Genomic DNA, 144,179 nt, shown 5'->3' with positions numbered 1-144,179 from the left:
AACTCAGTTGCATGTCAGTGCATGTTCAGTTCAGGAGGGACATGTGTTAGAGGATCAGATTGCTATCAGTTGTGACTATAGTTGTGCATGATGATTTTCACAATCAAAGGGATTGAGTATGCCAATGAATTGGCCAATACCAAGTATTATATCCTCTGCTCACGTCTTTCCCAGTGTGAGTGATTCTTTGGAGGTTAAATACGAGTTTGGTAAACCATTCTCATTCATTCTCGAGCAGGGATTGAGCTGTGGAGGCAGGCAAGCAGCGGGGGAGATTTGGAGATCAGATCTGAGCTGTATTGTGTGTAGCATGTGGAGATAGCACTGAGTACTTGTGAGGAGTATTGTACTATGTATTGTTACATGATTCAATCACTATAATATACAGAGAGTTGGGTTTTTAGCGAGATGCTTTCCCCGGGAAAATACTGTGTTGATATGTGTGATTGATGCTTCTATGTACGCCTGTGAATGTTTCTGCTTCTGTAAATTGATGATCAACGTAGAGGAGGTTATGTATTATGCATGTTCCGCTTATAAGTGTATAATCAGGATAATCTCTGTGAATATGTGTCATATTATTCAAAATTTCTACATGGTATCGGAGCTAGCTGATTTGTAGAAGAAGTTCTACATGATATCAGTGTTGTATTGATCATCAGATCTATGATTCAGAAAGTGTTTACATTTTATTTCTTCAGGCAGAGTCTGTAATCGGGCCAGGTAGCCTCTGGATTCATCCTTCTTTTTGAAGGTGAGATATCTGGTGAATGCCCATACAGTCAATCTCTGTACGAGAAATACTTTGTTCTCACGAATTTTAGATCGGAAGTGGTTGAGTTTTAACATCATCAACAAGTGCCAAAGTGAGTAGACCTCATCAATGCTCATGCCAAAAACATGTGCTATTTTCCAACACCATCAATTAATTTCCCCACACCATGTGCACAAGAGAGTGGACACTAGAGAAGTGTGCCAACCTCTTCCATAATGAAAAAATAACCATGCAAGCCTTAGACATTGTGCCTAAGAGAGGAGTGCTACATCAAAACCCAAAATCTCCTTCAAATAAATCCCTCCACATGTGAACAATTTCCTAGTGAAGTAGTGTGCTCAAATTATTAACCTTAATCTAGATCAAATGGATTAAATTAACCATTGAATCATTAAATCAACTTCAACATTTGTGTACAAATGTTTATTCCCTAATAAAACCATAGTCCAACCTCTCAATATTCTCACACTGATTAAAATGTGTGTCAATAGTGGGGGAAAAATGCTTAGTCATTAAATATGTATGTATTAACCTTGTACTTTAATTCAAACTCAAGGAAAAATACACCCGCAAGGGTACTAACATCATTAACATATTTCCACCTAGCTAATGCTAGTGATTATAACAATATCAAGTCATATCACTTAGGGAAATCCTATCAAATAAAAGTGCACTATTACAACACATCATCTAACCGCATCAACATCATAAGAGAAGGGGATAGTGGAAACAATGACCCATCAAACCATTAAGTATGCCCCTAGCACACGTGCAATACAAGAGGACCATGTATAACAACTCCCTCCTAGTAATATAAATTGTACAACATCACCATGTCAAAGTCACTAGGAAACTCCAACAACATCATAAAACATATGCCTACTAACAACATCATCTAACTCCTTGTGGGGTTAGTGCCATCATCTAGAACAAGATGTAGCACATCTAAGATAAACAAGTACACCAAAGCCACGCCATTATGAGATAACATGCTCCATAACCATCAAATATTAACCAAGTGGTGATCAACAAGGCAAGCACATGTGATAAGACCTGTAAACTAGCGAGCATAATCATCCAACCAAGGAGAAGTGACACTCCCCCAACCAAAGAGCTCCATCAAATGGTTTAATGCCATGAAGTTGCACTCCCCCCCACTCTCAATTTAGTCCAATGCTCCAAGAAAACAACTATAAATTTCCATCCATGTGATGAAAATAACAATGTGAGGTGTAACAATATGCTTCAACTTGAGGACATGCACTTTTCTTGAGAGTGCATGAGAACCTCAAGAATATCTAGTCAAACCTATCAATAAGAAAGAAAAGGCATGACCATTGGCAGGATGGAAATTAACATCCATAAACACCACATATTTTTCTTTTAATACATAAATTGAAGTTCAAAATTTGACTTCAACAATGCTAAATAGATACATGAAATTAAACTAATGTTGACATATGTTGAGTTTATTCATTATGCATTATTCTAACTTAGGATGAAACAAGAGGTTAACTGAAATCAGATAGCCAAACCAACCATTCAAGCATCACCTTAAGGGGCCATGAACCCTACCCTTATGTTTGGTAATGACTCAAAACAATGTTACATCAAAAGTAAAATGAATGTGTATTGGAATCTACCATGGTAAGAATGGATATGAGCAAAACAAGACAAGCAAAGTGGCAGAAAAGACTCTAAGCCATATTCTATTACACATTGTATTGATCTGAAGATATAAATTTATAATACACAACTGGACCATTCTAGATCTAGATCTTACTGACAACTCATCAATGAGTCATGACAAAACTTCATCAAAATATATGGTTCACAACTCATGTCTATGTGCTCTAGAACTTTGTGATTGTCTAGGGACTCACAGTCTAACACACCCCCTCCCCCAATCACAAATCTAAATGATTTTATAGATGGCTTTTATCATCTTCAATATGAAATTGTTGAATTGAGCTCTAACGAAGATATGCCTAAAAATCCGCCAATATCTAAAAGTGAACGATTGTCGTGTTTGAACATTCCCAATGAATAACTAAAATTATTGTTGTTGAGGAGACCAATTGTGATGTTGCAATTCCCAAATGTTGGTTGATTTACTTCAGATCTTGAAGCATGATATCTAATATTTCCCCTTATTAGGTGCAAGATGATTTTTTTTTCAATAATTTAGTCTTGAAAGGATCCAAGTTGGAACTTTAGATTCTTTAAGTGGTAATTTTGTTGGTTGATCATTAACCATCTTCCATGGAAATTGGTGGTTCCTGGTTTACCAATAACCAATCTACGTTGAATGTGGTGCTTTTTTCAAGAGCACTATCCGATATGTATTGAATGATGTGGTGGTTTCTAGTTTACCGGTAACCATCTTCATTTAATCAATTTACTACGCCCCCCCCTTCCCGTCGCCGCCCCCGCTTAAAGGTGTAGGAGAGTTTATTTTATCATTGTGACCCCCTCCTTAAGGTGTGGAGAGTATCATATTTGACTTCAAAGAATATATATAATTAGATCTGGGCCATGCCCAAAATTATATGGAATATTTCCTTGATAGCTTTTCACTTTTTCTTTTTTTGATTTTTTTAGTGTTTTTAACTCTATCTTGACGAAGCAGTGACATTAATGCAACTTCTCTACTTGTAGACTCCATCTCCAAGAATTTATCCATCTATAATTAATTATTTTTTTAGCATGTTTATGCTTTTGACATTTTTCTAATAAGTGATTTGTCTTCCCACAATGGAGACAAGGATGAAGATCAAAACATTGACTCTCCATGTGACCAATTCTTTGAAAATGTTGGCATTTGTTACTAATATTCTAGACATCTTCTAGAAATCATGCATTGACAAACTAAATTGGTTTGAAATAATCAAGAATAATATGCAATTTGTTTCCTTTGTCATATCCCAAGCCATGTCAATTTTTGTTGAATGATAGTTCTTTCCAAGGTCTAACAAACATCTTGGACAGACAATTTGGTTGTTTGTTTGCTTCTTCATATTTGTTTTTTGTATTGGTATTATTGTCTTTATGTTCTTCTTCTCGTGATTCATCTTCACTATATGATTTCATATCCAACAATTCCTCTATATCAAAATGAACATCAACCAATTGTATTATAGCTTGCGTGTCACAAGTTGCATCAACTATTTACATGATTTCATATGTATCACATGATACATCAAACTTTTAGATAAGATCTTTTGTATTATTTGTTGCATCGATTTTTTTATTAGCTCTTCTATGTTACAAATTATATGAACATTTTGGATGATTTCATCTATATCACAAATTGTATCAATCTTTTGAATGGGAACCTTTGTATCACAAATGACATCAGCCTTTGTTGCATAAGCATGTCATCAATTTGATCTTTGTTTTTCTCTTAATTTCATTTGACTTGTCTCAATCAATTGATCCTTCATATCTATGTCACTTTGAAGGTCACTCTCTCATTGTAGTGTATCAACCATTTGATCAATTATGATTTGTTTGTTATGTAAGTTCTACTCAAGTGTTTTAATTTGATTTTGCAATTCATGATTGTATTCTTGCAAATCCTTACTTTGATGAGATACATTTTGTAAATCTTTCCTCATTTATCCATTTTAATCACACTCATTTGTCACACTTGCTTGATTATACACTTATGTGTCACACTCACTTGAATTATGTCACCTTAGAGTGTTTAGTGTTATTAATCATGTACCCTAAAGTGTGATTTATACAATGATTTAATGATAAGAATTACTTGACTTTTGACTTTCTTATTCAATTGAAAGCATGTCTTGATCATAAGTTTCACACTTAACTTTGAAAGGGTTTAGGTTTTCACCCTTTGTACATTTGAATGATTTATCCTTCAATTTTGAGAGTGCAACAACCAATTTCATTTGAATGCCTTGTTACTCCATTTGCATTGTGACAAATTGCAATTAAATACCAAAAATAGACACCGAAGAAAGTGTTGCACACTAAAAAAAACGTACACAACCACAAATGTCTTTAGATCCCTTTATTCAATTTCAACTTGCCGAAGATAACAACAAAAAAATGTAATTTTATTGTGATATCAACTCTGTAATAATATTTAAGCAAATACAAATAGAAACATTTCAATGTTCTTATTCTTTTCAATATGACAATTCTACCTTTAAGATTTCAATAAATCTATTTCAATTTTCCTCTCAAGTACTTAAAATGAGTACCTGAAAACCTCCCAAAATAAATCATTCACTCTTTTAACATTTACAAACCCTTACAAACTAATAAGCCTTCAACAATTCTGTAGAAATTTCCACTGTAGATTAACCTGATTATGCAATATACTAAAGAAAAATACTTAATCTACTTCTACCATCAAACTTGCAGAAGCTTAATCGATTTTGAGCAAGATTAAATAGAACACATATAACAGAGAAGAAGATTCAATCACACATGAAACACAGAAGAATACTCTGGGGAAAGCCTCAGCTAAAAACCCTGCTATCTGTATTATCATACAAGTGGAAATATCTCAGGATTACACAAAGCTTTAGCTCTCAAGCTATCCAGCTCTCAGTACAATCCCTCACTGCTACTCATAGACAAAATAGACAACACATATGCCTTCCTTCAGTCCTCCAAGCCTCCAATTTCCTTGCGCAGTTTCTCCTGGGTCCTCCAGCTGCAACTTGTGCGATTCTCACCTCACACACAACACTAACCTCTGAAATAACTGCGCAATCCTCAAGGAGATAATTCCTTTTGCATGGATGAGTTTCCTTTATAGGAAAATTCCTCCAATTGATAGTACACTATCCCTTCCTTTAATCTCAACTAAGTCTTTCTCTGAACTGAAATGCATGAGTTATTTATGAGAGAATATTCAGTTATCTGGAGAACACTAGTTGCATGCATGCATGCATTAACTGATTGAACTCACAATTAGTTCCTCCAACTCTTTGGAACTAATTTAACTGTTCTTAACTCAGTTAACTGAGCTAACTAATTACAACTCAAATACAACTCATCCTTATCTCCTTAATTAAGCGAACTTCCTCAATCAAAGGGATAATTGTTGCATGTTTTCACATAGACTTCATATTTGATTTTCTCCAACTAATTAACTCAAGATGAATTAATTAATTGTTTTTCAAACAGCCGCTGAGACCAAATTTGAATTTTAATTCTCAATTTTAATTCAAGGACAAATTAAAATTGGAACCTATCCTGAAATGCTATTTATAGTAATGATATTTTTAGCATTTCTATTTTTTGTTATTTCCAACAGAGTTGGAGTATATACTAAAATGTTATTTATAGCAATGCTATTTTTAGAATTTCTATTTTTAGCATTTCCTGTTGCCATTTTGAACACTCCCTCTCAACAAGAAAGGCATTCAACTCGAACCCGATCCTGAACCTTTGGAATGTTTTGCATGCAACACTTCTCTCAATTGTTGTTGCTCCAGCAACTCTAGGAACACAAAAAATATCCAATCTGAATCGGAATGATGCCTTTGTCATCAAAGTCTCTGACTGCTATTGCCTCTGTCAACTGAAAACTCTACATCTCTGTGCTCTTCAGTATCTGACTGCTCTAGTCTCTGTCACTTTGATCTCTGACTGCATCGATCCCACTGATTCCTCCCGCTGCATCCGTGTTGCTGCTGGTCCTATCTCCCAGCACTGCGTCCGCATTGCACCTCCTCTCATCATGTTGCATCGTGCTGCCCAATGTTGCACTGCAACTTAGTTATTGAGAAGTAAGTAACTGATCTCCCTGTTGGGCTAGAAACACCCTCTGATGCTGAAGCTCTCTCTGCCGCTCTATCCGCATTTGTCTCTACCCACTTAACCAGTCCTGCTACTCCTCGTCGGGGCTCCCGTAGCAAGGTCTAATCAAAGAGGTTGGGTACCTCAAAGATCCTGCCCCTATTTCAACCTTCTTGGGACTATCACTTCACATCGCCCCACCTCACACCTGGAGGTATGGCTGCATGTGATCCCTCTGCCCACTTGGCTCGAAATTCCCCCCCTACTGGAGGTCTCCGCATGAGTGGATGCCTCCACTCGGTCTCCTCTCGGCTTCTCTAGTTGTGGCTGCGCCACAACCTCCTTAAGTTGCTTCACCAATTGTGGCTCCTCCACAATTGTTTGAGACTTCTTCTGGTGCTGCATGTTGAGAGGTAATGTACTCTCCTTCTCAACCACCAAGTCTCTAACAGTTGCCTTGCTCCTCAAGGCCTTGCATGCATCTTGAACCTCAAGAGCATACAAGTTCTGTACTCGTGAACCGATCTGTTTCACCTGACCCGTGGTGATGTGTCTAAGGAAAACCTTTCCCTTACTGAAGACTACATCATAACCTTTGTCCTCCAACATTGCAATCGATACCAAGTTCTTCTTCAGTCCTAGCATATACTTCACATTTGTCAAGGTGATGCGAGCTCCATGCTCCCTCTAAAAAGAAAACGTACCTTCACCTGAAACACGGTACCTTTCATCGCCACCCATTTCTATGGGTATCTTGAGGTCTTTCTCCTCCAAGGTATTGAACAAACTCTTATTGTCGGTCATGTGGAATGAGGCTCCACTGTCAAGAAACCAACCACAACCCATCATCGATGAAACCATGCATGTGATGAGGGTAAAATCCAATTCGAACTGAGAGGCCAATGCCTCACCTTCAAATCCTTCCGAGGATCCCTTCTTGGATTTCTTCAATGGACAATTAGTTGCATAATGGCCCACCTCATGACAATTAAAGCATCGCAATTTAGATTTGTCAATTTTCTTCCCACCATGACAAGAAATTGATTTGGGATGAGAATCCTTCTCCTTCCCTTTCCTTGCCTTACTGGCTAAGGCTATATTTTTTTCATCATTCTTGGATGAAGAACCATCTCTGGTGCTCCTCTTGATCTCCCCCTGCATGAGATCCGACCACAGTCATTCCCAATCTGGGAGTTTCTTTCTTCCTTGTATATTGTTCATTTGGTAGCTATGCCAACTCTTAGGAAGAATGAGGAGAGCAAGACTCACCATTGCTCCGATAAGCTGTAGAACTTTTCTACAAAACCTCCTTCTGATACCATGTAGAAATTTCCACTGTAGATTAACCTGATTATACAATATACTAAAGCAAAATACTTAATCTACTTCTACCATCAAACTTGCGGAAGCTTAATCGATTTTGAGCAAGATCAAACAGAACACATATAACAGAGAAGAAGATTCAATCACACATGAAACACAGAAGAATACTCTAGGGAAAGCCTCAGCTAAAAACCCGCTATCTGTATTATCATACATGTGGAAATATCTCAGGATTACACAAAGCTTTAGCTCTCAAGCTATCCAGCTCTCATTACAATTCCTCACTGCTGCTCATAGATAGAATATACAACACATATGCCTTCCTTCAGTCCTCCAAGCCTCCTATTTCCTTGCGTAGTTTCTCCTGGGTCCTCCAGCTGCAACCTGTGTGATTCTCACCTCACACATAACACTGACCTCTGAAATAACTGCACAATCCTGAAGAAGATAATTCCTTCTGCATGGATGAGTTTCCTTTATAAGAAAATTCCTCCAATTGATAGTACATTGTCCCTTCCTTTAATCTCAACTGGGTCTTTCTCTGAACTGACATGCATGAGCTGAACTATTATCTAGGGAAGAGGAGACACGCAAGGGCTGCGAGAGATGAACCCTACAACCGCCGACGCCGCAGCACCCTCGGCCTCCGTTTGGCCTCGGATCTCTGCTGCTGAAGGGGCAGATCTACTCCAGATAAGAAGGCCGGAGCCGAAACAGGCATTGAGCAGAGTTACAGAGCCGAAACCCATCTGCGAAGAGGCAGCCGCTGTCGCCTCCCTGTCCTCGGTCGCTGCCTGGCCTATGCTTGGACTTGCTGCTGAAAGGAGGGCTCGATTCAGGATCTATTGGAGGCGTGAACCCGAGGTGAAGATCCAAGCGGAGGTTGAGCCGAAGGAAGAGGCGAACTTCCAGGCGTTGAGCTCAGGAGCGCATAGCCATGGCAGCTCTGGCCCCTCCATTGATCAGGGGCCTCTCCACAGATCGGTCGCTCTTCCCTTAGCTGCAGATCTGAGTTGGAGCCAAAGAAACCTCGGGCAGAAGATTTCTTCTCTCCTGCTGTTGCCTTTGCGTCAAGAGCTGGGAGACTCAAAAGATTCTGGCCCCGTGCTGCTCCAGAAATCTTTAGATAATTCCTATGCCCCCTTTCAGGTTCAAATAGCACAGGTCTTGGGCAAGACCATTCTGCAATGGGTAAACCCTACAGATCTGGTGCAGAACCTCAAAGCAAATCTGGAGCACAGACTTGGGATCCCCTCAGCCCTACAAAGACTTATTTTCCAAGGTAAACAGCTCGAAGATCCTCTTCCTCTCTCTTTTTATAGCATAAAAAACAACAGTTCTTTAGTGTTTTCCTTTCGCTTGAGAGGTGGAGCTGTAGGGAAATCCTCTTCTGCTCCTCCATACTCCTACAAAGCTGCAGTCCGCTCTGAGATACCCGCAACCCCGGAGCCTCCCAAACCCAAGCCTTTCTTGGTTGACAAATTGGAGGAGGTTCCCTCTGTTGAGATCTCCTACTCTGACCTTGCAGACGACACCCAAAAATTTGCTGAAAGGGCCATCATCTGCAGATTCAATGGGCTCTGGCCACGCTCAAAGGATCTTTATGACTGGATCAATGACAACTGGACTGACCGTTGCAAGGTTCATTTCTGTGCAAAGGGATATTTTATAGTGTTGTTCGATAACCCCGAGCACTACGAAAAGGCCTTAGAAGAAGGCCCTTGGTTCATGGGTTCAGCAGGCCTCTTCTTAACTCCATGGTTCCCAGACTTTGACCCAGCTTCTGCAGTCTTCACTAAAGCCCCTGTATGGATCAGACTTCCAAATCTCCCAATACACCTGTGGCGCACAGAAGTATACAGGCAAATAGGCAACACCCTGGGTTGCTTTTTAATGGGAGATTACAAGAGGGAACGACAAGGTCTCTATACATATGCTAGAGTATGTGTGGAGCTAGATTTAAGCAAGGGATTGCCAGAGCAAATTAATCTCAAGATCAATGACTCTGTTTGGACCCAGTTTGTAGATTACGAAAACACGGCCTTCCGATGCCGCCATTGTCACCTAATAGGGCACTTGCAGAACTCCTGCCCATCGCTGACAACAAGAACGAAAAAGGGCTTCTTCGCAAAATCCAAACCCAAGCGTTGGGCTCCCTGTCCACCGCCGCCAGCTGGGAGCTCTAGCTCCCCAAGTATGGAGGATGAGGAAAGCGATTCAGAACCGGACCAGGTGCCTCAGCCGATGGTTCCGCCCACGGATACTAAGGGGCACACCCATGTCACAGCAATCTCCCAGAAACGGGCCCATGAGACTTCCTCCTCTGAATCAGAAAAGGAGTTCCCGAAGATAGAGAATTCCAGTCTTCAAGTTGTTCTAGCTCATTCTCCCCATGATGGCTGGACAAAAGTCAACAAAAAGAAAGGGAAAAAACACTGTGTTGTAGTTTCTGACCCTGTGGGGTAAAAGTCAGTTAGTCAGTTTTTGCTCTCAAATTATCTGATGTAGCTCTGAGATTGTATCTTTCTACCGGGACCGAGGTTGATGGATCCATCATTTCCGGTCTGCCGGTCTCTTGCTTCTCCTGATTGTACTATATTTTTCTTAATAGATTTAGTCTTTATCGATAAAAAAAAAACTGACATGCATGAGATATTTATGAGAGAATATTCAGTTATCTAGAGAACACTAGTTACATGCTTGATTGCATTAACTGACTAAACTCACAATTAGTTCCTCCAACTGTTTGGAACTAATTTAACTGGACTTAACTCAGTTAACTGAGGTAACTAATTACAACTCAAATACAACTCATCCTTATCTCCTTAATTAAGGGATAACTGTTGCATGTCTTCACATAGACTTCATGTTTGATTTTCTCCAACTAATTAACTCAAGATGAATTAATTAATTATTTTTCAAACAGCTACTGAGACCAAATTCAAATTTTAATTCAAGGACAAATTAAAATTGGAATCTATCCTGAAATGCTATTTATAGCAATGTTATTTTTAGAATTTCTATTTTTTGCTATTTCCAACAGAGTTGGAGTATATCCTGAAATGCTATTTATAGCAATTCTATTTTTAGCATTTCTTGTTGCCATTTTCAACAAATTCTTCTTTGAAATATTTCCAATTTCCATTGAAAAAACAAAATGTTGCGGAAAATACATCACCAACTTCCTTGATGATCAAATATAAAAAGTAAATACAAAGGGCCTTATCTATTACTCCCAAACATTTATTTACTTTTAACCGAACTTTTCAAGGAAATTATCGCGTGACTTGTGTATAGCTATGGGATGAATTGCTGCAAAGTTTGATCCTGGGTCTATGATTTTGGCTACTTACAGGCATTATGGTTTGCTATTTTTCCTCTCATAATAGAAATTTTGATTTTAGTTATCTTATACTTGCAGAAGAAATCACCATTATAATGACCTTAAGGGAAAGGAGGGTGGTGAGAAGGGGGGAGTCCCTCCTTCCGAAATTCCCTTGCTAGTAAACTCATTCAGACAGAGGACAACTACAACCCTCAGGGAGATCTTTCTAGCTCCTCACAAGCACTAGTTCTAGGTGACAAATGAAAAACAAGTTTGCGAAGATAATGTATACCAAAGGCCACTACAAACCTTAGATTTATCATACCCAAAAAGTGCTTGGAAGACCATAGAAAGCATATGTGAGACCATGCTTTCATCCACAAATTCATTGGAAATTAGCCCCACTAAAAGGGAACTAGAACACTAGATTCAACAGAACTGGAAACCCAAAGGGGAGGTTGATTTGAGGTTGGGACCAAAAAGTTTTTTCATTGTTATTTTCTCAATTATTGAGGATAAAGAACACATCTTTGAAGGAGGACCCTATTTCTATAACAACGCAGGGTTACACATCCGACACTAAGAATCTTGTTTCAACCCAGATAAGGAGGAATTTGCTGCAGCCCCAGTCTGGGTAAGGTTATATTCCCTCCCTATTGATTTATGGATACTAGAGATTCCTGAGGGCATTGGACAAACGCTTGGGAGATTTGTTAAATTTTCTAAGGTGACTAAATGAGGAAGAAATATGTCATACACTTGTTTATGTGTATACATGAACACATCCCAACCTTTATCGGAATCCATAGAGCTAGAGTATCAGGGTGAAATTTGGAATCAAACAATTGACTATGAACATGTTCCATTCAAATGTCATCTTTGCCATGAGCATGGTCATATCATTCGGGATTGTACGATGCAAAGGAAGGAGTAATAAATTGGGAGCCTTATGGGGAATGAGGGTTTCACCAAGGTCTCCATAAGGCGACGTAATCAGAAAAATCAAACCCTCCAAATGTTACATTAGTGGAATACAAGAATTGTATTCTGCTCTTGAATCCATGGAAGAAGACTTCAATAAAATAGAGGACACTTGATGGTAGATAACCTCATAGAAGCCATCTCTCACAAACAAGCACAAAAGCACAAATTGGAGGATGAAGCCATCCAACAAAAGGACTTTGATTTCTTTGAATTACCTGGTTTTGAAGATTTTTCTCCACTACTCACTCAAGACTCTAAGGAACTCTCTAAGGAAGAGCAAATCTTGGTTGGTATGGTTAATCACTAGGAAAAATAAGATATGATGGAGTTAACGAAAGAGAACCAAGATAAATATGTTAATGCTTACCTTAATAGGAAAACAAAATGTCGACAATGTTTAGGAAGTGCTCAAGGAGCTAGATTTATTCAAGCTCTTAAGGAGAAAGGAAAGGAAATCCTCCTAAAAGACCTAACCAAGGAGCTGAAAAAGAAAGGAAGAAAGCACTGGAAGGAGACAACACAGTCTGCTAAACAAAATTTAGCAAATTTTGGTCAATTAATAACCCTTCCAGATGCAACCCTCAAATAATCTACCTTTTCCTCAGGAAGTTGTTCTCATGGAACATCTGAGGGCTTAACAATAAAGGGAAAAAATGATATCTTTGAGACCAAATTATGAAGGAAAAGCCAACAAGTTTTATTCTATAGGAAACAAAAATAATGGGTGATAGAATGACACAAATCACATCCTAGTGTTGGAAAGGGTGCCAATCTATGGCCCTGGAAGCCAAAGGCAGTGCTATGGGTTTAGCTATATGGCGGAACCCTATTGAGGTAGACTTTCAAGACTAGATGGCCAATTTTATAGTTCTAAAAGGAAGGTTTCACTATATAGGAACCAAGGAGTTCATTTTTCTAACAACAGTGTATGGTCCCTCCTCTGTGGGGGATACAATATTTTTTTGTAGCAACTTGTCGACACTAAAAAAATAGTGGGAGATTATTTATGGATTGTTTGTGGAGACTTTAATCTCATCAGATTGTTGCAGGAGAAAGGAGGAGGGGTAAGAAATATAGGATGGATATATGCAATGGTTGAAACTGGTGGGCATACTGACAATTAATCATTTATTCACATGGAATAACCATTGGGGAGGTACTCATCAAATAACTAGTTGGTTGGATAGATTCCTCCTTTCTGAAGGGATCCTACATAAGGATATTTTTTTTTAGGCTACCATTCTGCCTTGCATGGGCTTGAATCATTAGTCGATCATATTGGAACTTGTCTTGAAGGAAGCCCCTACCAACTGCCCCTTGTATTTTGAACACTTCTGGTTTCAAGATTATGGGTTTGTCAAACTTTTAAACCAATGTTGGGGGGAGATGGTTATTAGAGATAAGGCTAAAATGAAAACTTTGTAGCTCAAATTGAAAGCTCTAAAGCTTAAAATAAAACAATGGAACAAACAAGTTTTCAGTAACATTTTTTACGAAAAGACAGTCTTGGAAAATAAAATGGCAGGTATACAACAGCATATGATTCTTGAAGGAAGATCTCCAGAGTTGGCCGCAGAAGAGGGAATGACCCTCCTCAAATTGGAACAAAGACGTAAAAAGGAGGAAGAACTCTAGAAGCAGAAATCATGGGTACAATGGCTTAAAGAAGGGGAATGGAATTCAATTTTCTTCCACAACTCCATGATATAGTGTCATCATATTAACAAAATATTCTCTATTATATCAAAGGATGGTGAAAGGAAGATACAACATCAGGAGATTGAGCAGGAATTATTTTCTTATTATTAGGTACTTCTAACTGAGAGCTCCTCGTGCAAGCAACAAGCTATTAATGTTGTACTTCAACACATCCCAAGGTTACTTAGCAAGGATTAGGACATTTCTCTAATAAGGCCAATTTATTTCCAAGAGGTAGAGATGGTGGTCATGCACATGCCAAAAAGTAAGGCACCAGGACCTGATGGTTTCACTTCATATTTCTTTCAGGTTTGTTGGAATTTTTTGGGTAAGGAGATTCATGAACTAGTAGACGAATTGCGACAAACCAACTCTTTGTAGCCTACTCTCAAAGCTACTTTTCTCACTCTCATTCCCAAGGTTGTACACTTAGAGAGTCCTAATGGCCTTAGATCAATTGCGCTTTGCAATGTCATATACAAAATTATCTCATCAGTGATTGTTAATCAATTGAAACCAATTCTACCGTCCCCAATATCGCCCACTCAGACTGATTTTGTGGAGGGATGGAAGATTGTTGATGGGATCATTGCAGCAAAATAAATCATTCACTCCATTAGGTTGACGAAGCACCCAGGTGTTCTTATTAAACTTGATTTTTATAAATCTTATGACCACATAAGTTGGACTTGTTTCAGGTTCTCAAATCCTATGGCTTCTCTGGACAATGGATATCTTGGTTATCATCCCTCATATATACAATGTTCTTCTCTATTCTCATCAATGGTTGACCTTCGAACAACTTCACCTCCTCTAGAGGTTTGAGGCAAGGTGATCCATTATCCCCCTTATTATTTATTCTAGCGAAGGAAGGGCTTGGGAGGATTATACAAAAGTATTATTCTTTGGGCACCTGCACGGTTTACATTTATATGGTAAAGAACTTCCTATCTCGCATCAAAAATTTGTGGATGATGTAGCCCTTTCTGGGCTACCCACAATGAAAGAGGTGTGTGGTATAAGAAAACTACTTCGGACTTTCATGGATGCATATGGAACATTGGTAAACAGAGATAATACAAATATCTTCTTCTTCAATTTCCCAGAGGTTGTTCAGGTTTAATTGACTCGAGTACTTGGTTTCAACAAGGGTTATCTTCCACCCGGATGCGGGTGGCAGCTTGAGGATCGCTTGAGCTTGTTGCGTTGGGCAGCTGGCGTCATACGGTGGCTCGCCAGGACGACATCAGTCGGTGGCTCTGCGAAGCATTAAAACCTTTAAATGCTGAGGAGACGGCATTGCAGGTGGGAGATGGGCTCAAGCAAGGCGACTTTAAGCGCCCTGTACCCTGATTCGATGGGAATTGTTCTGTCTGGATCCAGATTGTTCCAAGCAGAGGTCTATTTAATGGAGCATTGGCTCCAGGTTTGGTATGCGTGGAATTTTGTTATGATGTTTGATGATAAGGGTGGAGAGGGGCCGATCTCTGGCTTTGTGAGGAGTTGCAGAGGTTTCACCTCCGTCCAGAGTGCGCTCTCTTTGCTCTCGGCTGTGAAGGGGATCGTGAGGTTCCATAATTCTGTCTCGGCTTCTCTTAAGGTTGTTCTGTGTGGAAGAGTCACGGCTTTGCGTACTGGCACTTTGCCTTTCAGTGTAAAGAGCTCGAGATCTCACCTGCTCATGGCACTGCGACAAAGAGGAGTCCCGAGAAGAGGGGGTGTGTGGGGGATAAGAAGAAGGCAGGAGGCTCAAGCCAGAGCAATTCCACCGCTCGCCATAGTCGCGCCTCCTTCTTCTCCCTCAGAGGATTCAGATCCTTCTGAAAGCCAAGTTCACACCTCCCGCTTCACCTTCAGGTGCAGGCGAAATCAATCACTTGTCTCATTCCTGATAACTGTAATTGCTAAGGAGGAAGAGGAGGACTCTGCCAGCCAGGAGGAGGACGATGGGGAGCATGTTCAAACTCGTAATGCCCGCGCGATTGCGGAGGTTGGTAATGTTGAAGATCCTCCTCCAAACGACATCAATCCTTTGGAGCCTGTTGTTGGTCTGGACACGCATCCGCAGCCGGTTCATCCACCGGAAATTCGCCTGGAAGTAATAGAAGACGCTGCCATGTCTGACTGGCTTCCTCTCCCGCCAGAAGTCGACAACAATGCACAAGGTGAGCCTCCGAAGGCTTAATTCCTATTTCTTCTGCTGTTTAATGGTCATGTTTTGGAGTCTTGGTGGGGTTTCATCTCTATCCGCGGCGCCCAGTTTTTTGTTATTGGGTAGGGGACCTTTCAGAGTTCGTGGTGTCTCCAGAACTCTGGAAACAATGGTCTCTTCACTCTCCTACGTTACAATGCTACCAACAGCAAGCCACAAGATGCAAGCAATGAATCAATGGTTCGTCAAATCTGCTTACTGCCGTTCTTTTGAAGGGATCTCTTTTGCAAGTCAGGGGGCCACCTGCAACTGTTTTGCCTATGCTCACTTCTATGGTCTCTATCTTTGTAATTCAGGTGGCCACACGCACCTGCTTTGTTCTTCTGACAGAGGGTGGCCTTATGCATCCTCAGAGGCTATGTCCTCTTTGTAAATACTTTTTCTTCTTTTTAATACAATAGCTTAGTCTTTACACAGAAAAAAAAAAAAAACAAGGGTTATCTTCCTTCCAAATACTTGGGGCTACCTTTGGTCATACACTCTAATTGAGTGGCATCTTTGGAAGAGCTCATAGAAAGGATCCGACAAAATATCAGTAATTGGACTTTCAGGGCTCTAAATTTTCCAAGCCACCTCATATTACTGAAAGTACTCTTACAAGCAATCATGAATTATCATCTAGCGGTCATGCTTATACCCATAGGAGTTAGTCAACATTTTTACTCACTATGGGGTGACTTCTTGTGGAGGCCGCTTCCAAAATGCACAAGTGGATTCTGGTAGGATGGGACCAATTGACAAAAGCTAAGGTCATGGGGGCTTGGGTATTCGGGATCCACAAATAATCATCGAGGCTTATGGTATGAAATTATGGTGGCTTTGGGTTCATAAAGGCCCTCAACTTTGGAAGCAGAATTGGAAAAGGAAATACCTGCCTTTGCTCAACCAAGAAGAGAGTTTATGTTTCAATGACATCATCAAAGGGTCCATGTTGGACACCTAATCCTCTATGGGTTGGTGTAGAATGTGAACGTCCATGAGAGTCCAAGAGACCTTGGGATGTGGAACCCAACGGTCACATGAATGTACTATAAATGTATATCATTGTCAATAATAAACGCAATCTCATGTTTATATTTCCTATTTTGTCTCTGCCATGTGTGTGTTTAACATGGTATCAGAGCTGCAGGCGTATTCCTACCCTGCTTCATTTTGAGCCACTTGTTTTGTGACCTCTCTGTGCATGTCAGTTCTGCATTTCATGAATGTTTTCTCAGCTAAATTCTAGCTATGATCTCTGCCATGTAACTGCCATTTTCTCTGCTCCTGCAAACCAATAGAAGTTGTGCGCTCTTTCTCTATTACTCATTCAAACGTTACCTCTATATTTTAGTTGTGCGTTAATTCCAAGTCCATCCAAAGAAATGCGTTGAAGCCTCACCGACTGTAACGCTGACTGTAACGTTCTTCCATTGAAATTGAAATGGTTGCTTGACCATAATCACACACACGCGGAAGCCTCACTGATTTCTTTGTTGCTCAAACCACTCGACATGTGTGCCTCTGTCTCACAACTGTTACTGCAGAGGCGCGACTATGTCTTGCAATGACTCCATAATTGCGGCTATGTTTTGCAGTACTCTGTCTCGCAACCGCTGCACAATGGCTATGTCGCTGGTCATGTGAGGCAACTGCTCCATAGGCGTAGGAATCATAGAGGTTGAGGCCACAATAATATTATCAAAGCCATGTAGTTGAAGCTCCGTGGTGAATTTAAGTTTCTATTCCCCTCGCCGTGATTGGAAGGAGCGGCCAGAGTGTAGTTGTCACTGCGAGTTGGTGCGCAGGTGGGCGTATGTATATTAGTATCAGTGTGTAGAGGCGTATCAATCCGTGGAGCATGTTTCTGTTTCATTGAATAAGATAAGGACCAGCGTACAACGCAGATACCGATCTATGTGTGGAGTCTCACCCTGGTTTTGAAGCCCAAGATCGTGATCGTGATTGAACATGACACCAATGTTGTATGGGCTTCTTGTACCAACTGGTGGATGGATCGATGAAGCCTTTTAAACAATTCCTTAAATATTATTTCGGTTTGTTCATTAGTTGGGGACGCTAAGGATTGATATTCCATTTCACTGTCCTGAATGACGACATTCTTCTTCTTCCTATAACTATTTAGGAGTGTCACAGTATTCCCCACACGCATGAACTGCCAAATATCACCATCTATAAACTGACTCAGAAGATGAGCAGTCAATCACTCTGTCGTTGTGGTTTCAGAAGGTGAAGTGATTGAATTCCAGTGTGGATTTCGTGAACGTGCACTCTTAGAATTGTTGACTCAAGGTCTGTAACAACGTCAAAGCCTCATTCGATCAACATGTAATAACTTATTTGGTTTGGTGCAATTACAATCAACGTCACTGCTCCTTTCTGCCTATTTCGACCTCAGTGGTGTGACTTCTATGTGCATTAATTAAGTCATGGGATCGAAGTGTTAAAATCCATTGATTGCAATGCATGGCTCATGTGCGTCCTGGTAGTATATGCGTTGGACAGAATCCCATTAAAAGGTATGGTAACATCATAGTGGAATGTTCTCTTGCTGGAAGTTGATGGAGCGTTGGTTATTTGGCAAGAAAATCGATTAGACTCAAGCCCGTCTATCTCTTCAAATAGTCCTGGAAGATGCACAACGGCTCCATTCCCAATAACGCATAGGGATTTTTCATTGAGTATTCTAGAAGGGACAAGAAAACCACAACTATTCATTATGGGAACCAAATCCCGAATCAAGATGTAATCATGGTTCAGCCGCAGAGACGACACAGAGAAATTTCTGATCATGAAATGGTAAAATGATATAATCATGGGCAAACTCCTCCATAATTGCCCCGAGAAGCTCATTATGATGAGCCTTGCAATACATGTAGAAGACAGTGTTGGTTGCTATATTGTACAGAAACAATACAGTCATGGTTGCCAATACTGTAATACTCTAGACAATCTTGGACAGTAACTCCAAGGAATCCGGAGCACTGGACTGTAAATAATTTGCCCACAAAGCCAATATGAATCTAGCAATGGCAAAGAAAATGTTAAGGGAAAAGGACACCCGTCTCATTCCCTTTACAAGGTAGCTGCTCCTAGCACTGTGCTAAAACGTCTAACACCATTGTGCAAATAAGTTGAGACATGCGATATGCTTCGGTGATCTAACATAGAAGGTAAAGCTTGATATACACCTTTGACTCAATTGAAAACCTGTTCTTAGCTTTGGTCAATGGTGGAAGGCACATTGAAGTTGGTGCTTGAGGATTTATTTGTGCCTTACAGAGGCATCCACATTAGTTGTTTACTCGATAGATAAGCTGAAAGAACGAGGACTTCATTTGTTTGAGGGAAGTTGGGACAGTGCGCTGTTGGCATATTAACGAAGTTGCTCCAATTCAATTTAAAGTTGCTGCTTGTTCAATTTACTTGTTCATGTTGTGGAGTTTGGGCATAAATTTATGTGCAACAAACAAGCTTGTTTTTCTCAACAGGTTTTGATGAGAAGGTTGCTTTAATTTTTGGGGTGATATCAGTGTTATATGCACCAAGATTGTCTGCTATTTATTTGCAGCAACAATTCAGATTTATGAGTGTTTTGCTTGTTGTTTTTGGCATCGCAATACAGTAAAGGACAAGCACAGGTATAAATTCCAGCATGTGCTAACTTGAAGTGCTTTCAATTTCCTTCAAATACTCGAAATATGAAGCCATTAAATTAAGGAGGAAGGGAATTATTTCAAAGGGGACAAGATTGTTTTATATGAAAGATAACCAAGGAAAATTTTCTCTCATGAAAGACATAGTCCAAAACTGCAATTAACTTTATTATTTTGATAAATAGTTGCAATTGACCCTGCTGCAACTGTCTACGTATTTCTTTCTAGAGAATTCAAGTGCTTAAAATTTTTGTCATTATTCTGCATTTTTCTTGGCACTCTTGAACTGGAGAGAATGGGGAAATCCTCTCTAGCTGACATTAGAAATTGTCTGCAAAATGCACAAGAGAAGATAGAATTTTTGGAGCTTGAATCTCAGCTTCAACAGAAGGAATTAAAACAGAGGAGTCATCATTCTGAACATGTTTCTGTTCAGAACATTGAAACATAATCCCATAAGCAGCAAGTTGATTCAGATCTAGTGCCCAATGAAGTAGTAGAATTGCATGTAGACACAGAAATTCAGCCACCACTTCCCAAGCCAATCATCAGACCTTGGGAAGAGCTTGTCCATAACAACCACATAACAGGTCTTGGATATGAGAAGGACGTGTCCTTTCATATTTCAGATTACTCAAATCCCATCCGTTTCAAAGTGCTGGATTACTTCATGACAGTTCACCTTCAGTGGTTCCAGGTTTTGCACCTCTTCCACAGCAACAACAACAGATTCTGAAATGCCAACACTGTGACCGAGTTGGCCATATGAAAGATCATTGTTTTGATTTTCATCAATGTAATCACTGTCATAAAACCAATCATTCTTCAAATAGATGCTTCAAAAACAAACATCCCACAAGAACAATGATTCATCTTGGATGGATCGCTTCTTGGCAATGGGCTTCAACAACCAAGAAGATATTTTGCTCATACAACAGGATTTGTTCTCGGATATTTAAAAGTATTGTAGTTGAGATCTCTTCATCTTCTCACCTTGTATCTGATAGGGAGGGAAATGATGGTCATCTACAAGCTTCAAAGCCACATCAAGCGAGCCTGAGCCACAACCTGCCATACCAGATTCAGATTTGTAGCCAGAGACAAAGATGCCCCTGAGCATGCCTTCAGTCAGTGATACCTCTTCAAAGAATTGTGGACACTTCCTCTAGTAGAAGACTTCAGATTCTTGCCAGTTTCGGAAGAGTTCCACGAATTGCATTAAGAATTCCAGAGTTGTTGGTCATCCTTAAACCATCACAGGTTGAGACCTCCCTTTTCAGGTTGAGGTTCTCCCTTTTATGCGGGGTGATACCTCCATTTATTGGTTGAAGGTTTCCCTCTTCAAAACATCAGGAGCACTTCCTCTAGCAGAAGACCTGAGCTTCATGCCAGACTTGGAAGAGTTCTGGGAACTGCACTAAGCATTCTAGTGTTGGTGGTGTTGTGCTCTACAACAACCCCCCATTTCATATCATTTTTACTTATAAACATTAATGTATGAAATGGGTCCCTTTAAAATTTGATTTGGTATCAATGCTATTATAATCTGAAAAAGTCCAAAAAAATGAATAAATGCACTTTATAAAACTTTCTGGGCAAACCCTTAAAAGAAATCATGAAATGATTTGTCATTGCGATAAAGCGATCGCAAGATCGCATATCGCAATGACACATGAATTATAATTAAGCACCCCAAAGTTTTCCGCCGATGCGCATTCGGTGCATTCGGCGATCGGCGATATTCCATGTACATGTTATAATGCCCCATGCCAATAGTCCCAACGCGATACACATTCGGCGAATTCGGCAATCGGCGACACGCTACAACAGTTGTGATGTTCCCAAAGACTTGTCCCGATGCGATGCGCAATCGGGAATCGGGTATCGCGGCAATCTCACCCAAGTCTTATTACGCTCAAAGCTTTTCGCCGATGCGATATCGCATTCGGTGATCGGTGATATCCAATACACACCATTAAAGCGCACTAATTACATCCCCGATTGCGATCCGATAAAGCGCGAGTTTCAACGAAGAGCCGTTAAGTGATGGGATGGCGCAATTCATTTGTAATAAAAGCTTGATCTCTCACGCAATCCTTCATCTATGCTCAACCGCCAAAACGTCCATTGCATGCTTAAGTGAATCGTTCACCCGAGTAACGATATAATGGGCATTTAAGGAATGACGGATTGAAAACGGCTAATTAATAAGATCATGTCCTAAAATCTTTTCACGGATTGTATACGCGCCCATTTCAAAAGCTAAATCCTTCAGTTACGCATCTATTCATATATGCTGTATCACTTAAGAGTTTTTTTATCGCTATCTCTGTGTATTACGCCCAATTGCCTCCTTGTGCAGAATTCATTCACAGAAGCTAGGTCTAAGAAGATGGGAAAGAAGTCCAAGAAGACTGCAGGTGCTTCCGCAACACCAACTGCAGGACAAGCGGCCGCAAATAAGAAGAAGGGACTAATATCCGATACCACATGCACGGGGCTCACCAGAGTGACTTGGCAGGGCACTTATAACCTAATTGAAGCTGAGCAACCAGAAAGGATAGTGACAGAAGCTAGTGTGGACTTACTCAAGAAGTCTGATGCAACTCTCAAAGATTTGGCTGACTCTTTCCTTCACAGGATAGCGGCCAGAGATCAAATTCTTCCTTATACAGACGTTGTGCGATGGGCGATTGAAGAAATCCCCATTTTGGACAGAACTTTTAATACCAGAGATGGGAGGATTTTCGGATCATTCAAGCCAGATGACCTAAGGCAAATGTATCATTTGCCCGAGCCAGAGAAAATATATAACAAGGCCTTCCTGGAGAAGTTTGCAAGCGAGAATGAGATCGAATCTGAACCTATCAAGGATTGGAGGCAAAATCCCAACAAACACAAGCACGAATCCTCCGGTAGGTACTCGGTCGATTCTTTAGCTTCTCCTTATTGTTATGCGGGGATTATGATGTGTAGGCTGTGGGGATTGCATGATTCTGCCAATTTTACCATTGAAATGGTTCCTTTAATGGAGGCAGCAGTAAATAGTTGGATTATGGATTGGGATACTATTCTTTCCGATAAATTAGTAGTAGCTGTTCATGATTTTAGGTCTCAGACTGTTGTTTCAGAAAGGAAAATGCCCCCGTTCTACTATAGTGCATATATCTTAGACACCCTTTGTTTCAATTCCGAATTTCCTGTTCTCGGGTGGAGGTGGACTGCACAGGACCCTTCACCCATTCATATATATCATCAAAAATTGTGGAAGTCTTCTTATAAAGACCACCTGTATCAAATCTGTAATGGTTTCATGGTGCCCATTTACTATTCCATTTTTGATAAACCCATTTCAAAAATTTCCTATCAAGCTTCCTTTGATTTACCAGCAGTAGCAAGTTGGTTTGGAGAAGAAAATTTCACCTATATCAGAGTTTTCGGCAGCAAAGCCGACCCACATGTTCTTCCTCTCTATGTTCCAGATAAGCTGCTAGCAAGGGAGATTGCATATCAGATCATGGCTGAGAGTACTACACAGACTCTCAAAATAGAAAAGAAGAAAGGATGGCCATCTTTTCCCTTCAGATGTGGCGTTTATACTCTGCATGATCTTAAACATGCAGAAAAGGAAGCCACGAAGCTCCAGTCTTTAACGCTGGCCACGATCCCAAACAGACCATACGACCCAAAAAAGACTGCTTACAATGCATTAGAACAGGCCAAATTAACGAGGTTTGAGCATCAGAAGGATATGTTTGATGACTTGTTCGTTGCCTCCGAGACGATAGGTCATGTTAAAGAACTCGCTAGGATGCGATATAATGATGAGGGATTAACTGAGTTCAATAAACTCAGAGAACAGAGGTTGCAAACTCTGCCTCTGGATTTACTGGCAACATCCCCAGCAACATCATCAAGCCGACCTGTTCAAGAAGAGGAAGAGCAGCAGAAGAAGCAACAGGAGGAGCAGCAGAAGAAGCAACAGGAGGAGCAGCAAAAGAAGCAACAGGAGGAGCAGCAGAGAAAAGAACAGGCGGAAAGGTTAAAGAAAGAACAAGCCGAGAAACAGCATAGAACACAAATGGAACAAGAAGAAAGAAGGAAGAAAGAACTAGCAGATAGGCAGAAAAGGGAGCAAGAAGAACAACAAAAGAAGGAACAGGAAGAAAAACAGAGGAGAGAAAAAGAGGAGCAGCAGAGGAAAGAGCAGGAGAAAGAGCAGCAGAAGCAAACCACCAATGTAGACACTACTATAGACCCCAATTTATTACAAGAATGGCAGCAATTTCACTCCATCATCAGTGGATTGGAATGTTCAAAAGATGGGGATAATTCTAAGACAAACGATACGCAGGATGTTACCTCTCCTCAGGTTCTAAGTGGAACCAGCGGCCCCCCAAGTTCTAAAGAAGTTGAAGTTATTCCAAAAGACCCCTCTGACCAGATTATCCTACAGGTAGAAGATATTCCGCCATTGGATGTTTTCTACAGCCCAAGACACAGGGCAGTTGTAAAGCGGTCAAGGAAGAGACGAAGGATTGATCAACCTTCTATCTTCCCCGAACAAACGGTCACGGGTAATGTAGTATGGAAGGAGGAATTGGATCCCTCCGATGACTTAACAAAGCTATCACAGTATGCAGGCGCTTATTCGGCGGCAACCATTGACAAAGCATCGGAGGTGAGCCTTCTATTGAAGAATAAGGACCAAGAAATCTTTGCGTTACAGGCAGAATTGGTTGAAACAAGGCAAAAGGCAGCACAAGTCGAAGAACAGTTGTTGGCGCAACAGCAAGAGAACAATCAGTTGACTCAGCAATTGCAAGCAGAAAGGCAAAGGATCGATCAAGGTGCAATCCAGAAACAAAAAGAATTGTCGGAGGCGTTGGAAAATTTAAGAGTGGCGAATGAGCAAATGATAAAGACCAAAGATGAGCAGATCGCTCAAATGTCATCGCAGCTGGAAAAGATGAAGGGTGCATCGCAGGTAAAGGAGTTTAAATCAGAGGCATTATTGATAAACAGTGCATTGATATCTCAGGTCAGACTCTTATGTCAACAGATCACTCAAGCTGAGTCCCTATGTGAGCTAACTACAGCAGTAAATCAGCAGGTAGAAAAGGCCAGAACTGAACTAGATCAAGCGGACGAAGCCATTACTGCATATCTTGACTGGCAAGATACTGATTTGGGAAAAGCAGCAAAATTGCCCAGGATTAATGAAACACAGAAAGATATTCTTTTCACAGAATGGCACACTCAAGTGATGAAAGCAGAAAGGGCGGCTTCAAGATGTAAAACAACCGCCAACAATCTAGTGGATCTAGTCAATAACACTCTTTACCTGGCCAATATGATTTCTCAATGTACACCGAGAAAGATAACAACTCCAAATGCATTAGAGCAAACATGCTACCCTGAATTAGAAGAAAAAGGAAGATTAATCGCTGGAGTTAAAAGCTTATCCTTAGATGCATATTGGCTCTTTTTAATCAAGCCACATACACAGAGATCTGCCCTAAAGTGCCTTACAGACGCAATCGGGTGTATAATTCCCGATATCCAAGATGCCACCTACGCTGCACAGCTCAGTTCGCGCCTCAAAAAACCTCTGGAAGTTGAGCCAATGCTTGCAATTAATCAACTCAGATTCAAAGGAAAGCAACCGACTTAATGAGTCACCCTCTCGCTTGCCAGATCGCCAGCCAAAACAGGATCAAGAGTTATTGATACCAGCTTAATAGGATTTCTGTTTAGTAGATATTTAAATTAGATTAGTATTTATAGACCCTTTCATTGTTTTGGAAAGGGTCGTAAAATTTTGTAACAGACTTAATAGGCTGAAGTTTGCACTACTGTGCTTTAGTCGCTATTCTTTTATGAAATTGGACCAGTTGTTCTGAATTCGACATTATTTTTTTTTTTTTGCAATTGCGCACTATTGCCTTTGTTGAGGACGATTTCTGTGTTGAAGGAAGAACTGCTAATAGCGATTGATATTTGGGAATGTGCTGCAGCTCATATGGTACTTTTATCTACGTCTGAAGTCATTCTTTTTATATGAATTGTTATGCTATATATTCTTGCTATTATTGAATGCATACATGCGCTATAACAGAAAATCTCTATCTCAGCCCACTATTGGATGTTTTGTGATTTGCATTTCTTTTAATCATGTATGTAACAATGATATAAATGATAAAGTGTAGTAATTTCGCTGTTATCGCTCTGTGTAACTATTTATGCACAGCAATCTTGAACAATTTAATATCTATGTTTGAAGACAGAGTCATCTATATGCCTGTCTAAAAGCTCAGATTATCAAACGCTACACTTTAGAGATCGATAAAACCCTGGGGTAGATTATAGTTATTATATTCCTGCCGATAGTTGTAGTTATTCGCTTATCACTAGCATAATCTATAAGTCACTCATCCACCCCATTTTATCTATTTTTGGGAAACTAGTCCCATTATCCCCAGTCGGAGCCACTATTCCAAACGGAAAAGGAGCTGTACTAAGGTCCGGACCGGGTGGTTTCCCCTATGTTGTTGTAGCGATTTTCGAGGCATCAACATAATTGGCGCTAGAAGGAGGGCCTCAAATGTGAATGGCACATAAGTCCAAACCTATAATCCATTCCAAGAGTAATTCTCCCTCCGAATCCCCTCGACCTTCCCATTTGCATACTGGTTCGCCGGTATCCAAACAAGGAGAAGGGGAATCAACTACCACTGCTCAAACCCATCATACCACAGAACAATTAGGTCTTGAATCACCTGAAGTCCAGTCTCTAATCCATAAACTTCAGAGCTTCTCGATTTCACCACAGAAATCTGAGGTATCAGAAAGCAGTGCGACTTCGCAGTTCAATCTCACTCACCCTCTCACCAGACTTCAGAGCGAAAAACTCGGTATTGAACCCACTGAGTTCCCTTTACCCAAAAGGAAAAAGGTGAAGAAAATTACTGAAGGATCTGATAGTGAAGAGCTCTCATCCACGTCCTCCATTGCATTTTACCCTCTGCGAGGTCAACCATCCACTCCCCCATTACAAATTGTCGTTCACCAGGGATTAGAAGCCTCAATATCCCAACCTATTCACTCCTCATCTTTGATCCCTTCCCATACATCTGGAATCCCAACAGTAGTGTCAACCACTGTCGCTATCACAATGGCAGACCCATGGACTAGGCCAGGTGCAGTCAACATGCCTGCACCATTGCATGATCTACCAGATGCTCCTGAAAAATGGCTGCCTAAATTTAACCCAGATGACGGGACCCAGGCTGAAGAACACATTAACAATTTTATGTTAGCAGTTAACTTAAAAGGAGTGACAGAGCAAGATGTTGTTGTAAGACTCTTCCCCTACACCTTACAAGGATCTGCAGGATCCTGGTATTTTTCCTTACCTTCTGGTTCAATTACCAGTTGGAACACATGCCAAGAGCAGTTTCTTACCAAATATGGAGATGATAGGTCCTTAGCTACTTTAATAAACGACCTCTCCAATCTGAGAATAGAGCACAGGGAACCAATAAAGGAGTTTAATGCCAGATTTAATAAACTCCTGAATAAAATCCCTACCGCTTCTAAACCAAGTGAACAAATTCGAAGCGAATGGTATATTACCGCCCTACCTGCCAACATAGCTATTTTTGTAGACAGGGCTGGGAAACCTACCTTAGCTAAAAACATGAGAGAAGCACTTGCTGTTGAAAAGCGCATCAACGCTCTAGAGAAGAAAGCTGCTTTGGAAGATAGAAAAGCTAAAAAAGTCTCATTTAAAGAAGATTCCAAGAAGAAAACCCCAAAGGACCCATACGACATGGAAGGTTTACAAAAGGTCCTTAAAATGTTGTCTAACGAAATGGTCGAAATAAAGAAGCAGGTGGCCGAAACCTCAAACAAAAGACCATTTAGAACTTATAAGAAAACTGAAACAAAGCCACCCAATGTTATATCTAACACAGATTCAGAGCAAGAAGAAGAGGAAGAGGAAACAACCTCACAAACCGATGATGAGGAAGAAGTAGCTGAATGCCACGGAATGTGGGATTTTATACTCCCAAACTCTGATACCGAGAATGAAGAAGAAGCCTTTCTGGTTACTACAAGAAGTAAAAGTACTTCTGAACCTGCCCAGGCAACTTCAAAGAAAAGGAGCGCAGGTGCAACCACGACAAAGGAAAAAGTTCCCCCAAAGAAGTCGCTTGTAGTTATTCCGCAAAACCATCCTTCAACTTCTAATTCTCCTTCAACATCCAAGACATTAGTGGTATCCGATTCAATGGAATATAACATTGTTGATGACATGAAGAAAACTAAGGCAAACATAACTATGTTTGAGCTCAGTAAATTAAAGCATCAGCAAAAATTACTTCTTAAAGAATTGAATGTTGTTCCCTCTACTCCCCTTCCCAGTGCAAGAGCTGCCAACGATTCAGGCCAACCTCCTTCAGGTATGGTTGAAGCTATCGATTTAGTTCTAATTGGAGATAGATCGAATTCTCATACTCCACCCTTCCTGCTCACTTATGAGATTTATAATAGAAACCTGCACAACTGTTTAATTGATTCAGGGGCATCATCTAATATAATGCCAGCTTCAGTTTGCTCTAAACTGAACATTGAACCCCTGAAGTCTGCCATTCATATTGTACAGTTGGACAGGACCAAAGTGCAGGTTTTGGGAGAAATTAATTCCGTAACCATCAGGTTGTCTGCCGATCCAAGGATTGTACAACGGATTGATATCTTAATTGCTGACATACCTGAATTCTACGGTTTAATTTTGAGCAGAGATTGGTCCGAAAAACTGCATGGGTACATTTCCACAGATTGGTCACATATGTGGCTTCCCTACAAGGGAAAGCCGAATCAAATAAGGATCGATTGAGAGAAGCATATGACCCACACAGTTACTGAATTTGAGCAAGAAAACCAACCTGTGGCGTTCAACAACAACATTTTGGGAAACTATTCGTCAGAGTCATTCTTTGGCAACTTTGTTGCCCAACCATCTCCTTTTTCAGTCAATCATTTTACATCTCAGATTGAAAATTTTTCACAAACTGATAAGTCCAGATGTTTTAATGATGCTGAGGAAAATGTAAATATTTTTGTTAATACTCCAACATTCCAGAGTCAAGCGATACAGATCAAACTCAAGAAATTAATCAGATAAGTGTTACTGATTCTGGATCTCAATATGCAGATTTAATCTTTTATCTAAAGAATGGTTATGCACCCCCGAATTTGTCTTACAAAAACAAAAGGGCCATTAGATTAAAAGCGAAGAATTTTACCATCATTGATGACGTGCTTTTTAGACAGAATTACGATTCTATCTTGTTAAGATGTCTTGAAAAACCTGAAGCCCAAAAGGTTTTGCAGGAGCTACATGACGGACCAGCAGGAGGACATTTCGGAGCTGACACAACAGCTCACAAAATTATTCATGCTGGTTACTATTGGCCTACTTTGTTTAAAGATGCTCACGAGTACGTAAGGAAATGTCTAAATTGTCAAACTGCTAGTGGAAGACAACGTAAATCAGCTTTCCCCCTGCAACCAATCAACATTGAACAGCCATTTGAGCAATGGGGATTGGATATCATTGGGGAGATTACTCTAGCATCTTCCAAACAGCATAAGTATATCCTTACTGCTACCGATTACTTTACAAAGTGGGTTGAGGCAATCCCTTTAAAGACAACAAATTCTGAATCAATCATTGAATTCATAGACCAATTCATCATTACCATGTTTGGTGTCCCAAATGCTCTTGTTTTTGATAATGCATCTTACTTTTCAGGCAACACTATGTTTGATTTCGCTATTAAAAGAGGATTTAAGTTAAAATATTCTGCTAATTATTATCCCCAAGGAAATGGTTTAGCAGAATCTACTAATAAGAATCTGATTAAAATCATTAAGCGAACTATCGAACAAAATTAGAGGAATTGGCACAAATCCTTAGTGTTCGCATTATGGGCTGATAGGATAACACATAAAGCTTCCATTGGAACTTCTCCATTTAATCTTGTCTATGGAAAAGAAGCAATCCTACCCACAAATCTTATTCTTCCTTCTTTAGCCCTAGTGCAGTTTATTGAAGAAACTCCTTCCTCTTCTATTCAATTTAGACATGACCAGATCCTAAAATTAGAAGAGGAAAGAGAAAAAGCCAAGGTTATCCATGCCAAACACCAGCAAGTCATCAAAGCAGCTTTTGATTCAGCCTCATCCGGTTCAAAACAGTTCCAAGTCGGTGATTTAGTTCTGAAATGGAACAAAGCCCATGAGGACAAGGGTAAACACTCTAAGTTCCAGAAGTTGTGGCTTGGACCATTTCAGATCTGTGAGAAGATAGGCCATTCAACCTTTATATTGCAAGATTTAGCAGGTTTGAGAGATTCTCTCCCTGTTAATGGCCTTGTCTTGAAGAAATTCTTTCACTGAGGAGGTAACCCCTTCTCCTTTCATTTCAGTAGGATTTTAATAGTTTGTAGGATTTTAGGAAATAAGGTTGTGAGATGTCTTCCATTGACCTTTTGCTGTATTTAAAAAGTTGTCCCACAGAATGAATATGAACATTTGCTTTTAAAATGATAGAATTTTTTAACCAAAAAAGGATAATTTCTAGGAAAGTAGATGTCTTTGTATTCTGAAATCACAATTCAAATTTTTGTCAACTCCTCTCAAATCATAGAAATATTGTAAACCATTTTCTGTTTTTCAAATTGGTCTCTAAAGGTTATCCATACTAAGATAGGAATCAATCCAATCTCAGCATCTTCAACTCTTACTCTGTCATCCATTACTCTTAAGAAGAAGATTGTTCACCCCTTTCACTAAAGTTTATGATTTTTCAGAGTGTAATTCTAAAATATAAGATATTTAAGATAAGAGGTCTTATTGCAAGCCTGCTTACCACGTTCATAGAGAAACAGTTTATCTGACATTACCAATACTGCAAACCAAAACAGGGTAATGGCTTGAAATTTCAAGACAAGGGGTCTCATCATGAGCCAGCTTGTTCAGTTAAACTACTATCAGTGAGTGGCATTGTCAAACAGCTAGCCACCAAACCAGGACAATGGCTTTTTATCTTATCAATGACAAAAAAGAAAAAGGAAATGAAATACAAAATATATATAAAAAAAAATATTTTGAATTCATTCTGTTAATCACACTCTTAATTGGATGGGACAATGGACAATCACATGGTTAAAAGGTATCCCTGTCGAAACTATAGATGTTTGCTGGCAGCAGAGGCTCTACCTATGACAGATGAGTTTACTATAAAAGGCTGATTTGGAAAGGTATTCTATTTTATCATTACAAACCAATAAAGACCTATTTCAAAGCTTAGAATGTTTTTATTTTCATAGAAAAGAGGAAGTCAACAAAATAGTTTCATTTTTCTCAGAATATATTGAAATCTAGTTATATTAGAAATTTCCCCATTGATTGAAACTCTATTTTTTGAAAAAGCTTAAGTGTTTCTATTTTTGAAAGAGATAACTGGTTCTTCCAGCGAATCGCCAATTGTTGTGCTCTACAACAACCCCCCATTTCATATCATTTTTACTTATAAACATTAACGTATGAAATGGGTCCCTTTAAAATTTGATTTGGTATCAATGCTATTATAATCCGAAAAAGTCCAAAAAAATGAATAAATGCACTTTATAAAACTTTCTGGGCAAACCCTTAAAAGAAATCATGAAATGATTTGTCATTGCGATAAAGCGATCGCAAGATCGCATATCGCAATGACACATGAATTATAATTAAGCACCCCAAAGTTTTCCGCCGATGCGCATTCGGCGCATTCGGCGATCGGCGATATTCCATGTACATGTTATAATGCCCCATGCCAATAGTCCCGACGTGATACACATTCGGCGAATTCGGCAATCGGCGACACGCTACAACAGTTGTGATGTTCCCAAAGACTTGTCCCGATGCGATGCGCAATCGGGAATCGGGTATCGCGGCAATCTCACCTAAGTCTTATTACGCTCAAAGCTTTTCGCCGATGCGATATCGCATTCGGTGATCGGTGATATCCAATACACACCATTAAAGCGCACTAATTACATCCCCGATTGCGATCCGATAAAGCGCGAGTTTCAACGAAGAGCCGTTAAGTGATGGGATGGCGCAATTCATTTGTAATAAAAGCTTGATCTCTCACGCAATCCTTCATCTATGCTCAACCGCCAAAACATCCATTGCATACTTAAGTGAATCGTTCACCCGAGTAACGATATAATGGGCATTTAAGGAATGACGGATTGAAAACGGCTAATTAATAAAATCATGTCCTAAAATCTTTTCACGGATTGTATACGCACCCATTTCAAAAGCTAAATCCTTCAGTTACGCATCTATTCATATATGTTGTATCACTTAAGAGTTTTTTTTTTATCGCTATCTCTGTGTATTACGCCCAATTGCCTCCTTGTGCAGAATTCATTCACAGAAGCTAGGTTTGAGAAGATGGGAAAGAAGTCCAAGAAGACTGCAGGTGCTTCCGCAACACCAACTGCAGGACAAGCGACCGCAAATAAGAAGAAGGGACTAATATCCGATACCACATGCACGGGGCTCACTAGAGTGACTTGGCAGGGCACTTATAACCTAATTGAAGCTGAGCAACCAGAAAGGATAGTGACAGAAGCTAGTGTGGACTTACTCAAGAAGTCTGATGCAACTCTCAAAGATTTGGCCGACTCTTTCCTTCACAGGATAGCGGCCAGAGATCAAATTCTTCCTTATACAGACGTTGTGCGATGGGCGATTGAAGAAATCCCCATTTTGGACAGAACTTTTAATACCAGAGATGGGAGGATTTTCGGATCATTCAAGCCAGATGACCTAGGTCACAAAATTCGGCAGCCGACCTACTAGCCAATGTAGCTTCTAAGCTTCTACCTTCTGAAGACTACAGCCTTGATAGATTTTCTGTAGAATTACTTTTTAGGCCTTCAATTCCCGACAATGTCACTAATTGGAGAGTATTTAACCATGACGAAGATATCTTGCAGTTTCTAACTTCTGAAAAGTCCTATGACAATCAAGTTATTGAGGAAAATGACCATGATCTACAGATGAAAGAAACACCTCAAGAAAATTCAATTCCCAAACCAGTGGTAAAGCTCGAAGATCTTTATGATATAAAAGACAGGTTTAAACCTGTAATTAATGCAAAGCTTCAAAGTTCTACCCTTAGGTTTGAATTGATAAATCTAGGCACTGACAATGCTCCTCAAAACATCAACTTAGGATTAGGACTTTCCCAGGAAGAAAAGGAAGCATTTATTAAACTGTTAAGAAAAAACAAACAGGTCTTTGCTTGGAAGTATGATGACTTGAAGACATATGATACATCTATTATCCAGCATACCATTCCCATGCTTCCTGATCAGAAACCGATTCAGCAAAAGTTAAGAAAAATACATCCAAATTTGGAGAGCCAGATAAAGTCGGAGCTTAACAAGCTCTTGAAAGCCAAGATTATTTTTCCAGTCCGACATTCAAACTGGATCTCTAATATGGTGCCAGTCAGAAAGAAAAATGGCGACATTCGAATCTGTATTGATTTCAGGAACCTGAATAAAGCAAGCTTGAAAGATAATTTCCCATTACCTACTATGGAGCAAATCCTCCAATCAGTAGCAGGCTCTGAATTGATGTCCTTTCTTGATGGATTCTCAGGATATAACCAAGTTCTGGTTCATCCTGATGACCAACTTAAAACCACATTCAGAACAAAATGGGGAACATATGCATATCAGAAAATGCCTTTTGGACTCATAAATGCAGGAGCGACATTCCAGAGAGCCATGGATATAGCCTTTAAAGGGTTGATTAATCGATCAGTAGTCGTCTATCTAGACGATATTACTGTATATTCTAAGAAGAGATATAATCATTTGCATGACTTAAACCAAATCTTTCAGCGATGCAAAAGATATGGTATTTCTCTGAACCCAAAGAAGTCTTTCTTTGCTCTTGATCAAGGAAAACTCTTAGGCTTTATAGTATCCAAAGATGGCATTTATATTGATCCTGATCGGATCAAGGAAATTTCTGAAATCCCTTTCCCACACAATAAAAAGTCGATGCAGTCATTTTTGGGCCAGATTAATTTTGTTAAACGATTTGTTCCAGATTTTTCTCAAATTGTATTACCACTTCAGACAATGATCAAGAAGAATTCAGTCTTCAAGTGGGGATCAGAAGAAAAGCGAGCTTTTGATGTTATCAAACAATCAATAATCAATGCCCCAGCCTTGAATACTCCAAATTTTTCTAATCATTTTACATTGTATACCATTGCGTCCGATGTATCTTATGCTGCAGTTCTTACGCAGCCAAATGCTCACAATTTAGAAGCACCCATATCATTCTTCAGTTCAAATCTTCAGGGTGCCGAATTAAATTATTCCGATGTAGAAAAACAAGCCTTTGCTGTATTTAAAGCGGTCAAACATTATAGACCCTTTCTTTTAAAAACCCATACAAAAATAATAGTTCCTTTCCCGGCAGTTAGGCAACTACTAATCCAAAAGGAGCTGGGTGAAAAAAGGGCAAATTGGGTCACAGCGCTTCAAGAGTATGACCTAGAAATTAAACCAACAAATATTGTTAGGGGCCAAGGTTTTTGCAGGATATTGGCAGGAGCATCCAACATTCCAGAGTCAAGCGATACAGATCAAACTCAAGAAATTAATCAGATAAGTGTTACTGATTCTGGATCTCAATATGCAGATTTAATCTTTTATCTAAAGAATGGTTATGCACCCCCGAATTTGTCTTACAAAAACAAAAGGGCCATTAGATTAAAAGCGAAGAATTTTACCATCATTGATGACGTGCTTTTTAGACAGAATTACGATTCTATCTTGTTAAGATGTCTTGAAAAACCTGAAGCCCAAAAGGTTTTGCAGGAGCTACATGACGGACCAGCAGGAGGACATTTCGGAGCTGACACAACAGCTCACAAAATTATTCATGCTGGTTACTATTGGCCTACTTTGTTTAAAGATGCTCACGAGTACGTAAGGAAATGTCTAAATTGTCAAACTGCTAGTGGAAGACAACGTAAATCAGCTTTCCCCCTGCAACCAATCAACATTGAACAGCCATTTGAGCAATGGGGATTGGATATCATTGGGGAGATTACTCCAGCATCTTCCAAACAGCATAAGTATATCCTTACTGCTACCGATTACTTTACAAAGTGGGTTGAGGCAATCCCTTTAAAGACAACAAATTCTGAAGCAATCATTGAATTCATAGACCAATTCATCATTACCATGTTTGGTGTCCCAAATGCTCTTGTTTTTGATAATGCATCTTACTTTTCAGGCAACACTATGTTTGATTTCGCTATTAAAAGAGGATTTAAGTTAAAATATTCTGCTAATTATTATCCCCAAGGAAATGGTTTAGCAGAATCTACTAATAAGAATCTGATTAAAATCATTAAGCGAACTATCGAACAAAATTAGAGGAATTGGCACAAATCCTTAGTGTTCGCATTATGGGCTGATAGGATAACACATAAAGCTTCCATTGGAACTTCTCCATTTAATCTTGTCTATGGAAAAGAAGCAATCCTACCCACAAATCTTATTCTTCCTTCTTTAGCCCTAGTGCAGTTTATTGAAGAAACTCCTTCCTCTTCTATTCAATTTAGACATGACCAGATCCTAAAATTAGAAGAGGAAAGAGAAAAAGCCAAGGTTATCCATGCCAAACACCAGCAAGTCATCAAAGCAGCTTTTGATTCAGCCTCATCCGGTTCAAAACAGTTCCAAGTCGGTGATTTAGTTCTGAAATGGAACAAAGCCCATGAGGACAAGGGTAAACACTCTAAGTTCCAGAATTTGTGGCTTGGACCATTTCAGATCTGTGAGAAGATAGGCCATTCAACCTTTATATTGCAAGATTTAGCAGGTTTGAGAGATTCTCTCCCTGTTAATGGCCTTGTCTTGAAGAAATTCTTTCACTGAGGAGGTAACCCCTTCTCCTTTCATTTCAGTAGGATTTTAATAGTTTGTAGGATTTTAGGAAATAAGGTTGTGAGATGTCTTCCATTGACCTTTTGCTGTATTTAAAAAGTTGTCCCACAGAATGAATATGAACATTTGCTTTTAAAATGATAGAATTTTTTAACCAAAAAAGGATAATTTCTAGGAAAGTAGATGTCTTTGTATTCTGAAATCACAATTCAAATTTTTGTCAACTCCTCTCAAATCATAGAAATATTGTAAACCATTTTCTGTTTTTCAAATTGGTCTCTAAAGGTTATCCATACTAAGATAGGAATCAATCCAATCTCAGCATCTTCAACTCTTACTCTGTCATCCATTACTCTTAAGAAGAAGATTGTTCACCCCTTTCACTAAAGTTTATGATTTTTCAGAGTGTAATTCTAAAATATAAGATATTTAAGATAAGAGGTCTTATTGCAAGCCTGCTTACCACGTTCATAGAGAAACAGTTTATCTGACATTACCAATACTGCAAACCAAAACAGGGTAATGGCTTGAAATTTCAAGACAAGGGGTCTCATCATGAGCCAGCTTGTTCAGTTAAACTACTATCAGTGAGTGGCATTGTCAAACAGCTGGCCACCAAACCAGGACAATGGCTTTTTATCTTATCAATGACAAAAAAGAAAAAGGAAATGAAATACAAAATATATAAAAAAAAAATATTTTGAATTCATTCTGTTAATCACACTCTTAATTGGATGGGACAATGGACAATCACATGGTTAAAAGGTATCCCTGTCGAAACTATAGATGTTTGCTGGCAGCAGAGGCTCTACCTATGACAGATGAGTTTACTATAAAAGGCTGATTTGGAAAGGTATTCTATTTTATCATTACAAACCAATAAAGACCTATTTCAAAGCTTAGAATGTTTTTATTTTCATAGAAAAGAGGAAGTCAACAAAATAGTTTCATTTTTCTCAGAATATATTGAAATCTAGTTATATTAGAAATTTCCCCATTGATTGAAACTCTATTTTTTGAAAAAGCTTAAGTGTTTCTATTTTTGAAAGAGATAACTGGTTCTTCCAGCGAATCGCCAATTGTTGTGCTCTACAACAACCCCCCATTTCATATCATTTTTACTTATAAACATTAACGTATGAAATGGGTCCCTTTAAAATTTGATTTGGTATCAATGCTATTATAATCCGAAAAAGTCCAAAAAAATGAATAAATGCACTTTATAAAACTTTCTGGGCAAACCCTTAAAAGAAATCATGAAATGATTTGTCATTGCGATAAAGCGATCGCAAGATCGCATATCGCAATGACACATGAATTATAATTAAGCACCCCAAAGTTTTCCGCCGATGCGCATTCGGCGCATTCGGCGATCGGCGATATTCCATGTACATGTTATAATGCCCCATGCCAATAGTCCCGACGTGATACACATTCGGCGAATTCGGCAATCGGCGACACGCTACAACAGTTGTGATGTTCCCAAAGACTTGTCCCGATGCGATGCGCAATCGGGAATCGGGTATCGCGGCAATCTCACCTAAGTCTTATTACGCTCAAAGCTTTTCGCCGATGCGATATCGCATTCGGTGATCGGTGATATCCAATACACACCATTAAAGCGCACTAATTACATCCCCGATTGCGATCCGATAAAGCGCGAGTTTCAACGAAGAGCCGTTAAGTGATGGGATGGCGCAATTCATTTGTAATAAAAGCTTGATCTCTCACGCAATCCTTCATCTATGCTCAACCGCCAAAACATCCATTGCATACTTAAGTGAATCGTTCACCCGAGTAACGATATAATGGGCATTTAAGGAATGACGGATTGAAAACGGCTAATTAATAAAATCATGTCCTAAAATCTTTTCACGGATTGTATACGCACCCATTTCAAAAGCTAAATCCTTCAGTTACGCATCTATTCATATATGTTGTATCACTTAAGAGTTTTTTTTTTATCGCTATCTCTGTGTATTACGCCCAATTGCCTCCTTGTGCAGAATTCATTCACAGAAGCTAGGTTTGAGAAGATGGGAAAGAAGTCCAAGAAGACTGCAGGTGCTTCCGCAACACCAACTGCAGGACAAGCGACCGCAAATAAGAAGAAGGGACTAATATCCGATACCACATGCACGGGGCTCACCAGAGTGACTTGGCAGGGCACTTATAACCTAATTGAAGCTGAGCAACCAGAAAGGATAGTGACAGAAGCTAGTGTGGACTTACTCAAGAAGTCTGATGCAACTCTCAAAGATTTGGCCGACTCTTTCCTTCACAGGATAGCGGCCAGAGATCAAATTCTTCCTTATACAGACGTTGTGCGATGGGCGATTGAAGAAATCCCCATTTTGGACAGAACTTTTAATACCAGAGATGGGAGGATTTTCGGATCATTCAAGCCAGATGACCTAAGGCAAATGTATCATTTGCCCGAGCCAGAGAAAATATATAACAAGGCCTTCCTGGAGAAGTTTGCAAGCGAGAATGAGATCGAATCTGAACCTATCAAGGATTGGAGGCAAAATCCCAACAAACACAAGCACGAATCCTCCGGTAGGTACTCGGTCGATTCTTTAGCTTCTCCTTATTGTTATGTGGGGATTATGATGTGTAGGCTGTGGGGATTGCATGATTCTGCCAATTTTACCATTGAAATGGTTCCTTTAATGGAGGCAGCAGTAAATAGTTGGATTATGGATTGGGCTACTATTCTTTCCGATAAATTAGCAGTAGCTGTTCGTGATTTTAGGTCTCAGACTGTTGTTTCAGAAAGGAAAATGCCCCCGTTCTACTATAGTGCATATATCTTAGACACCCTTTGTTTCAATTCCGAATTTCCTGTTCTCGGGTGGAGGTGGACTGCACAGGACCCTTCACCCATTCATATATATCATCAAAAATTGTGGAAGTCTTCTTATAAAGACCACCTGTATCAAATCTGTAATGGTTTCATGGTGCCCATTTACTATTCCATTTTTGATAAACCCATTTCAAAAATTTCCTATCAAGCTTCCTTTGATTTACCAGCAGTAGCAAGTTGGTTTGGAGAAGAAAATTTCACCTATATCAGAGTTTTCGGCAGCAAAGCCGACCCACATGTTCTTCCTCTTTATGTTCCAGATAAGCTGCTAGCAAGGGAGATTGCATATCAGATCATGGCTGAGAGTACTACACAGACTCTCAAAATAGAAAAGAAGAAAGGATGGCCATATTTTCCCTTCAGATGTGGCGTTTATACTCTGCATGATCTTAAACATGCAGAAAAGGAAGCCACGAAGCTCCAGTCTTTAACGTTGGCCACGATCCCAAACAGACCATACGACCCAAAAAAGACTGCTTACAATGCATTAGAACAGGCCAAATTAACGAGGTTTGAGCATCAGAAGGATATGTTTGATGACCTGTTCGTTGCCTCTGAGACGATAGGTCATGTTAAAGAACTCGCTAGGATGCGATATAATGATGAGGTATTAACTGAGTTCAATAAACTCAGAGAACAGAGGTTGCAAACTCTGCCTCTGCATTTACTGGCAACATCCCCAGCAACATCATCAAGCCGACCTGTTCAAGAACAGGAGGAGCAGCAGAAGAAGCAACAGGAGGAGCAGCAGAAGAAGCAACAGGAGGAGCAGCAGAGAAAAGAACAGGCGGAAAGGCTAAAGAAAGAACAAGCCGAGAAACAGCATAGAACACAAATGGAACAAGAAGAAAGAAGGAAGAAAGAACTAGCAGATAGGCAGAAAAGGGAGCAAGAAGAACAGAAAAAGAAGGAACAGGAAGAAAAACAGAGGAGAGAAAAAGAGGAGCAGCAGAGGAAAGAGCAGGAGAAAGAGCAGCAGAAGCAAACCACCAATGTAGACACTACTATAGACCCCAATTTATTACAAGAATGGCAGCAATTTCACTCCATCATCAGTGGATTGGAATGTTCAAAAGATGGGGATAATTCTAAGACAAACGATACGCAGGATGTTACCTCTCCACAGGTTCTAAGTGGAACCAGCGGCCCACCAAGTTCTAAAGAAGTTGAAGTTATTCCAAAAGACCCCTCTGACCAGATTATCCTACAGGTAGAAGATATTCCGCCATTGGATGTTTTCTACAGCCCAAGACACAGGGCAGTTGTAAAGCGGTCAAGGAAGAGACGAAGGATTGATCAACCTTCTATCTTCCCCGAACAAACGGTCACGGGTAATGTAGTATGGAAGGAGGAATTGGATCCCTCCGATGACTTAACAAAGATATCACAGTATGCAGGCGCTTATTTCGGCGGCAACCATTGACAAAGCATCAGAGGTGAGCCTTCTATTGAAGAATAAGGACCAAGAAATCTTTGCGTTACAGGCAGAATTGGTTGAAACAAGGCAAAAGGCAGCACAAGTCGAAGAACAGTTGTTGGCGCAACAGCAAGAGAACAACAGTTGACTCAGCAATTACAAGCAGAAAGGCAAAGGATCGATCAGGGTGCAATCCAGAAACAAAAAGAATTGTCGGAGGCGTTGGAAAATTTAAGAGTGGCGAATGAGCAAATGATAAAGACCAAAGATGAGCAGATCGCTCAAATGTCATCGCAGCTGGAAAAGATGAAGGGTGCATCACAGGTAAAGGAGTTTAAATCAGAGGCATTATTGATAAACAGTGCATTGATATCTCAGGTCAGACTCTTATGTCAACAGATCACTCAAGCTGAGTCCCTATGTGAGCTAACTACAGCAGTAAATCAGCAGGTAGAAAAGGCCAGAACTGAACTAGATCAAGCGGATGAAGCCATTACTGCATATCTTGACTGGCAAGATACTGATTTGGGAAAAGCAGCAAAATTGCCCAGGATTAATGAAACACAGAAAGATATTCTTTTCACAGAATGGCACACTCAAGTGATGAAAGCAGAAAGGGCGGCTTCAAGATGTAAAACAACCGCCAGCAATCTAGTGGATCTAGTCAATAACACTCTTTACCTGGCCAATATGATTTCTCAATGTACACCGGGAAAGATAACAACTCCAAATGCATTAGAGCAAACATGCTACCCTGAATTAGAAGAAAAAGGAAGATTAATCGCTGGAGTTAAAAGCTTATCCTTAGATGCATATTGGCTCTTTTTAATCAAGCCACATACACAGAGATCTGCCCTAAAGTGCCTTACAGACGCAATCGGGTGTATAATTCCCGATATCCAAGATGCCACCTACGCTGCACAGCTCAGTTCGCGCCTCAACAAACCTGCGGAAGTTGAGCCAATGCTTGCAATTAATCAACTCAGATTCAAAGGAAAGCAACCGACTTAATGAGTCACCCTCTCGCTTGCCAGATCGCCAGCCAAAACAGGATCAAGAGTTATTGATACCAGCTTAATAGGATTTTTGTTTAGTAGATATTTAAATTAGATTAGTATTTATAGACCCTTTCATTGTTTTGGAAAGGGTCGTAAAATTTTGTAACAGACTTAATAGGCTGAAGTTTGCACTACTGTGCTTCAGTCGCTATTCTTTTATGAAATTGGACCAGTTGTTCTGAATTCGACATTAATTTTTTTTTTTGCAATTGCGCACTATTGCCTTTGTTGAGGACGATTTCTGTGTTGAAGGAAGAACTGCTAATAGCGATTGATATTTGGGAATGTGCTGCAGCTCATATGGTACTTTTATCTACGTCTGAAGTCATTCTTTTTATATGAATTGTTATGCTATATATTCTTGCTATTATTGAATGCATACATGCGCTATAACAGCAAATCTCTATCTCAGCCCACTATTGGATGTTTTGTGATTTGCATTTCTTTTAATCATGTATGTAACAATGATATAAATGATAAAGTGTAGTAATTTCGCTGTTATCGCTCTGTGTAACTATTTATGCACAACAATCTTGAACAATTTAATATCTATGTTTGAAGACAGAGTCATCTATATGCCTGTCTAAAAGCTCAGATTATCAAACGCTACACTTTAGAGATCGATAAAACCCCGGGGTAGATTATAGTTATTATATTCCTGCCGATAGTTGTAGTTATTCGCTTATCACTAGCATAATCTATAAGTCACTCATCCACCCCATTTTATCTATTTTTGGGAAACTGGTCCCATTATCCCCAGTCGGAGCCACTATTCCAAACGGAAAAGGAGCTGTACTAAGGTCCGGACCAGGTGGTTTCCCCTATGTTGTTGCAGCGATTTTCGAGGCATCAACAGGTGGTCATCCTTAAACCACCGCCCTTTATACCAACATTTCAGAGAGCACATTCAGCCTAGTGCTGCCATGCATTTTTTCACATTTTGTATTACATCTCTCTTCTTGGACTCATACATAACCCTTCGGATTAAGGGGGGGATGTTGGACACATAATCCTCTATGGGTTGGTGTAGAATGTGAACGGCCATGAGAGTCCAAGAGACCTTGGGATGTAGAACCCAATGGTCACACGAATGTACTATAAATGTATATCATTGTCAATAATAAACACAATCTCATGTTTATCTTTCCTATTTTGTCTCTGCCATGTGTGTGTTTAATAGTCCAGTATTTGGAACTGGGCTATGGATGGTAAGAACCTTATTAAAAGCCATGCATTTTGGGATGCCAAAGATGGTACAACTGTGGCCTTTTGGGAAGAATCTTGGCAACAACTACCACATGTGGGAGAGTTTCAATAGTTTCAACACATACGGACACTTACAAAAATCCTTGGCACTCATAAGTTGATATACTTTTGGAAACCCTTAACGGAGAAGCAAGAATGGAGGATATGCAAGGATAAAGATGATTGGCCACTCAAGGATGACATATACCCCTGGGAGGAATTGTAAGAATTACTAGATAATAGGCAGATTAGAGTATCTCAACAACGGGATATTTTACGATGGGGACATCAATCATCAGGCACATTCTCATTAATATAAGCTTACTTTATACTTTCATTTCTACAGACAAGTGACAATGTAATTTTTTGGAAGAAGTTCTGGGACAACAAATGGTGGCCAAAACTAGCCACCTTTCTTTGGTTGATTGCATGGGGTCGTACCCTTACATGGGATCACTTATGGAGAAAAGGCTATGAGTGACCATCTGCATGTTCACTATGTTTCCAAGCACAACATGTCACATTTTTATTACTTGCACCTTTGCACGTTGTGTTTTGGACATTATCCCACAAATCTTCCAATGTTCCTTGCCAGACTCTAGAGTTGTTACAAATTTATTAACTCATTGTTTTAATAAGAGTTTCAAGAATCTTATTGTTTTACGAGCCTGGTGATTAGCCATTGGATTCACATTATGGAATTTGTGGAAAGAAAGGAATTTTAATGTTTGACACACAAAAAAGAGGATTGTTGCCATTTTACAAGAAACCATCCTCTGAAACATTCAAGAGACGATTTTAGCATCCCCTTTTACAAAGGATGATTTCTCAGTTGGCGAGCCTCAGGATTACATTTTAAAAAACCTGGAACTACACTCTTCCATGCTCATCCCCTCATCCACGTCGTAGTTGGGATTAAAATCTATTGGTAACAATATTTTCACAATTCCTCTGCCAGGTTTCAAGATATTAAGCTTTGACGGGGCATCTAAGGGGAACCTGGGTGCGACGGGCTATTGAGGAATTTTTCGAGATGAGAATTCTTTCCCTCTGCATGTATATGCATTCTCCTATGGCATCACAATAAATAATTTGGTATAATTTCTTGCCCTAGAGAAAGGCTTGCAAATTTCTACTAGAGAAGGGTATAGGATGTTATAGGTACATGGTGACTCCCACCTTGTCATACAATGTTTACAAAAATTGTTACATGGTCGTCCAGTCGACAAATTAAACCACAGTTAAAAACTTTACGAGGTGATTATGAGTATTAAAAACTTGCTTCTTTCTTTTTATTATATTATTCCACGCCACACGTGGTGGGAAGGCAATAGGGTGGTAGACATATTGGCCAATTGGAGCAGCCACAATCGACACCTAGCCTTTGATGAACTATGGAGGACTACGACTCTCACCAAAGACATTCAACAAATCCAACAATGGGTTCAAAAAGATAAGTCAATAGCAGAGGGAAACATCCCCAATGGGGGTGATATTAACGCTCTTGGACACGATAGGTAATATGATTGGCATGCTCGCAATGAGAATGGTGAAGGATAAGGCGAACATAGGAATGCGAGCTAAGCTCTCAACCTATATCGATCCCATCCAGGCATGGCATCCTCGCCACCCTCATCTTCACACTCACCTACCCTCGTCATATCACTTTAAATGCAATAATTTGGTTGTATAGGGGTCTCAGTACGACATTCCCTTTGTTTACTGCTTTCTTCCATCACTGTTTTTTATGGCTTCACTATCCTAGGGAGAATTGGTTATGGAGCGCAGTGAATCTGACATAAGCAAGGCACATCACACCCAATAGTACATGATTTTGATTTTTAATGACTCTGTTAACATGCATTCCATGACACACACTTGTCCTTCTCTAGTTTTTGCAAATTTAGGCTTTCTCTCCCACCCGTTCGATCCCCTCACGTTTTCGCCCCTTTATAAATATATGGGCCTTGTCTTAGGGTGGCAAATTTTAAGCGGTGTTCAAGGGAAAGCGAAAGGTGTCCAACTATCATCCTACTCCTCGATGCCAAGGTGGGAGCTTAAAGCTTTGAAGGAAGGTATGTCTATGCATTGCCTAACATCACAATTTGTTTCTTGTCTCTAATCTACTGGTTTATGTGTGCCATCTCCCTTTTGTAGTCTCTTTGGTCCTTGCAGGTGTAAATTTTCTTTGTTTTTTTTATTCACAACACATCGACAAGTCTCTCTTTTGAGTTGGTCGTTGTGTTACCCACATCATCACCCCAAATCACTGACTCTGCAGGTATTTCCTTCAGCTGTCTTGTATTGGTCTGTGGCATCTAGCACCCTAGTACATTTTCGATTTGGCTTTTATAAGCTCACGAGTCGGGTTCTAGTCAAATCTAACCTGGGTTTCCTAGCACAAATTCATTTTTTTCCCCTGAAAAATTATTTCCCCTGGGAGGTTGAATGTGCAAGCCATTTTGAGTTTCACTATTTTGGGACATACTCTCTTCAGAATTATAGGTTACTCTTCCTTTCTATGGTGGATGACGCCCTCACTTTCCTTAGTCTCGTCGTTTCTGTAACATTGATTTTCAACCGTCGTTGTCTATTGTTCTCCCCTCCTTTGTTTTTCCATAGTCCTACTCCCTACCAATACATGGTCCCTAGGCAATGTCTACCCAACTGTTGTGGTGGCGCTTCAGGCGCATCTTCCTCTCTTCATTGATGTCTCTTTGGTTGGGACTCAGTGGCTTATCACTTTGATTCAGTTCCCCCTGAAGTGAGAAATGAAATTATTCACTTAGAAGAAAGGGAGTTTGGGGACCGACTATATTTTTCTATCTCTTGTATCAGTGACAGCACCTTCAAGTGGACTCCTGACCCATTTCCATTTCCTTCACTCATTGCCTGTGCACCATCAGCTAGAAACCTTGCTTCACATAGTCGTCCATGATAAACAAGTAAAAAATTATCATTTATTTGCAGGTTAGGAGGAAATTAACTGAATTCTTTGGGACATTAGATACAATTTGGATGAAATCGTGGCCATATTAACACGGGTTGAGCATTTTGTGGTGTCTGACTCAGACTCTGGATCTAATACGCAGCATGAAGCACCAACATTCATCAATGCTCCAACAAGGATCTCTCCCCACAGGAAATTCCAATCCACTCTCTCCAGTTGTCATATTGTATTAACAATTTCTCATAGTTTTTTTCATCTCCTTTTGCAAATAGGTTAATCCTAGTTTTTTTGTGCTTGTATCGTCATCATGGTTTCTTAGTATGCCATTTTCAAACACTGGTATTTTTTTATGGTTTACTAAGAATACACTCATGCAAGGTAACTATATATGGGTAGTAGGCATAGCCATGCTTATAATATCTTTAAACAAGCCATGTCTCCCTAGCTTGATTCTTTGTAAGTTTTTTGAACAAGCCTCTAGGAAAATAATTTATGTATCTAAGGTTTTTACTAATAGGAATGGTGAATTTTGTCTTCAATGTTGGGAATATGGGATCCCATAGTGTTTTTGGTATAAATAATCTATCATCGTAATATCAGTTATCAGTAATAGAATTATATTTATGAAGTTACAAAAAAAAATGAACTTTCCAAACATTTTTTTCCTTTGAGCTTTACCTTCTTATTGCTACCTAGCATATTTGCTTGCAAATCAATGGATTTCATTTGTAAAGGGGAATATTATGGATGAACACACATTTGCAGATAAGGGAATAATTCATCTCATGGCATTCTTCCACTATCAAGTTGAGTGATTTTTTTTTTGTATTCACATTGAGGCTTGAGCTATGAGTTGGCATAGCAAATCCGCATTGAGTCTGTAGTCATTAATATGTTGATGGAAATGGCTCAATCTCCAACTATGTATGAGATTTAGATTTCTCTCTTTTGTTCTTCAGAAGAATTAACATAAAACTAAGTTGGATCTACATCCAATTTGACTTTTGAAGTTGTGGCTATGGTCTTTGGCATGTCTGAAGGTGGAGATCAACACTGTTGTGCCTTATGCGACCATTTAAATAAGAAAATGTTGCCAAAAACAAATGATTCACCATGATAATTTCACCAAAAAATGGTAGGTTGTGCTGGATGATCAATGTCACCAAATTCCTTTGTGAAGATTGATAGAAGTAATATTTATTTGGGCAAAGGGGGTAAGTGATGGCAGGGATCTATGGCATGGAAGACCAAGTCTTCTTTCAAGGGATCAATTTACCTAATCAAATAATTGCACAAATTAGGATACACGTTGATTAGAATGGCACTATGCTAAGAACGATTGAGATGATAATGGGGGTGGATTGGGAAATTTGGAATTTTGATTAGAACTTGAATTTTCCCTTTAATTATCTTGGAAATAAGAATTAAAAATTGGAGCAACAATAGTCCTAACAATGCCCAAAAAATAAAATGAGGTGGATCGCATTCTTGCAATGCAAGACAGATTCATATCGCAATAAGCCATGTATGTTTATAACAAGGTTGGCTAGATCCAATGACAATATATTTATCATTTTGAGCTCGAGAATATAATTAAATTAGAGAGGAAAGTGCATAAATAATCAGGAAACTGAATTCATACAAATAGACAAAGAATTTACATGGTAAAACTATGATAGTGTGTCAATGAAACCTCCACAGGGAAAGGGATTGGAATGCCTTATTACTCAAGGTCAACAATGACTCTCCAATACAATAAGCCTCTTGGGCAACAATGTTTTAATAGGAATACACCGTTACAAAACCATTTATCATTATACAACCCCTGATTAAGGTAAAAATACATTTACATAATTATTTTTAAGTGTTGTCATTCTTAGCAATCTCCACTTTGACAAAAAACTTCTTAATCCATTTTCCATTTACATTCATCATCTTTTCTGCAAGTCGAGAGAAGTCAATAACCACCACAACTTCTCTACTAAAATTGGTTTCGTGAACTTGTCTGCAAAAGTTTCCTGTGTTTGGACCTTTTTGAGAGCTACTTTGTTGTCATCAATCAACCCCCTTATTATATTGTTGTGCCCATGTAGTCCCCATATTGTTATTATTGTGCCCCATAGAAGCCCACTATTGTTGTTATTGTGCCCTTACATTATTATTGTTATGTCGGCTCTCATTACATTATGACCCCTTAGACTCCTATATATAGAAAGGAGGTCTTGTCATTTGTATCATCCAAGAATTGTTCATTTGTGTAATGTAAAAGAGGTTTCCCCCTCGAAGAGGCTGAATTATAAGGCGTTTCTTTATTTTCTATATTCTTGTGAGCTGGTTTCATAACATTTGGTATCAGAGCTTTGGATTCTAGGGTTTTGCTGCTCCAAACATGTCATCATGGCATTTTCGCTATAACTTTTTTCTGTGACGTTTCAGAAGTGAAAAAAAACTCATTTGAGAAGAAATTGAGCTGAACCTCAGGCCCGAAGCTCAGATGTTGTCTCACTATATTTTCGGAGATATGATCTGAGGAAGTTAGGGTTTTTGCAAGCTCCAGAATTTCATCTAAAACAGGTCATCGTGGAAGTTTCACTATAACGTGTTCGCTACGAAGTTTTAGATGCTAAAACAAAAACCCATTTGAGAAGAAAGTGGTCTGAAGCTCGGGTCCAAATTTTAGATCTTGTCTCACTATATTTTCGGATATATGATCTGAGGAAGTTAGGGGTTTCGCAGACTCCCGAATTTCATCGTAAACAGGTGACCTTGGGAAAATCGTCATAACTTTCTCTCTGAGCATCAAATTGAAATTTCGTAAGCAGTTACAGAAAGAGGACAGACTGTAGTTTTCGTTTCTATATTTTCCATATCCGAAGGTCAAAACAGTGACATGTGGCACTTCATAGAAGTTCGCTCTTTTGAAAAGGTATATAATCAGGTCATCTTGGGAGATTGTGCATAACTCTTTCTTGAAGAATCTAATTTCGATCAGACTGGTGGAATTGGAAATAGGACGCAAAGGGCTACTGCAGGGCACAATTTCAGAACTAGAAAATCTGAAATTACATAGTCACAGTCGTTTTAAGATCGAGCTCCTAAAATCAAGAAAAGGCAATATGAGGAAGTTTGATGGCAAGGATCCGGTAAATTGGATACTATAGATGGAGCAATATTTTGATCTACATGAGGTGCAAATGTTACAAAAGGTATGTATTGCATCTTCAGATTTAGAACCAGATCATTTTCTATGGTATAAAGGGTTGTGTTCTCGTAAAGCACTTGTCACTTGGTTAATTTTCACAGAAGAAATGATAGCACATTATGAGGATACAAAGAGTAACACCTTCTTTAGCCAATTGATAAATCTCAAAAAAAAGGGTTCAATGGCAGAGCACATTGAGGATTTCAAAAAATTGAATATAAGGGTAAATGATATTCTAGAGAAGAAAAGGATTGATGTCTTCATAGGGACTTTAAAGGATAACATTCAACATGAGGTTTGTCTTTGGGAACTTGATTCATTGGAGAAGGCATTCAGGTTGGCAAGAGAAATTGAAAGCGGAGTTATGGAAACAAGGAATCCTACCACTCACAACTATAAATACGGAAGCGTTTTTTCTTCTAGCCTTCCGCAACCTACAAGGTTTACACGACAACAATTGGAAGAAAAAGAGAAAAAGGGCTTTTTTACATTTGTGATAGCAAATACACTAAAGGTCATAAGTGTGCTGAGAAGAAATTATTTTACATAGATTATGAAGAGGAGGAAGAAAAGGATCAGGAAACATCAAAAGAAGAGGATATACACCAGGAACCCACCCCAGAGAAAGAAGAAATGAATCCGACCATATCTTGTAAAGCATTGGAAAGAATTACCACTCCTCAAACTCTCAAGATAGAAGGACATATCAATAAGAAAAAGGTTCAATAAGTGAAAGATCACATCAAGAAAGAATAAATGAATCCGACCAAATCTTGTAATGCATTATCCGGAATTACCACTCCTCAAACTATCAATATAGAAGGACATATCAAGAAGAAAAATGCTCAAGAATTGAAATATCACATCGAGCATCAAGAAATGAATCCGACCATATCTTGTAATGCATTGAAAGAAATTACCACTCCTCAAACTATCAAGATAGAAGGACATATCAAGAAAAAAAAAGTAATAGTGTTGATTGATTCGGGAAGTACCCATAATTTTATTCATTGTAAGATAGCCAAGGAATTGAATTGCTTCCTATATCCAGCACCAGAGTGTCGAGTGATGGTTGCAAGTGGAGGAACCATAAATTGCTCTGGAAAGTGCCATAATATCAAGCTATCCATGGGAAAATATGTATTGAATAGCCCAATGCTTTCCATTCCAATGGGTGGTGTTGATGTTTTACTAGGAGTCCATTGGCTACAATCTTTGGGTACGATAGCTTTTAATTTTCAAGAACTTTACTTGAAATTTTTTTGGGAAGGAAAGGAAGTTGAATTGAGGGGTATCGAAGGGAAACCTAGAAAGATAAACAACTCTAAAAGCATGACAAAGATTCTAAATAAAGAACAATGGGGCGTAATTGCACAATTATGTTCACTAGAGGATCCCACATCGAAATCATGTATTTCTCCAGATCTCCAAAACGTTTTGGACAATCATTCCAAGGTATTTGAGACTCCCAAAGGCCTTCCACCTATTTGTGATCATGATCATGCTATTCATTTGATTCCATGAAGTGTTCCTCCAAACATCAGGCCTTACAGATATCCATATGCCCAAAGGAGTGGGAACTCATTCAAAAGTTGTAGAAGATCCCAGTTCAAACAGTATTGCGAGAACTTGAAAAGGAAGGAAAAATCATATTGGAACCTGAAGCAGTCACAAAACCGAGAAATCGATAGCTATGAAATAGATAAATTTCAGAGTATCTCATCAAGTGGAAGAACTTACCCGCTGAAGATTCTACATGGGAGGACGAGAATTTATACAGAAGCATCAAGAACTACTCAAGCGTTGAGGACAACACTTTTTGAAGGAGAGGGGCATGTTACTTCCCTATACTACTAGTGTAACCCCTTATTGTTGTTAGTACAACCCCCTTATTATATTGTTGTGCCCATGTAGTCCCCATATTGTTATTATTGTGCCCCATAGAAGCCCACTATTGTTGTTATTGTGCCCTTACATTATTATTGTTATGTCGGCTCTCATTACATTATGACCCCTTACACTCCTATATATAGAAAGGAGGTCTTTTCATTTGTATCATCCAAGAATTGTTCATTTGTGTAATGTAAAGGAGGTTTCCCCCTCTAAGAGGTCAAATTCTAAGGCGTTAATCTTTCTTTTCTATATTCTTGTGAGCTGGTTTCTTAACACTAACAAAATGGTATTACATCAATATGTTTAGTCTTGTTGTGATATGTTGGATTAGTAGCCAAATGAATAGCACTCTGACTGTCACAGAATACATTCACTTTCTCCTACATCCTTCCAAGCTCACCTAGTAGACCCTTGAACCAAATTTTCTCTTTACAGGCATGTGAAGCAGCTATATATTTTGCTTCAGTAGTGAACAAAGCAATTGTTTCCTAAAGTTTTTACATCCAACTAATCGCTCCGCCTGCAATAGTAAAGACATATATTGTGGTATATCTCCTCTTTTCCAAGTCACCAACATAATATGAATCAACATATCCACAGACATAATCATTGCAACCATTAAATATGATCCAATGGTTAATTGTTCCTCTCAAATACTGAAGCACCCATTTTCACTGCTCACCAATTTTTTTTCCTCGATTTTCCATGAACCTACTGAAAACTCCAACTGCATGTGAAATATTAGGTCTTGTAGATACCATTGCATACATAAGTTTCCTACTACATTTTCATACGGTACACAAGACATATACTCCTTTTCATCATAAGTACTAGGACTTAAACCTTGAAGAAATCTTAAAAGGGAAGCTAAAGGAACATTAACAGGTTTCACATTGTTCATACCAAACTTTACAAGTATTTTCTCCACGTACTTCTATTGTGATAACCAAAACTTTCAATTTTTCCTGTCTCTGTGTATCTCCATGCCTAAGATCTATTTTTCAACTCCAATATCCTTCATATTGAATGCCCTAGAAAACTGAGCCTTTAACCTGTTGATCTCTTCCATGATTTTTCTTGCAAAAAGCATATTGTCAACATACAAAACCAAGATAATGAATATACCATTGAAACTTTTAAAATACACACAATGGTCATATTCACTTCTAGTGAAGTTCTGACTCACCATGAAGGAATCAAACTTCTTGTACCATTGCCTAGGTGATTGTCTCAGGCCATACAATGATTTCCTGAGCTTGCAAACTAATCTCTTGTTGCGATCTTGTACAAAACCTTCTGGCTGTTCCATATAGATCTCCTCATCCAAATCTCTATGAAGAAAAGTTGTTTTAACATCTAACTATTCTAACTCAAGGTCAAGTAATACAGTTAGTTCTAACACCATACAAATAGAAATAAGTTGTACAACTGGCAAAAAAATATCATGAAATTCAATACCTTCTATTTGAGAGTACCCTTTTGTTACCAACCTCACTTTATCTATTTCAATATTTCCATCAACATTTCTATTCAATTTGAAGACCCATTTAGATCCAACAACACTTCTCCCTTTTGGAAGTTCTACAAGATACTAGGTTTTGTTCTTGGCCAAGGAATCCATTTCCTCATCCATAGCCTTCTTCCATTTTTCACTATCCACATCATTCATTGCTTCCTGGTAACATGAACGTTCTCCCTTCTCAGTAATTAGGGCAAATGAAGAAGCAAAATCTTCATACCTCTTGGGAGCTTTTCTTTACCTTGTAGACCTCTTAAGAGTGACTAGTTTTTGAAATTCTACACTTTCCTTTATGTCTTCTTCACCTTTTTCTTTAGAATCTTCTTCTTGTTTCTGACTTTCAAAAAAAGGTTAGTCTCCAACTGAATTTTCTGATTCCACGATACCTGTTCATGTTCAACTTTTTCAACAACGGTTTTTAGAAGAGAAGATTCATCAAATGTTATGTCTCTATGATGATGATATTATGTGTAGAAGGATCCCACAACCTGTATCCTTTCACAACATTGTCATACCCAAAAAATACATAATATTTTTCTTTTGGGTCAACTTAGAACGTTGATTCTTTGGAATAAGAGCATATGCATCACAACAAAAAGTTATTAAGTGTGAATAATAAATTTCTTCAGGAATTGTGCAATTAATATAAATTGAAGGTGATCTATTTACCAAATAATGAGCAGTGGATAATGCTTCTGCCCACATCTCCTTCTTCAAATTAGCATTATTTATCATGCTCTTGGATCTTTCCATAAGAGTCTTGTTCATACATTCAATAATGTCATTTTGCTGAGGAGTATAAACTGCAGTAATGTACGACTATAAAAAAAGAAGAAGGAATAAAACACATTCATACAGAGAGAAAACAAAAGTAAAATCTGAGAAGTAAAAATGAAGTTTAAATGATAAACCCAAATGCTAGAAACCATTGAAGGGATATTTGACCAACAAGAAATAAAATATTACATTTTCTCATCTAGGTACATTTCTACAGGGTGGAATATGTGAGAAAATGGGAAGGAGATGCATAGTCGTTTTAAACTAGTCAACAATGAGAAATAAGATCGTACCCTACACAACAATCATTATGTCAATACCAAATTTAATGGAAAAATAGTGAAAGAAATGAAATGAAAGATATTAACCCTTTCCTGATTATAAACCAATGGAGCTAATTGTAGTCATGTTCCAAGGGACACTCAAAAGAGGAAGCCTGCAAACTGGAAATGACATCACACAAGCATAAGTCAGTTGCACGAAGAAGAAAACTAGGAATAAAAGAAAGAAACCTTATTATTGGTCATGCCCTCACTCACAAAATGCGCAGGATTTGGGTATGAAAAAAGAGGGAATCCCTTCAATGATATAATCGATTGTGTTTTATATATCTTGTGAAGGTGATGGGTGGCTCCTCCTTAACTGGTCATTGGATGAAATCTTGGTGGTTGCATTCGTTGAACTATCCGAGAAACTGATCCACCTTAATCAAGACTTTATTTAAGATTTCATTATCTAATATTTAAGTATTAGTGGGTCTTTGTTTAAATAAACTATAAACTTACATGTAGTGGAAATTCCTATGTTAGATGAGTCATAATATGTCCACTATTCGTCCTCTCATAAATAATATTTTCTATAGTCTTGATCACATGGTCTTCGCCCTTCAAAAGTTTCATGTAAGTACTGATAGGAAGCTTGATAGGAAATATGCACATTCCTGACATAAAATATGAAAATCTTTGCATGAGTTATCATTAGGCACCTTTATCATTAATAGAAGATCCGAAGAAGATTATGATTTGTTGGAACGAATAATTTTTTGTAGACCGCCTAACAAATCAGTGGGATTAGGTTCTTGGGATTGAAAGTCGTCAAAATATCCAAAATCAAGAATGAATTGTTTCTCAAAGAGATCCGGGATCAACATATTAAAAAATAGGGTGACTGAATATACAAGTTTCCTTGGGTTCCAAAATTTTAGTGGGCCCACATAGGAAAATGAATCTTAGACTATCGAATATGATCGATGGGATGGAGCAATGATACAATGTATATAACTGTACAAAATAGAATCTTGATGGTACAGTTGATTATTTGGATCCACTAATTAAATATTATCGTCGGGCCAGGAGGTAACCCCTCAAATGAGATTTTGTATATTCATTTAGGTTTTTCATAGTTATATACATGAGGGAGTGACTGTTGAGTTTCATCTCTCGATGACTCTCCATTTTCTCTTATTATTTATTTACATTATTTACAATTGTTCACCCAATCCCTATGATTAGGTATCAATATTCCCCCTTAATCTGAAGGGATGTTGGTGAGTCCAAGCATCATTCTGAATCTTTCAAGCTTTTCTCTTCCAAGTGCTTTGGTGAAGATGTCTGCAATCTGCTCATTAGTGGAACAATGGTGAAGATGGATTTTTTTGGCCTCAACATGATGTCGAATCAGATGATATTTTGTATTGATGTGCTTCGTTCGATCATGGAACTTTGGTTTCTTGGCCAAATTTATTACCGAGGTATTGTCAATCATGATTGGAGCCGAATGAACTTGTTTTACCTGCAAATCTTCTAGAATTTTCCTGAGCCACACAATTTCTTTTGTTGCCTCAGCTGCTGCCACATATTCTTCCTCTGTTGTGGAATCTACTGGAATTGATTGTTTGTGTGATCTCCAGGAGACAACTCCTGATCCAAGACTCATAGCATAACTAGAAGTAGATACCCCAGTTTCTTTGTCTCCATCAAAGTCTCAATCAACAGTTTCCAATCAAGCTGAAGTCGCCCAACTGTGTATACTTGAGTCTAAAGTCTTAAGTTCCCTTCAAGTACTTTAGAACTCTTTTTGCAGCAGACCAATGTCCCTCACAAGGCTTTTGCATAAACCTGGAGAGGATTCCAACAACAAACGAAATGTCTGGTTTGGTAGTAGTCAGGTAGTTGAGACTTCCTACAAGTTGTCATATACTTTGTTGCATCCTCAAATTATTTTCCTTCAATTGATGTGAGTTTTAAGTTTTGTTCCATTGGGGTATTCAGAGGATTGCATTCAACCATGCCAAACCTATTCAACAGATTCCAATGTACTTCTTTTGGGAAAGAAATATGGACTTCAGATGTTGAGTTACTTCAATAACAAGATTGTAATGAACTTAGCCCAAATCAGTCATTTCAAAACCTTTCCTCAATTCCGTCTTCATGGATGCAATGTAGCTCTCATTGTTCCCTGTCATCAAAAGATCATCTACATACCACAAGATATACAATATTTTTTCCAACTTTCTTGACAAACAAATTTGCATCATCAAGATCATAATGTTTGAAGTTCTGACTCACCATGAATGAATCAAACTTCTTGTACCATTGTCTAGGTGATTGTCTCAGGCCATACAATGATTTCCTGAACTTGCAAACTAATCTTTTGTTGCGATTTTGTACAAAACCTTCTGGCTGTTCCATATAGATCTCCTCATCCAAATCTACATGAAGAAAAGTTGTTTTAACATCTAACTATTCTAACTCAAGGTCAAGTAATGCAGTTAGTGCTAACACCATACAAATAGAAATAAGTTTTACAACTGGCAAAAAAATCTCATGAAATTCAATACCTTCTATCTGAGAGTACCCTTTTGCTACCAACCTCACTTTATATATTTCAATATTTCCATCAACATTTCTCTTCAATTTGAAGACCCATTTACATCCAACAACACTTCTCCCTTTAGGAAGTTCTACAAGATCCTAGGTTTTGTTCTTGGCCAAGGAATCCATTTCCTCATCCATAGCCTTCTTCCATTTTTCACTATCCACATCATTCATTGCTTCCTGATAACATGAAGGTTCCCCATCCTCAGTAATTAGGGCAAAAGAAGAAGCAAAATCTTCATACCTCTTGGGAGCTTTTCTTTCCCTTGTAGACCTCTTAAGAGTGACTAGTTGTTGAAATTCTACACTTTCCTTTATATCTTCTTCACCTTTTTCTTTAGAAGCTTCTTCTTGTTTCTGACTTTCAAAAAAAGGTTGAGTCTCCAACTGAATTTTTTGATTCCACGATACCTGTTCCTGTTCAACTTTTTCAACATCGGCTTTTAGAAGAGAAGATTCATCAAATGTTATGTCTCTATGATGATGATATTATGCGTAGAAGGATCCCACAACCTGTATCCTTTCACAACATTGTCATACCCAAAAAATACATAATATTTTTCTTTTGGGTCTAACTTAGAACGTTGATTCTTTGGAATAAGAGCATATGCATCACAACAAAAAGTTATTAAGTGTGAATAATCAATTTCTTCAGGAATTGTGCAATTAATATAAATTGAAGGTGATCTATTTACCAAATAATGAGCAGTGGATAATGCTTCTGCCCACATCTCCTTCTTCAAATTAGCATTATTTATCATGCTCTTGGATCTTTCCATAAGAGTCTTGTTCATACATTCAATAATGTCATTTTGCTGAGGAGTATAAACTGCAGTAATGTACGACTATAAAAAAAGAAGAAGGAATAAAACACATTCATACAGAGAGAAAACAAAAGTAAAATCTGAGAAGTAAAAATGAAGTTTAAATGATAAACCCAAATGCTAGAAACCATTGAAGGGATATTTGACCAACAAGAAATAAAATATTACATTTTCTCATCTAGGTACATTTCTACAGGGTGGAATATGTGAGAAAATGGGAAGGAGATGCATAGTCGTTTTAAACTAGTCAACAATGAGAAATAAGATCGTACCCTACACAACAATCATTATGTCAATACCAAATTTAATGGAAAAATAGTGAAAGAAATGAAATGAAAGATATTAACCCTTTCCTGATTATAAACCAATGGAGCTAATTGTAGTCATGTTCCAAGGGACACTCAAAAGAGGAAGCCTGCAAACTGGAAATGACATCACACAAGCATAAGTCAGTTGCACGAAGAAGAAAACTAGGAATAAAAGAAAGAAACCTTATTATTGGTCATGCCCTCACTCACAAAATGCGCAGGATTTGGGTATGAAAAAAGAGGGAATCCCTTCAATGATATAATCGATTGTGTTTTATATATCTTGTGAAGGTGATGGGTGGCTCCTCCTTAACTGGTCATTGGATGAAATCTTGGTGGTTGCATTCGTTGAACTATCCGAGAAACTGATCCACCTTAATCAAGACTTTATTTAAGATTTCATTATCTAATATGTAAGTATTAGTGGGTCTTTGTTTAAATAAACTATAAACTTACATGTAGTGGAAATTCCTATGTTAGATGAGTCATAATATGTCCACTATTCGTCCTCTCATAAATAATATTTTCTATAGTCTTGATCACATGGTCTTCGCCCTTCAAAAGTTTCATGTAAGTACTGATAGGAAGCTTGATAGGAAATATGCACATTCCTGACATAAAATATGAAAATCTTTGCATGAGTTATCATTAGGCACCTTTATCATTAATAGAAGATCCGAAGAAGATTATGATTTGTTGGAACGAATAATTTTTTGTAGACCGCCTAACAAATCAGTGGGATTAGGTTCTTGGGATTAAAAGTCGTCAAAATATCCAAAATCAAGAATGAATTGTTTCTCAAAGAGATCCGGGATCAACATATTAAAAAATAGGGTGACTGAATATACAAGTTTCCTTGGGTTCCAAAATTTTAGTGGGCCCACATAGGAAAATGAATCTTAGACTATCGAATATGATCGATGGGATAGAGCAATGATACAATGTATATAACTGTACAAAATAGAATCTTGATGGTACAGTTGATTATTTGGATCCACTAATTAAATATTATCGTCGGGCCAGGAGGTAACCCCTCAAATGAGATTTTGTATATTCATTTAGGTTTTTCATAGTTATATACATGAGGGAGTGACTGTTGAGTTTCATCTCTCGATGACTCTCCATTTTCTCTTATTATTTATTTACATTATTTAAAATTGTTCACCCAATCCCTATGATTAGGTATCAATATTCCCCCCTTAATCTGAAGGGATGTTGGTGAGTCCAAGCATCATTCTGAATCTTTCAAGCTTTTCTCTTCCAAGTGCTTTGGTGAAGATGTCTGCAATTTGCTCATTAGTGGAACAATGGTGAAGATGGATTTTTTTGGCCTCAACATGATGTCGAATCAGATGATATTTTGTATTGATGTGCTTCGATCGATCATGGAACTTTGGTTTCTTGGCCAAATTTATTACCGAGGTATTGTCAATCATGATTGGAGCCGAATGAACTTGTTTTACCTGCAAATCTTCTAGAATTTTCCTGAGCCACACAATTTCTTTTGTTGCCTCAGCTGCTGCCACATATTCTTCCTCTGTTGTGGAATCTACTGGAATTGATTGTTTGTGTGATCTCCAGGAGACAACTCCTGATCCAAGACTCATAGCATAACTAGAAGTAGATACCCCAGTTTCTTTGTCTCCATCAAAGTCTGAATCAGAGTATCCAATCAAGCTGAAGTCGCCCACCTGTGTATACTTGAGTCTAAAGTCTTGAGTTCCCTTCAAGTACTTTAGAACTCTTTTTGCAGCAGACCAATGTCCCTCACAAGGCTTTTGCATAAACCTGGAGAGGATTCCAACAACAAACGAAATGTCTGGTTTGGTAGTAGTCAGGTAGTTGAGACTTCCTACAAGTTGTCTATACTTTGTTGCATCCTCAAATTATTTTCCTTCAATGAATGTGAGCTTTAAGTTTTGTTCCATTGGGGTATTCAGAGGATTGCATTCAACCATGCCAAACCTATTCAACAGATCTCCAATGTACTTCTTTTGGGAAAGAAATATGGACTTCAGATGTTGAGTTACTTCAATAACAAGATTGTAATGAACTTAGCCCAAATCAGTCATTTCAAAACCTTTCCTCAATTCCGTCTTCATGGATGCAATGTAGCTCTCATTGTTCCCTGTCATCAAAAGATCATCTACATATACCACAAGATATACAACTGTTTTTCCAACTTTCTTGACAAACAAATTTGCATCATCAAGATCATAATGTTTGAAATTGAGTTCCAGAAGATGCTCAGTTAGTTTTTCATACTAGGCTCACGTGCTTGTTTGAGGCCATACAAGGATTTCACAAGTTTGCATACTTTAAGTTCATGTCCTTTCACAACAAATCCTTCAGGCTGCCACATAAAAACATTCTCTTTTAGATCTCCATTCAAGAAAGCGGTTTTTACATCCATTTGATGGGCTTTCTAACCGTTCTGAGCTGATATGGAAAAGAGTTTCTGGATGGTAGCCCATTTTTCTATGGGGGCAAAAGTCTCCTCATAATCGAACCCTTCCTTCTGTGCAAAACCTTTTTCCACAAGCTTGGATTTGTGCTTGTCAAGTGAGCCATCGGCTTTATACTTGTTCTTGTAGACCCACTTGCAACCAATTGGTTTGGTTCTGATGCAGGAACCTCAAAGCACCCTTAATCAAAATTTAAATTCAAAGCTGTGAAAGGGGAAACGTGGACAATCATTGTAAACCGGGGCAAATTTTGTTTAAACATATCTAAATTGATGGAATTGATAAGTCTCTAGAAGGCTTAATTAAATGTAATTATCTGCCATGCATGCAAATAGAGAGATTTAGGGGTTTGATTGAGCGATTATGGGAGAAACTCATGGATCTTAAACGATTCCTCCCTTTGTAATTTCCTATATAAATTTTGTGTTGTGTGAAAGATAGATATAGGGGTATGCAATGTAGCTGGAGGGAAATTTGTGATTCGCGCCATGAGGCCTTAGCCTGTAATCGAGTTTTGTTTATAATTGAAATATGCGTGTTATTATACATCTAGGCAAAATCTGAGTTTTGTGTGTCTGTGTCTGTACATATATGTTCTTTACTGTAATTTGATAATTGTGTGTGTGAGTGTAAGGGACGAAGTTCCTATGAACTTCGCCTTAGACAAATTATAGCAGAGATAAATTTGTGTTGTAATGCGAATTCCACCAATAAGCGAACGAGAGATCCGTTGGATTTGAGAATAGATCAACGGAGGAGAGTTTCAATCGAAATTGGAGTCGATTGAATAGCACAGCAAAAATCGTCGGATCAGCTAGATCGACGGGTAATAATAATGGAAGAGGAATGGCGAAGATTAACACCACGTGTTAGCAGAAGGATAGAGTGATCTTGGAAAGAGGGTAAGCGGTATCTCGTGCGCCCTAAAAGTTGTAACCAGTATTTCTAAATTCTATGTGATTAACCTTAGCGGTCGACACATAGCACAAGAAAACCACTTTTCTCGCGCACTCTCGACTTGTTATGCATCGTGCGAGAATTCACGCAAGATTACGCGATAAACGTTGGATCAAGCAGGATTGATTGATGGTGGAGATCGGCCAAGCTAGTTGGCGAGCGGGTGACACAATAGCCGTTGGATTGAGGAATGAGATCGATGGTGGAGATTTGGAATGCCAAAATTCAAGTGTTAAAATGAATACATCAGTTGTGCGACACGCAGTTGACGGTGATTGGTAAGGTTTGTTGTGAATTCCGCTGATTGAAATGCTTCTGATGTATACGTGGGCCCATAACCCACAGGTCCATGCATGAATTATGTAAAGTTCTAGTTTTGCTGCATCAAATTGGTATCAGAGCAGGGAAAGGTTTCCTGCGAGAAAGAGTTTGCGTGCAAAAGAAGGAGGTACAATTATGTTGAAGATTGGAGAGTTTGTGGTCTTTATATTGTGGCTCAGGTAGTGGTAGAAGAAGGTGAGAAGATTGTAGCAGCCTAGAGCCAGGAGTGCTCAAATGGCTCCGAAGAAGAGAGAACCAGAGAGATGTCGAAAGACTAAGCTCAGAGGAGGGAATCTTGGTGAGGTATCGTGTAGCAGGGAGGACTTGTTACTGCAGAGGTTTTGTTGCAGCTCACGGAAAGATCATAAAGGAAATTCCACAGAGGATGTGGGTAGAATTTCTAAGGGATGAAGAAGGCATATGACCAGGAGGTCATAAAATTTTTGTACCTCGGGAGTCTGATGCAGGAGCATCAGAGCACCCTTAATCAAAATTTAAATTCAAAGCTGTGAAAGGGGAAACGTGGACAATCATTGTAAACTGGGGCAAATTCTGTTTAAACAGAGTTAAATTGATGGAATTGATAAGTCTCTAGAAGGCTTAATTAAATGTAATTATCTTCCATGCATGCGAATAGAGAGATTTAGGGGTTTGATTGAGCGATTGTGGGAGAAACTCATGGATCTTAAACGATTTCTCCCTTTGTAATTTCCTATATAAAGTCTGTGTTGTGTGAAAGATAGATATAGGGGTATGCAATGTAGCTGCATGGCAATTTGTGATTCGCGTCATGAGGCCTTAGCCTATAATCGAGTTCTGTTTATAATCGAAATATGCGTGTTATTATACATCTAGGTGAAATCTGGGTTTTGTGTGTCGGTGTCTGTACATAAATGTTCTTTACTATAATTTGATAATTGCGTGTGTGAGTGTAAGGGACGAAGTTCCTATGAACTTTGCCTTAGAAAAAGTATGGCAGAGATAAATTTGTGTTGTAATGTGAATTCCACCGATAAGCGATCGAGAGATCCGTTGGATTTGAGAATAGATCAACGGAGGAGAGTTTCAATCGAAAATGGAGTCGATTGAATAGCACATCAAAAACTATCGGATCGGCCAAACCGACGAGTAATAATAACGGAAGAGGAATGGCGGAGATTAACACCACGTGTTAGCAGAAGGATGGAGTGGTCTTGGAAAGAGGGTAAGAGGTATCTCGCGCACCCTAAAAGTTGTAATTGGTATTTTTAAGTTCTACGTGACTAACCTTAGCGGTCAACACGTAGCATGAGAAAACCACTTTTCTCACGCGATTTCGACTTGTTATGCATCGTGCAAGAACTCACGCGAGATTACGCGATAGTCGTTGGATCAAGCAAGATTGATCGATGGTGGAGATTGGCCAAACTAGTTGGCGAGCGGGTGACACGATAGTCATTGGATTGAGGAATGAGATCGACGGTGGAGATTTGGAGCACCAAAAGTCAAGTGTTAAAATGAATACATCAGTTGTGCGACACGCGGTTGATGGTGATTGGTCAGGTTTGTTGTGAAGTCCGCTAATTGAAATGCTTCCGATGTATACGTGGGCCCATAACTCAGAGGTCCAGGCGTGAATTATGTAAAGTTGCAGTTTTCCTGCATCAAGTTCCCAATGGAGGATCAACCAGCTTCCAAGTGCCATTCTTTATCAAGGCATCATACTCCTTTTGCATCACTTCTTTCCATTCATCATGAGAAGCAGATTCTTTGAAGGAAGTTGGTTCAAAATCTGTAGACAAATTCAATTCACAATCATAAGAAACATCCATATCAACAGGTGAATCAGAGTCATCTACATCACCTCCATTTTGTCGGGTTGAATTTCTAGTTCCTGTCTTTCCAACCTCATCAGGATGAACACTTTCAAGTGTCATTGTCAGCCACTTTGGGGGACCTTTCTGAGATGGTCCAGGCTGCTTAGTTGATTGAATTTGGACTGAATCAAGATTGAGTCTCCCAATTCTGTCAATCACATCACTCAAAGTATCATCAGTTTTTGGAGTTTCATGCGGGGGAGAGAGTGCTTCAGCAGAAGATTCCATAGGTTGATCTAGTATAGTAATCCCCCCTTCAAGATGTGGAATCTAATTATCAAATTCTTGAAATGATTTTTCATTTGCGAATCTATCCAAGCGATCAATTTTCCGCTCAACAACATTGTTAGCTTTGGATGATTCAAGAAAGATTACATCTCTAAATACAACAAAAATTTTATTGACTTCATCATAGAGACGGTATGCTTTGGAGTTGTTTGAATACCCCAAGAAGATAAACTTACGACTCCTTGCACCAAGTTTGTTTCTATGTACCTTTGGTATCAAGGCATAACATGTGGAACCAAAGATCCTAAGATGCTTTACTGAAGGAATGTGCCCATACCACATTTCATAAGGATTCTTGTTTATAATAGCATTAGATGGACATCTATTCTTTACATATACAACACATAGAACTGCATCAGCCCAAAACATCAATTTTACATTCTTAAAAAACATCATGGAGCACACCATATTTAATATTGTCCTATTCATTCTTTCAGCTACTCTGTTCTATTGGGGATTATAAGGCACAGTTGTTTGATGTTTGATCCCATATTGGCGAAGATAGTTTTCAAATTCATTTGAAGTGTATTATTTTCCATTATCAGTGCGAATAGAGCCAATATGAGATTGTGCATAATTTTCAATCCATGTATGAAAGTTCTTGAATGTTTGAAAAGCATCACACTTGTTCTTCAATAAATAAACCCAACACATTCTTGGGTAGTCATCAATAAATGTCATCATATATTTATTTCCATTTGCAGAAGGAACATGCATTGGACCACATAAATCTGAATGAATGACTTCAAGTTTTCTATGTGCTCTGGAATGTGAATCATGAAAACACTGTTTTCTATGCTTTCCTAGAATGCAAGCATCACAATGCTTAAGTTTCCTAGGAATTGTAGGCAAACCAGTCACACCATTTTTCTTCAACAAGTGGAGGCTGTCATAGTTCAAGTGTCCAAATCTAGCATGCCATAATAAACTTGATGGAAATGTACCTTCTTCATAATGATAATTGTATGAAAAAATTTGTGCACGAGCAGAGGTACCTTGCAGCTTGAGAATCCTTTCTTCTTCTATCCCCATCATGACAAGTGAGTGATCTGATGATTTTCTCACCTCAACCTTGCCTTCAAACATATGAATGGAGTGTCCTTGCTGGCAGATGTGGACCAAGGACAACAAGTTTCTCCAAAGATGTGGGAGATATAAAACATGATGCAAAAGAAAGTCTGGAAGACCGGGAAATTTAAGCCTGATTGTGTCAAGCCCTGATGGCTTGAGTTTTGATTTGTCTGCAAAGTATACTGCTCCATCAACATTACCAGTGTTGGGTGTGGAGCCTGATTATCTTCTATAGTACCGGCATATTGGACCCCAGTTCAAAATGGGGCGGCAACACCGCCCGTAAAATAATCGGGGGGTTTCGGGGGCAGCGCCCCCGAAGCTAAAAACAGCTGTAAAGTTGCCTTGTAAAAGTATAGTAATTTCTAGTCAATCTGGGCCATTCATTAGGCGGATGATCTGACGGTAGAACTTATGTTTAGTTTAGGGTTTTTTGCCCTAGAAGGCAACCCCTCTCTTTATATGAGGGCATTGTATTTGAGGCTGTGATATAGATGTGTATTCGGTGAGCGAGAAACATAGAGGTGAGACTGTGAGAGAAAACAGAGGATATTACAGCAGTTTTGCTGTAGGTTGTACCTCTTCATTTTGCTGGATAATAGAAAGGAAGGACTGGCTGTTCGGGGTGGACGTAGCCCAAACTGGGTGAACCACGTATATCTGTGTCTCTCTTGTTTTGTGCGTTTTCTGTGTTTATATTTCTGCAATATTTTATGTGTTCCATTGCTCCGTAATATATAATTTTCTAACAACTGGTATCAGAGCCGAAGGTCTATTTGGCTGATAAACTCGCAGGAAAGAAGGGTTCCTGGTTCGAGTGGGAGCAATGGCGGAAGATGGTAAGTTTAGGGTCGAGAAATTTAACAGCCAAAACTTCTCGTTGTGGAAGATGCAGATGGAAGATTATCTGTATCAGAAAGATCTATACCTACCATTGGGCGGAAAAACAAAGATGCCGACGGGTATGAAAGACGAAGAATGGAACCTTCTCGATAGAAAGGCACTCGGAACAATACGGTTGTGCCTTGCTGCGTCAGTCGCCTTCAACATTTCGAAGGAAACCACGACAGAGGGTTTGATGCAGACGCTGTCGAAACTATATGAAAAACCCTCGGCCTCAAACAAGGTATTTCTTATGAAACGGTTATTTAACATGAATATGTCGGAAGGTGGATCTGTTGCAAACCATTTAAATGATTTTAATACAGTTACAAGTCAGTTAAGTTCTGTAGGGGTAAACTTTGATGATGAAGTTAGAGCTCTGTTATTCTTGTGCTCATTACCAGAAAGTTGGAATGGTTTGGTAATGGCCATTAGTAACTCCGTTTCTGGATCTAGTACTTTAAAGTTTGATGATGTTGTCGGTGCTATCCTTAGCGAGGAAATGCGACGGAAAAGCTCCGGTGAGACATCGGGAAATGCTTTGAGTGCAGAGTCTAGAGGAAGAAAAATGGAAAGAGGAAAGAGCTCAGGATATCGCAGCAAATCAAGGAAAGGCAGATCCAAGTCCAGATCGGGGATAGTGTGTTGGAAATGTGGAAAGAAAGGACACCTAAAGAAAGACTGTAGATCTCGGAAGGGAAAAGAAGGAGATGCACAACAAGAAAACAATCATGAAGCAAATGTGACAGGTGAGGTGTTACAAGATGCTTTGATTCTTTCTTTCAAAAATATTACTGATTCCTGGGTAGTAGATTCAGGGGCTTCATTCCATGCCACACCTGATAAGAAATACTTTCATGACTATGTTCAAGGAGATTTTGGACAAGTTCGTCTAGGTGATGATAAACCCTGTAAAATCGTTGGAATGGGTAAGGTTCTTGTAAAACAGCAGAATGGAAACCAATGGCTATTAAAGGAGGTAAGGCATGTTCCAGATCTAAAGAAAAATCTGATTTCAACAGGGCAGTTAGGCGGTGAAGGTTGTGTGACAACTTTCACAGATAAAGCTTGGAAGGTCACTAAAGGAGCCCTGGTAATAGCAAAAGGCGAAAAGGTTGGTACATTGTATTTATGCAATGGTATTTCTAACTCTGTTAATGCTTTAACTTCCAAAGGAGCAGATGCAGCATTATGGCATCATAGGCTCGGACACATGAGTGAAAAGGGGATGAAGATTCTTCACTCAAGGAATTTGTTGCCGGGTTTGAAGAATGTTGATTTGGACTTCTGTGAGAACTGCATTTATGGAAAACAGAAGAGAGTCAGATTTCTCAGAGTTGAGAAAGAAAAGAAGAACGAAAAATTAGAGCTTGTGCATACAGACATATGGGGACCTGCTCAGGTATCATCTCTCGGTGGCTCTCATTATTATGTTACCTTTATTGATGATGCAACTAGAAAAACTTGGATTTATTGTATTAAGAATAAATCTGATGTATTTGATACTTTCAAGAAATGGAAAGCTTTGGTTGAGATTGAGACAGGAAAGAATTTGAAGTGTCTTAGATCAGACAATGGAGGTGAATATTGCAGCAAAGAGTTTGATAGGTACTGTTCAGAGCATGGAATTCGTAGAGAGAAGACAGTTCCAAGAACACCACAAGAAAATGGTGTGTCAGAAAGGATGAACAGAACAATCATGGAGCGTGCAAGGTGCATGAGATTGCATGCAGGATTGCCTTTACAGTTTTGGGCAGATGTTGTAGATACTGCTGTTTATTTAATAAATAGAGGACCTTCAAGTTCCTTGGATGGTGGTGTTCCAGAGGAAGCATGGACAGGGAAAAAGGTAAACTACTCTATTTTAAAACCTTTTGGTTGTGAGGCCTTTGTCCATATTGATAAAGAAAATAGAACAAAGCTTGAGGCAAAGTCAAAGAAATGTACCTTTATTGGATATGGTGTTAATGATTTTGGTTATCGCTTATATGATTATGAAAATCACAAAATCATTAGGAGCAGAGATGTAATATTCAATGAAAAGGTCTTGTATAAGAATCAGTTGCAGGAAAAGAAAACAAGGAATACGCAGTTCTTGATGAAATTACTGAAAAAGTAAAGGTGCCTGAAAATAATAATAATCAACAACCACAACATCAGCAACCATCACAACAACAACAGGCACCCCAAACACCTGAAAGTGGTGTTAGAAGATCTACCAGGACAAGTAGACCTCCTGAACGATACTCTCCTTCATTATATTATTTATTGTTGACTGATTCTGGTGAACCTGAATGTTATGAAGAAGCAATGCAGGTTGAAAGCAAGAAGAAGTGGGAGGTAGCCATGGAAGAAGAGATGGACTCCTTAATGCATAACCAGACTTGGGATTTAGTCAGGTTGCCTGCAGGAAAAACTACATTGAAGAATAAATGGGTTTACAGGCTGAAGGAAGAAGATGGAGGAAAGCAAAGGTACAAAGCTAGACTTGTGGTGAAGGGGTTTGCACAGAAGAAAGGTATTGATTTTGATGAAATATTTTCTCCTGTTGTTAAAATGACTTCAATCAGAACTATTTTAAGTATTGTAGCAGCTGAAGATTTGCATCTTGAGCAGTTAGATGTAAAGACAGCCTTTCTCCATGGGGATTTGGAGGAAGAGATATATATGCAGCAGCCACAAGGATATGAGGTGAAAGGGAAGGAGAAACTTGTGTGCAGGTTGAAGAAGAGCTTGTATGGTTTAAAACAGGCTCCAAGGCAGTGGTATCTAAAATTTGACAAGTTTATGTCTGAACAAGGTTATACTAGATGTCACTCTGATCATTGTGTTTATCTGAAAAAGCAAAATGATGGCAGCTATATTATATTGTTATTGTATGTAGATGACATGCTTGTTGCAGGATCTAACATGCAGGAAATAAATGTGCTCAAAAGAAAATTGGCAAATTCATTTGAAATGAAGGATTTGGGTGCTGCAAAACAAATCCTTGGTATGAGAATAACTAGAGATAGGAAAAATAGAAAATTAACATTGTCTCAGAATGAGTACATACAAAAGGTGTTGAAAAGATTTAACATGCAAAATGCAAAACCAGTTAGTACACCTTTTGCTAGCCATTTCAAACTTAGCAAAGAAATGTGCCCAAAGACCCAAGAAGACATGGATTATATGTCTAAAGTTCCATATGCATCAGCAGTTGGAAGTTTAATGTATGCAATGGTCTGCACAAGGCCTGATATTGCACATGCAGTGGGAGTTGTAAGCAGGTACATGAACAATCCAGGAAAGGAACATTGGATGGCAGTGAAATGGATTCTCAGATATTTGAGAGGTACCACAAATCAGGCATTATGCTTTGGTGGTTCAAACATATCCCTACAAGGATATGTTGATGCAGATATGGCAGGTGACAGAGATAATAGGAGGAGCACTACAGGATATGTATTTACTGTCGGAGGAACAGCTGTCAGTTGGGTTTCAAAAATCCAAAGTGTTGTTGCACTTTCAACAACAGAAGCAGAGTATGTTGCTGCTACAGAGGCTAGTAAAGAAATGATTTGGTTACAAAGGTTTATGGGTGAATTGGGTAAGGAGCATGATATGGGCACGTTATACAGTGATAGTCAAAGTGCCATTCATCTTGCAAAGAACTCAGCATTTCATTCCAGGACAAAACACATACAGCTCAAGTACCATTTCATACGATCAATGTTGGAAGATGGAGAGTTGAAGCTGGAAAAGATACACACTAGCCAGAACCCTGCAGATATGCTAACAAAAGTTGTAACCAGGGAGAAACTGAGAATATGCTCAGTTTCAGTTGGTCTTCAAGGATGACGATGAAGATGAGAAACAGCCAGGTCCAAAGAGGAGTCATTGTCCAGCAAATGGAGCAGCGGTGGAGTTGCTACAATCAGTCTCCAAGTGGGAGATTATTGGGTGTGGAGCCTGATTATCTTCTATAGTACCGGCATATTGGACCCCAGTTCAAAATGGGGCGGCAACACCGCCCGTAAAATAATCGGGGGCAGCGCCCCCGAAGCTAAAAACAGCTGTAAAATTGCCTTGTAAAAGTATAGTAATTTCTAGTCAATCTGGGCCGTTCATTAGGCGGATGATCTGACGGTAGAACTTATGTTTAGTTTAGGGTTTTTTGCCCTAGAAGGCAACCCCTCTCTTTATATGAGGGCATTGTATTTGAGGCTGTGATATAGATGTGTATTCGGTGAGCGAGAAACATAGAGGTGAGACTGTGAGAGAAAAAAGAGGATATTACAGCGGTTTTGCTGTAGGTTGTACCTCTTCATTTTGCTGGATAATAGAAAGGAAGGACTGGCTGTTCAGGGTGGACGTAGCCCAAACTGGGTGAACCACGTATATCTGTGTCTCTCTTGTTTTGTGCGTTTTCTGTGTTTATATTTCTGCAATATTTTATGTGTTCCATTGCTCCGTAATATATAATTTTCTAACAACCAGTAAATTATTCAAAAACATCTCTTCTAAAGGTCATGTGGCAATGATGTCAGGCTAAGCTGACAATACCGATAGTATGCATATAAAATGCATAGTCTCATTCATCCCAGGAATTTCAAATCTCCCTGCCTAGTCAACCCTTCATAAATTACGGTTTAATGCCCCTTAATAAAATCTCATGCAGAAATGTTTCAAAGACTATTCAATAGTCTAAACCTTAATTAACCTATCCAGCAGAATCTTATTCAACCCTCATAAACTTTGGTTAATTCTTAAACCCGTGCATATTAACCATACCCTCTTATTCTGGTCTCGGATTTACTCAACACTAATCATACCATGGTTAATTGCCCTTAATCCGCTTTATCTCTATATAAGCTCGTATAATAGAAATATACATAAACCGCATTAACCTTACCTTTCCACTTTTTCCATGGCCTTGACACATTTTCTGAGGCCCACCTTTATCGGTTCAATCTCCACCATCGATTTCACTTCCTCAGATCAAGGGTTGCTGCGCGATTTCCATTCATCATCCGGAACTCAAACAAACTTAAACTCGCATCCATACACTTCTCGAGTCCACTCAGAAATTGAACAACAACTGAACATTAACTGAACAGCAATTGTCCCATGTTGACTTCCTACATTGACTTTCCCTTTTTTGCACAGGTGCTTCACTCTACGTCGTTGATCAAAGCGTGCTGGATCCAATGGTTCACAACAATATCGCGCAGATCACTTGCACGACATGTAACTACCCTTACAAAACCGATAAGGATTATAATCCTTGGTCTATAAAAGTTCGGGTCCAACTTTGAAGTTAAAGCCCGATCACTTTATGGCCCGATGTCCATTGGATAACGGAGGCCATCAAATCCTACGCTCTGCGGCCCTTCAACTAACATGCGGATTACCAAACAACTCAACCCCCATAGTTGACTTCGACATAAGAATTTGAAATTTAGATCGACAGTTGTGATTGAGTGCGAGTCTTGACCATGATCAAGACATCCATACACTCCTATTCCCCGCAGTCTATTCCTTTGCAATTTTTATCCTACCATTCATATTCGTCGATCTAAATGATCTGACTGTTCTCGTTCTTTTCTGCCTACTTCACGTTTAGGCCATTTCTTAGTGTTCCTGTGGTTTCAAGTTTCTTCTAGGGTTCTGGTCTTTAGTTGTTCTGCATCACAACTTCCTCCTGAGCTTAACTCCGCTCACGCCTTTATGCTTCCTTCACCTTCACTGTAACATTAAAGCCTTCCTCCTGTACTGTCGATGTGTACAAAGCCGTAACACCTCTTTGCTACTCTTCTCTATATTTCGCCTCTAATTCTGCACATGCAACTTCTGTTACCTAGAACTTACTCTAATTCACACACATATTATAACTAAATTACTCCATACACACACATAAAATTAGAATCGAGTTGTTTTTATTAATAAACAGGTATTTACACAGTTTCTTATCTCAAGACTGATTTCCAAAATCAGTGGCCTCTGTTTCACAATCTGCCCGTAGGCTTACAATCAAACCTCTAACTCACAACCTCTAACTACTAACTTGACTTAACTAACTCTTTTTATGCCTTTTTGGCTTACATTTATACAAAAGGATTCTACAACCAATTCCCGGTTTAGATCCATAACCTTCTCAAAAAAACCCTAAAATATCTTCCTTATCTCTAAGGATCCTCTCTAATCCACAAAATCATGAACTAGCTCCTGATCTAAGATTTACAATTAATTCTCAAATCTCTCAATCTCTCAACTATCATGATTCTCTCATGTTCTCCTACATTCAAGAACATTTACAATATGCTTCACAATACTTAATTAATTCCTATTTTCATTAAAATCACTCAAAACCTATGTAATTACATTAATTCAACACTTAGGAAACCAACTTCCTTAAAATACAAGACCCCCTATGTATACTAAAATACAATGATATTGTTGAGATGAATGCTCCTGCATCAAGCAAGTTGTTATTGAATCAAGCAACCAATCATTTTTCCAAGAAGCAAGTGAAGCATTAAATAAGTCTTCATTTACTCCAATATTACAGTGTGCCACAACATAGTGAGTGGACTCAGGTGCTTTACCTTTCTCTTTGTCATTAATTTTACCTTTGGGTTGGTTTCTTTCTTGCTCAATTCTGTCCCAAGGCAACTTGCATGTGGATGCATCATGTGATCCATCTCTTTTGCACCGTATGCAATGCTAATCTGACTTTTCTCCTTGAGAGTGTCTGCCCCCCCTTCCTCTGAAATTTCTTCTTCCTCTTCCTCTTCGACCACCTCTTCCTCTGGAAGAATCTTGAGCAAGATTCTTCTCTCTATGTGCAAGACACACAGTCTCTTCATAAGACCAAGGAGTTGTCTTCTTCCCAAAAGCTTTCTCTCTTTCAACAAATTTTTTCACAAGGGAGTCAAAGGTAATTTCTTTGAGGTTTCCATTTGCTTGCAATGACTCAAGATAATTTGAGTAAGTGGGATAAAGTGCCTTGACAAAAGCTATCAGAGGAATTTCTAGTTCAACATTAGTGACTTTGATATCATGCACAATATATTTTACTTCTGATGCAAGAGCAAGAGGATCATCATTTTGTAATTCAAGGCTAAACAATTTAATCATGAGTTGAACAACTTCAAGTGTAGAGTGTGAGTCATAGATTTCCTTCAGTTTTTGTAAGGCTTCGAAAGCATTTGAAAATGGAAAAATGTGGTGACTCACCTCTTCATTTATTGATGTTGCAATCAAGGCATAAGCCTTACTGTTATTATTTTCCCAAGTGGCGAATTCCTTGCTTGAGGTAGGCTATTCTAGTTCTTTGTCTCCGTCTCCAACACACTCCTTTCCGCAGCTCATTAAAAATGAGTGTGTTTTATTTTCCGCGACCATTCTGGATAGTTCTCCTTGCCGGTGAGAACCACTGCCACAATAGATATCAATGAATGCATTTTAAAAATTTGTGTACTGTACAAAAAAATATAATTCTGTTGCCAATGTAGAAAAAAAATCACCTCTAGTGTTTAAAAAATGCAGTTATGGTGTGAAATTGGAAAAAAAAAATCACTTTAATATATGGACAGATATATTTTGTGGGGGAGGTGATATATCTCGCACAGGGTGTATCTGGAGGAGAGTCTGTGCATTTGTATGGAGTAGTGAGTGGTGGGAACAGTGAGGGGAGCAGAATATAGCAGTGCATCATTTATAGGTAGTGTAGCGTATTGGAGCAACCTATGTATGTATGGGAGGGAGCAGCATACTGATACCACATACTTGAGCAACGTATTTCAAATCTGGGCTTTATTGGTTTGTTATTGTTTATTGAAAGAAACAATAACAAATGGATCTAATACATAAAACGTTTTGATGTGGAATCTGGGCGTTATTGGTTTGAAAACAGGGATAAACGCTGCAAACATGGCTGATATACAGTGAGAAATGTAAGCGGGATAAACGTTGGGTTCTGAGATGCAATACAACCAAGAGAGGCAACGGAGGCTGTGTTCTGGTATGGGAGCTACAAGGGGAGGTATGGAGCTGCAAGAGACTCTGCAAACAGTGAGAGCACCTGTTTGGTAAGCAAGAGACATTGGCTGGGAGCGTTACACCAGATTATCACCCAGAGGGCAGAGAACTGATATGAAGAATATGGCAGACTACAGGAAATGCAGGACAAATTTCTGAAAAATGGCAGAAGGGAGTTACAATGGCAGACTGCAATGCCAAAAATGGAGTTGGCTCTGATACCATGTCAGGCCAGGAGGTAACTCCTCAAATGAGATTTTGTATATTCATTTAGGTTGTTCATAGTTATATACATGAGGGAGTGACTGTTGAGTTTCATCTCCCGATGACCCTCCATTTTCTCTTATTATTTATTTACACTATTTACAATTGTTCACCCAATCCCTATGATTAGGTGTCAACAATTATTGACCCAACATATCTAGCGGAATAATTCCCAAGACGAATGGAATCTCTGCTAGCAGTTTGACGCTTTGATCTTGCTCATAGTAATTGGACAAGTTTTTTAAAAAGCACCAAACATAACTTCAATATCTAGCCTAACTTACCAACACAACTGGTGGTTGGGGATTGGTATGTTTTCGATCCACATGGAGATTTAGTCGCTTATCAAGACATGGATTTTGACATCGATAGGATTATTGAAGCTATGGTGGTGTCGGAGAATGAAATGGCTTACAGATTTCAGAATAAAAAAATAAAGGCATTACACCGAGGGGATTGGGAGGGTTCCTCAACGAATCAGGACGAGGCAGCTGCTAAGAGGCCATGGAATAGGAAATCAAAGATAACACTCTCATCGGGGTTGGAGGACCCTTTCCCGGAAAATGAGGAGGTCTAGTCGGAATGGAATTTACAGAGAAGAAAAAATAGGGACAAATGTAAGAAACCAATTAGGGCAGTGGAGGAGGTACAAAAATTGATACTAGGGGTTGATCTATATTGGTAAAATGTGGTCTGGCTGAGGAAAATAATATTGGTGGGTCGATGGGAGTTAATCAGAATGAATGGAGCATAGATAAAAGAGTGGATCCAAAAAAGTTGGTCTTCCCTTCTCGGATATAGGCCAAATTTCAACATGACGGTAAATTGATGGTTCAGGTTTCACTTCTTTAAAGAGGAGGCGCAATCAAAATAGCAGCATTTCCCTAGATTAAAAGGCGAGGATTTCTAGTACTTCAGAAATGGAAAGTAGGATTTGACCTTATGGTGAAGGTGCCAAAGTGAAAACTCATATGGGCAAAATTGCTCAACCGCCCTATTGAACTATGGATGAACTATGGATGGAAAACTATACTATGTGGATGAAGGATGTATTGGACTGCCTAATAAGAAGGCATCATGGTTTCTTGTGAAAGTGGATCTATTGGGTGGGCTTCCTGCTACAATTGAAATTCACTAGGCTTCCTGCTGCAATTGAAATTCACTGGGCTACCTTCTCCATCTGACAACAATTTGACTACTGGGGAATCACATTTAGGTGCCTTGAATGTCATTAAACTGGGCATTTGTTGGTTGATTGTCCCAATCACCACGAGGGGAGAAGCTGGAAAACCAAAAATCTTACTCTGGAAAGTCGACAGCCAATAAGGAAAAATACGAGGGACACTCAATATAGGCCCCCACAAGGACCGTCGGATTTGGCTATGGATAGTGACCCTTCTGATTAGAACCCCTCTCGTCTAAGTACATGGAAGGCCCCTAATACAATTCTGGATGCAACACTTAGTAACAAAACACAAAGAGTACTGGAAAAATCCACTGTCTACACAATGAGGACTCCCACAAAGAGGAAGGGCAATGACATTGATAAATCAACCAATAAATCGAGCAGACTCTCCTTACTGTCTCCAATTTGCAACAGGAAAGTCTATGAAGAGAACATATCTCCAATTTTAGTAGATGTCAAATTACTGGCTCTAGCAGAAAATTTTAGCTTAATCCTAGAAACCATGTCAATAAAGAAAAACTTCTTGCAAAAAGAGGATACTTCGGCTGGAAGGGGATCGAACAAAACAAGTTTCAAACTAAGGAAGAAAAAATAAATCAAGTTCAAAAAGCTTACACTGTGTGGAGAGGTTGAGTCAAATTTAAACACATAGTTCTTTGAAGCAATGGAGGAGACATTATGCTTGCCTTTCGATCCAGGGCTTTCCAATGAATCAAATGGATCAATGGACAACTCACAATATCGAGATCTTAGAGCATCATATCTCACTTCAAACATATCTCAATGGAGGTAATTTCCTTATATATAAGAGGCTTGGGATCTGTCCAAATCAAAATATCCCTAAAACACTGTATAAAAACAAAAAATCCCTACCATCATATTGTTTCGGGAAACTATGTTGGCTAAGGAGAAGGCCTTCGATTTATTGCCTAAGATATGTCCTTCATGGGTTGGTTGTGCATCTAGTTCACATGGACATTCAGGTGGGCTCGCTCGATGTGGGATCTGACATATTTAACTTTCCAAGCATGCAGGTCCTATGCAGGGATAATCTTGATTGGTTAATATAGGGGATCAATCCACAAATTTTGCATCCTGAATACCTAAAACAACTGTAAAACATTTTGGGAAATGACCTGTTCGTTGCCTCCGAGACGATAGGTCATGTTAAAGAACTCGCTAGGATGCGATATAATGATGAGGGATTAACTGAGTTCAATAAACTCAGAGAACAGAGGTTGCAAACTCTGCCTCTGGATTTACTGGCAACATCCCCAGCAACATCATCAAGCCGACCTGTTCAAGAACAGGAAGAGCAGCAGAAGAAGCAACAGGAGGAGCAGCAGAAGAAGCAACAGGAGGAGCAGCAGAGAAAAGAACAGGCGGAAAGGTTAAAGAAAGAACAAGCCGAGAAACAGCATAGAACACAAATGGAACAAGAAGAAAGAAGGAAGAAAGAACTAGCAGATAGGCAGAAAAGGGAGCAAGAAGAACAGCAAAAGAAGGAACAAGAAGAAAAACAGAGGAGAGAAAAAGAGGAGCAGCAGAGGAAAGAGCAGGAGAAAGAGCAGCAGAAGCAAACCACCAATGTAGACACTACTATAGACCCCAATTTATTACAAGAATGGCAGCAATTTCACTCCATCATCAGTGGATTGGAATGTTCAAAAGATGGGGATAATTCTAAGACAAACGATACGCAGGATGTTACCTCTCCTCAGGTTCTAAGTGGAACCAGCGGCCCACCAAGTTCTAAAGAAGTTGAAGTTATTCCAAAAGACCCCTCTGACCAGATTATCCTACAGGTAGAAGATATTCCGCCATTGGATGTTTTCTACAGCCCAAGACACAGGGCAGTTGTAAAGCGGTCAAGGAAGAGACGAAGGATTGATCAACCTTCTATCTTCCCGGAACAAACGGTCACGGGTAATGTAGTATGGAAGGAGGAATTGGATCCCTCCGATGACTTAACAAATATATCACAGTATGCAGGCGCTTATTCGGCGGCAACCATTGACAAAGCATCGGAGGTGAGCCTTCTATTGAAGAATAAGGACCAAGAAATCTTTGCGTTACAGGCAGAATTGGTTGAAACAAGGCAAAAGGCAGCACAAGTCGAAGAACAGTTGTTGGCGCAACAGCAAGAGAACAATCAGTTGACTCAGCAATTGCAAGCAGAAAGGCAAAGGATCGATCAGGGTGCAATCCAGAAACAAAAAGAATTGTCGGAGGCGTTGGAAAATTTAAGAGTGGCGAATGAGCAAATGATAAAGACCAAAGATGAGCAGATCGCTCAAATGTCATCGCAGCTGGAAAAGATGAAGGGTGCATCGCAGGTAAAGGAGTTTAAATCAGAGGCATTATTGATAAACAGTGCATTGATATCTCAGGTTAGACTCTTATGTCAACAGATCACTCAAGCTGAGTCCCTATGTGAGCTAACTACAGCAGTAAATCAGTAGGTAGAAAAGGCCAGAACTGAACTAGATCAAGCGGATGAAGCCATTACTGCATATCTTGACTGGCAAGATACTGATTTGGGAAAAGCAGCAAAATTGCCCAGGATTAATGAAACACAGAAAGATATTCTTTTCACAGAATGGCACACTCAAGTGATGAAAGCAGAAAGGGCGGCTTCAAGATGTAAAACAACCGCCAGCAATCTAGTGGATCTAGTCAATAACACTCTTTACCTGGCCAATATGATTTCTCAATGTACACCGGGAAAGATAACAACTCCAAATGCATTAGAGCAAACATACTACCCTGAATTAGAAGAAAAAGGAAGATTAATCGCTGGAGTTAAAAGCTTATCCTTAGATGCATATTGGCTCTTTTTAATCAAGCCACATACACAGAGATCTGCCCTAAAGTGCCTTACAGACGCAATCGGGTGTATAATTCCCGATATCCAAGATGCCACCTACGCTGCACAGCTCAGTTCGCGCCTCAACAAACCTCCGGAAGTTGAGCCAATGCTTGCAATTAATCAACTCAGATTCAAAGGAAAGCAGCCGACTTAATGAGTCACCCTCTCGCTTGCCAGATCGCCAGCCAAAACAGGATCAAGAGTTATTGATACCAGCTTAATAGGATTTCTGTTTAGTAGATATTTAAATTAGATTAGTATTTATAGACCCTTTCATTGTTTTGGAAAGGGTCGTAAAATTTTGTAACAGACTTAATAGGCTGAAGTTTGCACTACTGTGCTTCAGTCGCTATTCTTTTATGAAATTGGACCAGTTGTTCTGAATTCGACATTAATTTTTTTTTTTTGCAATTGCGCACTATTGCCTTTGTTGAGGACGATTTCTGTGTTGAAGGAAGAACTGCTAATAGCGATTGATATTTGGGAATGTGCTGCAGCTCATATGGTACTTTTATCTACGTCTGAAGTCATTCTTTTTATATGAATTGTTATGCTATATATTCTTGCTATTATTGAATGCATACATGCGCTATAACAGCAAATCTCTATCTCAGCCCACTATTGGATGTTTTGTGATTTGCATTTCTTTTAATCATGTATGTAACAATGATATAAATGATAAAGTGTAGTAATTTCGCTGTTATCGCTCTGTGTAACTATTTATGCACAGCAATCTTGAACAATTTAATATCTATGTTTGAAGACAGAGTCATCTATATGCCTGTCTAAAAGCTCAGATTATCAAACGCTACACTTTAGAGATCGCTAAAACCCCGGGGTAGATTATAGTTATTATATTCCTGCCGATAGTTTTAGTTATTCGCTTATCACTAGCATAATCTATAAGTCACTCATCCACCCCATTTTATCTATTTTTGGGAAACTGGTCCCATTATCCCCAGTCGGAGCCATTATTCCAAACGGAAAAGGAGCTGTACTAAGGTCCGGACCGGGTGGTTTCCCCTATGTTGTTGCAGCGATTTTCGAGGCATCAACAGGTGGTCATCCTTAAACCACCGCCCTTTATACCAACATTTCAGAGAGCACATTCAGCCTAGTGCTCCCATGCATTTTTTCACATTTTGTATTACATCTCTCTTCTTGGACTCATACATAACCCTTCGGATTAAGGGGGGGATGTTGGACACATAATCCTCTATGGGTTGGTGTAGAATGTGAACGGCCATGAGAGTCCAAGAGACCTTGGGATGTAGAACCCAATGGTCACACGAATGTACTATAAATGTATATCATTGTCAATAATAAACACAATCTCATGTTTATCTTTCCTATTTTGTCTCTGCCATGTGTGTGTTTAATAGTCCAGTATTTGGAACTGGGCTATGGAAGGTAAGAACCTTATTAAAAGCCATGCATTTTGGGATGCCAAAGATGGTAACAACTACCACATGTGGGAGAGTTTCAATAGTTTCAACACATACGAACACTTACAAAAATCCTTGGCACTCATAAGTTGATATACTTTTGGAAACCCTTAACGGAGAAGCAAGAATGGAGGATATGCAAGGATAAAGATGATTGGCCACTCAAGGATGACATATACCCCTGGGAGGAATTGTAAGAATTACTAGATAATAGGCAGATTAGAGTATCTCAGCAACGGGATATTTTACGATGGGGACATCAATCATCAGGCACATTCTCATTAATATAAGCTTACTTTATACTTTCATTTCTACAAACAAGTGACAATGTAATTTTTTGGAAGAAGTTCTGGGACAAAAAATGGTGGCCAAAACTAGCCACCTTTCTTTGGTTGATTGCATGGGGTCGTACCCTTACATGGGATCACTTATGGAGAAAAGGCTATGAGTGACCATCTGCATGTTCACTATGTTTTCAAGCACAACATGTCACATTTTTATTACTTGCACCTTTGCACGTTGTGTTTTGGACATTATCCCACAAATCTTCCAATGTTCCTTGCCAGACTCTAGAGTTGTTACAAATTTATTAACTCATTGTTTTAATAAGAGTTTCAAGAATCTTATTGTTTTACGAGCCTGGTGATTAGCCATTGGATTCACATTATGGAATTTGTGGAAAGAAAGGAATTTTAATGTTTGACACACAAAAAAGAGGATTGTTGCCATTTTACAAGAAACCATCCTCTGAAACATTCAAGAGACGATTTTAGCATCCCCTTTTACAAAGGATGATTTCTCAGTTGGCGAGCCTCAGGATTACATTTTAAAAAACCTGGAACTACACTCTTCCATGCTCATCCCCTCATCCACGTCGTAGTTTGGATTAAAATCTATTGGTAACAATATTTTCACAATTCCTCTGCCAGGTTTCAAGATATTAAGCTTTGACGGGGCATCTAAGGGGAACCTGGGTGCGACGGGCTATTGAGGAATTTTTCGAGATGAGAATTCTTTCCCTCTGCATGTATATGCATTCTCCTATGGCATCACAATAAATAATTTGGTATAATTTCTTGCCCTAGAGAAAGGCTTGCAAATTTCTACTAGAGAAGGGTATAGGATGTTATAGGTACATGGTGACTCCCACCTTGTCATACAATGTTTACAAAAATTGTTACATGGTCGTCCAGTCGACAAATTAAACCACAGTTAAAAACTTTACGAGGTGATTATGAGTATTAAAAACTTGCTTCTTTCTTTTTATTATATTATTCCACGCCACACGTGGTGGGAAGGCAATAGGGTGGTAGACATATTGGCCAATTGGAGCAGCCACAATCGACACCTAGCCTTTGATGAACTATGGAGGACTACGACTCTCACCAAAGACATTCAACAAATCCAACAATGGGTTCAAAAAGATAAGTCAATAGCAGAGGGAAACATCCCCAATGGGGGTGATATTAAGGCTCTTGGGCACGATAGGTAATATGATTGGCATGCTCGCAATGAGAATGGTGAAGGATAAGGCGAACATAGGAATGCGAGCTAAGCTCTCAACCTATATCGATCCCATCCAGGCATGGCATCCTCGCCACCCTCATCTTCACACTCACCTACCCTCGTCATATCACTTTAAATGCAATAATTTGGTTGTATAGGGGTCTCAGTACGACATTCCCTTTGTTTACTGCTTTCTTCCATCACTGTTTTTTATGGCTTCACTATCCTAGGGAGAATTGGTTATGGAGCGCAGTGAATCTGACATAAGCAAGGCACATCACACCCAATAGTACATGATTTTGATTTTTAATGACTTTGTTAACATGCATTCCATGACACACACTTGTCCTTCTCTAGTTTTTGCAAATTTAGGCTTTCTCTCCCACCCGTTCGATCCCCTCACGTTTTCGCCCCTTTATAAATATATGGGCCTTGTCTTAGGGTGGCAAATTTTAAGCGGTGTTCAAGGGAAAGCGAAAGGTGTCCAACTATCATCCTACTCCTCGATGCCAAGGTGGGAGCTTAAAGCTTTGAAGGAAGGTATGTCTATGCATTACCTAACATCACAATTTGTTTCTTGTCTCTAATCTACTGGTTTATGTGTGCCATCTCCCTTTTGTAGTCTCTTTGGTCCTTGCAGGTGTAAATTTTCTTTGTTTTTTTTATTCACAACACATCGACAAGTCTCTCTTTTGAGTTGGTCGTTGTGTTACCCACATCATCACCCCAAATCACTGACTCTGCAGGTATTTCCTTCAGCTGCCTTGTATTGGTCTGTGGCATCTAGCACCCTAGTACATTTTCGATTTGGCTTTTATAAGCTCACTAGTCGGGTTCTAGTCAAATCTAACCTGGGTTTCCTAGCACAAATTCATTTTTTTCCCCTGAAAAATTATTTCCCCTGGGAGGTTGAATGTGCAAGCCATTTTGAGTTTCACTATTTTGGGACATACTCTCTTCAGAATTATAGGTTACTCTTCCTTTCTATGGTGGATGACGCCCTCACTTTCCTTAGTCTCGTCGTTTCTGTAACATTGATTTTCAACCGTCGTTGTCTATTGTTCTCCCCTCCTTTTTTTTTCCATAGTCCTACTCCCTACCAATACATGGTCCCTAGGCAATGTCTACCCAACTGTTGTGGTGGCGCTTCAGGCGCATCTTCCTCTCTTCATTGATGTCTCTTTGGTTGGGACTCAGTGGCTTATCACTTTGATTCAGTTCCCCCTGAAGTGAGAAATGAAATTATTCACTTAGAAGAAAGGGAGTTTGGGGACCGACTATATTTTTCTATCTCTTGTATCAATGACAGCACCTTCAAGTGGACTCCTGACCCATTTCCATTTCCTTCACTCATTGCCTGTGCACCATCAGCTAGAAACCTTGCTTCACATAGTCGTCCATGATAAACAAGTAAAAAATTATCATTTATTTGCAGGTTAGGAGGAAATCAACTGAATTCTTTGGGACATTAGATACAATTTGGATGAAATCGTGGCCATATTAACACGGGTTGAGAATTTTGTGGTGTCTGACTCAGACTCTGGATCTAATACGCAGCATGAAGCACCAACATTCATCAATGCTCCAACAAGGATCTCGCCCCACAGGAAATTCCAATCCACTCTCTCCAGTTGTCATATTGTATTAACAATTTCTCATAGTTTTTTTCATCTCCTTTTGCAAATAGGTTAATCCTAGTTTTTTTGTGCTTGTATCGTCATCATGGTTTCTTAGTATGCCATTTTCAAACACTGGTATTTTTTTATGGTTTACTAAGAATACACTCATGCAAGGTAACTATATATGGGTAGTAGGCATAGCCATGCTTATAATATCTTTAAACAAGCCATGTCTCCCTAGCTTGATTCTTTGTAAGTTTTTTGAACAAGCCTCTAGGAAAATAATTTATGTATCTAAGGTTTTTACTAATAGGAATGGTGAATTTTGTCTTCAATGTTGGGAATATGGGATCCCATAGTGTTTTTGGTATAAATAATCTATCATCGTAATATCAGTTATCAGTAATAGAATTATATTTATGAAGCTTACAAAAAAAAATGAACTTTCCAAACATTTTTTTCCTTTGAGCTTTACCTTCTTATTGCTACCTAGCATATTTGCTTGCAAATCAATGGATTTCATTTGTAAAGGGGAATATTATGGATGAACACACATTTGCAGATAAGGGAATAATTCATCTCATGGCATTCTTCCACTATCAAGTTGAGTGATTTTTTTTTTTGTATTCACATTGAGGCTTGAGCTATGAGTTGGCATAGCAAATCCGCATTGAGTCTGTAGTCATTAATATGTTGATGGAAATGGCTCAATCTCCAACTATGTATGAGATTTAGATTTCTCTCTTTTGTTCTTCAGAAGAATTAACATAAAACTAAGTTGGATCTACATCCAATTTGACTTTTGAAGTTGTGGCTATGGTCTTTGGCATGTCTGAAGGTGGAGATCAACACTGTTGTGCCTTATGCGACCATTTAAATAAGAAAATGTTGCCAAAAACAAATGATTCACCATGATAATTTCACCAGAAAATGGTAGGTTGTGCTGGATGATCAATGTCACCAAATTCCTTTGTGAAGATTGATAGAAGTAATATTTATTTGGGCAAAGGGGGTAAGTGATGGCAGGGATCTATGGCATGGAAGACCAAGTCTTCTTTCAAGGGATCAATTTACCTAATCAAATAATTGCACAAATTAGGATACACGTTGATTAGAATGGCACTATGCTAAGAACGATTGAGATGATAATGGGGGTGGATTGGGAAATTTGGAATTTTGATTAGAACTTGAATTTTCCCTTTAATTATCTTGGAAATAAGAATTAAAAATTGGAGCAACAATAGTCCTAACAATGCCCAAAAAATAAAATGAGGTGGATCGCATTCTTGCAATGCAAGACAGATTCATATCGCAATAAGCCATGTATGTTTATAACAAGGTTGGCTAGATCCAATGACAATATATTTATCATTTTGAGCTCGAGAATATAATTAAATTAGAGAGGAAAGTGCATAAATAATCAGGAAACTGAATTCATACAAATAGACAAAGAATTTACATGGTAAAACTATGATAGTGTGTCAATGAAACCTCCACAGGGAAAGGGATTGGAATGCCTTATTACTCAAGGTCAACAATGACTCTCCAATACAATAAGCCTCTTGGGCAACAATGTTTTAATAGGAATACACCGTTACAAAACCATTTATCATTATACAACCCCGTGATTAAGGTAAAAATACATTTACATAATTATTTTTAAGTGTTGTCATTCTTAGCAATCTCCACTTTGACAAAAAACTTCTTAATCCCTTTTCCATTTACATTCATCATCTTTTCTGCAAGTCGAGAGAAGTCAATAACCACCACAACTTCTCTACTAAAATTGGTTTCGTGAACTTGTCTGCAAAAGTTTCCTGTGTTTGGACCTTTTTGAGAGCTACTTTGTTGTCATCAATCAACCCCCTTATTATATTGTTGTTCCCATGTAGTCCCCATATTGTTATTATTGTGCCCCATAGAAGCCCACTATTGTTGTTATTGTGCCCTTACATTATTATTGTTATGTCGGCTCTCATTACATTATGACCCCTTAGACTCCTATATATAGAAAGGCGGTCTTGTCATTTGTATCATCCAAGAATTGTTCATTTGTGTAATGTAAAAGAGGTTGCCCCCTCGAAGAGGCTGAATTATAAGGCGTTTCTTTATTTTCTATCTTCTTGTGAGCTGGTTTCATAACATTTGGTATCAGAGCTTTGGATTCTAGGGTTTTGCTGCTCCAAACATGTCATCATGGCATTTTCGCTATAACTTTTTTCTGTGACGTTTCAGAAGTGAAAAAAAACTCATTTGAGAAGAAATTGAGCTGAACCTCAGGCCCGAAGCTCAGATGTTGTCTCACTATATTTTCGGAGATATGATCTGAGGAAGTTAGGGTTTTTGCAAGCTCCAGAATTTCATCTAAAACAGGTCATCGTGGAAGTTTCACTATAACGTGTTCGCTACGAAGTTTTAGATGCTAAAACAAAAACCCATTTGAGAAGAAAGTGGTCTGAAGCTCGGGTCCAAATTTTAGATCTTGTCTCACTATATTTTCGGATATATGATCTGAGGAAGTTAGGGGTTTCGCAGACTCCCGAATTTCATCGTAAACAGGTGACCTTGGGAAAATCGTCATAACTTTCTCTCTGAGCATCAAATTGAAATTTTGTAAGCAGTTACAGAAAGAGGACAGACTGTAGTTTTCGTTTTATATTTTCCATATCCGAAGGTCAAAACAGTGACATGTGGCACTTCATAGAAGTTCGCTCTTTTGAAAAGGTATATAATCAGGTCATCTTGGGAGATTGTGCATAACTCTTCCTTGAAGAATCTAATTTCGATCAGACTGGTGGAATTGGAAATAGGACGCAAAGGGCTACTGCAGGGCACAATTTCAGAACTAGAAAATCTGAAATTACATAGTCACAGTCGTTTTAAGATCGAGCTCCTAAAATCAAGAAAAGGCAATATGAGGAAGTTTGATGGCAAGGATCCGGTAAATTGGATACTATAGATGGAGCAATATTTTGATCTACATGAGGTGCAAATGTTACAAAAGGTATGTATTGCATCTTCAGATTTAGAACCAGATCATTTTCTATGGTATAAAGGGTTGTGTTCTCGTAAAGCACTTGTCACTTGGTTAATTTTCACAGAAGAAATGATAGCACATTATGAGGATACAAAGAGTAACACCTTCTTTAGCCAATTGATAAATCTCAAAAAAAAGGGTTCAATGGCAGAGCACATTGAGGATTTCAAAAAATTGAATATAAGGGTAAATGATATTCTAGAGAAGAAAAGGATTGATGTCTTCATAGGGACTTTAAAGGATAACATTCAACATGAGGTTTGTCTTTGGGAACTTGATTCATTGGAGAAGGCATTCAGGTTGGCAAGAGAAATTGAAAGCGGAGTTATGGAAACAAGGAATCCTACCACTCACAACTATAAATACGGAAGTGTTTTTTTCTTCTAGCCTTCCGCAACCTACAAGGTTTACACGACAACAATTGGAAGAAAAAGAGAAAAAGGGCTTTTTTACATTTGTGATAGCAAATACACTAAAGGTCATAAGTGTGCTGAGAAGAAATTATTTTACATAGATTATGAAGAGGAGGAAGAAAAGGATCAGGAAACATCAAAAGAAGAGGATATACACCAGGAACCCACCCCAGAGAAAGAAGAAATGAATCCGACCATATCTTGTAAAGCATTGGAAAGAATTACCACTCCTCAAACTCTCAAGATAGAAGGACATATCAATAAGAAAAAGGTTCAATAAGTGAAAGATCACATCAAGAAAGAATAAATGAATCCGACCAAATCTTGTAATGCATTATCCGGAATTACCACTCCTCAAACTATCAATATAGAAGGACATATCAAGAAGAAAAATGTTCAAGAATTGAAATATCACATCGAGCATCAAGAAATGAATCCGACCATATCTTGTAATGCATTGAAAGAAATTACCACTCCTCAAACTATCAAGATAGAAGGACATATCAAGAAAAAAAAAGTAATAGTGTTGATTGATTCGGGAAGTACCCATAATTTTATTCATTGTAAGATAGCCAAGGAATTGAATTGCTTCCTATATCCAGCACCAGAGTGTCAAGTGATGGTTGCAAGTGGAGGAACCATAAATTGCTCTGGAAAGTGCCATAATATCAAGCTATCCATGGGAAAATATGTATTGAATAGCCCAATGCTTTCCATTCCAATGGGTGGTGTTGATGTTTTACTAGGAGTCCAATGGCTACAATCTTTGGGTACGATAGCTTTTAATTTTCAAGAACTTTTCTTGAAATTTTTTTGGGAAGGAAAGGAAGTTGAATTGAGGGGTATCGAAGGGAAACCTAGAAAGATAATCAACTCTAACAGCATGACAAAGATTCTAAATAAAGAACAATGGGGCGTAATTGCACAATTATGTTCACTAGAGGATCCCACATCGAAATCATGTATTTCTCCAGATCTCCAAAACGTTTTGGACAATCATTCCAAGGTATTTGAGACTCCCAAAGGCCTCCCACCTATTTGTGATCATGATCATGCTATTCATTTGATTCCATGAAGTGTTCCTCCAAACATCAGGCCTTACAGATATCCATATGCCCAAAGGAGTGGGAACTCATTCAAAAGTTGTAGAAGATCCCAGTTCAAACAGTATTGCGAGAACTTGAAAAGGAAGGAAAAATCATATTGGAACCTGAAGCAGTCACAAAACCGAGAAATCGATAGCTACGAAATAGATAAATTTCAGAGTATCTCATCAAGTGGAAGAACTTACCCGCTGAAGATTCTACATGGGAGGACGAGAATTTATACAGAAGCATCAAGAACTACTCAAGCGTTGAGGACAACACTTTTTGAAGGAGAGGGGCATGTTACTTCCCTATACTACTAGTGTAACCCCTTATTGTTGTTAGTACAACCCCCTTATTATATTGTTGTGCCCATGTAGTCCCCATATTGTTATTATTGTGCCCCATAGAAGCCCACTATTGTTGTTATTGTGCCCTTACATTATTATTGTTATGTCGGCTCTCATTACATTATGACCCCTTACACTCCTATATATAGAAAGGAGGTCTTGTCATTTGTATCATCCAAGAATTGTTCATTTGTGTAATGTAAAGGAGGTTTCCCCCTCTAAGAGGTCAAATTCTAAGGCGTTAATCTTTCTTTTCTATATTCTTGTGAGCTGGTTTCTTAACACTAACAAAATGGTATTACATCAATATGTTTAGTCTTGTTGTGATATGTTGGATTAGTATCCAAATGAATAGCACTCTGACTGTCACATAATACATTCACTTTCTCCTACATCCTTCCAAGCTCACCTAGTAGACCCTTGAACCAAATTGTCTCTTTACAGGCATGTGAAGCAGCTATATATTTTGCTTCAGTAGTGAACAAAGCAATTGTTTCCTAAAGTTTTTACATCCAACTAATCGCTCCGCCTGCAATAGTAAAGACATATATTGTAGTATATCTCCTCTTTTCCAAGTCACCAACATAATATGAATCAACATATCCACAGACATAATCATTGCAACCATTAAATATGATCCAATGGTTAATTGTTCCTCTCAAATACTGAAGCACCCATTTTCACTGCTCACCAATTTTTTTTCCTCGATTTTCCATGAACCTACTGAAAACTCCAACTGCATGTGAAATATTAGGTCTTGTAGATACCATTGCATACATAAGTTTCCTACTACATTTTCATACGGTACACAAGACATATACTCCTTTTCATCATAAGTACTAGGACTTAAACCTTGAAGAAATATTAAAACGGGAAGCTAAAGGAACATTAACAGGTTTCACATTGTTCATACCAAACTTTACAAGTATTTTCTCCACGGACTTCTATTGTGATAACCAAAACTTTCAATTTTTCCTGTCTCTGTGTATTTCCATGCCTAAGATCTATTTTTCAACTCCAATATCCTTCATATTGAATGCCCTAGAAAACTGAGCCTTTAGCCTGTTGATCTCTTCCATAATTTTTCTTGCAAAATTCATATTGTCAACATACAAAACCAAGACAATGAATATACCATTGAAACTTTTAAAATACACACAATGGTCATATTGACTTCTAGTGAAGTTCTGACTCACCATGAATGAATCAAACTTCTTGTACCATTGTCTAGGTGATTGTCTAAGGCCATACAATGATTTCCTGAACTTGCAAACTAATATTTTGTTGCGATTTTGTACAAAACCTTCTGGCTGTTCCATATAAATCTCCTCATCCAAATGTATATGAAGAAAAGTTGTTTTAACATCTAACTATTCTAACTCAAGGTCAAGTAATACAGTTAGTTCTAACACCATACAAATAGAAATAAGTTGTACAACTGGCAAAAAAATATCATGAAATTCAATACCTTCTATCTGAGAGTACCCTTTTGTTACCAACCTCACTTTATCTATTTCAATATTTCCATCAACATTTCTATTCAATTTGAAGACCCATTTAGATCCAACAACACTTCTCCCTTTTGGAAGTTCTACAAGATACTAGGTTTTGTTCTTGGCCAAGGAATCCATTTCCTCATCCATAGCCTTCTTCCATTTTTCACTATCCACATCATTCATTGCTTCCTGGTAACATGAACGTTCTCCCTTCTCAGTAATTAGGGCAAATGAAGAAGCAAAATCTTGATACCTCTTGGGAGCTTTTCTTTACCTTGTAGACCTCTTAAGAGTGACTAGTTTTTGAAATTCTACACTTTCCTTTATGTCTTCTTCACCTTTTTCTTTAGAATCTTCTTCTTGTTTCTGACTTTCAAAAAAAGGTTAGTCTCCAACTGAATTTTCTGATTCCACGATACCTGTTCATGTTCAACTTTTTCAACAACGGTTTTTAGAAGAGAAGATTCATCAAATGTTATGTCTCTATGATGATGATATTATGTGTAGAAGGATCCCACAACCTGTATCCTTTCACAACATTGTCATACCCAAAAAATACATAACATTTTTCTTTTGGGTCAACTTAGAACGTTGATTCTTTGGAATAAGAGCATATGCATCACAACAAAAAGTTATTAAGTGTGAATAATCAATTTCTTCAGGAATTGTGCAATTAATATAAATTGAAGGTGATCTATTTACCAAATAATGAGCAGTGGATAATGCTTCTGCCCACATCTCCTTCTTCAAATTAGCATTATTTATCATGCTCTTGGATCTTTCCATAAGAGTCTTGTTCATACATTCAATAATGTCATTTTGCTGAGGAGTATAAACTGCAGTAATGTACGACTATAAAAAAAGAAGAAGGAATAAAACACATTCATACAGAGAGAAAACAAAAGTAAAATCTGAGAAGTAAAAATGAAGTTTAAATGATAAACCCAAATGCTAGAAACCATTGAAGGGATATTTGACCAACAAGAAATAAAATATTACATTTTCTCATCTAGGTACATTTCTACAGGGTGGAATATGTGAGAAAATGGGAAGGAGATGCATAGTCGTTTTAAACTAGTCAACAATGAGAAATAAGATCGTACCCTACACAACAATCATTATGTCAATACCAAATTTAATGGAAAAATAGTGAAAGAAATGAAATGAAAGATATTAACCCTTTCCTGATTATAAACCAATGGAGCTAATTGTAGTCATGTTCCAAGGGACACTCAAAAGAGGAAGCCTGCAAACTGGAAATGACATCACACAAGCATAAGTCAGTTGCACGAAGAAGAAAACTAGGAATAAAAGAAAGAAACCTTATTATTGGTCATGCCCTCACTCACAAAATGCGCAGGATTTGGGTATGAAAAAAGAGGGAATCCCTTCAATGATATAATCGATTGTGTTTTATATATCTTGTGAAGGTGATGGGTGGCTCCTCCTTAACTGGTCATTGGATGAAATCTTGGTGGTTGCATTCGTTGAACTATCCGAGAAACTGATCCACCTTAATCAAGACTTTATTTAAGATTTCATTATCTAATATGTAAGTATTAGTGGGTCTTTGTTTAAATAAACTATAAACTTACATGTAGTGGAAATTCCTATGTTAGATGAGTCATAATATGTCCACTATTCGTCCTCTCATAAATAATATTTTCTATAGTCTTGATCACATGGTCTTCGCCCTTCAAAAGTTTCATGTAAGTACTGATAGGAAGCTTGATAGGAAATATGCACATTCCTGACATAAAATATGAAAATCTTTGCATGAGTTATCATTAGGCACCTTTATCATTAATAGAAGATCCGAAGAAGATTATGATTTGTTGGAACGAATAATTTTTTGTAGACCGCCTAACAAATCAGTGGGATTAGGTTCTTGGGATTGAAAGTCGTCAAAATATCCAAAATCAAGAATGAATTGTTTCTCAAAGAGATCCGGGATCAACATATTAAAAAATAGGGTGACTGAATATACAAGTTTCCTTGGGTTCCAAAATTTTAGTGGGCCCACATAGGAAAATGAATCTTAGACTATCGAATATGATCGATGGGATGGAGCAATGATACAATGTATATAACTGTACAAAATAGAATCTTGATGGTACAGTTGATTATTTGGATCCACTAATTAAATATTATCGTCGGGCCAGGAGGTAACCCCTCAAATGAGATTTTGTATATTCATTTAGGTTTTTCATAGTTATATACATGAGGGAGTGACTGTTGAGTTTCATCTCTCGATGACTCTCCATTTTCTCTTATTATTTATTTACATTATTTAAAATTGTTCACCCAATCCCTATGATTAGGTATCAATATTCCCCCCTTAATCTGAAGGGATGTTGGTGAGTCCAAGCATCATTCTGAATCTTTCAAGCTTTTCTCTTCCAAGTGCTTTGGTGAAGATGTCTGCAATTTGCTCATTAGTGGAACAATGGTGAAGATGGATTTTTTTGGCCTCAACATGATGTCGAATCAGATGATATTTTGTATTGATGTGCTTCGATCGATCATGGAACTTTGGTTTCTTGGCCAAATTTATTACCGAGGTATTGTCAATCATGATTGGAGCCGAATGAACTTGTTTTACCTGCAAATCTTCTAGAATTTTCCTGAGCCACACAATTTCTTTTGTTGCCTCAGCAGCTGCCACATATTCTTCCTCTGTTGTGGAATCTACTGGAATTGATTGTTTGTGTGATCTCCAGGAGACAACTCCTGATCCAAGACTCATAGCATAACTAGAAGTAGATACCCCAGTTTCTTTGTCTCCATCAAAGTCTCAATCAGAGTATCCAATCAAGCTGAAGTCGCCCACCTGTGTATACTTGAGTCTAAAGTCTTAAGTTCCCTTCAAGTACTTTAGAACTCTTTTTGCAGCAGACCAATGTCCCTCACAAGGCTTTTGCATAAACCTGGAGAGGATTCCAACAACAAACGAAATGTCTGGTTTGGTAGTAGTCAGGTAGTTGAGACTTCCTACAAGTTGTCTATACTTTGTTGCATCCTCAAATTATTTTCCTTCAATTAATGTGAGTTTTAAGTTTTGTTCCATTGGGGTATTCAGAGGATTGCATTCAACCATGCCAAACCTATTCAACAGATCTCCAATGTACTTCTTTTGGGAAAGAAATATGGACTTCAGATGTTGAGTTACTTCAATAACAAGATTGTAATGAACTTAGCCCAAATCAGTCATTTCAAAACCTTTCCTCAATTCCGTCTTCATGGATGCAATGTAGCTCTCATTGTTCCCTGTCATCAAAAGATCATCTACATATACCACAAGATATACAACTGTTTTTCCAACTTTCTTGACAAACAAATTTGCATCATCAAGATCATAATGTTTGAAATTGAGTTCCAGAAGATGCTCAGTTAGTTTTTCATACTAGGCTCACGTGCTTGTTTGAGGCCATACAAGGATTTCACAAGTTTGCATACTTTAAGTTCATGTCCTTTCACAACAAATCCTTCAGGCTGCCACATAAAAACATTCTCTTTTAGATCTCCATTCAAGAAAGCGGTTTTTACATCCATTTGATGGGCTTTCTAACCGTTCTGAGCTGATATGGAAAAGAGTTTCTGGATGGTAGCCCATTTTTCTATGGGGGCAAAAGTCTCCTCATAATCGAACCCTTCCTTCTGTGCAAAACCTTTTTCCACAAGCTTGGATTTGTGCTTGTCAAGTGAGCCATCGGCTTTATACTTGTTCTTGTAGACCCACTTGCAACCAATTGGTTTGGTTCTGATGCAGGAACCTCAAAGCACCCTTAATCAAAATTTAAATTCAAAGCTGTGAAAGGGGAAACGTGGACAATCATTGTAAACCGGGGCAAATTTTGTTTAAACATATCTAAATTGATGGAATTGATAAGTCTCTAGAAGGCTTAATTAAATGTAATTATCTGCCATGCATGCAAATAGAGAGATTTAGGGGTTTGATTGAGCGATTATGGGAGAAACTCATGGATCTTAAACGATTCCTCCCTTTGTAATTTCCTATATAAATTTTGTGTTGTGTGAAAGATAGATATAGGGGTATGCAATGTAGCTGGAGGGAAATTTGTGATTCGCGCCATGAGGCCTTAGCCTGTAATCGAGTTCTGTTTATAATTGAAATATGCGTGTTATTATACATCTAGGCAAAATCTGAGTTTTGTGTGTCTGTGTCTGTACATATATGTTCTTTACTGTAATTTGATAATTGTGTGTGTGAGTGTAAGGGACGAAGTTCCTATGAACTTCGCCTTAGACAAATTATAGCAGAGATAAATTTGTGTTGTAATGCGAATTCCACCAATAAGCGAACGAGAGATCCGTTGGATTTGAGAATAGATCAACGGAGGAGAGTTTCAATCGAAATTGGAGTCGATTGAATAGCACAGCAAAATCGTCGGATCAGCTAGATCGACGGGTAATAATAATGGAAGAGGAATGGCGAAGATTAACACCACGTGTTAGCAGAAGGATAGAGTGATCTTGGAAAGAGGGTAAGCGGTATCTCGTGCGCCCTAAAAGTTGTAACCGGTATTTCTAAATTCTATGTGATTAACCTTAGCGGTCGACACATAGCACAAGAAAACCACTTTTCTCGCGCACTCTCGACTTGTTATGCATCGTGCGAGAATTCACGCAAGATTACGCGATAAACGTTGGATCAAGCAGGATTGATTGATGGTGGAGATCGGCCAAGCTAGTTGGCGAGCGGGTGACACAATAGCCGTTGGATTGAGGAATGAGATCGATGGTGGAGATTTGGAATGCCAAAATTCAAGTGTTAAAATGAATACATCAGTTGTGCGACACGCAGTTGACGGTGATTGGTAAGGTTTGTTGTGAATTCCGCTGATTGAAATGCTTCTGATGTATACGTGGGCCCATAACCCACAGGTCCATGCATGAATTATGTAAAGTTCTAGTTTTGCTGCATCAAATTGGTATCAGAGCAGGGAAAGGTTTCCTGCGAGAAAGAGTTTGCGTGCAAAAGAAGGAGGTACAATTATGTTGAAGATTGGAGAATTTGTGGTCTTTATATTGTGGCTCAGGTAGTGGTAGAAGAAGGTGAGAAGATTGTAGCAGCCTAGAGCCAGGAGTGCTCAAATGGCTCCGAAGAAGAGAGAACCAGAGAGATGTCGAAAGACTAAGCTCAGAGGAGGGAATCTTGGTGAGGTATCGTGTAGCAGGGAGGACTTGTTACTGCAGACGTTTTGTTGCGGCTCACGGAAAGCTCATAAAGGAAATTCCACAGAGGATGTGGGTAGAATTTCTAAGGGATGAAGAAGTCATATGACTAGGAGGTCATAAAATTTTTGTACCTCAGGAGTCTGATGCAGGAGCATCAGAGCACCCTTAATCAAAATTTAAATTCAAAGCTGTGAAAGGGGAAACGTGGACAATCATTGTAAACTGGGGCAAATTCTGTTTAAACAGAGTTAAATTGATGGAATTGATAAGTCTCTAGAAGGCTTAATTAAATGTAATTATCTTCCATGCATGCGAATAGAGAGATTTAGGGGTTTGATTGAGCGATTGTGGGAGAAACTCATGGATCTTAAACTATTTCTCCCTTTGTAATTTCCTATATAAAGTCTGTGTTGTGTGAAAGATAGATATAGGGGTATGCAATGTAGCTGCATGGCAATTTGTGATTCGCGTCATGAGGCCTTAGCCTATAATCGAGTTCTGTTTATAATCGAAATATGCGTGTTATTATACATCTAGGTGAAATCTGGGTTTTGTGTGTCGGTGTCTGTACATAAATGTTCTTTACTATAATTTGATAATTGCGTGTGTGAGTGTAAGGGACGAAGTTCCTATGAACTTTGCCTTAGAAAAAGTATGGCAGAGATAAATTTGTGTTGTAATGTGAATTCCACCGATAAGCGATCGAGAGATCCGTTGGATTTGAGAATAGATCAACGGAGGAGTGTTTCAATCGAAAATGGAGTCGATTGAATAGCACATCAAAAACTATCGGATCGGCCAAACCGACGAGTAATAATAACGGAAGAGGAATGGCGGAGATTAACACCACATGTTAGCAGAAGGATGGAGTGGTCTTGGAAAGAGGGTAAGAGGTATCTCGCGCACCCTAAAAGTTGTAATTGGTATTTTTAAGTTCTACGTGACTAACCTTAGCGGTCAACACGTAGCATGAGAAAACCACTTTTCTCACGCGATTTCGACTTGTTATGCATCGTGCAAGAACTCACGCGAGATTACGCGATAGTCGTTGGATCAAGCAAGATTGATCGATGGTGGAGATTGGCCAAACTAGTTGGCGAGCGGGTGACACGATAGTCATTGGATTGAGGAATGAGATCGACGGTGGAGATTTGGAGCACCAAAAGTCAAGTGTTAAAATGAATACATCAGTTGTGCGACACGCGGTTGATGGTGATTGGTCAGGTTTGTTGTGAAGTCCGCTGATTGAAATGCTTCCGATGTATACGTGGGCCCATAACTCAGAGGTCCAGGCGTGAATTATGTAAAGTTGCAGTTTTCCTGCATCAAGTTCCCAATGGAGGATCAACCAGCTTCCAAGTGCCATTCTTTATCAAGGCATCATACTCCTTTTGCATCACTTCTTTCCATTCATCATGAGAAGCAGATTCTTTGAAGGAAGTTGGTTCAAAATCTGTAGACAAATTCAATTCACAATCATAAGAAACATCCATATCAACAGGTGAATCAGAGTCATCTACATCACCTCCATTTTGTCGGGTTGAATTTCTAGTTCCTGTCTTTCCAACCTCATCAGGATGAACACTTTCAAGTGTCTTTGTCAGCCACTTTGGGGGACCTTTCTGAGATGGTCCAGGCTGCTTAGTTGATTGAATTTGGACTGAATCAAGATTGAGTCTCCCAATTCTGTCAATCACATCACTCAAAGTATCATCAGTTTTTGGAGTTTCATGCGGGGGAGAGAGTGCTTCAGAAGAAGATTCCATAGGTTGATCTAGTATAGTAATCCCCCCTTCAAGATGTGGAATCTAATTATCAAATTCTTGAAATGATTTTTCATTTGCGAATCTATCCAAGCGATCAATTTTCCGCTCAACAACATTGTTAGCTTTGGATGATTCAAGAAAGATTACATCTCTAAATACAACAAAAATTTTATTGACTTCATCATAGAGACGGTATGCTTTGGAGTTGTTTGAATACCCCAAGAAGATAAACTTACGACTCCTTGCACCAAGTTTGTTTCTATGTACCTTTGGTATCAAGGCATAACATGTGGAACCAAAGATCCTAAGATGCTTTACTGAAGGAATGTGCCCATACCACATTTCATAAGGATTCTTGTTTATAATAGCATTAGATGGACATCTATTCTTTACATATACAACACATAGAACTGCATCAGCCCAAAACATCAATTTTACATTCTTAAAAAACATCATGGAGCACACCATATTTAATATTGTCCTATTCATTCTTTCAGCTACTCTGTTCTATTGGGGATTATAAGGCACAGTTGTTTGATGTTTGATCCCATATTGGCGAAGATAGTTTTCAAATTCATTTGAAGTGTATTATTTTCCATTATCAGTGTGAATAGAGCCAATATGAGATTGTGCATAATTTTCAATCCATGTATGAAAGTTCTTGAATGTTTGAAAAGCATCACACTTGTTCTTCAATAAATAAACCCAACACATTCTTGGGTAGTCATCAATAAATGTCATCATATATTTATTTCCATTTGCAGAAGGAACATGCATTGGACCACATAAATCTGAATGAATGACTTCAAGTTTTCTATGTGCTCTGGAATGTGAATCATGAAAACACTGTTTTCTATGCTTTCCTAGAATGCAAGCATCACAATGCTTAAGTTTCCTAGGAATTGTAGGCAAACCAGTCACACCATTTTTCTTCAACAAGTGGAGGCTGTCATAGTTCAAGTGTCCAAATCTAGCATGCCATAATAAACTTGATGGAAATGTACCTTCTTCATAATGATAATTGTATGAAAAAATTTGTGCACGAGCAGAGGTACCTTGCAGCTTGAGAATCCTTTCTTCTTCTATCCCCATCATGACAAGTGAGTGATCTGATGATTTTCTCACCTCAACCTTGCCTTCAAACATATGAATGGAGTGTCCTTGCTGGCAGATGTGGACCAAGGACAACAAGTTTCTCCAAAGATGTGGGAGATATAAAACATGATGCAAAAGAAAGTCTGGAAGACCGGGAAATTTAAGCTTGATTGTGTCAAGCCCTGATGGCTTGAGTTTTGATTTGTCTGCAAAGTATACTGCTCCATCAACATTACCAGTGTTGGGTGTGGAGCCTGATTATCTTCTATAGTACCGGCATATTGGACCCTAGTTCAAAATGGGGCGGCAACACCGCCCGTAAAATAATCGGGGGGTTTCGGGGGCAGCGCCCCCGAAGCTAAAAACAGCTGTAAAATTGCCTTGTAAAAGTATAGTAATTTCTAGTCAATCTGGGCCATTCATTAGGCGGATGATCTGACGGTAGAACTTATGTTTAGTTTAGGGTTTTTTGCCCTAGAAGGCAACCCCTCTCTTTATATGAGGGCATTGTATTTGAGGCTGTGATATAGATGTGTATTCGGTGAGCGAGAAACATAGAGGTGAGACTGTGAGAGAAAACAGAGGATATTACAGCGGTTTTGCTGTAGGTTGTACCTCTTCATTTTGCTGGATAATAGAAAGGAAGGACTGGCTGTTCGGGGTGGACGTAGCCCAAACTGGGTGAACCACGTATATCTGTGTCTCTCTTGTTTTGTGCGTTTTCTGTGTTTATATTTCTGCAATATTTTATGTGTTCCATTGCTCCGTAATATATAATTTTCTAACAACTGGTATCAGAGCCGAAGGTCTATTTGGCTGATAAACTCGCAGGAAAGAAGGGTTCCTGGTTCGAGTGGGAGCAATGGCGGAAGATGGTAAGTTTAGGGTCGAGAAATTTAACAGCCAAAACTTCTCGTTGTGGAAGATGCAGATGGAAGATTATCTGTATCAGAAAGATCTATACCTACCATTGGGCGGAAAAACAAAGATGCCGACGGGTATGAAAGACGAAGAATGGAACCTTCTCGATAGAAAGGCACTCGGAACAATACGGTTGTGCCTTGCTGCGTCAGTCGCCTTCAACATTTCGAAGGAAACCATGACAGAGGGTTTGATGCAGACGCTGTCGAAACTATATGAAAAACCCTCGGCCTCAAACAAGGTATTTCTTATGAAACGGTTATTTAACATGAATATGTCGGAAGGTGGATCTGTTGCAAACCATTTAAATGATTTTAATACAGTTACAAGTCAGTTAAGTTCTGTAGGGGTAAACTTTGATGATGAAGTTAGAGCTCTGTTATTCTTGTGCTCATTACCAGAAAGTTGGAATGGTTTGGTAATGGCCATTAGTAACTCCGTTTCTGGATCTAGTACTTTAAAGTTTGATGATGTTGTCGGTGCTATCCTTAGCGAGGAAATGCGACGGAAAAGCTCCGGTGAGACATCGGGAAATGCTTTGAGTGCAGAGTCTAGAGGAAGAAGGATATCGCAGCAAATCAAGGAAAGGCAGATCCAAGTCCAGATCGGGGATAGTGTGTTGGAAATGTGGAAAGAAAGGACACCTAAAGAAAGACTGTAGATCTCGGAAGGGAAAAGAAGGAGATGCACAACAAGAAAACAATCATGAAGCAAATGTGACAGGTGAGGTGTTACAAGATGCTTTGATTCTTTCTTTCGAAAATATTACTGATTCCTGGGTAGTAGATTCAGGGGCTTCATTCCATGCCACACCTGATAAGAAATACTTTCATGACTATGTTCAAGGAGATTTTGGACAAGTTCGTCTAGGTGATGATAAACCCTGTAAAATCGTTGGAATGGGTAAGGTTCTTGTAAAACAGCAGAATGGAAACCAATGGCTATTAAAGGAGGTAAGGCATGTTCCAGATCTAAAGAAAAATCTGATTTCAACAGGGCAGTTAGGCGGTGAAGGTTGTGTGACAACTTTCACAGATAAAGCTTGGAAGGTCACTAAAGGAGCCCTGGTAATAGCAAAAGGCGAAAAGGTTGGTACATTGTATTTATGCAATGGTATTTCTAACTCTGTTAATGCTTTAACTTCCAAAGGAGCAGATGCAGCATTATGGCATCATAGGCTCGGACACATGAGTGAAAAGGGGATGAAGATTCTTCACTCAAGGAATTTGTTGCCGGGTTTGAAGAATGTTGATTTGGACTTCTGTGAGAACTGCATTTATGGAAAACAGAAGAGAGTCAGATTTCTCAGAGTTGGGAAAGAAAAGAAGAACGAAAAATTAGAGCTTGTGCATACAGACATATGGGGACCTGCTCAGGTATCATCTCTCGGTGGCTCTCATTATTATGTTACCTTTATTGATGATGCAACTAGAAAAACTTGGATTTATTGTATTAAGAATAAATCTGATGTATTTGATACTTTCAAGAAATGGAAAGCTTTGGTTGAGATTGAGACAGGAAAGAATTTGAAGTGTCTTAGATCAGACAATGGAGGTGAATATTGCAGCAAAGAGTTTGATAGGTACTGTTCAGAGCATGGAATTCGTAGAGAGAAGACAGTTCCAAGAACACCACAAGAAAATGGTGTGTCAGAAAGGATGAACAGAACAATCATGGAGCGTGCAAGGTGCATGAGATTGCATGCAGGATTGCCTTTACAGTTTTGGGCAGATGCTGTAGATACTGCTGTTTATTTAATAAATAGAGGACCTTCAAGTTCCTTGGATGGTGGTGTTCCAGAGGAAGCATGGACAGGGAAAAAGGTAAACTACTCTATTTTAAAACCTTTTGGTTGTGAGGCCTTTGTCCATATTGATAAAGAAAATAGAACAAAGCTTGAGGCAAAGTCAAAGAAATGTACCTTTATTGGATATGGTGTTAATGATTTTGGTTATCGCTTATATGATTATGAAAATCACAAAATCATTAGGAGCAGAGATGTAATATTCAATGAAAAGGTCTTGTATAAGAATCAGTTGCAGGAAAAGAAACAAGAAAAAGAAAACAAGGAATACGCAGTTCTTGATGAAATTACTGAAAAAGTAAAGGTGCCTGAAAATAATAATAATCAACAACCACAACATCAGCAACCATCACAACAACAACAGGCACCCCAAACACCTGAAAGTGGTGTTAGAAGATCTACCAGGACAAGTAGACCTCCTGAACGATACTCTCCTTCATTATATTATTTATTGTTGACTGATTCTGGTGAACCTGAATGTTATGAAGAAGCAATGCAGGTTGAAAGCAAGAAGAAGTGGGAGGTAGCCATGGAAGAAGAGATGGACTCCTTAATGCATAACCAGACTTGGGATTTAGTCAGGTTGCCTGCAGGAAAAACTACATTGAAGAATAAATGGGTTTACAGGCTGAAGGAAGAAGATGGAGGAAAGCAAAGGTACAAAGCTAGACTTGTGGTGAAGGGGTTTGCACAGAAGAAAGGTATTGATTTTGATGAAATATTTTCTCCTGTTGTTAAAATGACTTCAATCAGAACTATTTTAAGTATTGTAGCAGCTGAAGATTTGCATCTTGAGCAGTTAGATGTAAAGACAGCCTTTCTCCATGGGGATTTGGAGGAAGAGATATATATGCAGCAGCCACAAGGATATGAGGTGAAAGGGAAGGAGAAACTTGTGTGCAGGTTGAAGAAGAGCTTGTATGGTTTAAAACAGGCTCCAAGGCAGTGGTATCTAAAATTTGACAAGTTTATGTCTGAACAAGGTTATACTAGATGTCACTCTGATCATTGTGTTTATCTGAAAAAGCAAAATGATGGCAGCTATATTATATTGTTATTGTATGTAGATGACATGCTTGTTGCAGGATCTAACATGCAGGAAATAAATGTGCTCAAAAGAAAATTGGCAAATTCATTTGAAATGAAGGATTTGGGTGCTGCAAAACAAATCCTTGGTATGAGAATAACTAGAGATAGGAAAAATAGAAAATTAACATTGTCTCAGAATGAGTACATACAAAAGGTGTTGAAAAGATTTAACATGCAAAATGCAAAACCAGTTAGTACACCTTTTGCTAGCCATTTCAAACTTAGCAAAGAAATGTGCCCAAAGACCCAAGAAGACATGGATTATATGTCTAAAGTTCCATATGCATCAGCAGTTGGAAGTTTAATGTATGCAATGGTCTGCACAAGGCCTGATATTGCACATGCAGTGGGAGTTGTAAGCAGGTACATGAACAATCCAGGAAAGGAACATTGTATGGCAGTGAAATGGATTCTCAGATATTTGAGAGGTACCACAAATCAGGCATTATGCTTTGGTGGTTCAAACATATCCCTACAAGGATATGTTGATGCAGATATGGCAGGTGACAGAGATAATAGGAGGAGCACTACAGGATATGTATTTACTGTCGGAGGAACAGCTGTCAGTTGGGTTTCAAAAATCCAAAGTGTTGTTGCACTTTCAACAACAGAAGCAGAGTATGTTGCTGCTACAGAGGCTAGTAAAGAAATGATTTGGTTACAAAGGTTTATGGGTGAATTGGGTAAGGAGCATGATATGGGCACGTTATACAGTGATAGTCAAAGTGCCATTCATCTTGCAAAGAACTCAGCATTTCATTCCAGGACAAAACACATACAGCTCAAGTACCATTTCATACGATCAATGTTGGAAGATGGAGAGTTGAAGCTGGAAAAGATACACACTAGCCAGAACCCTGCAGATATGCTAACAAAAGTTGTAACCAGGGAGAAACTGAGAATATGCTCAGTTTCAGTTGGTCTTCAAGGATGACGATGAAGATGAGAAACAGCCAGGTCCAAAGAGGAGTCATTGTCCAGCAAATGGAGCAGCGGTGGAGTTGCTACAATCAGTCTCCAAGTGGGAGATTATTGGGTGTGGAGCCTGATTATCTTCTATAGTACCGGCATATTGGACCCCAGTTCAAAATGGGGCGGCAACACCGCCCGTAAAATAATCGGGGGTTTCGGGGGCAGCGCCCCCGAAGCTAAAAACAGCTGTAAAATTGCCTTGTAAAAGTATAGTAATTTCTAGTCAATCTGGGCCGTTCATTAGGCGGATGATCTGACGGTAGAACTTATGTTTAGTTTAGGGTTTTTTGCCCTAGAAGGCAACCCCTCTCTTTATATGAGGGCATTGTATTTGAGGCTGTGATATAGATGTGTATTCGGTGAGCGAGAAACATAGAGGTGAGACTGTGAGAGAAAACAGAGGATATTACAGCGGTTTTGCTGTAGGTTGTACCTCTTCATTTTGCTGGATAATAGAAAGGAAGGACTGGCTGTTCAGGGTGGACGTAGCCCAAACTGGGTGAACCACGTATATCTGTGTCTCTCTTGTTTTGTGCGTTTTCTGTGTTTATATTTCTGCAATATTTTATGTGTTCCATTGCTCCGTAATATATAATTTTCTAACAACCAGTAAATTATTCAAAAACATCTCTTCTAAAGGTCATGTGGCAATGATGTCAGGCTAAGCTGACAATACCGATAGTATGCATATAAAATGCATAGTCTCATTCATCCCAGGAATTTCAAATCTCCCTGCCTAGTCAACCCTTCATAAATTACGGTTTAATGCCCCTTAATAAAATCTCATGCAGAAATGTTTCAAAGACTATTCAATAGTCTAAACCTTAATTAACCTATCCAGCAGAATCTTATTCAACCCTCATAAACTTTGGTTAATTCTTAAACCCGCGCATATTAACCATACCCTCTTATTCTGGTCTCGGATTTACTCAACACTAATCATACCATGGTTAATTGCCCTTAATCCGCTTTATCTCTATATAAGCTCGTATAATAGAAATATACATAAACCGCATTAACCTTACCTTTCCACTTTTTCCATGGCCTTGACACATTTTCTGAGGCCCACCTTTATCGGTTCAATCTCCACCATCGATTTCACTTCCTCAGATCAAGGGTTGCTGCGCGATTTCCATTCATCATCCGGAACTCAAACAAACTTAAACTCGCATCCATACACTTCTCGAGTCCACTCAGAAATTGAACAACAACTGAACATTAACTGAACAGCAATTGTCCCATGTTGACTTCCTACATTGACTTTCCCTTTTTTGCACAGGTGCTTCACTCTACGTCGTTGATCAAAGCGTGCTGGATCCAATGGTTCACAACAATATCGCGCAGATCACTTGCACGACATGTAACTACCCTTACAAAACCGATAAGGATTATAATCCTTGGTCTATAAAAGTTCGGGTCCAACTTTGAAGTTAAAGCCCGATCACTTTATGGCCCGATGTCCATTGGATAACGGAGGCCATCAAATCCTACACTCTGCGGCCCTTCAACTAACATGCGGATTACCAAACAACTCAACCCCCATAGTTGACTTCGACATAAGAATTTGAAATTTAGATCGACAGTTGTGATTGAGTGCGAGTCTTGACCATGATCAAGACATCCATACACTCCTATTCCCCGCAGTCTATTCCTTTGCAATTTTTATCCTACCATTCATATTCGTCGATCTAAATGATCTGACTGTTCTCGTTCTTTTCTGCCTACTTCACGTTTAGGCCATTTCTTAGTGTTCCTGTGGTTTCAAGTTTCTTCTAGGGTTCTGGTCTTTAGTTGTTCTGCATCACAACTTCCTCCTGAGCTTAACTCCGCTCACGCCTTTATGCTTCCTTCACCTTCACTGTAACATTAAAGCCTTCCTCCTGTACTGTCGATGTGTACAAAGCCGTAACACCTCTTTGCTACTCTTCTCTATATTTCGCCTCTAATTCTGCACATGCAACTTCTGTTACATAGAACTTACTCTAATTCACACACATATTATAACTAAATTACTCCATACACACACATAAAATTAGAATCGAGTTGTTTTTATTAATAAACGGGTATTTACACAGTTTCTTATCTCAAGACTGATTTCCAAAATCAGTGGCCTCTGTTTCACAATCTGCCCGTAGGCTTACAATCAAACCTCTAACTCACAACCTCTAACTACTAACTTGACTTAACTAACTCTTTTTATGCCTTTTTGGCTTACATTTATACAAAAGGATTCTACAACCAATTCCCGGTTTAGATCCATAACCTTCTCAAAAAAACCCTAAAATATCTTCCTTATCTCTAAGGATCCTCTCTAATCCACAAAATCATGAACTAGCTCCTGATCTAAGATTTACAATTAATTCTCAAATCTCTCAATCTCTCAACTATCATGATTCTCTCATGTTCTCCTACATTCAAGAACATTTACAATATGCTTCACAATACTTAATTAATTCCTATTTTCATTAAAATCACTCAAAACCTATGTAATTACATTAATTCAACACTTAGGAAACCAACTTCCTTAAAATACAAGACCCCCTATGTATACTAAAATACAATGATATTGTTGAGATGAATGCTCCTGCATCAAGCAAGTTGTTATTGAATCAAGCAACCAATCATTTTTCCAAGAAGCAAGTGAAGCATTAAATAAGTCTTCATTTACTCCAATATTACAGTGTGCCACAACATAGTGAGTGGATTCAGGTGCTTTACCTTTCTCTTTGTCATTAGTTTTACCTTTGGGTTGGTTTCTTTCTTGCTCAATTCTGTCCCAAGGCAACTTGCATGTGGATGCATCATGTGATCCATCTCTTTTGCAACGTATGCAATGCAAATCTGACTTTTCTCCTTGAGAGTGTCTGCCCCCCCTTCCTCTGAAATTTCTTCTTCCTCTTCCTCTTCGACCACCTCTTCCTCTGGAAGAATCTTGAGCAAGATTCTTCTCTCTATGTGCAAGACACACAGTCTCTTCATAAGACTAAGGAGTTGTCTTCTTCCCAAAAGCTTTCTCTCTTTCAACAAATTTTTTCACAAGGGAGTCAAAGGTAATTTCTTTGAGGTTTCCATTTGCTTGCAATGACTCAAGATAATTTGAGTAAGTGGGATAAAGTGCCTTGACAAAAGCTATCAGAGGAATTTCTAGTTCAACATTAGTGACTTTGATATCATGCATAATAGATTTTACTTCTGATGCAAGAGCAAGAGGATCATCATTTTGTAATTCAAGGCTAAACAATTTAATCATGAGTTGAACAACTTCAAGTGCAGAGTGTGAGTCATAGATTTCCTTCAGTTTTTGTAAGGCTTCGAAAGCATTTGAAAATGGGAAAATGTGGTGACTCACCTCTTCATTTATTGATGTTGCAATCAAGGCATAAGCCTTACTGTTATTATTTTCCCAAGTGGCGAATTCCTTGCTTGAGGTAGGCTATTCTAGTTCTTTGTCTCCGTCTCCAACACACTCCTTTCCGCAGCTCATTAAAAATGAGTGTGTTTTATTTTCCGCGACCATTCTGGATAGTTCTCCTTGCCGGTGAGAACCACTCCCACAATAGATATCAATGAATGCATTTTAAAAATTTGTGTACTGTACAAAAAAATATACTTCTGTTGCCAATGTAGAAAAAAAATCACCTCTAGTGTTAAAAAAATGCAGTTATGGTGTGAAACTGGAAAAAAAAAATCACTTTAATATATGGACAGAGATATTTTGTGGGGGAGGTGATATATCTGGCACAGGGTGTATCTGGAGGAGAGTCAGTGCATTTGTATGGAGCAGTGAGTGGTGGGAACAGTGAGGGGAGCAGAATATAGCAGTGCAACATTTACAGGTAGTGTAGCGTATTGGAGCAACCTATGTATGTATGGGAGGGAGCAGCATACTGATACCACATACTAGAGCAACGTATTTCAAATCTGGGCTTTATTGGTTTGTTATTGTTTATTTAAAGAAACAATAACAAATGGATCTAATACATAAAACGTTTTGATGTGGAATTTGGGCGTTATTGGTTTGAAAACAGGGATAAACGCTGCAAACATGGCTGATATACAGTAAGAAATGTAAGCGAGATAAACGTTGGGTTCTGAGATGCAATACAACCAAGAGAAGCAACGGAGGCTGTGTTCTGGTATGGGAGCTACAAGGGGAGGTATGGAGCTGCAAGCGACGCTGCAAACAGCGAGAGCACCTGTTTGGTAAGCAAGAGACATTGGCTAGGAGCGTTACACTAGATTATCACCCAGAGGGCAGAGAACTGATATGAAGAATATGGTAGACTACAGGAAATGCAGGACAAATTTCTGAAAAATGGCAGAAGGGAGTTACAATGGCAGACTGCAATGCCAAAAATGGAGTTGGCTCTGATACCATGTCAGGCCAGGAGGTAACTCCTCAAATGAGATTTTGTATATTCATTTAGGCTGTTCATAGTTATATACATGAGGGAGTGACTGTTGAGTTTCATCTCCCGATGACTCTCCATTTTCTCTTATTATTTATTTACACTATTTACAATTGTTCACCCAATCCCTATGATTAGGTGTCAACAATTATTGACCCAACATATCTAGCGGAATAATTCCGAAGACGAATGGAATCTCTGCTAGCAGTTTGACGCTTTGATCTAGCTCATAGTAATTGGACAAGTTTTTTAAAAAGCACCAAACATAACTTCAATATCTAACCTAACTTACCAACACAACTGGTGGTTGGGGATTGGTATGTTTTCGATCCACATGGAGATTCAGTCGCTTATCAAGACATGGATTTTGACATCGATAGGATTATTGAAGCTATGGTGGTGTCGGAGAATGAAATGGCTTACAGATTTCAGAATAAAAAAATAAAGGCATTACACCGAGGGGATTGGGAGGGTTCCTCAATGAATCAGGACGAGGCAGCTGCTAAGAGGCCATGGAATAGGAAATCAAAGATAACACTCTCATCGGGGTTGGAGGACCCTTTCCCGGAAAATGAGGAGGTCTAGTCGGAATGGAATTTACAGAGAAGAAAAAATAGGGACAAATGTAAGAAACCAATTAGGGCAGTGGAGGAGGTACAAAAATTGATACTAGGGGTTGATCTATATTGGTAAAATGTGGTCTCGCTGAGGAAAATAATATTGGTGGGTCGATGGGAGTTAATCAGAATGAATGGAGCATAGATAAAAGAGTGGATCCAAAAAAGTTGGTCTTCCCTTCTCGGATATAGGCCAAATTTCAACATGACGGTAAATTGATGGTTCAGGTTTCACTTCTTTAAAGAGGAGGCGCAATCAAAATAGCAGCATTTCCCTAGATTAAAAGGCGAGGATTTCTAGTACTTCAGAAATGGAAAGTAGGATTTGACCTTATGGTGAAGGTGCCAAAGTGAAAACTCATATGGGCAAAATTGCTCAACCGCCCTATTGAACTATGGATGAACTATGGATGGAAAACTATACTATGTGGATGAAGGATGTATTGGACTGCCTAATAAGAAGGCATCATGGTTTCTTGTGAAAGTGGATCTATTGGGTGGGCTTCCTGCTACAATTGAAATTCACTAGGCTTCCTGCTGCAATTGAAATTCACTGGGCTACCTTCTCCATCTGACAACAATTTGACTACTGGGGAATCACATTTAGGTGCCTTGAATGTCATTAAACTGGGCATTTGTTGGTTGATTGTCCCAATCACCATGAGGGGAGAAGCTGGAAAACCAAAAATCTTACTCTGGAAAGTCGACAGCCAATAAGGAAAAATACGAGGGACACTCAATATAGGCCCCCACAAGGACCGTCGGATTTGGCTATGGATAGTGACCCTTCTGATTAGAACCCCTCTCGTCTAAGTACATGGAAGGCCCCTAATACAATTCTGGATGCAACACTTAGTAACAAAACACAAAGAGTACTGGAAAAATCCACTGTCTACACAATGAGGACTCCCACAAAGAGGAAGGGCAATGACATTGATAAATCAACCAATAAATCGAGCAGACTCTCCTTACTGTCTCCAATTTGCAACAGGAAAGTCTATGAAGAGAACATATCTCCAATTTTAGTAGATGTCAAATTATTGGCTCTAGCAGAAAATTTTAGCTTAATCCTAGAAACCATGTCAATAAAGAAAAACTTCTTGCAAAAAGAGGATACTTCGGCTGGAAGGGGATCGAACAAAACAAGTTTCAAACTAAGGAAGAAAAAATAAATCAAGTTCAAAAAGCTTACACTGTGTGGAGAGGTTGAGTCAAATTTAAACACATAGTTCTTTGAAGCAATGGAGGAGACATTATGCTTGCCTTTCGATCCAGGGCTTTCCAATGAATCAAATGGATCAATGGACAACTCACAATATCGAGATCTTAGAGCATCATATCTCACTTCAAACATATCTCAATGGAGGTAATTTCCTTATATATAAGAGGCTTGGGATCTGTCCAAATCAAAATATCCCTAAAACACTGTATAAAAACAAAAAATCCCTACCATCATATTGTTTCGGGAAACTATGTTGGCTAAGGAGAAGGCCTTCGAATTATTGCCTAAGATATGTCCTTCATGGGTTGGTTGTGCATCTAGTTCACATGGACATTCAGGTGGGCTCGCTCGATGTGGGATCTGACATATTTAACTTTCCAAGCATGCAGGTCCTATGCAGGGATAATCTTGATTGGTTAATATAGGGGATCAATCCACAAATTTTGCATCCTGAATACCTAAAACAACTGTAAAACATTTTGGGAAATGATTGACTCTACTGGGATCTTTGATATCCATCTAATGATCATGGTTGGGGATTTGAACTTCACATTTGAAGTTGGTGAATGTTGGGGTCACATGGAAAACATGGACCCATTGGCGGGCATCTTCAAAGACATTTTTTAATCAGAAGGCGCTCAGAGATATAGCACCTTACCCTTTGTGCTCGACTTGGTGAAATGGTTGTACAGGGGAGGAGGGTATTATGAAAAGGATCAACAAGTTTTCAGTGGATTCAATATTGTTCTGGAGGATGCAACATATTCAATCCTAGACTTTCTTTTCGAATGTCTCTGATCATGATGTGATAATCCTTTAATGGAATGACGATATGGAACAATATAAGATACCTTTCAAACTTAATTCAATGTGGCTAAACGATCCAGAATTCCAAGATCTAGTTCACCACTCATGGACCTCCCCGGTCTCTCCAATGATTGACAATCCATCATTGTTGATCAATTATAAACTAAAGAGATTGAAATCAAAAGTCCAAGTATAGGAATACAATCATAAAAAAATAGCTCATACAGGAGTTGTTATCCCTTGGAAATGAAATCGAACTATTAATGGACCCGATTTCCCATGGGTACTTCTCATTGTAACATCAAAAGGATATTATGGATCTGGTGATGAGGAAAGACAAAATACTTAAACTATAGGAAGAGGATTGGCGTCAGAAAATTTGGATGGCTTGGATCAAAGGTGGAGACCGAAGTGCAATTTTTTTCACAGGGTTTCATCCAAGAGGAAGAGCTTAAACTCAACATGGGAAATCAAAGGTGAATCTGGGAACATCCTCACCTCGGCCAAGGAAATAAAAAATAAGGCTCTATGTTTTTTCAGAAAACAATACTCTCAACAGGAAGTAGATAACATTGCAGGAAAAATGGAGTTGGTCAACCTGTTTCCATTGATGGTGAATGAAGAGTAGGTTACATAGATGGATGTTCCAATATCAAAAGAGAAGATGCTTCAAACACTAAAATAAACGAAAAGGACAAGAGCCCAGGGCCCAATGGTTGGCCTGCTGAACTATTCCTTTTTTTCTACGAGTTGATGGGACATGATCTTGTCAAAATGGCGGAGGAAGCTAGGTGTTCCGAGCATATTCCAAGTGAAATAAACTCAACTTTCCTCACTTTAATTCCCAAAAAAACAAACTCCCTACTCTTCTATGATTATAAACCAATGTCCTTATGTAATTATGTTTACAAAATGATCTTCAAGCTCCTTGCTAACAAAGTTAAAAAGATATTATCTCCACACATTACATTGGAAAAAATTTGGTTTTTTGTGTAGCAGGGGGTCACAAGGAGTTTGAGGGGTGCAGGTAACCCCACTTTATGGGGTCCAGGGCAGCGCCTCGGAAAATTTTGGTTTTGGACCCTATGTTAGGTTGGGCGGACCTACCTATGGTTTTGTGCATGATTTTCACACATGGTTTTGGACATGATGGTTTTCGGTCCATGGCATTGGGTGCTTCGGCATGTATAAATATGCATTGTAACATTGAAAGGAACATAATGAAAAATCAAGCTGGTAGTCCCGGTTTTGGGATCCAGGGGAAAATCTTTGTGTATATGTGTTTTATGTTCTCGCATTGTTTATTTTCTGCGTTTTAGAATTCGTATGTAGGTAATTTATGTACAGGGTTAAAACCTACAGGAAGGAAGTAAACTTTCCAAAGCTACAAAAAAACAATAGAATCTTGAGCTAGGGAGAGAAAATCCAATTATTTCTATTTTTCTCTGGGAAGCTATTCTTAGACATGAGTTAAGCACAAGGTCGTGTTGAATCTGGTGAAGTGATATGACCCACTTCATTGGCCTAGATACAGTGATTTACACGTATTACAACGATACCGAAAGGTACTTAGGGTCACTTGAAAGTAAACCTCCAATTGATCATGTGGAGGATCCTTCAAGGGGATTGAGCTTGTTACTCTGCCCTTGCATGTACATCCGATCTACGACTATTCCCCCAAGTAAAATTGTTGTATTTGGTGAACATAGTGACTATAATCCTAGGGCTCTACCTAAGGTGATGACAGAGGGAAGGTCTTGTTGCATGTGGAACAGACGTTGGCTAGACTCACTTGGACTGTCTAGAGGGTAATCTTTGCTTGGGATGGTTTATAGCAGAGCTACTTGCACGAGACCATTTCATTAAGCAGTTGTCAGGGTAACTGATTCCAAATACTCATTTTGTAGTATACCTAGGGGGGATATTATGGGGTACAAAGGGAGGTACCCAAGGGAATAATGTAATAATTTTATGGGCCATAGTTAATAAATAAAATGGTTAACCCGCATCATGTAAGGGACAACAAGTAGTTAGGAATAATGTGATAAGCCCATTGTATTAGATATATGGTATTCAGAGATCCATGGTATTGTATGTATGAAGCCTATATAGAGGCTAGAGACTCCCCATTGACAGATGTCAAGTATTATTGTATTGGCAAGCATATGGCTTGTGGAGTGTTCTCCTTCCTTAAGGAGTGATTGTATTGTGTTACCCTACCTCAAGGGTTTGATATTAATAAAGATTTGAAGTTATCTATTTCTCTCATGTTATTTCTAAGCATATTTCTATTTTCATATATTTGTAGGCCAGATATATTACACATTTTATATAAAACTTTTCACCTTGATCTCTTCGATGTTGGATTTCATCACCAACTAGTAAATATTGATCTCTCTGAAGAGTAAGTTTGTGTAGTTTGAACTCCTAGATTTTCCAGTGCGTGTTACTTTATGTGTTGTTTTTTTTACTTTTTAGAGACTTTAGGTGTAATTTAGATATTGTATTATTAATAAATTTAAAAAAAAAAAATCATTGTGGCGGAACTACCAAGACAATCACGTAGGATACTCAGGGATCCCCCTGAGTATACATCGAGTCAGTTAGAAAAGATTAAAGCAGAAAAATTTAAATCATCTGAAACTGGAACTGTAGCAGAAACTGGAACTTCTACTATTATAGATTCTTATGTAACAGGAACTAAAGTTAATCTACCGATAACATCTACTGTTTTAGGCATTGAAGTAACAGAAACTGAATTTGATCAAAGTCACACTCAGCAGCAACTAATTTACAAATTACTGAACTCATTCAAACTAAATCAAATACTAGAGAATCTTCTGATAGAAACCTCGTTTCCGAACCAGATATTGATGAACCTGAGTTTGATATTTCTGAGCCTGAAATTCATACATCTACTACAGCACATATTTTGGATCCTCCAATTTCACCGTGTGTGAAACTTATCATTACTGATAGTCTCCCTCCTGGTCTTATTGTCATTGAAGAGCTTATTTCAGACGAAGAGGAAGGACCCATAGTTTCTACCAGTGAACCTGTAGATATCTCAGAAATTTTGTTTCGATCTCTTCACACTGACCCTTGGTATTTTACACCCTTGAACTTCTTAGGGAAAGGGATTCCACATTACACGACTCATTCTATCATACCCGGTTTTGACTAGTCCACAATGATTCCTAGAAGTGTCGTGTTAGATACATCCATGTATTCCACTTCTCCGAAGTCTACATTGTATGGTGGTTTCTTACCACCTGGATATCACTCTCTCGTGGGAGCTTATTTAGGAACTTCTTCCTCGAACTCATCTTCAAACATGTCAACTGGTGTAAATAACCCTACCAATGAAAGTTTGGCATATAAACAAGTCATTAACATGATTTTTGGTAATGTTGGTAATCCATGAGCTAACACAACAGGTGGTTATTATCCGCCTGGGGGGAAACCATCATATCCTCCACCTGGAGGAAAGGCTTTTGGTGGACCTTACCCTACATCTGGGGGGAAACCCCCAACCGAAAACTACTTTAACTATGCTCAAATGCCTCAAATCAGTTTTTGTCAGCCTATTATGCCTCAGCCTGCCTTTGGAATGCCTTACCCTAGATTGAATACAATATGGAACCCTTCTCAACAGTGAATTCTTGTTGCTTCTCAGGTGCCTTTCTATCAACCTAGCCAACCTCTTGGACAACCTATGAAACAACTGCCTTTTCAAGGTATGCCTTCTCAAGTCCAACCAACCGTCCAGGCTAACTCATCGACACCTGCCCAACAATCACTTCAGCAGTCTGCCCAAAGTACCCATCAAACCGTAGGGCAGTCTACTATGGCAACGACTGTTCAGAACCCAGGTTCAAGTTCACCTAAAACTCCCATTCTAGGAGTATCACAAATAATTGTCCCGCTTACATCACAGGTTACTATGCAACCTCTTGTTCAATCTTTACCTCAGGCATCTGGTGTTCAATCCATTCCTACAATTCCGTCAGCACCTCAAATACTTGTTGTTCAGCCTAGTGTTCCATATATGCAAGTACCTTTTCAAGGGCTACCTTTCCAAGGTTTACCCCAGAGTTAGTTTGTTCAAGCTACATCTTTTCAAACTCAATTTCTCCAAGGTCGACCCTTGCAAAGTCAACCCTTTCATGGAAAGTTTGGTCAAGATCAAATTGGTCAGAATATCCCCTTCCAGAATCAAATGTACCCAAGTCATACGTTTCAACAACCTATTCAACCGCAATACCATATGGCTCATCCTGGATACCCAGGAGGTATGCAGATTCCAACTACTCAGGTTATCCCAGGATATCTTGGATATCCTCCTCTCGGTACGGGACTCGCCCCTCAGGGTTATCAATATCCATCACAGGACCCTAATCACAAGTTGTCTTTAATTGCAACTTTGGATTTGCCTGACCTCTCTCGGTTAACTAATGATCCACTCCTTTATTTACCCTATTGGTCAGTTATTCCTACTAAGTTTTTGAGTGATATTCCTAAGTTTGAAGGTAAGTCGGGTGAAGATCTGTCCAACCATGTCATGACCTACCATCTTTAGTGCGCGTCCAACTCATTAAACGATGATTCTATTAGAATATGACATTTTCAATGAACCCTAATATGTTCGACAACAAAATGGTATGTAGAATTTCCGTGCTTTTCCTTCAACACGTTTAATGCCCTTTCCACAACCTTTTTGACCCATTTTCAGTTACCCATTCGGTATGACAATGGAACTGAACTTTTGACTTCTTTAAAGTAGTCAACGTCAACCCATATCTTAGATCACATTCACGAATAGAGACGAAGACGTCGCCTAGTTAAATTTTACATTCCAGACCAGATTTTGGTCGAATGGTTCATAAAGTCGCTTTTACTAGTAATAACTGAAGATGTGGCCAAAGGGGGTGTTGTAACTGAAGAGCAAGTAATTTCCCACGCTCAATATCTCGATCTTGTTTATACTCAGTCTGGTACTTTGTATGAAAAGATCCCAGATTTACCCCGATCTACTCAAATAATCCACCTCTTCCAGGATCACATGCCACAGATGGCATGATTGGTTCTGTGAGCTAGAAATCTAAGAACAAAAAGAAAAATTCTAAGAATGTTCAGGTTTCGGCTCTATCTGATTCACCTAACGAAGATCCTTCTCCCAGAATTACTTCTGAAATCAACGTCGTAGATTCATCTACTGGCAAGGGTAAGTCATCCAGAAATAAGAAAAAGGGAAAAGGAAAAACTAAACAAGACAACCGCTCTAAGGAGAAATCAACCAAGAATGAACCATCTGACGAAAAGAGGAAACCTCGATATCCTTGCTTGATTTGTGAGGAAGATCATTACACTAAGGAGTGCCCTCATCGGGCCGAAGTTTCCAAATTCATCAAAAGTTCACCCACACCCACTATTTTGAAGGATCCTTTTCCTCAAGACAGTAAAATGGTCTCTCACAACCAATCCTCCTCATCCCCATCGGCATATATCATGATGATGTCTTCCAAATTTAAGACAGCAACGAGATCCAAAGATTACGCGTTAAAGAGTCTTGTTGAAAATGGATATGACTCCAGTTCATTTGGTCAAACTTCCGCGTCTACTCCTCCTTCTTAACCATTACATATTGAAAAACCAAATCCTGATATGATAATTCACCTGCCTCCTAAGGGTATGCTTCGCAGGTCATCTTTTAATCCTCATGCAAGGGCAGCCCAAAATTATAACATCGTCGAAGATTTGTCTATGTCACCTTCGGCCATGTCTGCCCTTGAAGTGCTGATATTGACACCTAATCTTCATGATTGGGTGAATTTATGTAAATAATTAAATTAGGAATGTGAAAAGTCATCGGGAGATGAACTGAACAGTCACTCCCTATTGTATATAACAAAGACATACCTAATGGAATAATACGAATCAGTTTTCTGCCAAATGGAGTTACTCCTGTCCTAACATGGTATCAGAGCCAGCTCCTTGTTTTTTGCTCTTATGCTCCTATAACTCCTCTGTCTGCCATATCCCCTCAGGTCTTACATGCTGCCTCTGCCATATAACGCATCTGTCCATATTCCTTTCCGCTGCGCCACTGCGATCTGTCCATAACGCTCTCTGCTCTGTCCATAACGCTCTCTATAACGCATCTGTCTCTCATAAGCCGCAGCTTGTCTCTGACCGCATCGGAAACTGAATAGTCGAGGTTCGAATCTCCATTATGGCGCCGTCTGTGGGAATTACTCCACTTCTCGACTGAATTGCACGTGGTTTGGCCGCTGATCAGTTGATCCACCAGCGGGTTCCATGGATCTACGCACCATTCAACTGGTAGAAAGGCCTTCGGCTTGCGAGGATGGGAAAAACTAATACAGTGCTAATACTCACTGATTTATGGTCTTCCCTACTCCTCCCCAGCCCATGGCCTTGCCTTCACTGAATACGTCTATGTTGTTCTGCTCAATGAAAATTATCTAAATCGCGGCTCAGGTTTTTCATACTAAATGATTCAGCTTCTTATTCTCGGTTGTTTTACTGTAGCGGATTCTCCTTGGATTCGATGGCTTCATAGTTCACGCTGCTGGCCTAGCACACTGCAAAATTTAACTCCATGCTATGACAGCCAGCGTTGAGTTCTAGAGCGTTTATTTTTTGTGTTGAAGGGGTCGTATTTCTATTGCGTTGGGGTATTGTATTGCTGCCTGTTGTAATATGTGAACGTTGTCTATATGTGAACGATGTCTAAATGTGAACGCTGCTCTTTTGTACGTTGTCTATTGAACGCTGTATTTTGGTACCAGAACGTAAGTTTTACGCACAGGCCCATTCCTCTTGTTGTTTGCGGTGGAGGATTTTGGTACCAGAACGTAAGTTTTGGTTTACGCACAGTCCCATTTTGGTAGAGCAAGTGTTGCACTGACATCTTTGAGGAGTGTCCCTGCTTGACAGAGCAGCTTGTGAGCCTGGACTTTGGTGAATTTTAAACTCGTGTGAAAGGATTGGGCATCCCATGCTGTATACTGCGCATGCATTGAATGATTTTTATTGGTAGCTGTGTACATTTTTGAAAGTCATTTTCTGTCTGTGGATTGAAGTTGTGATGACAGTGATTCAATGGGTACATGAAAATCTTATGTTAGAAATTTTAGTGGACGATAATACCCTTTGAGAGTGCCCTTTTGAGTACATTTGTATTGTATATTGGCAGAAGTATTTTTTTCTATCAGCAAAAGTTTTTTTTACAGAATGCATTCAATCATATCCATGGTAGGAATAGTTCTCACTGGTAAGGAGAACTATCCTGAATGGTCCCGGATGATAAAACACACCCTCATCTTCAATGAGTTGTGGAAAGGAGTGTGTGTCGGAGAAGGAGACAATGACCCAGTATAGCCTACCTCAGACATAGAGCTCGCCATTTGGGAAAACAAGAACAGCAAAGCCTATGCATTAATCGCAGCATCTGTAAATGAAGAGGTGAGTCGCCATATTTCGTCATATTCAACTGCCTTTGAAGCCTTACAAAAGCTGAAAGAACTCTATGACTCACATTCTGCACTTGAAGTTGTTCAACTCATGATTAAACTCTTCACTCTTGAACTGCAAAATAATGATCCTCTTGCTCTTGCATCTGAAGTAAAGTCTATAATGCATATCAATTCCACTAAGATTGAGCTGCATATCCCTCTTATTGCTTTTCTCAAGGCACTTTATCCTACTTACTCCAATTATCTTGAGTCTTTGCAAGCAAATGGAAATCTCAAAGATATAACCTTTGACTCTTTTGTGAAAAAGTTTGCTGAAAGAGAGAAATATTTTGGAAAGAAGACAGCCCTGAATCTTCTGAAGAGATTGTATGCCTTGCTCATAAAGAAAAGCATCCTGCTCAAGATTCTACAAGAGGAAGAGGTGGACGAAGAGGAAGAGGAAGATATTTTAGAGGCAGGGGGGGCAGACATTCTCAAGGAGAAAAGGCAGATTTGCACTGCATTCGCTGCAAAAGAAATGGATCACATGATGCCTCTACATGCAAGCTACCATGGGACAAAATTGAGCAGAAAAGAAACCAACAGAAAGGTAAAACTGATGATACAAACAAAGGTAAAGCACCTGAATCCGCTCACTATGTTGAGGCACAATGTAACATTGGAGTAAATGAAGATTTGTTTAATGCTTCACTTGCTTCATGGAAAAATGATTGGTTGCTTGATTCAGGAGCAACCTGCCACATGACTCATAGAAAAGATTTTTTTGAAGATTTTACTGACAATGTTGATGGAGCAGTATACTTTGCAGATCAATCAAAAATCAAGCCATCAAGGCTTGGCACAATCAGGCTTAAACTGCCTGGTCTTCCAGACTTTCTTTTGGATCATGTTCTATATCTCCCACAGCTCAAGAGAAACTTGATGTCCTTGGTCCACATCCGCCAGCAAGGTCACTCCATTCATATGTTTGATGGCAAGCTTGAGGTAAGAAAAGCATCTGACCACTCACTTGTCATGAGGGGAATAGAAGAAGAAAGGCTTCTCAAACTGCAACGAACCTCTGCTCATGCAAAACATTTCTCATATATTTCTCATCATGAAGAAGGTACACTTCCATCAAGTTTATTATGGCATGCTAGATTTGGACATTTAAACTATGACAGTCTCCGCTTATTGAAGAAAAATGGTGTTGTTGGTTTGCCAAAATTCCTAGGAAACTTAAGCAATGTGATGCTTGCATTCTAGGAAAGCATAGCAAATAGTATTTTCATGATTCACATTCAAGAGCACATAGGAAGCTTGAACTCATTCATTCAGATTTATGTGGTCCAATGCCTGTTCCTTCTGCAAATGGAAATAAATATATCATGACATTTATTGATGACTACACAAGAATGTGTTGGGTTTATTTATTGAAGAACAAATCTGATGCTTTTCAAACATTCAAGAATTTTCATAAATGGATTGAAAATGATGCACAATCTCATATTGGGTTTATTCGTACTGATAATGGAAAAGAATACACGTCAAATGAATTTGAAAACTATCTTCGCCAACATGGGATCAAACATCAAACAACTGTGCCTTATAATCCCCAACAGAATGGTGTAGCTGAAAGAATGAATAAAACAATCTTGAATATGGTACGATCCATGCTTTTCTTCAAAAATGTAAAGATAATGTTTTGGGCTGATGATGTTCTATGTGTTGCATATATAAAGAATAGATGTCCATCTAATGCTATAAGAAACAAGACTCCTTATGAAATGTGGTATGGACATGTTCCTTCGGTAAAACATCTCAGGGTCTTTGGTTCCACCTGTTATGCTTTGATACCAAAGGTACATAGAAACAAACTTGGTGCTAGAAGTCGTAAGTGTATCTTCCTGGGGTACTCAAACACCTCCAAAGCATACCGCCTCTATGATGAAGTAAATAAAAAGTTTGTTGTATCTAGAGATGTAATTTTTCTTGAATCATCCAAATCTGACAATGTTGTTGAGCGGCAACTTGATCGCTTGGATAGATTCGCAAAAACAAAATCATTTCAAGAATTTGATAATCAGATTCCACATCTTGAAGGGGGGATTCCTATTCTAGATCAACATGTGGAATATTCTTCTGAAGAACACTCTCCCCCGAATGAAACTCCAACAACGGATGATGCTTTAAGTGATGTAATTGATAGAATTGGGAGACTCAATTTTGATTCAGTCCCAACTCAATCAACAGAGCAGCTTGGACCATCTCAGAAAGGTCCCCCAAAGTGGCTGACGAAAACACTTGAAAGTGTTCATCCTGATGAAATTGGAAAAACAGGAACCAGAAATTCAAACCGGCAAAATGGAGGTGATGTAGATGACTCTAATTCACCTGTTGATATGGATGTTTCTTATGATTGTGAATTAAACTTGTCTACAGATTTTGAACCAACTTCCTTTAAAGAAGTTGCTTCTCATGATGAATGGAAAGAAGCGATGCAAAAGGAGTATGATACCCTCATAAAGAACGGCACTTGGAAGCTGGTTGATCCTCCATTAGGAAACAAACCAATTGGCTGCAAGTGGGTCTACAAGAACAAGTATAAAGCTGATGGCTCACTTGAAAAGCACAAAGCTAGGCTTGTGGAAAAAGGTTTTGCACAAAAGGAAGGGGTCGATTATGAGGAGACTTTTGCCCCCACAGCAAAATGGGCCACCTTCCGGACACTCTTTGCACTAGTAGCTTAGAACGGTTGGAAAGTCCATCAAATGGATGTAAAAACTGCTTTCTTGAATGGAGATCTAAAAGAAAATGTTTTTATGTCCCAGCCTGAAGGATTTGTTGTGAAAGGACATGAACATAAAGTATGCAAACTTGTGAAGTCCTTGTATGGCCTCAAACAAGCACTGCGAGCCTGGTATGAAAAACTAACTGAGCATCTTCTGAAACTCAATTTCAATCATTTTGATCTTGATGATGCAACTTTATTTGTCAAGAAATTTGGCAAAACAGTTGTATATCTTGTGGTATATGTAAATGATCTTTTAATGACATGGAACAATGAAAGCTACATTGCATCCATAAAGAAGGAATTGGGAAAAAGTTTTGAAATGACTGATTTGGGCTATGTTCATTACTATCTTGGCATTGAAGTAACCCAACATCCAAAGTCCATATTTCTTTCTCAAAAGAAATACATTGGAGATTTGTTGAACAGGTTTGGCATGATAGAGTGCAATCCTCTTACTACTCCAATGGAACAAAACTTGAAGCTCACATCTATTGAAGGAAAGGAATTTGAGGATGCAACAAACTATAGACAGCTTGTAGGAAGTCTCAACTACCTAACTACCACTAGACTAGACATTTCATTTGCTGTTGGAATCTTCTCCAGGTTTATGCAAAAGCCTTGTGAGGGACATTGGTCTGCTGCAAAAAGAGTTCTAAAGTACTTGAAGGGAACTCAAGACTTTGGAATCAAGTACACACAGGTGGATGACTTCAGCTTGATCGGATACTCTGATTCAGACTTCGATGGAGACAAAGAAACTGGGGTATCTACTTCAGGATATGCTATGAGTCTTGGATCAGGAGCTGTCTCCTGGAGATCACGTAAACAATCAGTTCCAGCAGATTCCACAACAGAAGCAGAATACGTGGCAGCAGCTGAAGCAACAAAAGAAATTGTGTGGCTCAGGAAAATTCTTGAAGATTTGCAGGTAAAACAAGTACAATCAACTCCACTCATGATTGACAACACCTCTGCAATAAAGTTGGCCAAGAACCCAAAGTTCCATGATCGAACAAAGCACATCAATACTAAATATCATCTGATTCGACATCATGTTGAGGCCAAAACAATCCATCTCCGTCATTGTTCCACAAATGAGCAAATTGCAGACATCTTCACCAAAGCGCTTGGAAGGGAAAAGCTTGAATGATTCAGAATGATGCTTGGACTCACCAACATCCCTTCAGATTAAGGGGGGGAATGTTCACACCTAATCTTCATGATTGGGTGAATTTATGTAAATAATTAAATTAGGAATGTGAACAGTCATCGAGAGATGAACTGAACAGTCACTCCCTATTGTATATAACAAAGACCTACCTAATGGAATAATACGAATCAGTTTTCTGCCGAATGGAGTTACTCCTGGCCTGAAAGCTGCAAACTTGTCTAGCGCAAAGGAAATTATTATTATGAGCCATATGAGTTGTAGATCCTCAAGACTCCCATTTTATTGTTTTCGATCTCGAGAATCATGTCCCACGTCTCCCACACCAACTAGATTTTCAGATACCAGTTCACGTCAAAACTCGATGAGTTTTTCGAACAGTGATTGACGAAGGACCATTGACATGCATTATGTCCATTTCTTATTGGAATCCTTAGGTTCTCCAAAAATCAATCTCCCACGACTTTGAAAGCCTTCGATGGAAGAGGTTTTCATCTGTATGGAGTTTTAAATGATTTACCAATTGAGTTAGAAGGAAAAACGGTTGCAATAGACGTTAAGGTTGTTGATGCTCAACTTGATTACAACCTTTTGCTTCATCGGAGCTGGACTTATGCCATGGCAGCAGTAGTCTCGTCATATTTTAGGATGATTATGTTTCTTCACAAAGGAATAATTGTGAAAGTAGATCAATTGTCCTACTATACCTCTAACCCTAATTCTACCGGCAGTATCCCATTTGTTGGAAAATCCACCACTCCATATGAAGAAGTTGGTGTTGGCCTGCTCAAAGACTCATCTTTGATGGGAACTTTTGCATTCCCTCCACTCGTTCTTCTTCATAATGAAGCATATATCAACATGATTACATCAAGTACTTTCGAAATGGGAGATCCATGGAAAGTACCGTCAGAATCAGAAATGATCTTATATGGCGATGAAATGCCTCGTAGTCCTTTCAAGTTAGCCTATGAGGCCATTCAGTCTTTTTCCAACCCATCAACATCTGATGATGATCAAATGAATATGATCATTGATGAATATTCTCATTTGTCACGCTTGGAACCAATCTCTATGCCTGATCCTTTTAACAAATATTTTTTAACTAATGAAGGGATTATGGAAGTTATGACCTTGGATGAAATGCCATGGAATGATACTCATCATCGTTCAACTTTCTTACCATATTTTGATAAAAATGAGAACAATTTTTCATCATTATTTTCATCTAAGACGCTTAGTGATCCTCAAAATCCAATATCTACCCTTTCTTCCAGTTATGAACAAAATTTAGGGAACATATCGGCAACAATACCTATCAATATCTCAGTGAAACCCAAAATAATTGAAAATAATCATATAGGATCCTCTTGTTCATTAGAAGATATTTCAACTTACAAAGCCCTATTTCAAGAATTCCGTGACATTTTTGCCTAGTCCTACGAAGAGATGCCAAGAATCGACCCTAGCATTGTTGTACATGAAATAAAAACTTATCTAGATGATAAGCCAATTAGACAAAAATTACGTCCTATACATCCGTGAAAATCAGCTGCTATCAAAATTGAGGTTGAGAAATTGCTAAAAGAAGGATTCATTTACCCTGTTCCTTTAACTGATTGGGTATCAAATATTGTGCTCGTTAATAAAAAACAAGGAACTATTTGAGTGTGTGTTGATTACCGAGATATCAATAAATCTTGTCCCAGGGACAATTATCAAACTTCGTATATCGACCAAATTGTCGACGACTGTGCTAGAAATGAAATTTTTTCCTTTATGGATGGATTTTCTCGCTACAATCAGATAAACATACTCCCTACCGATCAATATAAACCGCATTTATATGCCCATGGGGAACTTTTGCTTATCACAAACTCCCATTTGGCCTAAAAAATGTTTGCGCAACTTCTCAACGAGCAATGTCTTACACGTTCCACGATATCAAACATATTGTTCAACCTTATTTCGATGACCTCTCGGCTCATTCCATGAAACAGAAGGATCACCCAATGCACTTAAAAGTGATTTTCATTAGGTGTAGGCATTACAAATGTGTTTTTTGTGTGAAACCGGTCACCTTATAGGTTTCATCATTTCAAAGGAAGGCATTCGTGTCGATCCCCTCAAGGTAGAGGCAATTTTGAATTTTCTTTCTCCTTCTAGCCTTACTCAACTCCAAAGTTTGCAAGGGAAGGAAAAAATTTTGCGTAGATTCATCCACAATTATGTTGAACTAACACAAGGTTTTACTCGACTGTTGAAAAAGGGTATTCCATTTTTCTGGGATGAGCTTGTTGATAAAGCTTTTGATGCATTAAAGCATGCACTGACTAATGCACCTTTACTGCATCCACCTGATTATCATCGAGACTACTTTCTGTACTTAGCTGCATCTGATGCCACCATTGGCATGGTGTTAGTCCAAGAGGATGATTCTAGCAGCGAACATGTGATTTACTATTTGAGTAGGAGTCTCACTAAAACTGAGATTAAATATGCACATGTGGAGAAGCTAGCCTTGGCAGCTGTGCAAGTTGTTCAACAATTCCGTCACTATATACTTCTCCGAAAAACGACTATCATTTCAGATTGCAACCCTATCACGTATATTCTCACGAAGCAACTACTAGGGGACAAATACTCGAAGTGGATAGTCATTGTACAAGAGTTTGATCCGGAATTTGAAAAATCCAAATCAAAGAAATCCTTGGTTTTCACCGAACTATTGTGTGACTTCCCCCACACTGATATAGACACGGTAGCAGAAGATTATTTTGCTAACGAATCTCTCTTTCTTATTAGTGTGTTAGATCTGTGTTATGGAGACATCATTATATATCTCCAAACACAAAGTTTTAGGCCTGAGTTATCAAAAATTGATTGTCGTTGAATCCAATACCAATCCCAACAATACAACATTATTGGTGACACTCTTTATCAACGTGGTGCCGATTCTGTATTCCGACATTATTTAACTCTTCAAGAAGTCAGAAAAACTTTAAATGACTGCCACTCTGGAGCATGTGGAGGTCACATGTCTAGGTATGCTACTACCCAAAATATATTGTGTGCTAGCTATCTTTGGTCATCAATGTTTAAAGACTGCATCACTACAGTCCGAAAATGCCATAATTGCCAAATTTATGATCGCAAAATGTGAGCACCTCCCTTTCCTCTTCACCCAATCGTGGTTGTTGATCCTTTTTCCAAATGGGGCATCGACTTCATCACTTTTAACGCTCACTCGGCCAGGGGGCATGGATACATCGTCCTTGCAGTCTATTGCTTTACAAAATGGATCAAGGTGATGCCTACATATAGAGACGACGGTGAAACTGCAGCTATTTTCATTTTCAATCATGTGATTGCTCGGTTCGGTGTCCCACAAGCTATTGTTACAGACCACGGTAGTCATTTTCGTAACTTTATGATGGTCGAACTATCCGCGCAACTTGGCCTCCGCCATGATAGCTCTACTCTGTATTATCCACAAGCTAATGGTCAGGTCGAAGTTGTCAATAAATTTTTAACCAATATGATTAAACGGATAGTTGGTATCCATAAAGGAAACTGGCACTCTATGCTCTTTTCAATGTTGTGGGCTTACCGTACTACTGTAAAAACATCGACCAGTTTTACCCCTTTTCAACTCGTTTATGGTTTGGAAGTCGTACTACCTATTGAATGTGAAATTCCATCTCTTAAATTATCTATCGAATTATTACTTGCTACCTCTGCAGACGAAGAATGCTTTGTACATTTAGCCCATCTAGATGAAAATCATCGTAATGTCGTATTGGCTAGCGAAGCTCACCAGAAACGTGTCAAAGCCCAATACGATCAAAACATTAATCCTCGTACATATTCAAAAGGTGACCTAGTCTTGGTATATGATCAAGCTCATGACAAGCTAGGTGCAGGGAAATTCGAGCCCATGTGGCATGGCCCTTACATCATAAAACCCGTGTTAGATAAAGGTGCCTATGAGCTGATTGATTACGATGGTGCTCCTTTGGGAAAGCAATGGTCTTTACCTAAAGAAATATTTTGCATAAATTCTTGGTGAATATCTGTACATTATTTATCATTTTTAGGTATGTGTGATAAATTATGTTTTTTACTAGTTCTCCTGCTTATCTTGTCTTTTCACTTGATTTGCAGATGTCAACGTTTTCTCCGACTTACATTGGCTTTACTGATGGTGCTAGTCGTAGTACTCGGAATTTATCTTTCGCAGCCTGGGTTATCTATTCACCCAGTAACGAGCTAGTCTCTATTCATGGAATATGTCTTGGTCAAACAATGAATAATATAGCGAAATATAATGCATTCATTGAGCTATTGGATGATGCCATTAAATTTGGTATCCGACGTTTGATCGTTAGGTTAGATTCGCAGCTCGTAGTATTAAATTTAAATAGTGTCTATTCAGTAAGGAGTCTAACCATGTTAAGGATGTTCTTATGATTCCATCTCTTGGAAAGACAGTTTGATTATATTGAATATCAACACATTCCGAGATATTTAAACACATTGACAGATGCATTGGCAAATCATGTGTTAAATAGACATTTGCAACATTTGTAAATTAAAAACAATATTCATTCATACATTGATCAAGATAAACATAGATAAAAGTAGCAGATTTTTCATTAAAATAGAGTTTGGGTGTGTCTACAAAATATGTCATCCGAGGACATAAGGCCACGTGGCCTTTTATTTTCCAAATATCGTTGACACCAAAAAGTCAAAAATGGTCCTAGAAACTAGAATATCTAGGCATGGTGATGCTCATGATAACACATGATAGCACGAGAAACTCGACGCAGCAAACGTCTGAGCGGCCTGGGAACCCCAACTACATGCCTCTGATAGGCGCGTGGAATGTCATCAACTCCAGTCTCTGGGATGTTGGCAGTCAACCTCTCAAGGTTGTTCTCTAACTCTGTCACGATGTCATCTGCCTCTGGGCTCGCTGCCGCAACAACCATAGGTTCCTCGCCTCGTCTATCGTATCGTCTCATCTCGGCTGGTCGAGTTGGGCCCACATCTGCACATACATTACAGACAATTAGTCTCTGGAGACAAAAACACTTAAAAATTGAAAAACTTTGAAAATATGCCAAAATGAGAAACTCTTACCTAGATCAACCCATTAAGCTCCAGCTCGAAGTGGGATATCAAGGTTACCTCTGTAATCTATCCCGACATATGGAAAGTCCTCGATCTAAACAATCTATTGGCTCAGCCAGTCAAAAATATCTTTTGTATACTTCACTACAGGACTGTCACTGCCATGGTGTGCAGTCAGTGCAACCCACCTCATCAAGAGTGGATCCTTCAAACCCCCTCATCTGCCTAAATCTATCGTGGCCAAAGAATAGGAACCCTTTCTAGGGAAAAAGTAACTAGAATGGGACCATAACCAAAAATTTTCAGTTTACCTTTCTTGCACCTAGTCAGCTGGCCCTTCATATTCACCACTACTGTCTCGCACTAGTTGTATACCGTGGACTCCCAGCATTCCACGACCATCTGCATCTATGCCCGGGTGGCTAGATGGAGGGCAGCACTACTGCATAGTTTGCAAACAGTGAAAGAAATGGTCCTCAAGGGTAAAATTTTGATGGACTGAATGTCAATATGTCCATCTTTGGGCGATGCAACCCTGCAAAAGCGCCGAAGGTATACATCAGTAGTGTCTCCCCTTGCTTTCGATCCAAATAGTGAAAGATCGGCTCCCCGATGAGATAATCCAGTCATGAATATATTTCATCAGCATCAATGGTGACGCGATGATCAGCAATCACAAAGTGTTGTTCCTGGACATTCCAGGTCCTCACCAACCATGTCATTAAATTTACTTGGGCTTTCATCCCAGGGATTAGCCATTATTTTAGGAGGCCACAATTCTTGAGAACTTGTAAAGTGGCCAAATCCACCAGAGCAGCCACATTATTGGCTTCGTGCTCTCTTTCCCTCCATTACATTTTTGAGAAAGCAATTGACCTGAAATGACCATTTTAAAGGATTTTAAGCTTTTTTGAAACTCATTTCATGTTTTTTGGACTTCAAAGTTTGTTTTAAAAATAGCCCACGGCGCCTACGCGACCGCCCTTTTATGGACAGGGCGTAGCTGCGTGGAAATTTCTAGCAGAATTTCGTGCATGCCGAGAATTTCCGTATGGAAAATTTTATCGGCCTGCGCGGGCCTGATTGAGCGAAACCCGCGCAGGGCCGAGGGCGCATTTTTGGAAAAATATTTGTCCCAAAAAACCAAATGAAAGCTTAAAATGAAAAAATAAACAAATAGAAAGCTAAGTTATGGAGAGATCTTCTACCTGGAGGAAACGGCGTGTGATTTCGTCCACCGGTTGGCTCAAAATCAGTCCTGGAAGTTTCACGATAAAAACCCCTCTCTCTGCTCTAAACTGGTGAAAATGAAAATGGTAAAAATAAATTACTTTTTCCCACTTTTATAAGTTTTTTAGCTTAAAAAATATTATTTTTTATATTTTGAATCTTTTTAAGAGGGAAAACATCTTTTTGAGCAGTTATGACGGGTTATTGAGTTTAAATGTGCAGGATCGTTTACGGAGTCAAGATGAATCATTTTTTACATTTTCGCAGACTTTTATCGCTTTTATGATCTTTAAAAAATCAAGAAAAGCAAAAAATCATGGAGTCTTATTTTAAGTCCTTTTCATGTGTTTTCAAAAATGAAAAGATTGTCGAGTACTTGCTTGTTCGAACTCGTAAAAGTAAATGAACAACCGTCCACTCAGTATAAGTTTACCCCTTTTACGGACTGAGCCAGGACTGTTTACGAAAAAGGTATACGTTGATCAAACATGGTCAATAGAGTTCTCTCTTGTATTATTTTATCCTTTTTCGGACCTGAGAGACTAAACTGACAAAAAAAAGAACCTGATGGAGTCTACTTATGTTTTTCTTCTGACTCTCTAAAAATGAAAAACGTCGAGCTTTACTTTCTCTAGGCTCGTTAAAATTTTACGGTTAAAGAGTTGAATGAGTTTTTCTTTTTGTGTCTTTTTCAAACTCTTAAAAGAAAACGACATCGAGTTACACCTTTACTGGACTCGTAAAAAATTAAACAGTATAGGACTCGTTAAGCATGACAAGACCAAACCATTCCTTCTTAGGGTTCGTTAAAAATACTTCGATGGACTCATCCGAAGGATGAGCTTACAATCCAAGCATATGTTATCCTCCTCAAGCTTGTAAAAAATAAAGAGGTACTTGCCAATAATGGTGGGGGGGAATTGGGGAAGGTGTCCATTTTACATCATCAGTTAAAAGGTAGCATGTCACTCTTGAACACAGCGCTCTGTCACATTCATGTTCGGGTTGGGAAATCCATTTTCCTTACATTTAATCAAACCTCATTGAAAGTCTTCATGGTTTTGGGTATTATTGTTGAGTCAAATGCTGCCAAATCATTATAGTGTCGTTATGTGTTCAAGAGAAGTTCAACCTTGGTTCAAATCCTTTTGCAAAATATTTGCCTTCATTCGCATCGGCCATCCTTGAGTTAGTCCTTGCAATTATTTTCAAAACTCGATATCATGTTTTGGGTCGTAGGCTTTCCTATGACGAATCGCTTCCTATAAACTTCAGCTCATTATCTAGGAAGTTGATTTATAAACCTTCAGTACCTTGAAGCATGCATGCCTTAATGGTAGGTTTTTCACTTTTGCTGACAGGTTCTCATCATTGGCCTCCGATTGACCGATTCTATGAGTGTTTGACTTCAGATCACATATTCACACTTCATAGATTGTACTGGGAGTACCTTGAGAACCATTGTCATTATTGGTGGTTTCTCTCGCGCTTGTTAACAGTTCACATCATTGACCAGTAATCAAGTGGTTTCTTCCATGTTCGACTTCGAGACATTCACTCGCATGGTTAGAATCGTACTGTGGATCGAGAGATGGAGATCAAGACCCTAGATCTAGTTTCATCAATCCAGGTTGTGAGGAGATTTTATATTCATGATTATGTAGACAGATGGTTGTGTCCATGTTGTGTCTACCATCTATATGATCTTAGTTTTTCCATGTTTTTTCATTGAGTTCGCTTTAATCTGAGTATGGGAATGCCTACTTGAAAGATGATTTTTTGATATATATTTTGCATTATGTTCCCTTGAATGTTCCTTGCAGGTTTCCGACCATTGCCTCTGATTTGATCCTTGGAATGATAAAGCGCTTCAATATTTTAAACTTATTTTTCAGACTTCACACTTTAGGGGGCAATCTGTTACACGTCAATTTTTCGCCATGACACTTGATCAGTTTATGGATATTTTTACCATCCATGAACATGTTGAAACCAACTCCCTTAGAAGTCAAACAACTCAAAATATGTTAAAGTACATGAGAAATTTGGGTCAAATAGCTCTCACACCTTGTTAAGTTCCACCTGCGCCGATTTCTCTAGTGTTTCCCGCGCATGCGCTGAAATTGACTCTGAGAACGGCGCAGAGTTGCGCTTTCTCTATAACTATAAACCCATGCATGTGAATTCTCAAAAGTAAAAATAAAAAGTACATTCTGGAAACATAGTTGGTCAAATATTTCCCAACTGAAAGCTTCCAGGTGATGACTATTCGAACGATAACCCTCATAATATGCATCTCCATCCATTTTCTCATGGTAACCTAATCCTTCATTTTCCTCCTCTTTGATCTATAAAAGGACCAGAGGGTTGAGGGATGAAAGAGGTCAAAATTCAAAGAATAAAAACTTATGTTGTTAGTTTGAGATTGGAGAGCTTATTATCTAAGGATGAGATTGAAGGCATTTGGGAGGGACCTCACGGCATCAAGGCAAAGGTTGTAAGGCTCCTCTTATCTTCTAATTAATACAAATGAGCACTTTCTCCCATTGATTTTTTTTTTTGTGGATGATGAATAGTTTGCAATTGTTTATTATGTTCGTTAAGGCAAGTTCAATCCCTAATTTCCTTGATCATTAGGCTAAGTTGTTTGAAATATTTTATCACATGTGATTTTGATCATTTTTATGGTTTATGTTTGCAAGTACTATCAAGCATTGAAGAGCTACATCAAGTCACAACCAGGTATCTTCATCAGTCATTTTGTGAAACCAGTAAGAGGTCTATCCATTAACTAGACTATGTATAATTCAAACAAGTTCAACTTAGGGAAAGAGTAAGTTCATTTGTCATGATTGTTACTAGTTTCCATTTAGGATCTAGGGAGATCGCTCTTGTCTGCAAGAGGGATTGTCCGATGTAACACTCGGTCACCTCCCCAAGTGTGAGCCTAGGGGTGGAATATATGTTGCTTCGACAATCAACCATGCCATCCCTAAGCCTATAACTGTCAACTCGTGCACCTACCAAGTGTCTCAACTGGAGAGTCTCCTATTGGCTCATGACACGTGGTGTCTCATCCAACTGCCTAGGGTGATCCTCCCATGCCGTGTTGCCTGAATGGAGAGTGTCAAAGGGTAATAGTCAAACCCTCTGTGACTGTAAGCAAAATTGGAGGATGATGGGTGGGCATGTCCCAAAGAGTATAATCAAGAGTCTGTTGGAATGCTCAAGAGTAATCCTACAAACGACCCCCTCTCCACCTCAGATCTGTTGATAACCCCCTTGAGGCCCTACCTCCACTAGACATAGTGTCCCCAGATGCTAAACAATGTCCTCATCGATCCTATGTGATTTGTGTCTAATGGTACATCTAATGTCCCTCTCCATACGTCTCCCTAGAGGCAACGCTCCAAGAACCCCCTTGTGCTACATCATGTGTCACTGCATACCACAAAGTAGCACCGCACTCCTCGACATGCTATTGCACACCGCAATCTGTCTCTGTACACCACTATATACCCCCGACTATGGCTATACCATCCTATGTCCTGTATGTGTCATTGCACCTGTCACTCCCTACACGTCCTCAATGCGATGTGAGTTGCTCCTCCTACCCCACAGTGTAAACCGGCATGTTGTGGTATACCACCATGCATCTCCATGCTCCTCTGCAGGCCACTACTCCTCGCTGCATTTCCTTGCACACCAATGAGTGTTATGCCCTAGAATTGGGTATGTATGCATCAAGAAACATCCCTCTATATAACATTGGACGCTACGACCTGACTCTGTGCAGTCTTGTGTACCATTGCCTATTTTCATACCACCCTGTAACATATGGTATCTCGCATGTGCCAAAGTGTCTTCCACTCTGCTAGTGACCCCACCATGACACGCATCATGTCCCCTCGTCCATCCTGGTAGACCTAAGCACCCTAACTCCACTCCTGCTAGAGGGGATATCTCTGTTGTGTTGATCCTCTGTGACCCCTAAGTCCTAAACCTCAATGGGAGAACATCGTCTCCATACAATATCCAATCTATTGGCCTACCCATGCCACCTCCTCCAACCAACACCTGCCGAAGAATGCTAATCATCCTGCACCCCCATGCGCAACCAACATGCCAAAACAACCAATGGAGTCTGCTCACAAACCACCTAGACACTAGCGTCGACTGGAACTCCCCTAAGGAATGCATGCGCTCAAGCATTAGGTTGACTATCTCACCAATGCCATAGCCATCCAGCATGTCTGATATCGGATAGAAAGCCTTGCCTGGATCCCAATGCTAACCTAGGCCTCCAGTACCCTCAATGTCTAAGAGCTCCCACTGAGCTTCACTCCAGACTACAACCATCTCCATGAGTCTAGCCCACTCCACTAGGTACCAACTCAGAATCTCTCACCATCCAGCCCCAAGAGAGGGATCGAATGCACAAAATCTAGCACATAGAACAACATTGACATGCGGATGTTGCACCTTGTGCAACTCCGGTCGTCTCATTCCCCTATCTAGGTCAACACATGAGATCTGACTAGGTAGCTTCGTCTCCCTCTCTCCAATGGGAAAAGGTGACGAAAAAGTGCTGCTAACCTGGTCATCCCCTCTGGTATGTCTAGACAGCCCTATCTCCCTCAACTCAATGCATAAGTGGGCTAATAACGTTGTACATACCATCGATGTGCCTCTGAAGCGAACTGTGTTGAAATCTCAATGTGTGGTCTCTATGCTGCCCCTCGTAAATGGATAGCCCAAAGGATAGTTGCACATCCTCATCCATCATGGACTCAACACGAGCCTCCAATTTCTCCTCCATAGACAACCCAACATGGAAGACATGCTCACCAGTCAGTTGTAGGTGACTGTCGTCCAGCAACTCTGTCATAGATCTGGATGCCTATGTATCTAATGGCTCTTCATCAACAGTGGGGATGTTGCTTGGCACCTCATCAACCTGTGGTGCATTACTATCACCTGAGAACTCGGTCGCAACCCGGGATACCTCATCAATGGATACCTCAACGAAAAATGGAATCTCATCAATGAGTGTATGCTCAATTGTTTCCTTGCCAACCATGGCCCCTTGAACTACTCTCTCGTCTTCTTCCTTAATCCTCTCCATCATCCCAGCATAATTCCACTGAATCCCCATTGGTTTGTGCATGCCTCTTAGTTCACAGAACTCCCAAAAAGAGAGGGACGCCTTAATGTCATGACCCAACGATTGGTATGCCCTCCAATTTGCTTCCAATAACTCCACATCAATTGCAATCATGTCTTGCCATCTTGATGCATTACCCATAATTTTGGGCATAGTGGATTTGTTGTATAATTGAGAATGGTCTTGATTCCCAATTGCGGAATGAATCAACTTCTCCCCCACATCAATCATCATTTTTTGCATCCTAGTCACCTCATTCAAGGTTACTGCCATGTTGTTTGATTCTATTCTTTCTTTGGATCCCATGATTTCTTAGTTTTTTATTCTGGTCTTGTCATAGAACGAAGGGTTTCCCACAGGCTGAGCCAAGATTATTGCTATACTACCATTGTAATGTTCCAAAAAGGAAATAACAATGTTAAACAAACAAATAACAATTTTTGCCAAAGAAAATTTAAAACAATTTAGTAAACACCCAGAACAATCAGAAATATGGCAGCAGCTGAGCCATTTTATTATAAACTGGTGCAAGAGTACAAAATATGGAAGTAATGCACTAGGGCTTTCCTCAAAGGCAAGTGGAGCAAAGCCCAGGTGAAGCAATGACTACCCTGAGCTACAATCAACTGACCAACTGCTGCACTGTGCAGTCCCTGACAACTCTACATTGTCTGCTGCAAAGATATGGATGAAAACTCCACCTATGGTGCTCAGAAAATTTTGTAAAATTAGATTTAAGGTACTTCCCAAAAACCCAGAAATGTTTTGGCCTGGTTTTGACATTCCAAAATCGGCCCACAAATGGCCCTATGCCTAACAATTATGCATTGTCTACTACAAAGATATGGCTAAAACCCCCACCTCCAGTGCTCACAAAATTCTACAAAATTAGATTTGAGGTCCTTACAAAAAACCAATGAAAACCCAAAAATGGTTTGGCTTGGTTTTGACTTTCCAAAATCGACCCCCAAAAGCCCTGTGCTTTCCAATAGTTGTTGAAGCACTCTATCTGTCAAACCACTAGCAAAATCCTCCCCAGACACTCCTTAAATGTAGCAATCAACTCCACCAATACTTCCCTTACTTATCCTGGCAAGCAATAACTCCAATGGTTGAATCTTTATCTCGCACGTATGCCCAATTTCTCTCGTCTGCGCTGGCCACAGAGTCTGTAAAATCACTCCTGAATATTGTTGCCACTTCCAGCCCCAAGCTCACCCAATAGCCAACAAATCTATTGAGCCTTCTTCTGCTAATTTCTCCCCGCAGTAGCCCTCCGAAATAATGTTGCAATGGCCACACTAGATCCACTACTGCGTCCTCCAGAAATACGCACCACTCAGGCGAACTGAATACAAATGTTGGAAATCTCTCTACAAATATCCTCTGGATGATAATGGATGAACCTCCCTAGGGTGGCACTCGAAGTCCCTCTAAGAAAGGTTGAGTTGTCCGCTTGGAAAACTCTTGCTAAACAACAAGTGACCCGGCTAAACAACTCGAGCAGCGGAATCAAATTCAATAAGCCAAGAATACCAAATGAAGTGTTCTTACTTACTTTTATAACTTTCGTGGAGCCTTTCTTCCCGCCTTTTCTTCCCTCTCATGCATTTCGAATCATTGGCTTAGGGAATGTGTATTTCTTATATGGGTGGTCCCCACATATTATTAACAAAACAAAATAATATAAAATTAACTTGCCTCTAACTCCTAAGTCTTCTATCAAAAATCAAATGGGCAGTCTTCACCAAAATTGGCCCCCAAAATGTAGAAATAAATCTTGTTCCAAAATAATTTAGGAAGGGACATTACATTATGTTTGTGGATGATTTCATATGCGTAGGGGAAGCTAAATATTCAGAGTGGGAGTCCTTCCATATGGTATTTGAGAAATTTGGTAAAACAACAAGTCTGAACATAAACAAAGACAAGGCAAAGGTAATTTCAGATGAAGGGGATTCTGAGGCGATACAAAAAATTGCCTCATTGTTTAGGATAAAAATTTGTCCTATGTATGATGGTTTTAAGTATTTGGGATGTTATTTAAAACCATGCAAATATAATATCCTGGATTGGGCCCAAAATTTGAAAAAACGTTGACGAGTTGGGACCATAAATGGCTCACACTTGGGGGTAAGGTTATTATGGTGAAGGTAGTATTACAAGGCATTCTGGTGTTCTGGAGGCATCTATTTCATATTCCTCAAACTATCATCCACCAAATTGACACAATAATTGCTAAATTAAAATGGACACAATAATTGCTAAATTTCTATGGTCAAGAATTGGTACCAACAAAAAGATTAACCTTAAATGCCTAAATTCGATCTCAAGGCCTGTTCAGATGGGTGGATGGGCCATTCATGACTCCGGGAGGTTCAAACTTGCATTATTGGCCACAAATATATAGAGTGTATTCAATGAAAGAGGGCTTTGGTAGAATTTTTTTTTGGAAAATACATCCAGCAACATGGCTTGGAGGAGTGGGCGGCTGCAGGGCACCTTCCAATCCTTGTGCATCGATCATATGGCGGAGTCTAAGGAAAGTGATCCCGTGGTTATGTAGTTATGGTTGGTTGGGGATGGCTAAAAAATCCGCATTGGATTGGATGCCATAAAGGGGATGCCTGGTAGCCATATACTTTCTGCCCCAATTATCCATATGCTAAATCAGCAAGGGATTTACACTCTCGCTAGTCTTAGTGATGGTCGTCGATTGTCGTTTGGTGCCCCTTCTTAGCCTCATGCATGGCAGATCAGTATTCCATAACATCTGGAAGGAGAATGGGAATGCTACCGCAGCCATTTATGAAATCTATTTCTCCCACAAACAGAACTGGTTGGTATGGGGTGGACATGCTGCGAATGGGGGGATTTATGCCAAAGAGGTATATGCTTATATATCCTTGATCAACCGAATGTTACCCCATGCCGATTGGACTGCTCAAATGTGGGGTTTGGGACTTTCCAGTGAAGATCAATGTTTTGCATGGCTAACCATACATAATCGCATTCTTACATGGGACAACCCGTTAAAGAAGAGGTTCGTGGGGCCAGGTAGATGTTGTCTCTGCAGGGTCGAATCGGAGGACTGCATTCATCTCTTTCTAAAATGCTCCTTTGCAGCTACTATTTGGGAGGAGGTATCCTTATTATTGGGTATTGGGTCAGTGTCCCCCGAGACTGCACCCCTATTACATCTTATCTAATCTCATGGGCACATCGAGTGAAAGCCTTCAGGGTTGTCCTATATCCTGTGGGGGATTTGGCGTGCCAGGAATGATCTTATTTTTGAAGGCGTTGTTGCTTATTTTCAGGAGATTGGCCCCTAGGTCCCCAATGCTTCTTCACGGTCCATATCTGTTGTTGACTTGGATGACATCTATCCAAATCTGTTTTTTTATGGGGCCACCTCAGGTGGTCGATGCGGCTGTGGAGTTTTTCTTCAGATTGATCCCTCCTTGCAATACCATTTTTTTGGTTTGGAGGTATTGGTGACAACTGCAAGGCTGAGATGGTTGCATTGTGGGGAGCACTGCAATGTGCATTGTGGCTTGGCGTGGAGAAGATCATGATCGTAGGGGAATTTTGAGGTCTAAAATGGGCCTCCTAAGGAAAATTTTAAAATAATAGTGGAAATAATAAAATAAGATTAGATTACATCATCAAATTTTAGAGGGAAAAAATAAAAAAAAATAAAAAGCTATTTTTTCAACTCGTAATTTTAACTTATCTCCCTATGGGTTTACTCAAATTTCGAGCGGAAACACTCGTTGGATGCAGAATTTCATTCCTCATACAAGGAGTGCCCATGTTCCATACTTTCAATGGACCCTCCTACATGAAAATGAGAAATACATGAAAAATGTGATTGCAATCACGTTTTTTCATGTATTTCTCAGTTTTCGTGTAGTAGGGTACATCGAAAGTATGCAACATGGGTACTCCTTGGGTGAGGAATTAAATTTTGCATCCAACGAGTACTCCTGCTTGAAATTTAAATAAAAACTTAGGGAGATAAGATAAAAATACGAGTTGAAAAAGTAGTTTTATTATTTTTTTTATTTTTTTTATTTTTTTATCTTTTTACTATTTTACTCCAAAAATGGTGATTCATCCCCCATGGTTGACATCATCATCTTGAATCCTATTGGTTTTTATAAATTTTATTTTGGTTGTACATTTTCCTTAGGAGGCCCATTTTAGACCTCAAAATTCCCCTAATGGTGTTATAGACATTTTTGGGCACTGCAACCCCAATCAAACATGTCCATAAACCAAGGGCTCCTAAGTCCCTAAAAGTGTTGTTTCATACCCTAAAGGAAAAAGGTCAACTAATTACATCATCTCTTAGAAGTTCTCCACAGGAAACTGCTCAGAACTAGTCAAAACTAGACCATACAGGTTGCTCAATGCTAAGGGTGCGATGCATACTGAAAAGCCCTTCTGTAGGGTGCGATGGGCGAGAGTGGACAAATGGCAGAGACAATTTGCGAGGTGGATGATCATGGAATCTTCCAGAAACTTCTCCTATGACACTGGCCTCTCTGAATTCGCCCAGGGATGAGTAAGAGATCATCAATCTCTAAGTGGAATCAAGAACTATTAGAGAGAGGACACTAATCAAAATCCCAGAAGCTGACTCACCCCCCTGCAATCATCTATATATGGATCCCTCGTCCAAGAGATCCAGGGGCTGGAATTTTGTATCTTGTAAGGAAGTACTGTTGGTTTCTTGTTGGAATATCATAGTGTTGGGTGATCTAAGCTTCTCATGAGGTGAAAGAAGGGCTTTCATGCTGGAGGATGACGCTGGGTCAGAACAATTGGTTGTAATCCTCTTTGCTATTCTTGATTATTAATAAAGCTATTCAAGTTTTCCTCCACATTCTTGTATGTTTGATGATATATGCATTTGTGTGGTCAATATATATCTAGTCCTATATTGTTTATGATTGTAGATCTCTGTTCTTCGATAGTATTATGCTGCTTTGATTCCACAGGTGCTCTTTGAAGCTGGGTAGACGAAGGAGAAGCAGCAAGGATCTTTCAGAAGGGAGAGGAACCAAGCAAGGAACCAAGCACAAGACTAAGGTTGGTGTCCTTCATTCCACTCTTATCTACTTCTCATAAAGGAAAACGAAAATAGCTTTGTTTTGTTTGTTTCTAAGATAGCTACCAGTCTTAGTGGGACTAGCAGCTCCGAGTGGACACTATATTTCCCGATAACAAAATGGCAACTCCACTGGGGAGCGAATAGATTGTTTGTTTGTCTATATTTTTTTATTTTATAAACTTACAGACGGAGCCTGAAGTCAAGTCAGCTAGCCTTCGAACTGCATTTGCTATGCAAGTGCAAAGTAGATCAATGCTGCTTCAGTCTATCTCCGGGTTTTGTTTATAAACTGAACAGTCGATTTGCAAACCTTCTAATTTCCCTAGTGGTGGCTCTAGTAACCTCATTAGATCAGCCCCTGTTATTTATATTTACTGAACATCACTTACTCGGCCTAAATCCCTGAACTAAGCTGCAAACTGTGACCTGGAACCCAGTTGAAGTCTTGTCCCTGGACCATCGCACCTTCTACTCCTTGGAATTTGGATGCATCGCACTTCCCATGTGCAGTAGGTGCGTTGCATCGTACTTTCCCTATGTCATAGGTGCGTTGATCAGACAAGACCTCTTCTGCTCTCATATTTTGGTTTCTGTGTTCACTATCTTCAGCTCTATTCAGGAGTTTTGTTGTCTATGATCAGTATACCTCTGTGGAAACCCTCTTCCTTCCCATCATTCTGCCTCCATTGTGCAAATAACTGTGAATTTTTTTATTTATTTTGCGCCATTTTCAGTTCTCTTTTACAAAGTAGTAGCATAGTCGAACTGTCGTTTCTTGATTTGGAAGTGTCACAAGTGTCGTTTTCAGTCAAAGAAAATAATTCTATTGTTCTTGATAGTCGATTATATAGTTACTCTTGTATTTGATTTGAATTAGTAGTTTTTTCAAGTTTCGAAAGTAGTTTTCAATTCAAAATAGCAAAGTGTCGTCATTATCGTCCTTTCGTTTTTGAAGAGAAATTTGTTAATATTGTCGCTTTGAAAAGATAATTTAGATTTGTACTTAGCATTCTTCTTGTCATTCACACATTAAGAAGGCTGAAAACAAATACATGCATGTGCATTTGCATTTAGACTGCTTGTTGGTTTGATTTAGGACAGTGCATCTAGTGTGTGCTCTTTGCTCTATGTTGAAATAATATCATCTCTCTTTCTTTAGTAGCTAGGATTTTCATTGCAAAAAGAATATTAAACGATTGTTTATCATCTTAGATTTCATTTTAGGAATTGTATATCTACATCACGCGGTGAACCTGAAAGGAAAATTTCTTAAGAAATATCAACTGTAAAATAAATTTAATGAACCTAAAAACGCTTTGGAACCTAACGCACATCATCTAGAAGTCTAGGCTAGAGACGTATTCCGACGTCGTAAAGCCTGGTAACTGTCGCTTTCACTGTTGGTTGGGTGATTCCTCCTCTTTGAGATGAAAAGTGCCAGTACAGAATTGTGTTCCCACGTACCGTCGAGTATATATTGGGAGACCACAATAGACTATATCATTTATCCATAGGAAGCCGTGTCTGCCGCCCTATCGATCGCAACGCACTGAACACAACATTCAGCAAGATTGACTGCTGTCCATAAAAAGTATTCTGCGGTTTTGCGATTTGTTTGGTAATCCCTCTGTCTAGATTTCCAAAGTAGTATCTTTCGTTCCTTTTCAGACTCCTTAAAGGAAAAGGTCCATCTGAGCACTTGTCACTTCAGGCTCATTAAAAATTGAAGGCGACTAGAGTCATCTTTTGTTTTTTCTCGACTCTTAAAAATTGAAAAAACAAGTTGTGTCAAAGCGTCTAAAATTATTTTAATTCGGAAACATTTTCCCCTTTATTTTTAGTTGATCGATTAATCCACAATCATGGAAGAAAGTCAATTGAAACCCCATCGTTCGCGGAGGCTTACGAGTCAACCATCTTTGTCTCCAGAATCAAAACTATTCCGGACAAAGCGAACTCATTTAACCAACTCAAAGTCCCCTGGTCGAGTTGGAACAAGTGTTCCGACACCCTCGGAGACTCCGGTTACTCCAAACATTTCTGGTACCCCTGCCTTTACAAAAGAAGTTCCGCAGCCACTAGAGGATAGTAGAACTGATCCTAGTATACCTGAACCGGCTCAATCTATAGCTGATTCGGAAGGTGTTGTTCCCCAAACATCAGTCGCTGCAGAATCTATACCTTCTTCGGCACCGGAAATATTTTACGGACCTGACGGTCTACCTCTTCCACCTGGTTTGATTTCTATAGAAGAGATTGTGGAGGATCCACCATCTAGTACTCCATCGCAATTTGGAGTCGGGATCACTCTATATCCTTCTTCATCAGAAATTAGTCTACCGTTATTGGAAGTTCCTGTAGAATCGCTAGGAAACCTTTTGGATAGACTAGATATGTCTGAACAACCGTCAACATCTAGGACTGTGTCATCTGACACAGCAGTGGCAAAACTTCCTGTTGCTACTCCGACAATGTTCGTCGGCGTACCATCTGTCGCGACTAGCTCTCAATCGATGGATGGAATCCGTCCAGAGGTTGTTTCGACAGTATGGTCTGTTCCCGTTTGTTCGTCCGGAATAATATCTGGAATCTCTTATGTTGAGTCCCAACAAATTGATCCTTTGCAGTGTTAATTTGGACAGTCCATTCTTCAAATGAAAATCATTCCATTAAGCACCATACTACCGACGTATGGGGGGAAATATTCACTTTCATTGTCTCCTCCGGGAGGCCAAACATACGAGGGTTCGCAACAGAATTCAGGTTATGTTGGAATTACATCCAATGGTTGGATACCAATACTGCCTCAACAACCAAGAGTTGTATAATCAATGCAACAAAGTATGCATATGTCAAATATCCCCACCACACCGGCTATTGTGACGGTGTCGCAAGTACAAGCGTTACCTGTTGTATGCCAACCTCAAGTCTCTTAGGTTGCAATCCAATAGCCCCTTGTCCCTGCGACGCCACCACAATCATCGGTTAATGGCTCCTTAACTGGAGTGACCCAGGCTCAAACGGGTACCATTACCCCTCATCTCGGTCAAACAACCAGTATTGGACAACAGCACATGGTCTCACAACCATGGCTAGTGCAATATCAACAACCACAATTCCAACAAGTTTACCAAGGATCTGAGCACCAAGTCTTTGCAAGCAATGGGCAGTCGTATATTCAAAACGGTCAACATCAACCATTTCATAATGGTTATGCCCATCAACCTTACCAAAGTTATCAGCATCAAATGCACTATGCTGGTATGCAAAGACCCACTGCTCAGGAAATCCCATCTTATCCTGGGTATGCTTCGCCGAACCTGAATCAACAGTTGCCCTTCGTGGCAACTTTAGAATTACCAGATCTAAACCGGCTGACAAACGATCCAATCGCTTACACCCCTTCCTCATAAACTTCCATCAGATATTCCTAAATTTAATGGAAATCCGGGTGAAGATCCGTCGTATCATGTGATGACCTTTCATCTATGGTGTTCATCTAACACTCTAAACGATGACTCAATCAGGCTTCACCTTTTTCAACGAACGTTAACTGGTCTAGCAGCAAAATGATATATCGAATTGCCTAGAGCTTCGTTTGATAACTTCAGTGCCCTAGCCACAACCTTTCTAACCCATTTTCAGTTACCCATAAGGTACGAAACGGGAACAGAGCTTCCTACCAATTTCAAGCAAACGACGGCCACTCACATATCTTATCATATTCATGAGTGGCGACGTCATCGTAGAATGGTAAAAACATATGTTCCTGATCAGCTGTTGGCTGAATGGTTTATTAAGTCATTGTTACCTTCTATTACGGAAGATGTGGCAAAGGGAGGAGTCGTCCTTGAAGAGCAAGTAATTGCTCGTGCGCAATATTTAGACTTGATATATACTCAGTCTCGCACACTCTACGATAAAATTTCGGATGCTCCTAGACCAGAATTTTCCGTTCCTCCCTCTCCTAAATCAAACAAAGACTCTCATGCCAGAGACGGCGTGATAGGAACGACCAGCACAAAAACCGTAAAGGCTAAGTCGAAAAAGGCTCGTATAGTTACAGGTCAAAATGAAAATGAAGAACTTCTCACCTCGGAAGTAAATGTCGTATCGACTGACAAAGGCAAAGAAACCAAGCAACCAGGAGGCAAGAAGAAAAAGAAAGGGAAGAAGAAAAAACAAGAGGAGTCGTCCCCTAAAATATCTTCTGCAAACCCTTCTGGAGATAGGAAACTAAATCGTCCATGCCTAATATGTGATGAGGATCATTGGACAAGAGAGTGTCCGTATAAAGCTGAGCTTAGAAAATTCTTCAAGAATTGAAAAACCGCGGCAGTATTGACTGATCCGTTTCCAAATCTGGGAACAAATCTGGTTGCTAGTGACAATGCTTCCCCGTCCCAAGTGCTAATGTTTTCGGTTTCGAAGTAGCAAAATGATGCTTTGATATCGACAAGGAATAAAGATTACGGGAATCCACAGCTGTCGGACAACAAGGCCAGTGATCAACCCAGTAGTTCGACAACAACTTCGACCGAAGTTGTGCCACCCATCATTCCTGAACTAACGATAAAGCCACCAAAGGGAGTAGTACACAAATCGACATTTAATCCTCATGCCAGAGCAGCACGGCATTATAATATAGTGGAGGATCTGGCCCAATCGCCATCCACTGTGTCGACACTTGAGGTACTGCAAAATTACCCCTCTCAAAAGCAAGCTTTATTATCAGCGATAGGTGGGATTGACCCAACGGATTCCAATCTTGTGTCCTTTAATCACAAAGGATATGACCCTCAGTTGCCAGCTCAACTAGCTTTCCTCATTCAAGTGAAAGCCCTCAACAAAACTGTTCATCGAACAATTATTGATGAGGGGGCATCTACATGTATTATGTCGATGAGTTGCTGGAAAACTTTAGGATCTCCACCCTTGTCGCGATCTTCGACGACATTAAAATCATTTGATGGATGAACATACACCCCATACGGGATTTTAAGTAACTTGCAAGTCGAACTGGGGGGAAAAACAGTAGAAATAGATGTTGAAGTAATTGAAGGAAATATCGATTACAACATCCTACTGGGAAGGCCCTGGATATATGATATGGCTTCCGTTGTGTCGACCTATTTTAGGAAGATTGTGTTTCCCTTTCAAGGAGGAATTACAATCATCGACCAACAAACATTTCTCCCCAACAGTTCACAAGTTACGAGAAGCATTCCGATGATCCACGGAAGCCCTCATTCGCTTCAAAATATCGGAGTAGGCCTACTAAAAGACCCTATATTAATGGGTACTTTTTCCCTACCGCCTTGAATATGATAAGTGGCAACGGTGGGAACCTGCAATATGATATCTTCTATACAAAAGATCTCTGAAAACGATATTAACATGGATCATCTGTAGGTATTGCCTCCAAGCCCAATGGAAATCTTGTAGCAATCAATGTTTTTGGCATGGGAGGCAAACCCAAATCAATGTTCATCAAGCGTTTGGATAGATAGGTCTAAGGAATATGGTACCCCTTCAGATCCTTGGTCGCAAGTACATTATACAGACGAAGGAATTGTTCAGTCAATGATGATTGACGGGGCACCATGGGAAGATTACCACCATCGTTCCCATCTTATGGATTACAAAGAAGATACTCCTACTGACCTTCATCATCCCTCAGTTTTTTATTTTCTATCAAATACTATAAACACGGTGGATCCCGAGCGAAACTTGTCCAATATTGAAGAGACTATCGCCATAAATATCTCGACCAAAACAGATATTGTAGAGAATATTCATGTCGGCAAATCTTGTTCTCCTTCAGAACTGGAAATATATAACGCTCTTTTTCGCGAATTCAGAGATGTCTTTGCTTGGTCGTATGATGAGATGCCAGGCATTGACTCGAGCATAGTTGAACACGCAATTAAGATGTATCCAAATGTCAAACCGGTACGACAACGACTACGGCAGGTGCACCCCAAGAAAGCCGCTGCCATCAAGGCAAAAGTTGAAAAACTTCTCCATGCTGGTTTTATTTACCCAGTTCCTCTAACTGATTGGGTATCGAATATTGTTCCTGTAATGAAAAAACAAGGAACGATTAGAGTGTGCGTCGATTATAGGGATGTAAATCAAGCTTGTCCGAAAGACAACTACCCTACACCCTTCATTCACCAGATAATTGATGAATGCTCCGGATGTGAAATCTTTTCATTCATGGATGGATTTTCTGAGTATAATCAAATAAATATCCGCCCACAGGACCAGTCAAAGACTGCATTTATTTGTCCGTGGGGCACATTTGCATATTGCAAGCTACCCTTTGGTTTAAAGAACGCAGGGGAAACATTTCAGAGGGCAATGAATTATGCCTTCCATGACATCAAAAACATCGTTCGACCATATCTCGACGATCTTCTGGCTCATTCGCAAAAGCGGACTGATCATCCGCAACATTTGAGAGCGATATTTCTATGTTGCCGACACTACAAGATACGGCTAAATCCACACAAATGTGTGTTCTGTGTCAGTTCTGGTCGTTTACTTGGCTTTGTGGTCTCAAAGTACGGGATTCGTCTCAACCCATGTAAGTTTCAGGCAATCATCAATTTGCCTCCACCTTCAAATTTGCTTCAGATTCAGAAACTCCAAGGGAAAGCAAACTTTCTGAGGAGGTTCATTCAAAATTACGCCAAACTTGCTAAAGGTTATACTCGTCTATTGAAAAAAGAAGTACCCTTCATCTGGGATCAGGTCGCGCAAGCTTCCTTTGATGCTTTAAAGGAATCCCTAATAAAAGAATCACTAATGTACGCTCATGATTATCAAAAATACTTTAACCTGTATCTGGCTGCAACGGATACGACCATCACAATGGTTTTAGTTCAAGAAGACAATGGAATTGAACATCCTATATATTATTTAAGTAGAAACTTAAATGATACAGAAAGCAAGTACCCCTACGTTGAAAAGCTAGCTCTCGCAGATGTTCAAGCGATACAGATATTTCGACACTATATCCTCTTTCAAAAAACTACCATTCTGTCATATTGCAACCCCATGACTTATATATTGTCGCGACAGTTGCTGGGGGGAAAATATTCAAAATGGATAACAATTCTACAAGAGTTTGATCTGGAATTTATAAAATCCAAATCGAAGAAATCCCAGGTTTTTGCGGAGTTACTATGCAATCTCCCATCGTCGTCCAACGATGTCACATCAGAAGAAGCGATCGTGGACGAATCTTTGTTTCTGATATCTTCAAGCAATCCATAGTATAGAGACATAATAATCTATCTCCAAACCCAAACATATAGGTCTAACACCTCCCGCGGAACAACGACGAATTCGATACCAAGAAAAAGACTACATGATCATTGGTGATATACTTTACCGTCGTGGTGTCGTTACAGTTCTGAGAAGGTGCCTCACCCACGAGGAGGCCGAAAAATTCTTGAATGATTGCCATTCAGGCGCATGCGGGGGGCATCAATCTGGTTACGCTATGGCGCAAAATATTTTACGAGCAGGATACTTGTGGCCAACAATATTCAAAGATTGCATAACAGCAGTAAGAAGTTGCCACGCATGTCAAATCTTTGATCGAAAAACCAGAATACCACCCGCACCTCTACAAACAGTAGTTGATGTTGGGCCATTTTCCAAATGGTGCATAGATTTCATGACATGTAACCCCACCTCGGCCGGGGGGCATGGGTATATTATAGTCGCAGTAGACTATTTTACCAAATGGGCCGAGGCGATGCCTACAATAAACAACAGTGGCGAAACGACTGCCCTCTTCTTTTTCAATCATGTAGTCTCCAGATTCGTTGTTCCACAGGCCATAGGCACAGATCATGGATCGCATTTTCACAATCACATGATGGTTGAGTTGGCTGCCAAGTTAGGGTTGTCCCATGACAGCTCTACTCCATATTATCCACAGGCTAACGGACAAGTTGAGGCAATCAACAAGGTCCTGAAGCGGATGCTGCAAAGGATGATTGGAATCCACAAAAGGAGTTGGCACCTGATCCTGTACTCAGCCTTGTGGGCATACCAGACATCGGTGAGGAATGCGATCAGGTTTACACCCTTTCAACTGGTGTATGGCTCGGAAGCAATCTTACCGGTTCAGTGTGAAATCTCGTCCCTCAAACTCGCGGTCGACCTTCTCCCGAAACTTCAGAAGAGGAGGCTCATTTCTTGGAACTAATCCAATTGGATGAAACCCGTCGTGATGCCGCTTTGGCTAACGAAGCCCATAAGAAACGAGTCAAGGCGCAGTTCGACAAGAATGTCAAACCCCGTGTCTTCTCAAAAGGT

Source organism: Pinus tabuliformis, chromosome 1_2 (assembly GCF_031772625.1).
Source record: "Pinus tabuliformis cultivar Carrire ecotype Pingquan chromosome 1_2, CPIR1, whole genome shotgun sequence".
Classification (NCBI taxonomy): Eukaryota; Viridiplantae; Streptophyta; class Pinopsida; order Pinales; family Pinaceae; genus Pinus; species Pinus tabuliformis.
This window is presented reverse-complemented; position numbering follows the sequence as displayed.